The following is a 130184-nucleotide window of genomic DNA, read 5'->3' on the forward strand; positions in this document are numbered from 1 at the left end:
TTCTAGATTTGTATGAGAATCATGATTTTTACCTTTTTCTGAAAATGACCATTCACAGGGCCGTAGAAATTAATAGCAGATCCTTCTGGCAATAATCCTGTAAAGCAACCTTCCCATTGCCCCTTGCTTAGCTCCAGTGCTTAGGACTCAGCCCTGCCATGGACATTTTCTAGATGATCCTCATACAGGATGCTTCTTATCACCCTTCACTTTGCAAATGAGGAATTAGGGCTCAGGGAGGCAGAGCAACTTAGCCCAAGTTACACAGCTAAAGCCAGCCAACCCTTTCTTCCTCTGAAGCTCTGTGTGTGTGTGTGTGTGTGTGCTGCCTCCCTGACTATTGTGAATCCAGCTCCAGGTGGAGTCCAAAGAATACATTTGGAAATGACTCAGTGTGTGGCCCAGGGGGCTCAGGTGGTGCTGTGGTTAAAAAAGCAGGTTCCAGAGGCTTTGGCATGTCCCCCAATCTCAAGGGAGCATTACAGTTGGTGGTGTCTTTGCCTCCTCCAAATCTGAAAGATTGGCCCAGGCCTATGCAGTGGCCTACTTCTGCCCCTTCTGACATCTCCCCATTAAGAGAAGTGCCCAGAGGCATCTGAGTGGCTCAGCAGTTGCCTTTGGCTCAGGGTATGATCCCAGGGTTCCAGGATCGAGTCCCATGTCGGGTTCCCTGCAAGGAACCTGCTTCTCCCTCTGCCTGTGTCTCTCATGTGTGTGTCTCTCATGAATAAATAAGTAAAATCAGAAAGAAAGAAAGAAAGAAAGAAAGAAAGAAAGAAAGAAAGAAAGAAAGAAAGAAAGAAAGAAAAAAGAAAGAAAGGAAGGAAGAAAGATGGATGCCCAAAAGAGCAGGACTTGACACAAGAAGTCTAATCTAGCAACACCTGGACATAAACCTAAGTTTATTCTCAGACCTGTTCTTCTGTGATTCTGGGCATGTTATTGAACCCCTCTGAGCTCTGAGCTCCTCAACCTCTCACAAAATAGTTAAGAAAATGGAATTGGAGAACACAAGCCTACTGTCAGACACATGGCAAATCCTCAATAAATAGCAGCTGCTTTCCAAGGGTTCATTAGCTCAAATAATGAGCCACTGCTTAGGAGTCCCTGCCATGGGCCTGGCACTGTGGGAGGTGCTTTTGTGACCTCATCTCCAGGAATCCTTTCGACAATCCTGCCGGAGACACCATTGTAATCCCTATCTGATAGTTTGGTAAGTCATTTGGCCCAAGTCGCACAGAGAGTAAGCACTGGGACTGAGATGTAAACACAGGTTGCCTGACTCCAAGATCTAGACACTTCCAGCCTATGCATTTGTTCATTTACTCGTTAATTCAACAAATATTTATTAGGAACCACTATGTATGCCAGGCACTGTTCTAGGATCTGGAGGGCAGCAGTGAACGAAACAGATGACATCCCTACACTCAAGAAACTGATGTTCTAATTAGGGGAGTAGCAGGCAAAGCGGCTGGCCTTCCAAGATGAGGCTAATCACCCATGCCACCTGCCAGACCAGGAGGGGCAAGGGCCTGAGGGGACTTTGGGGCTGGGGCTAGACATAGCTGAGGTGGGGGCGGGAGATAGGATCAGGACCAAGTCTGTGAAAGGATGGATTCAAAGATGTCTGCTGAGGGAAGTGGCGGATTCTAGAAGGAGAATAGCCTCAGAGAGGAGCAACGCAGACTCTCACCTCTGGGACCAGGGTTCCCTGAGGACTGCCTCCCCTTGGGGTGAACAATGCAGAGAACTACAAGCACGCATTTCCATGCATGAAGATTCTAACTGCACTGAGGACACAGCCTCCTGTGGGGCCCCAAGTCTAGGGCTCCCTTGAATCTCCCAGTAGAAAGAGGACAAGGAATATTTGCATCTCACCCTGCGTGGCTGCCCTGGGTGGGCATTTGGGTGGGCCCGGGCGCCCTCTTGTGGCCTCTCTTGTCTCTGCATGGACCCTCCTCTTGTCCCTGTGGTTGGAGAGGCTTCCCAGGCTTATATGGTTTGTCCCCAGCCTATACCCTTTCCCTGTTCCCAGTCTTACGAGCCTCCAGCTAAAGTCTGAAAAACTCAGCTCTCTCACCTGTTCTGGCGTAGACCTCAGAACACGGAGCTTGTGTGTCTGCAAGCCCCTTCGATGCCATCATGGGGCACAGCCATGCGGCGAAGCAGTGTATGTCTATACTATACTACACTATACTACCATCTGGTTCAAATCCTGACTGCATCACTTAGGAGCAATTGTACAACCTGACTGTGCTCACTCATCTCACTTTAAAACAAAGGTCCTAATAGTTTCCACCTTAAAGAGTTAAGGGAATTAAATAAGATAAAATTGGTCAAATTGTCTGTTAAAGACTCAATACCATCCCCTTCTTGGGACACCTGGGTGGCCCAGCGGTTAAGTGTCTGCCTTTGGCCCAGGGCGTGATCCTGGAGTCCCGAGATCGAGTCCCACATCGGGCTCCCTGCATGGAGCCTGCTTCTCCCTCTGCCGTGTCTCTGCCTCTCTCTCTGTGTCTCTCATGAATAAATAAATAAAATCTTAAAAAACAATACCATCCCCTTCCTACCCACCCTTTTCCAGAATGTCTTGCCAGCAGGATTCTGGGTTAGATCCAGCCAATGGGAGGCAGCAGAAGCACCTTATACCCTCTCCAATAGCAGTGGATCCAGAGTCTCAGTTTAGGTTTGCAGCCACTTCCTGCAGATTTCACCCTGAATACTGCCTTAGGACAAGAGGCAGCTGTGATCATTGCTGGTGCTCTCCTGCAGTTCCTGAAACTTCCAGACCCTGTGAAAGCTGCCTTTCCCTAATCTTTGCATTCCAACCCATCCAGTGGGTTCCAGTACTGAACACTACTAATCATAGAGGGATTCCTGGAGGAGGTGAGGGTGTTAGAATGATGCTAGGCCAAAAAAGCAGAAGGCCTACAGTATTGAATAACTCCATCTCAGTGCCCATTTGGGCCCTGCCCTTCCACTCACCTCTTCACAGTTTCCAGGGAGACAGTTTCCAGGGAGCTTGAGATCCTCACATTGCTGTCACTTGGCAACCAGATGCTGGTGGCTGCAGCCACCTCCCATATTCTTTTCATCACCCTGAGCCCTCATCTCTGGCATGGGCTCTGCACTGCCCGGGTAGCAGGGGCCCACTTGGGGAGGCACCTTCCATCTGCTTCCCTTCTCAGCCAATCACAGGCCTCACAGGGACAACCAAGACTCTTGATAGTGGTTAGGTCCACAGAAAGTGCCAAATGGACGAAGGGCAGGACACAGGCAACCCTCTGGTCCCAAAGGATCCTCTCATTTATTCTCATCCATGGAGGGCCCTGGGGTTCAGGGGTGGACAGAACACAGTATCAGCCTAAAGGGCACACAGCATAATGCAAGAGACAGAGCTTACCTCATTCTAGCAATACACAGGTGCCAGTAACTACTCCATGCTGCGTACTAGGACACAAACTACCAAAGGCATGGCTCGCCCTTGGGGAGGGGGGCTGGGGAATGAATAGCAGATGCCATGGTGTCCAGCTCACTCCTTAGTCATCTCTAAGCACCAAAGGTTACTTCCTTTAAACTCTATGATTCTCTATCTGAGGGCTTTTCATGCCCCCCAGAAGCAGCCCTCAACGAGGGAGTGAAAAAAACAAAAAAACAAAAAAAACCTTAATTCTCTTACCCTCAGTCAGGACAAAACTGGGACATGTCTCTCCCAGAGTTTCTGGTCAGGACTGAGCTCAGGTGCCCAGAGGGACCTGGCTTCATCACATAACACCTAGTGGCTGCTTCCTAGTACACTTCTCTACCCTCTTGCTGCTATTTCCTAGAATCAGCTCCCAAATAAACCAGTCAAATCCCTGTCTCATGTTAGCTTCTCAGGGGACACTGACTAACACGGGGATGATGATGTATTACAGGGAACCAAAGTTCTGTGAGACTTAAGCTATAACCAATTGTATGCAAAGCAGTGGCTGAACCACTAAGGATGGGTAAGGGAGCTATCTGCTATCTGCCCCAGTACAAGCAATGAGGCGGTGCATCTTCTGTAAGAAAGTTAAAAGTAATAATAAAACTGACCAGTCTGCTTTTAATTATAAACCAGCCATTCTAATGTTTCAATTATAAGATTCTCCTCCTCATCTCCTTCCCCTCCCCTGATGGCTCTTGACATCCCGTGCCTGTTCTTTAGCACCCCACTGATGCCAATTGAAGACAGAGAAATTGATTGTGGACAGAGGAGATGGGGGAAGGCCTCACTCAAGAGGCAGCATTGATCTTCTATCACACCTCCATACCTTTGCATGTGTCAGTCCCTTCTATGGGGATACCATTTGTGCCTCAACTCCCTCCTACTCTTCCATCATGGTTTAGTGTAGTTGGGCACCTCCTCCTCCAAGAAGCCCTCCCTGACCCCTGGTCTGAATTAGATGTCTCCTCTCGGCTCACACAGACTTCCACGTGCCCCAATGTTATGATGGTCTTCACATTGGGTTCCTTTGTATATAATTTTCTTTATCTCTAGACAGTGGGCTCCATAGTGGCAGGAACTGCAGCTTGTTCACCTGAGCATTTAGGAATAGGGCTGCCATTGGGTGGGCACCTTTGTGCTGTGCACAGATTGCATCACCATCCATGGTAACTCAGCCTCTGGATATTTAGCAAATCAATAAATGAATGACTGAGTGAATGGATTGGTGGAATTTTCAATAACTGGGGAAGGATACTTTTTTTTATTGGAGTTCAATTTACCAACATATGGCATATCACCAAGTGCTCATCCCGTCAAGCGCCCCCCTCAGTGCCCGTCACCCAGTCACCCCAACTCCCTGCCCACCTCCCTTTCCACTACCCCTTGTTTGTTTCCTAGAGTTAGGAGTCTCTCATGTTCTGTCACCCTCACTGATATTTTCACTCATTTTCTCTCCTTTCCCCTTTATTCCCTTTGGGGAAGGATACTTAAAGCAGAAGAGACAAAGCAAGCAAAAGCAGGGATGCTTAAAAGTGCAGAGCTTCTTAGTGGAAAGGGTAAACAGCTTTTAGGCCACAGGCAGTATATCTCAGGAGTCCACCAGCTTTAGCACCACCTAGATTGTGGTAAACATACCTGCACTTTACCTCAGACACTCAGAGTCTCTGCAGATGGGGTTCAGGAATCTGGGCGTCCCAGAGGAGTCCCAGGAACACAAAATTTGGAGCAGTATGGGGCCAGCTAACAAAGTGAGTGGTGAGCCACAGAGGGGTGAGACTGGCCCAGTTACGTTGAGCCCACACCAATAATTCATTCACTCAACATTCATTTACTCATTCATTCAATATGTATATGTTGAGCCAGGAAGGCACTTGAGTATACCTGTGCACTAGACAGACTTGGTCTCTGCTCCCTCGTCACAGTCTAATGGGAAGACAGTTATTAAATAAACAAGCAAACATACAAATACCTGTTATAAGGTCAGGTTATGATTAATGCTTCGCAGGAAAGAAACCAGGATAAGGAAGGGATTAAAGAGTATTACACGTTATTTTGGATGGATGTCAGGGAAGCCATCTGGGGAGGCCAGTAGGAGGTGAGAGAAAGAGTCACTTAAAATGAAGGAGTGAACCATGCAGATATTTGGGGAAAGAGCATTCCTGGCAGAGATAGCAGTAAAGGCAAAGACCTGGAGAACAGAACATGTGAAAGTGGAAGCCTGGTTAGGAAGCTACTGCAATCGTCCAAGTACGAGATGCCAGAGGATCAGACCAGAGTGGAGGCAGCACAGGTGGTGGGAAGTGGTCAGATTCAGAATTCAGATTCAGACGGTAAAGTTGACTAGCTGCTTTGCTTTTGAATTTGTGGGCACGAGAGGACGGAAGTCAAGGTAATTGCAGTTAAGAGTGCAGGGGATGAGGGAAGAGTTGGAAGAGGTGATGTCAGAGAGACTTAAGGTGGGGTGGGGTGGGGGCACAGACCATATGGAGGTCTCTGCAGACCAGGGAGAGGACTTTCTTTCCCTGAGTATGGTGGGAGCCCCGGGAGGGTTTTAAGCAGAAGAGTGACGTCACTTGGTGTGTGTTCACAGAGTACAGAACAGACTTCAGGGAGACAAAGATGGACTAGGGCGGTTCAGAGGCTGGTGCAGACATCCAAACAAGAGATGATAGTGGCTCCCCACAGTGTGCTGACTGCAATGGGAAAACTAAATTTATCTGAGCAGAAACCATAAGTGGAATCGAGAAACTTGGCGGGGGGGGGGGGGTTGTATGTATATATTTTTAGAAACTTGTTGAAGAAATAGTAGGTGGTAAAAATCATGGAGACAGGAAATTAAAAACGATCGAAATTTGGTAGTGGATCGGGAGCTCCAGCTCTGTGGGCAGCAACTGTGTCTCCTTGGAGGAAGCGACTTCCGTTCTCTGAGCTGGTTCTGTCATCTTCAGAATGGGGATGATCGTGGAACACGCCTCACAGAGCTGCGGACAGGGCGCCGTAAAGGTTTTGGCACAGGATCCAGCACACAATACACATTGAGGAAGCGTCATCCCGGGAGCTAGACTGCTAAGTTCCAGTACCATCTCTGCCACGCACCGGCTGGCTGGCTGTGCCATCTCGGTGAAATTCACCCCTCTGTAAAACGAGGCTATCATGAACTCCAACTTCAGAGGGTCAGGCCGCGAGGATTAAATTAATGAGTACAAGGAAGCCATTCAGAATAATGCGGCCCGCAGGAAGCACCGCATACGTGCAGGCTGTTATTACGGATCTATGTTGCCCACATTTCATCAACTCTCCCCCCACCAGCAGATGCCCGCCTCGTTCTGCGGCTGGGTCGTCTGCGGCTCAGAACCAGGTGGCCTCTCCTCGGGGCTCTAACTGAACATCCTGCGGGGGGCGGTCCCTCCCGGCTACGCGGGAAAGGGAGACTCCCGCCTTAAAGGACCACGCCACCGCCCCGCCCCGCCCCGCCCGCGAGATGCCTAGCAGAACCTTTAAGTGCCGCGCTCGGGTTTCCAGCCGGCGCGCTCGCGCTGCTGAGCCGGCGCTCGGAGCTACTTCCGGCGGCCGCGCTCCGCCCCCGGGCGGCTCCATTTTGGCCGCAGGTGGAGACTAGGCCTGGGCGGGCGGAGTCTCGGAGGGGCGTCCTCGGCAGTCGCGGGGCCGAGTGGGCTCACGGCACCGTCTCCTTTCCTTCGCCCGCAGAAACCGGGGGCGAGCATGGCGGGCTTGGAGGTCCTGTTCGCGTCGGTGGCGCCGGCCATCACCTCCGCGCAGGACGCGCTCGTCTGCTTTCTGCACTGGGAGGTGGTGACGCACGGCTACTACAGCGTGGGGACCGGCGACCAGGTAGGCCGGAGAGCCAGCCGTGGCGGGGGTGGCGTGGGGGTGGGGGGGGGTCTTCTGCCCGGGTCCGGGGCGCGGGCCTGACGCTGCCTCGCCCGAGTCCGGGCCCCGGGGGCTGCCGACACCGTCGGTCCAGGGAGCGGTGCGGGGTGCCCGGCCCGGCGCCCCTCACGACACAGCTGGGACTACAGGATTCGGAAGCCCGAGGACGGAAGCTTGCTTCAGCACAGCCTGGATCGTGCGGTCCTGACGCTGAGACCCGGGCGGCGCTCCGCTGAGGACTCCGCTGGCGGGAGGGGGGGTGGGGTGCGGTGGGGTGGGGTGGGGTGGGGCTCCACTCGAGCCTCCACGGGTGAATCTGAATCCGAGCGCGCGTACACGGTGAGCTTCGACCTGTTCAGCCCCCCTCAGGGGCCCTTCCTTCACTCCACACGGCTTTCACCTTTCACTGAAGGGCTCCGTGCGGCTCCCACCCGCCGCTGTCATCCCTAGCTCTGGTTCTGGGAAACAGCCAGCAGCCGCCCCATCCCCTCCCGCTCGCTCACCCCCATCCCCACCCCACCCCCACCCCCACCCCCAGGTGCACTCCTGCAGCTGGGATGTGAGGGCCAGGTAAGATTACCTCCCCAACAGCTGCCCTCCCTACAGGATCAGCCCCTTCTGCTCGCCCATCCTCAGGCTGCCTCTGGGAGCTGGGGGCCTTGTCCACGCCCACTGAGCCCTGGGACTCCTGGGCCTTGCCTACTGCGTAATTCTTTGGGGGAGCCTGTGTTCATCTTCCCTGCCCCTTCCCTGGCTTGCTTTCACCCTCCACATCATCCTGCACATTAGCTTCCTGTGAGAACTGGGCCTGGCTGCCTTCCTGCCCCTTCGGTTCTCTTCTGCTTCATCAGAGTAGATACCCTCTTAGCCACCCACTCCACACACACGCGGGATGCCCCAGTCTGCCCCTCACCACCACCTTCTTCTCACCCTCAGAAGCTAGATCAGCTCTGGAGAGTAGGGCACCTCACCCCTTGCATCTCTTATGGTGAGATTTGGGCCCTACTTTCATTTCTAACTGCTTCAGTTCTCAAACTCCCTAATCCTTTCTTAGTTACTTAGATGTACATCCAGCGTCTTAGGTTGTCCCTTCCTGACACAGCTTTAAGGATCCCTCCTCAGCGTCCGCATCCCGAGCACTGAGAGGCCAGGCATTCCCTTCCACTCCCTGCCGCCCCTCCCTCTGTCCTTTAGAGCAGTGGACAAGATCACCACTCCCTCTCACACTTTCCCCACCAACAGGAGTCACATCAAAAGCACAAGATGTCTGGCTTGTTTTTTTTTCTCCCAGACCTTGAGTATCTCACAGGGACCCTAGATACACACTTAGCATCCCCCATCCCCAGCCCCCTGCAGGCTCAGACATACTTTGCCCCTCGTGTGGAATCTGGGACTGGCTATAAGGCTGGAAAAGAAGAGGCCTCACACACGTGGAAGCAGGAACCATGTTTTCCTCCCAAATAGTTCTGTTCTTGGTCTTACTATCCACTCTGCACTCCATTCCATTTACCCTGTCTTTCTGCATTTCAAGCCTTGGGATTGGGTAGAGAGGAGGCCTCTACCCACAAGTATTGGACTCCCACTCCAGGGCAGTGTCCCCAACAGCAACTTTATGTTTCATCACTTGTCCCACTTTAGCTTTCTAATCTTGTGTGACTCTTTAACTTGCCCTGGTCATTTCATTTCAGCTCTGCCTGGGAAATCCAGGAAGCTGATGTACAGAATGGCATGGAGTGCAGTGGGGTTGGAGAGGGAAGGAAGACTTACTTGGTCCTGCCTTTGGGGCTCCTCTGTGGGCCCTCAGTTCCCCCCCACCCCTTGCTCTGTCCTTCAGATGTAACAGATCTGCCCTGCTCTCTGCCTTTGCTCATGGACCTCACCTTGTTTACTCCTAACTAGCTACTTCTGCTCTGACACAGTTGGGATCTTTCCCCCCAGAACAGGAACATGTTACCAAGGGCCTGTGTGACTCCCTCACTTCTCTCCCATGTCACAGGGACATGTCATCACTGCAGATCTGCTCCCACCAATTGTCCCTTCACACACCTGTCAGCAGCTCTGGGTTGTTCTGACAGCTTAGGGATGTCAGTTTGTATGGGTCATTGCCTCCTTCGACATCATCACCTTGCCGAATACTCTGGGCCCCAATTTTTCTTTTTCTTTTCTTTTTTTTTTTTTAAATTTTTTATTTATTTATGATAGTCACACAGAGAGAGAGAGGCAGAGACACAGGCAGAGGGAGAAGCAGGCTCCATGCACCGGGAGCCCGATGTGGGATTCGATCCCGGGTCTCCAGGATCGCGCCCTGGGCCAAAGGCAGGCGCCAAACCGCTGCGCCACCCAGGGATCCCTGGGCCCCAATTTTTCAAGTGAACTGTGCAGAAAGAATACAATCCCATTTAGCACTGATTTTAAAAAATAAAAGATCTTTGATTCCTAAAGATCCGTCTAATTCCACTCTGTTCATGGTGCCACCTGTTGAGTTCGTGCAGGCTGGGAAAAGATGCTGGCCCCAAATGTCTTACAGGAGGCCAGGGAGACCAGGGAGGAGGGTTTTGAAAGACACTGCCCAGTGGCAAATCAGGCATGCCCTCTGGGGTTGGGTGTTTGTATTGCTGTCTGATGTGTCGTCTTCTGTGCCCTGTCTCTTCAGTGCTGCTCAAGCTCTGGTTGCACTTGTCCTCCTGTGACTTCTGCTAAGTCCACTTCCATTAGAGTAGAAGCCCTTTAGAGAGGCATCTATTAGTTTATTTAAGAGAGAGTTTAATTTTCTGGCCTGGGACCAGCAGACTCTGCTGAGACCCACAGTGTTTGCTATGCTCAGAGGATGTTTATGTTGCCTCTCCAGTCAACCTCCTGCGCCCCACCCCTTGTAGAGGTGATGAGAGAGGAAGGCTCCAAAAGTGTGCGCTTCATTATACAGTTAAATAGCTGAATTGTCTGCTGTTCTCCTGGTTTTATCTCCTCTTGTGTGGGGCGGTTGTATATGTAAAACATGGTTAGAAGAGCAGTGAGGCCACTGGCTTCAACAAAAGAAATCCAAAATTTGAATTTGGATTACTTTTTCAAAGTCAGTACCATTCCTGTGAGCTTTACAGAGGTGTCAAGTGGGTTAGGCGGCAAAGGTTAGAGATGGCTACAGGTATGAGTTCAAGAAATTTGTTTTCTTAAAAAAAAAAAAAAAAGAATCTTGTTTTCTGTTGTAGGAATCTAAAGGTTATGAAAAAAGAGAGGAAATGCCCAGAGTGATCTGGTTGTGTTTTTTTTGGGTGCATTTTAGCCCAGAGAGACCCTGGGATAAACTCATAGCCACTGCAGAATGCTTCTAGCCCCAGGATTTTGCCTATGTAGACAACTATCTTTACTTTCCTGAGGCCAGTCCCCTGGCTGGGAAAAATTTCCAGCCGTAGACCAAGCAACCAGGAGCTCTGAATGCCAAACCCAGCTCTGCATCTGAGTTACTGTGACCTTAGGTGATTCTCAGCCTCTCTGAGCCCTTAAATTTTTCATCTGAGGGTGTTCAACTACACAGCCATATGCTTTGGCCACTTTCCAGGTACAGCTTTCTGGGGGTGCCTGATATTTGATGTCGGGGCCTAGAAGACAGTTGAAATGCCCTATTTGACCTGATATCACCAGGGCTGATCTCTGTTGGTTCCATCTGCCTTATATCAGAGCAGGCCCGTGGGCTGGGACCATCAGTCCCCCTGCAGTGAGAGGCATCAGCCTCATCTAACCCCAGGGTTCTCTCTTGCCCAGAAGCCAGAGTCTGTAGGAGAGTGAGCAGGCAGGATTATCTATATTCCAAGGAAAACTTCTGGTGGGTTAAATGCTGTATGTGAAAGATACACATATAAACTCAAAGACCTCTGACAGAACAAACAACAAGGCACAGTTATCAAAATCTTAGCTTCCAGAGTAAACCTTGAATCCACTAAACCTGTTAGGGGAAATGTACCCAGCTGGAGGTGAGGGATTGTTGTTTCTCTTTCTCACTTGGCAGATTTGTATCACTTTCGTTTTTTGTCACTCTCATTTCTTTGCTTCAGGCCTGTGAGTTTCCTTGTCATCCAGCCAGCTTTGAAACCACACCAGTTGCAACATCTTGAATTGTATTTGGGACCACTTCTCCCATTGGACTCCTGAGTACCAAGGGTGATCAGAGAGGAGAGGCCCACAATTCTTTGCTCTTGGCCTCTTGTTGTCCTTGGTGTGTGTAAGGACTGTGGTGCCGAACTTTTGTCTCTTGCTCTTGTTCGTCATCTTTGGTCCAACTTTTCCCACCATATTTTCCTGAGTTCAGATCTTTCCAATCTACTTGCTTTGTGTTTAGCCATGTAAATAGGTATTGAAAAAAATATATAGGTTACTTTTGTATGTCTTAAAATTTTTTTTACATAGATGGTACCTGGCTATAAATCTCATTTTTTCTTAAAGTTCTAAGAAAAATTTAAGTTTTTCTATGTGTTTATATATATATAAACTTTTTTTTTAAAGTGGGCTCCATGCCCAGTGTGGAGCCCAACACAGGGCTTGAACTCATGACTCTGAGATCAGGACCTAAGCTGAAATCAGGAGTCGGGCAGCCAACAGACTGAGCCATCCAGGCACCCCTTAAGTGTGTGTGTGTGTGTGTGTGTGTGTGTGTGTGTGTGCGCGCGTATGCAAGATTTTTATTCATGAGAGACACAGAGAAGCAAGATTTTTATTCATGAGAGACACAGAGAAGCAGAAACATAGGCACAGGGAGGAGCAGGCTCCCTGCGGGGAGCCTGATATGGGACCTGATCCTAGGACCCCGGGATCACACCCTGAGCCAAAGGCAAGATGCTCGACCACTGAGCCACCCAAGTACCACTATTTTTTAAGTTATATTTTAAGTTCTATTTTCTACCTTTATCTGTGGTGTTACAATTTGATCTTTTTGTTCCTTCTAGCTCCTACATAGTCTTCCATTGTGAGCTTATTTTTTTTATTTCACCTCCACTTTGTTGTTCATGACTAGGTTATGACAAAGATCCCTTGTCATGTCCCCTGTGCCTTTGTGCACAGGGTTTCCTCCAAGAATGGGGGTTTGGGGTCACAAGGTGTCAGCTTACCTGAGGGTACCACATACTGCTAGGCTGCTTTCCAGAGGATTTGCAGCAGTTTCAGTGGCCACCTGCCGTGTCTGAGGGTCCCCATTGTCCTCACACCCATATGAACAAAAAATCAAGAAATGAGTAATACCTGTGTGATGGGTGTGACATGGCACCCATTGTTTCAACCTACATTTTTCTGAGTGCCAATAAAGTTGAATAGCCCTCTATATACTGTTGTCTGCTCTTTTGCTCGTTCATATCTTTTGCCAGGTTTTCCAAGTGGGTTTCCAGTTTTGTTTTGTTTTTTTTTTTTAAGATTTTATTTATTTATTCATGAGAGACCCAGAGAGAGAGAGAGGCAGAGACACAGGCAGAGGGAGAAGCAGTCTCCATGCATGGAGCCCGATATGGAACTTGATCCCGGGACTCCAGGATCATACCCTGGGCCGAAGGCAGGCGCTAAACTGCTGAGCTGCTGAGCCACCCAGGAATCCCCAGGTTTCCAGGCTTTATCATCATTCATTTTCCAGGCATTCCTTTAATGTGCTAGTTATTAATTCTTTTTCATTTGTAACCATGGCAAATATCTCACTCTCGCCTGGCCTGTTGCTGTCTGATACTGTTGCAGTGTCTGTCGTTGAACAGAAGCTTTAAACTTAGAATAGTCTCAAAGATAGTACATTTTTTCTTTTGCAGATCTTAAGAACTCTTTCCCCACCTAGAAATCACTATATTACTTTTTCCTATAGAAATAGTTCAAAAACGATTTCTCAAACTTCAGGGTGTAGAAGGAAAGTCCTAGGATAAGTTAAAAGGAAAAAGAAGACCTCACAACACACAGTGATGCATTTTTACACCCACCAGGTTGGCAAAAATTTTTAAATTGGACAGTGACAATGTTGCTGGCCACATGGAACTACAAGAACTCTCATTGACTTTACCTTAGAAATTAAAAGTTCTTTTCCCACAAATATTCTATAGAAATTCATCCACCTGTCAGCAGATGTATGCACAAGTGTTCATAGCAGCATCATTTATAACAGCTCACCTGTACACAGTCCACGTATCCATCAGTAAGTGATTGAGTACCTTGCAGCATGCTCATAAACTCCACACTATATACAGCCATGAACTGTACTGCAATGGAGTGCTGCATAGTGGACTATATATGGTTAAATGTTTTGACACAGTGAAATCTCATAATATTGAACGAAAAAGGAAGTGATGAAGGTGATACAAATTCAAAAACATTTGAAGCAGTATATTTTTAGGGTTTTTTGTATAGTAACACAGCTAAAAGGAAAAGTAAAGAAATTTTTAAAAAGGCAGAGTAGCGATTACCCAAGAGGGAAAGGAGAGAGATTCATTAGGGAGTACTGTACTTGAGGCTTTGGCGGTGGTGGTGTTCTATTTCTTAAGCAGGTGGCACATGTACAGGTATCCGCTTGATAATGTTTTATCTCATACATATGCTACATTTTATGTGTGTATGAAAATTGTTCATCATTTCTGTGAAACCACTACAGTATGGAAGGGATTACCCTAGAATCTTTATTTTTAGTCAACACTTTGGTGATCCTGTTGCAGATGGTCCAGGTTCTGAACTTAGAAAAAACACTGTCTTAGAATTTCACATTATCCCTTCAGGAAATTGGCCTTATTCTTGGCGGGGGGGTGGAGAGGAGATTCTTACTAAAACAAGGCTACAGATTCTGGACAGGTTCTAGTACTGTGTCATCAAGGCAGTCAGCTACAAGGGAAGGAGTACTGGAGCAGGAGTCCAGAGACCTAAGTCCCAGACCTCTTAACTTGGACATTTTATTTCTCTTGACCTCCATGTCCTCATCTGTGAAATGAAGAAGTGGAATTAGATTATCTCTAAAATCCTTCATAGCTCTGTGTTCTGAGGTTGTGAACTTACTCCTCTCAATCCTGGTGTCTTCTCAGCCAGGTTCCAATGATAAGAAATCAGAACTGCTGCCGGCTGAATGGAACAGCAATAAAGACCTGTATGTCCTCCGGTATGAGTCTAAGGATGGGTCCAGAAAGCTCCTTGTGAAGGCTGTCACTGTAGAGAACAGCATGATCATCAATGTGCTGGTGAGTCTCAGGGATGTGTTGGCATCTGCTGGTGGGAGAGGACATTGGGATCACTTTTGTGTTGCTCATTTAACAGTACAGATCAAGAGCCTTAAATGTTTGTGAGGACTTTACCCAATGACCTTACTCTTGGAACCAAGACAGGAATCCTCAGTATAGAACAGCTTTGTGCTCAAAGAGGTTCACCTTCTAGTATTATCAAGGGAGGGACTTTCCATCACAGGGGAATGATTACATAAATTAGGGTAAATCCTTTCAGTGACAATAGGGATGAAAAAAGCATACTGTAGGCCCAAGGGGCTACTTTTAGTCCTTTAGAGAAGCCTGCTCTCTGCTATCCTGGTGCCCTTACGTTTCTCCTTTTCAGGGATGGAAAACTTTTCCCTGCCACCATGAGCCACCCCATATGCACCCTCTTCCCTTCTAACTACCTACTCTAACCTGCCAGCAAAATCTAAATTATGCCTTTCTACTTCATCCTTTTATTTCCTTGCTGGTACTTACAACAGTTTGTAACCATGTAATTATCCTTTGGTTTGATGTTTGTGTTCCGCCACTGGCCTGTAAGCACCACAAGGGCAGTGACTGTCTTCTTAAGTTTGTCCTGGTTGTCTCCATGTGCTCGTATAAAATTGCATTGTACCTTGCTTTTTTGGAGCAATATATTTTGGAGGTCTTTACGTGGGAATGCATAGAGATACACCTTATTAATTTTAACTACTATGTAGTTTTCTGTAATACCATAATTTATCCCTTTCTGGTTTTTTTTTCCTTTATTTAAATTCAATGTAGTTAACATAGAGTGTATTTATTTGTTTCAGGGGTAGAATTTAACGAATCATGAGTTGCATACAACACCCAGTTATATCGCATGCCCTCCTTAATGCCCATCACCTAGTTACCCCATCCCCCCACTCCCCTCCCCTCCAGCAGTGCTCGGTTTGTTGCCTAAAGTTAAGAGTTTCTTATGGTTTGCCTCCTGCTCTGTTTTTATCTTATTTTATTTTTCCATCCCTTCTCTTATGGTCACCTTACCCTTTTCTGTTTTGACGAACATTTAGATCTTGTATCAGACAGGGTTCTTAGTTATAGAAATCCCCTCAAGTTAGTTAAACAGACTAGGTTTATTAATAGAACTGGGGTAGCTTATTGAATTGTTAGAAGGAATTGTTTCTCTAAAATAGGTTCAAGTCTGGGCTTTCAAGACAGTGCCTCAAACCACCCCATGGAAATTAGTGCTGCCGCCACCACCCCAGACATGAGCTGCTGCTGCATGAGGTGCTGACTTATGCTCCAGGCCCTAGAGCCCCTTCTCATGAACCACTGATGCATCTGCTGCCCCCTCATTAGGGAGATGTCTGCCCCTTGCTGGGCCTGCTTTTCCATGTTGCCCACCTCTAAGCCAAAGACGTGCATCCATTTGACACCTCAGTTATATGCCTGTGCCCAGAAATAGGTTTACTGGGCTCTGCCTCAGAAAGGCAGTATTTCTAAATCAAGCATCTGAAGGGTGTTTCACATATCACAGATGTTCCTGGTATATTTCTTTGTGCATCTGTATTTCTTTAAATTGAATATTTAATTGTTATTCTCCCCTTAGCCCAGAAATATCCCGTCTCTCGTTTTCTGTTTTCATTTTTCTAGGAATTTGGGTCACAGCAGGTATCAGATTTGACCCTGAACTTGGATGATTATATCGATTCAGAACACCTGGGTGACTTCCACAGGTACTTCTAAGGGATGGCTTTTCCCTGGGAAAAAGAAGAAACAATGGAACGGGGTGGAGAAGTTCAGAGAGCCAAGAAAAATTAATAGAATGGTCTTTGTCTCTTGGGCATAGCCATTTTTCAATTCTCTTTTCTGTTTTTCAATTTATTTTAAGAGAAGATTCACATGGGAAATGCCACGTGAAATAAAATGATGTAAGCCTGAGTCCACAAGTGTTTCAGTGGCTACAGGGGAGAGGTGGAATCAGGCCAATGGAGTCAGTAAGAATAGGCTCCTGGAGAAAAGGTGTGCCTAATCTGGTCTCCACCTCCAGCTTTTTCTTTTAAATGGACTTAATTTTTTCGAGCAGTTTCAGGTTAACAGCAAAACTGAACAACAAGCGCAGAGAGTTTACATGAATAGGTCTGCCTCCAGCCACCTCGACACAGCCTCCACTATCAGCATACTGTATATTTGTTATAATGGAAGAACCTGCATCAATATACATTCTCACTCAGATTCCATATTTTACATTCACTTCACTATTGGCAGTGTAGGAGTATGTTTAACCTTTACCTTTTTTTTTTTTTAAGATTTTTTTTATTTATTTGAGTTAGAGTAAGCCAGAGAACATGAGCAGGGGGCAGAGGGAGAGGGAGAAGCAGGCTCCCTGCTCAGCAGGGGCTCTATCCCAGGACCCCAGGATCATGACCTGAACCAAAAGCAGACACTTAACCAACTGAGCCACCCAGGACCCCCAAGTATGTTTATTTTTGTACGAAACTGCTGTAGTGGCTTCCATAGTGGCAGTACCATTTCACATTCCCACCAGCAGTGTATGAGAGTTCCTGTTGCTCCACATCCTTGTCAGCATTTGGTGGTATTAGTTTTTCAGATTTGACCGTTCTAATTAGCGTGTAGTAGTATCTTTTAATTTACAGTTACCAGGTGACCTATGATGACCTGGAGCATCTTTTCATATGCTTATTTGGTGAGGTGTTTGTTCAGGTCTCTGGCATTTTTTGATTGGTTTGTTCTCTTACTGTTGAGTTTTAAGAGTTCTTTGTATACTTTAGCTAACCATCTTTTATCATATATGTGTTTTGCAAATATTTTCTCCCAGTCTGGCTCATTTTCTCATTCTCCTGACTTTTTTTGAAATTTGCTACCTTACAGAAAAGATGGTTTACAGAAATATTGCAGTGAACACCCATATACCTATCACCGAAGTTTACCAGTTCTTAACATTTTGCCACATCTGCTTATTTTTTCTATGCGCTATTCTGTTCTTAAACCACCTGAGAATTTTTTTTTTTCAGATTTTATTTATTTATTCATGAGAGACACACACACAGAGGCAGAGACATAGGCAGAGGGAGAAGCAGGCTCCATGCAGGGAGCCTGATGTGGGACTCAATCCCAGGTCTCCAAGATCATGCCCTGGGCCGAAGGCAGCGCTAAACCGCTGAGCCACCCAGGGATCCCCAAACCACCTGAGAATTATCTCCAGGCTTTGTTAACCTTCACCCCTAAATATTTCAGCAGTAGCTCCTGGTTCGTACAAGGGTATTCTCTTCTATAATCTTAACACAGCTCTCACAATCAGGAAATGTAGCGCAGATACAGGAGTATCCCTTAATACACCATCTACATTGATATTTCTGCAGCCGTCGTGCAATGTCCTTTTTAGCTAGTTTTTGAGTGTTTAGTTTGAGGGTTTTTTCTTACCCAACCAAAGATCCCATATTGCATTTATTTTCATGGCTCCTTAATTGTCTTTCATCCTGAACAGTTTTCTAGATGTTTGTTTTCCACGGCTTTGGTATTTTTGAAGATTCCAAGTCATTTATTGTGTAGAATGTTCAGATTGTTTCCTCATGATCAGATTTATTAGGTTATCTGGTCATCTTTGATTCAGACTGAACATTTTCAACAAGAGCACTCCTGTGTTCTCACCAGCATCTCATATCAAGCCCAGACGTCTGTCTCGTTGGCTCTGTTCAGTTTGATCACTTGGTTATGACAGTATCTCCCAGCTCCCTCTCTAGTAAAGGTGTCTATTTTCCTTCATGCTTAAGAAGTGATCTGCGGGATTCTACCAGCAGACATTGAGTACTCTGCTTCCTAGCGGTCTTTCATCTGGCCGTCTCAGCATCTGTCAGTGTTCTCACCTGAGTCCGTTAAACAGTGACGCCTGGAAGAGGGTAATTTTCTATCTTAGTCATTCTTTCCACATTAATCAGCATTTTGTACAAAAAAAAAAGTTTTCTATTCTTCCTGTCCCCTTTACTTTTTATTTTTTAAAATACCAGTATAGACATAAGGATTCTTTTGTATTCTAGGTTATGGTCTGTTTCTGTCATTGCTGTTGCTGTTGTTGCTGTTGCTGTTGTTGAGGAGTTGACCAGTGGAAACCCTTTCACACTACCTCCTCTATCCTTGTGACATGTCCCCATCATTGGTCAAGCATCTCATACTTGCTAGAACAGTGAGATGTTCCACCCTCACCTTGTCATTTCCTTGGCCCTGCCTTGAAATCAGCCGGTTTTCTCAGAAGTCTTGACTTCTGTTAGTGGGGAATCATATTTAAGAACCAAAACCTGGGCCCTGAATGTGCTTGTTAATACTGAGGATACCTTGGCTTCCCAGCCCTTTCAGTGAATGCATAGAGCTTGGAAACTCTTTCCTTAAGGCCTTTTCTTAAATGTTAAACTGAGGCTTTCATTTTTAATCTAATCACTATGGGCTTCTTACTCTTTTATTCCGTACTTGTATCTCTCTTCTGTGGTGAGAACTCCAATTTCCAACAGCACCAACATATTTATTCAATTGTTTGATCCTAACATATACACAGAGTTTCTGAACTGCCACATCAGTATCAACAAAGAACAAATCAAGTAAAGTTCGAAATACAATCTCTTTTCATTTTTTTTTGTTCAACTCTGTCCAACTGATGATGTACATAGTCAGATTGTTGTGTTCAAAAGGCTTTTTTTGTTGTTGTTACATATTAGACCCCATTATTTTCACTTTATATTCCATTTTGCCATCCGCATTGACCTCCTTGGTTTTAGAGGAAGCTGGACATCACTGTAAATTCCCAGTCATCAGAACTGCCTAGAAACTTTGTTGTATTTTGTCTAATTAGCAATAACCATTTTGAACCCACTCCACTCCTCTTAGGCTTGCAAACCACCTGCCTCCGTGGTTGTGGCCACCCGTCTATCTCTGCCCCTCTTCCGTGCAGCCTTTACGTGGTACGTAAAGGAGATTCCCTACTTCTCCTCCAGCTTACTACCTACCCTTCAGTCAATTTCTCACAGTCGTGGGACCTGTCTTTTTAAAACATAGTTGAGGTTAAAACCCTGGCTTGAAATCCTACAGTGATACCACCTCACATACATTAGGATGGCTACTACCAAAAAAAACCCAGAAAATAACACGCATTATCCAGCATGTGGACAGATTGGAACCCTTGTGCACTCTTGGTAGAAATATAAAATGGTGCAGCCACTATGGAAAACACTGTTGTGGTTCCTCATGAAATTAAATTACCATATGATCCAGAAATTCTGTTTCACTAGTGCTGAGAGCAGGGTCCAGAATAGATATTTGTACACTCACATCATGAAAGTATTATTTCGTAACATCCAGAAGGTGGAAGCCATGTAGGTATCCATAAATACCTAGAACAGATGCATACATAAACAAGATGTAGTTTATACATACAGTGGTAGGCGTGCAGTGTGGCCTATACCTACAATTATTCACCTTTAAAAAGAAAAGGAAAGCTGGACATTTGCTTCCACATGGAATAACCTTGAGGACATTATGCTAAGCAAAATAAACTGCTAACAGCAGACAAACATCGTATGATTCCACTTAGGTGAGATGAGATAGTGGATGCCAGGGACTGGGAAAGTGGAGAATAGGGAGTTATTATTTCATACAGAGTTTCAGTTTTGCAAGATGGAGAGTTCTAAAGATGGGTGGTGGTGGTGATTGCACAGTAATCTGAATACTTAATGAATCCACTGAGCTATACATTTAAAATTGGTTATGTTGGTAAATTTTATATGTATTTTCCCACAATTAAAAATTTTTTTTAATCTGAAAAATACCCAGAACCCTCCAGTGAATGTTGGTTGCTCTTAGAATAAAAAACAAAATCCTTGATGAGAGGCCTTAAGCCTAACCCCTCTGGCCCTGTCCTGTACCACTTTCCCCTTAGTTGCTACGCCTGGGCCACCATGCCTTAACTCTTCCCTCTTCAGAGCTGTCCCTTGTGCCGAGAGCACCTTTCCCAACCTCCTCACACAGCCAGCTCCTGTTCTTCCTTCGGTTCCCCCTGAAACATGAGTTCCTCAGAGAAGCCTCTCCTGCCCCCCACCATATTGGGGGTTTTGTAGCACCCTTTTAAGCTTTAATAAGTGGATATTTTATCATTAGAGTTGGTCTCCCCCGCACGGGCCTGTGATCTCCATGAGGGCAGGGCTGTTGTTCTCCATGCTGCCTACTCCATGACCCCCCACACCCCTAAAGTGGGTAAGGAAAGGACATGCAGTCTTTCTTTTGACTTCTTCATGCTAGAATTGTATTGCAAGAGAAGGTGATAAAACCTGTGGAAGAACCCAGGTACTAGTCTCTATGTGCTCATTACAACATTTAGTTCCCTTAGCAATACTGAGAGAAATGGTGACAGTGCCTCTATTTATTATTATTATTTTTAAATACATTTGTTGGGGTTTTGTGCTGGGGGAATGTTTTGTTTTTTGATGACTGAGTTGCAGAACCATCAATAATACTACCTCACAGTGTTCTGAGAACAAAACGAGATGTCAGCGTAGAGTGCTCAGGGCTGGTGCAGCAGCTCTTAGTAAACATACAAAGGGAAAAATATCTCATCACCAGGAGTCATCTCCATGGAAACTGAGGCTCTGAGACCTGGGGTATGGATCTGCCTCCTGATCATCAGGCCCTCCCTCCCTGCTCTCATACTGCCAGCAGCGCAGAACTGCCTGCCTCTAGTCACCTTCCCCCGCCAGGCCCTCCTTATTAGGTCATCGTGGCATGTCCTGTCCATGGTAGGTGGGAATTTGTGTCCCTTGGTGAGCAAACTCTGATTTGCTAAGGAGTATACACCTGTTCCTTTTTGCCATGCCCCTTCTCTTTCTGCCCTTGCAGGATGACAGGCTACAGGCTATCTTTTGCTGCTACCAAAATGGCAGTGCTACTAAGGCTTAGAAATTGTGTAAGAACTTCAATACTTGACAGTTTTTAAATCAGTCCTGAGTTCTGCAGGGAAACACACACATCCTACATAGGGAGCTCAGAAGCCTTCCAGCTAGCTGTACCACACGACTCATCTGATTGAAAGGAAAGAAGATTTAGATATACCCCTTCCACCCAACTTAGGGAAGCAGTACGTATTCTGTGTTCTGAGCAAGATCCTGATCGTTGTAGGGATATAGAGACCACAGGCCCTTAGATCTTCCAAACCATTGCAGGTGTTAGACTTTTGAACAACAGAACTCTTTCTTCAAGCACTATGTTCCTTAAGGATTGACATATTAAACTAGTAAAACTAAAATTGCTCTGGTGGCAAAGGTAGAGACAGGAAATGGGGGTCCCTGGGCTTTCTCTTTTGCCCTTGTTGGGCCACTAAAATGTGAGAGAAAACATGAAATCACTGATCAAGTCCAATATTCTCAGTTTATCTTATGGTTATATAATAAAAATGTATTTTTTAATTAAACTTTTTATTTTAAGAGGCACCTGGGTGGCTCAGTTGGTTAAGTGTCCAACTCGTGATCTCAGCTCGGGTCTTGATCTTGGGGTCGTGAGTTCAAGCCCTGAGTTGGGCTCCATGCTGGGTGTGGAGCCTACTGAAAAATAAAAACAATAAAAAAAATTTTATTTTGAGATCATTGTAGTCTTAAATGCAGTTGTAAGAAATAATACAGAGATTCTTTGTATCCTTTATACATTTTACATCAGTGATCACATTGTACAAAACTATACTAGGTATTACAGCCAGGATATTGACATTGATATAAAGATACAAAACCTTTTTATCACCATAAGGATCCCTCCTTTTTTCTTTTCTTTTCTTTTTTTAAAGAGGAGTGGGAGGAACAGAGAGAGAGCGAGAATCTCAAGCAGACTCCACTCTGGGGCTCAGTCTCACAACCCTGTGGTCATGACCAGAGCCAGATTTAAGGGTCAGATGCTTAACTGACTGAGCCACACAGCTGCCCCCATGCCCTTTTATTTTTTTTTTAAGATTTTATTTATTCATGAGAGACACAGAGAGAAAGAGAGAGGCAGAGACACAGGTAGAGGGAGACGCAGGCTCCATGCAGGGACCCTACCCTGATGCAGAACTCGATCCTGGGACCCCAGGACCATGCCCTTGGCTGCAGGCAGGCCATAAACTGCTGAGCCACCCAGGGATCCCCTCTTGATGCCCTTTTTTAGCCAGACCCACTATCCCTCCCCAACTCTAACCCCCTGGCAACCACCACTTATTCTCCATTTCTAAAATTTTTTCATTTCAAAAATGTTAATCATACAGTATGTAAGCTTAAGCTTATGGGATTGGCTTTTCTTATTCAGCATAATGCCCTTGTCATCTATCGTCTGAGTTGTTGCATGCATCAATAGTTTGTTCCTTTGTAAAGCTGAGTTCATGATATGGGTGTACCACAGTTTGTATAACCTTAAAGGATATCTAGTTGTTTCCAGTTGTTTGCTGTTACAAATAAAGGTGCTTTGGACATTCAGGTACAAGCTTTCATGTGAATATAATCCTCTTTCTCTGTGATAAGTGCCTAGGAGCACAATGGTAATTGTATGTTTAGTTTTTTAAGAAACTGTCAAATGATTTCCTAGAGTATCCTAGAGTATCATTTTACATTTACATTTTACATGTCCACCACCAGTGTATGAGTGATACCGTTTCTCTGCATCTTCACCAGCATTTGGTGTTGTCACTCTTTTTCATGTTAGTTATTCAGATAGATATGCAGTATTATCTCATTGTGGTTTTATTTTTATTTCCCTAATGACTAATGATGTTGAGCATCTTTCCATGTGTATATTCGCCATCTGTGTATCTTATTTGGCAGAATATCTGATTATTTTCTAATTGGATTGTTGGAGGTTTTTTTTTTTTTTTTTTTTTTTTTTTTTTTTTTTTACTGTTGTATATTTGAGAGTTCTTTATATATTTTAGATGCAAGTCCTTTCTTAGGTGATGGTTTATAATTTTTTTTTCCAGCTTGTAGTTTCTTCATTCTGTTAACAGGATCTTCACAAAGTTTTAAATTTGGTATTTATTTTATCAATTTTATGGATCATGTTTTTGGTGTCAAGAATGCTTTGTCTAGTTCTAGATCCCCAAGATTTTCTCTTATGTTTTTTCCTAACCTTTTTATAGTTTTACATTTAAGTCTGGTCTATTTTAAGTTAATTTTAATATAAGGTATGAGGTTTAGACAGAGGTTCATTTTATTTCCTGTGGATGTTCAATTGCTCCAATACTGTTTGTTCTTCCTTCATTGAACTTCTTTTGCAACTTTTTCAAAAAGCAGTTGTCTGTACTTATGTGGGCCTGTTTTGAGGTTTTCTGGTTTTTTCCCATTGATCTTTTTGTGTGTCCCTCTGCCAATATCACAGTTTTTATTAATGTACTACATAATAGACCTTAATATTGAGTAGAATGATTCCTCCCACTTACCTTGTCAAGATAGTCTTAGCTATTCTAAGGTCCATACCTCTCTAAATACTAATTTTAGAATAAGCTTATCTATGTCAGTAAAAACCTTGCTAGGAGTTACATTAAGCCTAAAGATCATTAACATATAATGGGGGAAATTGAGATTTTTACTATGAACATGATATATATCCATTTATTAAGTCCTATTTGATTTCTTTCCTCATCATTTTGTAATTTTCAGCATTTAGATCCTGAACATGTTTTTGATATTTTTTTTCTGGAGGAGGGGGGTAATTATAAATTGTGTTCTGCTCTTAGTTTTGATTTTCAAACATTCATTGTTAGTATGTAGAAATGCAGTTTATTTTTGTGTGTTGCTCTTGTATGTGATACTTTGCTGAATTCATTGTTCTTGGAGGTGTTTTTGTAAATTTCTTGGGAATTTCAAAGTAGACTATCATGTCATCTGCAAAAAGGGAAGTTTTATTCTTTGCTTTCTAATCTGTATGTTTTCTTTCTTATTTACTTATTGCTTTATTGCAATGATCGGAACTTCAGTGTTAGGTTATTTAAGAGTGGTAAGAGAGAACATCCCTGCCATGTTCCCAGTCTTAGAGGCAAAGTATTCAATCTTTCATTATTTTTATTATTTTCATTCAAATTCTGACTTTATTTACTATTTATTTACTAGACTAAGTTCTGAAAACTTAGTTAATGTATGTAAAGGACTTAGTGCCTGTCACATAGTAAGTGTTCAGTAAATATTAGTTGTTACATCATTATTGCTCCATATATATATAAGCAGCCTTGTTCCAAAACATTTAAGATCCCAAGAAACCATATGGGAATATAATCCATATATGCCACTTTCACCTGTTCAGTGGCTTCCCAGTTAAAGGGAAATAAACTTAGTTTGTAAGACTTTTACCTCTATTCCTATTCCAGTAAACTAAAAGGGGGAAAATTAGCTCAGCTTTTGTTCCCTCCTTCCCTACTCCCAGGTCTCTTCCTCCCACTTAGCTTCAGTAATATCCTCCAGTCAATTTAGGTCTTTCATTATTAAGTATATTGTTAACTGTAGGTTTTTGTAGGTCTTCTTTCTGAGGCTCAAGAGGTTCCCTTCTGTTCCTAGTTTGTTGAGAGTTTTTATCATGAATGGATTTACATGTTGGATTTTGTCAAATGCATTTTATGCATCAATTGATAGGTTCATATGATTTTTCTTAGCTTATTGATATGGTAGGGATTTGTGACTACTGAACCAGCTTTACATACCAACAGATATATGATTCTTTTTATATATTTTTAAATTCAACTTGTTAGTATATTAAGTATTTATACATCCAAGTTCATGGGAAATCCAAGTCTTTGGTTTTGTTTTTTGTGCTCTCTTTGTCTGGCTTTGATATGAAGCAATCTTGGCCTCAAAAAATGAGTTGGGAAATGTTTCTTCCTCTCCTATTTTCTGGAAATAACTGTAATTTGGTGTTAATTCTTCTTAAAGTGTTTGGTAGCATTCTCCACTGAAATCATCTGGCTTTGGAGATTTTTTTGCTTTGGGTGCTTAAGTACAAATTTTGTTACTGTAATAGAACTCTTTAGATTATCTATTTTATTTTGCCTGAGTTGTTAGTTTGAGGTTTTTGAAGAATTGGTCTGTTCTAAGTTGTTGAAGTAAGTTGTTTTTAGCATTCTCTTGTTATTCTCCCAGTGGCAACACATGTGTTGTAATATCCCATGTCATTCTTGATATTGGTGATTTGTGTCTTCTCCCTTTTTGTGTTTGCCAATCTTGCTACAAGTTTGTCAATTTTATTCATTTTTTCGAAGAACCAGAGGGGTTTTTTTAATTAATTTTCTCTCTCATTTTCCTATTTTTTATTGACTTTTATTCTTTATTATTTCCTTTAGTCTTTCTTCAGGTTTAATTTGCTCTTTTTCTAGGTTCTTGAGGTCAGAATTTTGATTATCAATGTCTTTACTCTTTTCCGATGTAAACATTTAGTGCTATGGAGTTTCTTCCCAACACTGCTTTAACTATATCCCCATATATATTTTTTTAAGATTTTTAAATTGGGAGAGAGAGTGCGTACGCACAAGTGGTACGGGGAGGGACAGGAGAGGGAAAGAATCCCAAGCAGATGCCCTTCTGAGTAGGGAGCCTAATGCAGGGCTCGATCTCACAACCCTGGGATCATGACCTGAACTGAAATCAAGAGTCAACCACTCAACCAACTGAACACCCCATCCCACATACTGTAATATGTTATATTTTTATTTTTATTCAGTGCTTTGTATTTGTTTTCATGTCTTCCTCTTTGACATGTGGGTTATCTAGAATTAGGTTGCTTAATTTCCATGTATTTAGAAACTCCTTTCTATTTTGATGTTTAGTATGATTCCATCTGGTCAAAGAACATACTCTGTATGGTTTCCATTTTTTAAAATTTGTAAGGTTTGCTTTTTTGGTCCAGGATATGGCTCATTTTTTTTTTAATTTAATTTAATTTTATTTTAAATTTTTATTTATTTATGATAGTCACAGAGAGAGAGAGAGAGAGGCAGAGACACAGGCAGAGGGAGAAGCAGGCTCCATGCACCGGGAGCCCGACGTGGGATTCGATCCCGGGTCTCCAGGATCGCGCCCTGGCCAAAGGCAGGCGCTAAACCGCTGCGCCACCCAGGGATCCCGGCTCATTTTTAAATACCAGATTTTTAGGAACTCTAGAGCGCTGCCCACTCGTTCCTACCTCAGCTTGCCTCAACACCTCAGCTATAGCTCACAGTGCTTATCCGTCACAGGCAAAGAAAAGAGGCCCAGAGCAGCCTTCCGAGAGGGCCCTGAGTTGGTGACAGAACTGGGCCTTGAGCCCCCAGAGCCCTGCTTACCTGGCCCAGGAACCTGGTTCATCCTCCCCAAGAAGCCTTGGCAGTCCATGACCCTTCCCATGACACACGATGAACACACAATGAGGCTGAGGGAGGGGTTGGGCAGGTACAGAGGAGTAGCCAGTCCAGGCCCTGTGCCCCTGCACCGTCACCTCTTTCTAATGGGGTGGTAAATGAGGAGGGGCAACTCAGATGCCTAAGAAGCTTAGGCCCAAATCTCGGAGACATCACCGGGCTGTTGCCCCCCTCACACGGGTCCGCCGGGCGGCCCATTCCCACCCTTGCAAACAGTCCACGCGCAAAGCCAAGAGCTTTCAGGGCCGCCGCCGCCGCCGTCGCCACTGCCGCCAGAATAGTGTATACAGGGTTGCCAGCCAGGTGCAAGCAGTTGACACCTCGTCTCCTTCCCGCAGGACCTATAAGAACAGTGAGGAACTTCGGTCTCGCATCGCGTCTGGGATCATTACACCTATCCATGAGCCCTGGGACAAGGCTAGTGTCAGCAGTCTCCACCGGGAGTTTCCGCCTGCCACTGCCAGAGAGGTAGACCCCCTCCGGATTCACCCACAGCAACCACGCACAAGCCAGCAGCCTCCCTGGTGAGTACAGAGCCCCCAGCAGGCAACTAACCCATGCTTCTGCAGGATTCTAGCCATAGTGATCCTGCCACTGGCCCCCTCTCTGGCCTCCATGTGTCTGCAACAAATTGTCAGTCTTGGTGGATGGAGACATAAGTGAAGCAGTGAGTTCTTGTACGACTCCTGATAACTACCTAGCTTCTTCTAGTAGCAGGGCCCCAGGCCAGGTATTTTAGGAAAATGGAGAGATGCAGAAGTACTTTTCCAGAGGGAATGTAGGCCAAATGTCTTGGCTATTTCATTTCATTCATGGTAGTCACCTAACCTCTTTGACAGCTTCAGAACTTTTCCAAAACAGCATGGAGTATGAGGATATCACATCCAAGATCTTAGCAGGTTAGCGTGGCAATGTCTATGACCGGAGACTCATGGTCTGAGGAAGGAGACAAGAATCGAGGGGAGATCTTAGTCTCTAGCTGAGACAGCACTTCCCAATTTGGAGTCCCCTGTGTGGTACTAATGGGGGGCTGCCTGGGGGTTCACTGTGGGGCCATAATAAGCACTCAGTAAGTGTTAACTGCCATTGTTATTTTATCCTGTTTTGCAGTTATTATCTTTGATTATATTAAGATTATATTTAATTTTTGATTAAAATGGGAAATTAATTTATTACAATAAAGTAATAATTGGTAAATTTCTTTGGCACTCTTCAGAATTCCTGTGGGGAGGGAAAATCATAAAAAGTAGTTGAAGGGTTGGAACATCTCATCTGATCTAACCTCCTTATTTTAGCGACAGGAACAGAGGTAGAGACCTGCCTAGGTCACCAGCCACTAATAAAGAAGCAGGGCCAGGGCTGCAGCTCAGATGTCAAATCCCAGTGTAGTGCTCTAGCTGTCACATAACCAGAATATGGTGGCAAGCTTTAAGAACAAGCTCTCGACAGCCGTCGGGGGGGGGGGGGGGGTGAGGCGGATTTTTACACCTTAAGTAGATAGTAATTCTCAGCTCTCTCACACTCACTGCCCATGTCAAAACAAATATTCTGTGAAATCTCTTTTACTTCTCTGGAAATGAAATTCATAGATAATCTAACTGAATGCACACTTTAGAAGGAATCAATATAAAGTCCTCACTATAATATAAATGAGAAGTAGAAAGGGGGTAACTAATAAGATAATTTCTGTTTGTGTACATGCTTAAGCACAATTACACTGGAAAATATAATCAGACACTTGCACTTGTATGTGTAATTATGTTTAATTTGACAGTAACAAAAGCTGGCATATACAGATGTATTATAACAGAACTCAAATACTACAAATTGTATTGCTGTTACTAACATGACTTTTCTGAAATGATTAACAGTTCCTAGGAGAATGGCAAACAAAATAGTAGATGGACAGTGTCTCATATGTAAAATCATCTTAGACTTGGGTAATTTATGAAGGCTTTGCACCTTCTTGAAAATCTAACAAGACTTTCAAAAGTTGTATGGGATGCAAGTCATTCTTATAATGTAGAATTCATTATGTAGAATGTGCATTGTCTCTGGTATCTGCCTCTAAGTGCTCGGAGGACCCTGTAACCACTATAGTAAGCAAAAATCCTCCCAGGGCTTCCACAGTGGCCACCTGGAGGCTCTGCCACCCTAACTATGAATCAGACCTGAAGTTTACAATTGTGAAGATAAAAATTCCTAGCTGAGGAAGACACATGAGGATACACGTATTCCAGCCAAAACTGGAATATGAAAAATTTTTACAGGATAAATTGACCTTGTTTTCATTGTCAAATAAATAAATGGCATGAGGAAAAAAGAAGAGCGGGGCTGATATTAAAAGAGTTATATCGGGATCCCTGGGTGGCGCAGCGGTTTAGCGCCTGCCTTTGGCCCGGGGCGCGATCCTGGAGACCCGGGATCAAATCCCACGTCGGGCTCCCGGTGCATGGAGCCTGCTTCTCCCTCTGCCTGTGTCTCTGCCTGTCTCTCTGTGACTATCATAAATAAATAAATTAATAAATTAAAAAAAATTTATAAAAGAGTTATATCAACTAACTACAGTGTTGGATCTTCTTTGGATCTGTGGGGCCCTGATACCAAAATCAAAGCCCTCACAAGAAAACTACAAACCAGTATCCCTTTTGAACATAGATTTTTAAAGCCTTAAAGTACTAGCAAAAACAAATTCAGCAACATAGAAGAAGGATTATATACCATGACCAAAAAAAATTTATCCCAAAAATGATTGGTTTGACATCTGAAAATAAGTTAGTGTAACATACTACATTAATAGAACAAAAACCAAAGGTTCATCTCAATGTATTGATAAAAAGCATTTGACAAAATCTAACACCCTTTCATGATAAAAGCATTTAGCAATAGAAGTTTCTTAACTCAATATGTAGTGTCTGCAGAAAGTTAACAGCTAACATCCTACTTATGGAGAAATACCAAATGCTTTCCCCCTAAGATCAGGAACAAGACAAGACTGTCTGCTCTTGTTACTTTTGTGTAATATCATACTTGAGATTTTAGCCAGGACAATCATTCAAGAAAAAGGAAAAGTATCTAGATTAAAAAGGAAGATGTAAAACAAACTCTGTTTGCCAATTACATGAGATCTCATATATAGGACATTCTAAGGAATCCTCTAAAAAATGTTTTTTACATAAACAAGTTCAGCAATGTGACAGGATAAATGATCAAAAAACAAAAATCAATGGTATTTCTACACATGCACAATGAACAATCTGAAAATTAAGGAAATGATTCCGTTTATAATAATGCCCAAAAGAAAAACTACTTATGAATAAATTTAACAGAAGTTAAAATGTACACCGAAAACTGTAAAACATTGTTGAAAGAAATTAAGGAAGCTCTAAATAATGGAAAGACATTGTGTTCATAAATAGGAAGATTTACTATTCTCCAAATTGATCTACATATTTAATGCAGTCCCAATCCCAAAGTTTTTTGTTTGCAGATTTTTTGTTTTCAAATTGTCAAGCTGATCCTAAAATTCATATGGAAATGCAAGGGTATCAGAATAACTAAAGCAATTTTGAAAAAGAAAAAAGAAGACTCACACTTTCCAATTTCAAAACTTATTACAAAGCTACAGTAATCAAGACAGTGTGGTACTGGAACAAGGATAGACATAGCTGAGGGAATAGAATTGAGATCCAGAAATAAACCTGTACATTCATGGGCAATTGATTTCAACAAATGTGCCAAGACAATTCAATGAGGAAACAATAGTCTTTTCAAATGGTACTGGAACAACTCTGTATCCACAGCCAAAAGAATGCAGTTGGACCCCTTCCTTACACAAAAAGCAACTTAAAAATGGATCATAGACCTAAGCATAAGAGAACTATAACACTCCTAGCAAAACACAGGAATAAATCTTCATGATCTTGTGTTCCACAGTAGTTTCTTAGATACAATACCTAAAGCCCAAATTGGACTCGTCAAAATTAAAACCTTTTGTGCTTTAAAGAACAGCATCAAAATGAAAGGATAACTCCTAGAATGGGAGAAAGCATTTGCAAATCAGAGTTGGTAGTACGTTTGTATCCAGAATATATAACCCTTACAACTCAGTAATAAAATTTAAAAATGGTTCAAAAGTGTCCAAGTGGCACATGAGCCTGTGAAAATTCCCTAATTAATCATTAGGGAAATGGAACTCCAAACCACGGTGAAATAGCACTTGTTTGTGCACATGATCATGTACAAACTTCTGTACATGGATATCCATAGTATTATTCATACTAGCCAAAAAGTCAGAACAGCCTATTATGCATCAGCTGATGATCAAGTACACAAACGTGAAACACGTATACCGTGGAATGTTAATTCAGCAGTAAGAAGAGGATGAAGTACTTGATGGATGTCACAACCTGTGTGAGCCTTGAAAACATGCTAAGTGAGAAGAGCTACATATTATGTGATTTTATGTGAAATGTCCGGAATAGGCAAATCCATAGAGACAAGGCAGGTTAGTGGTTGCCACAAACTGAAGTGGAGGGTTTAGTGGGCATGAATAGGGTGGGACTGCTAATGGGTACAGGGTTTCTCTTTGTGGTTTAGAAAATATTCTAATTAGAATATTTACACACTCTATGAACATCTAAAGACCACTGTATATTTTAACTGGATAAATTGTATATGAAATATATCTCAATAAACTAAAAAAAACAAAACAAAACAAAAAAAGTCCTAGCTTTAGCTTAGGAAATGTGAACATATAAGAGTAGAAATGAGGTTCCTGGGTTCAAATTATAAGAGAATTGATAATAATTGTTCATGATTGAGACTTTGTGTCTTTCCTTCTATTAGAGAGTAGTTAGTACCTAAATGATATTTTATGGGTTTATCATCATACCAGCAAAAATGGTTTACTTAAAATTCACTGCTGACTGCTTTCCCCCTTAGGAACAAGGCACAGATATCACCCATACCGCTCTTCTTTTTTTAAAAGAAAAAGATTTTATTTAGAGAGGCAGAGACACAGGCAGAGGGAGAAGCAGGCTCCATTCAGGGATGATCCTGACACGGGACTCGATCCTGGAACTCTAGGATCACGCCCTGGGCCAAAGGCAGGCCCTAAACCGCTGAGCCACCCAGGGATTCCCCCACCCTCACCACTCTTATTCGGGTAGTACTGAAAATTTTGCTACCACATTAAGACAAGAAATAAAACTGATACAGTTAAGAGAGGAAGAAATAAAACAGTTCATGTTCGCAGGTAACATTATGGTCTACATAGAAAATCCCAGGGAATCTACCAAATAATAGCAGTAACAACAGTAATTAATAATGAGTTCAGCAAGGGTACCAGCTCAGGGCTCAGAAAGAATGTGAGCTGATAGCTCAAATGAGATCACAAATTTAAATGTGAAACTTAATGCTGCAACACTGTAGAAGAAGGACACTAAAAGCACAGTCTGTAACAGGAAGAAATGGTTACATTATACTTCATCAAAGTTAAAAATGTTTGCTTTGTGAAAGACCCTGTTAAGAGAATGAGATAAACTACAGACTGGGAGAAAATGTTTGCAAACGATGCATCTGACAAAGCAATCAAGCAATCTGACAAAGCAATCATATCTAGAAAGATACAGAACACTCAAAAGTGTACAGGTTAAGAAAAACAATCCAATTAGAAAATGGGACAAGATGTGAAGAGATAGTACACTGAAAAGGATACGCAGATGGCACATAGCACGTGAAAAGGTATTCAGCACCAATAGCCATTAGGGAAATGCAAATTACACAAATCCTTCACACCTACTAGAATGGCTAAAATTTTTTAAAATGCTGGAGAGGGTGCAGAGAAACTCAATCTCTTATTCATTGCTTGTGGTAACATAAAATGGTATGGCCACTCAAGAACACTGGCAGTTTCTTTTTCTTTTTTTTTTTTTTTTAAGATTTTATTTATCAGTAGAGACACACAGAGAGAAAGGGGGAGGGCAGAGACACAGGCAGAGGGAGAAGCAGGCTCCATGCAGGGAGCCTGATGCGGGACTTGATCCCGGGACTCCAGGATCATGCCCCAGGCCAAAGGCATGCGCTAAACCACTGAGCCACCCAGGGATCCCCAAACATTGGCAGTTTCTTAAACGCTTCCTAGTAAGATCTAGGAATCTTACCCCTAGGTGTTTATCTTAGAGAAACAAAAATTATGCACACAAAAGCTTGTACACAGATGTTCATAGCAGCTTTATTTGTAACAGCCAAAAACTGGAAGCAATCCAGATGTGCCTGAATTGGTAAGTGGGTAAGCATGCTGCTGTGCAGCCTGTGGAATACTACTCAGCAATGTGAAGGAGTGACATTTAGGATGGACCCCAGGGTCATCATGCTGAATGAAAAAAGCCAATTCCAAACAATCATATGCTGTACAATTCCACTTACACATTTTCAAAATGACAGTATTAATAGACATGCTAAACAGATTATTGGTTGCCAGACTTTAGGGATGGGGACAGGCTGTAGGTATGATTATAAAGATGGGCGGGGTAGCATGAGGGAGCTTTGTGGTGGTATAACTTGGAGAAAACTGGATTTCTCTGCACTATTTTTCCTGTAACTCTTTTTATTTTAAAATACACAGTATTTAAAAATGTCGGTGCTAAGGAGCCACTTAGGTTCTTAAGGCCACAGTATTTCTTGAGCTCACTAGGTGTGGGCCCTAGATCTAGCCTTGGGTGCTTCATGAAGACCAGTGATGCCTTCTGCTCCTGCTGTCATCTCATCAGTATACTGGGGAGCACATGGAAGAAGAGCCTGAACCACACTTGGTGTTCAGGGAAGGCTTCAGCAAGAAGAGACTGACCTTTCAGTGGGCTCCTAGAGAATGAGAAAGACGTGTTAGTCAGTGAAGAGTAGAGTAGGAAGCGTGTTCCAGCAGGAAGGCCTGTCCTGTGCAGAGCCCTGGAAGGATAGGAAGTGGTTAGTCTAGTGCGATGGTGGGGATAGGGAGGGGGACAGTGTTTAAGGCTGAATGCTGAGCCTCATTGTTTCAGCATACCACTCTTAGCCCAGGGGACTTGGTCCCTTTTTTCCACATCCCCACCCTCGCCCCCCCATATCAACAAGAGAGTATTTATATGGTATTCTAGAGCACAGGCTTTGGAGTTGATCAGCTAGATTCAAACCCTGACCTTTTAGCTCTACCTGTCCTTCAGTGAGCACACTTAGCTCTGGGAGGATCTTGGTCCCCTGATCTGCACTCTGAGAATTATTACGCCTATTTTATTATTATTCCTGTATCTCTTAATATTGATATGTAGGTGAATGTCATGTGTCAAGTTCATTGGTCAGAATATAGTAAAGGTTTGATAAATACCCAGTGGATCCCATTCATGGTCAAGCTCAAAACCAGACTACCGGGGTTAGTTAGTAGAGGGTCCTCCCAAAGACAGAACCTTGTTTTATATTTTTAAAGACCTAGCCTCTTCCCCCCAGAAAAGGATTTGATGCAGTAGTGGAGCCACTTAGATGTGAGAGTATGGACCTGGAGGGTGGGTTGGGTGACTACATTTAGGCCCCAGGCCCTTATAAACATTGTGTCTTTATCATCCATATTGGCTGTGTTTATCCAGGAGGGGAATAACTGCCATTTCTTGGCTGTTTGGCCATGTGTTGACCACTGAACTAGGTGGTTTCATTTATGGTTGCTCACCTTCCAGACAGATCTGTGCGATCACTAGCACCCCAGCTTTACACAGGAGGAGAGGGTGGATAAGGACATAGCATAACTGTCCAGAGTTACCTCACTGGGAGGTAAAGACTGGGCCCAGTCTGCCATTACGTGGTTCTAACTCTGCTTATTGCTTTCCCCACTCACCATCCAGTTTTAGTTCATGTAATAATCAATTTGTGTACAAATTCAATATAGTGAGTGCATGTGGAGTGTGGAGAAAAATCCATCCCCTTGCCCTCCCTCAGCTAGGTCTTTCTCAAGCAGATCCATCTCCCAGGACCAGGACATTAAACTACAAGACATGGTTGGAGAGGAGGCGGAATGTTTAGGAGGCTTTTTGTCAGCCACTTACCCCCACCCCCACTCTTCGCCAGTCCCCTTCCTCTGTCAGCACAGATGTCTGGAATGACACCATTCCTTTATTAGAGCCCCCACTACCACCAAGTTGCCGAGCAACCAGCACTCACACTTTCACCTTTTTGTTTTTCCCTCAAATGCAGGATTTGGGGGTGGGGCTTTAGAGCTGGAAGGAGGGAAAGAGCAACATAGGAGCTGGCCCATCTGGCTGCTGCAGGGTGTTAATTAGCCCATCACTGAACAGCCGAGGCTTGTGCTCTGAGCGGGGAAATAGCATCCTCTGCCTCCTTCCTGTAGGACACGGTCCTGTGTTTCACTGCTTGCCTTCCACACCCCATCTTGTCTAGTCCACCCCTGGAAACCTCCAGAAGCAAACCCATCAAATGTCTGTCGTAGTGCAGAAAGAGATTTGCCTCCCTGAGTGCAGAGACATGTACCGGGAGCTTGTCAAGGATACTGGTCTGTCGGTTCGATGCTGGCTGCTTCTAGGCCAGGAGTACACATGGAGAGGACATTCCATTGTGATGGAGAATTGGTCGTGAAAAGTAGGTCTGTTTACTCCTGAAATCTCTAGGGAAGAATTACTGAAAACAGCCCATCTGTAAGGGAACGGTTTTTTGGTTTTGTTGTTTTGTTTTTGTTTTTGTTTTAATCTAAGCCTAACTTTTGTTGTTGTTGTCTTAAAATTCTAACCCATTTCGCTTTGCTCCATCTGTCCTCATTCAGACTGTATGCCCCAAATCTATTCGCTGTTTTGAAAAACCAGTTTTTCTTATGCTCAACTGGCTTCACTAAAAATAAATCCTTAGATATAGAACTCTTGCCATTCAAAATTCATTTTCAGTCCCAATCTGTCTTTACATATTTTTAATGTTTCCAATATTTTGTGTTCTGCATTTTCCTTTTAAATCTGTTTACTAAAGTGCTAAATATATCTTTTTTTAGTATCTGATACTTTATTTTGCTGATATGCTGTAGTTTGCCTAACCTCCATGGGATATTTTAAATATGTTCAATTTTTCATTTTAAATAGTAAGGCTATATGCATCTGTATATAGTTTTTTTCTTTAACTTCATTGAGTTACATTTTTTATGCTGGTGGATCTCAACATTTTTGGTCTCAGAAACCTTGAACTCTGAATTATTGAGGAGAAATCACTAAATTTTGAATTGTTAAAGAGTTCTTTTTGGGGTTCAATCAATATTTATCGTATTAGAAGTTACAACTAAAATTTTTAAATTACACATTTATTTTTTTAAAAATAACAATAATAAACCCACTACATGTTAACACAAATAGAAATTTTTACAGAACTATTTTTTCCCCAAACACAAAAATTTTATGAAAAGAATGACTTGTTTCATATTGTTGTGACCTGTTTATTATTAGGTATGGAAGACAACTAGATTCTCATTTCCCATCCAGGACCCTGAGATCATGACCTGAGCCAAAGGCAAATGCTTAACCAACTGAGCCACCTAGGTACCCCAAAAGCAGATAGCTTCTAAGATGAAATAGTTTTGATCTCATGGACCCCCTGAAATGAAATGAGTTTCAGGGACCTCCAGGATTCTGTGGAGGACATTTTGAATCCTTTCTCTTTTAAAAATGTTTACAAGCCCTTTTAGATATCCCCTTTTGTTAAGCGTCTTCCAAATCAGTCTTGACCATTTCTCTCTTTGGTTGTCTTATCTTTTTATGATTTGTAGGCATTATTTGTATATTCTTGATTTTAGTCCTGTGTCAGATAAATGTATTACAAATATTTTCCCTTTATACTTTGGCTTTTCACTCTGTAATAAAATGTTCTTAATTTTTATGTAATCTAGCTTCTCGATGCTTTTCCTTTGTTTGGTGTTTTTTTGATCTGTTGAGAAATCTTTGCCCTACCCCAAGGTCATGGAGAATTCCTCATATATATCTTCTAAAAGCTTTGTTGTTTTACCTTTTGTATTTAGATCTATAATCTACTTGAAATTAATTTTTATGTGTGGTACAAGATAGGTTGATATTTTACTATATTGATAAGTTGATCCTCCATATTTTGAGAAGAATTCTCCTCTACCTATGCCACCCTAATAATCAAATTTTCATTTTTCACTGCTCTTGAAACTATTATTCCCTGTTCTTAAATTTTTCCCTCATTGCTTTTCATCTTAGAGCCAAATAAACTTGATCTCTTTAGTTTCTCCCATGGATGGCAAAGCTAGTTCAATAATAATTATACAACCACTGCTTACTGAGTGCCAACTGTTTGAAGCAACAGGCGAGGCATATCATCCATATGCTCTTACTTAATCCTCTCAACCCTATAAGATTTATAAGGGCTATCCCCATTTTACAAGTAAGAAAACTGAGGCTCATGTATAATAAGTAACTTGATCACAAGCAGTAGAAAGCAGAAGTTGTGATATAATAATAGAATATTAGATACCATTTATTGAACTCTTTGCTATGTACCAGGTGTTACGCTTTTGTAAATACTCTCATTTGATACTTAACCTTGAGAAATAAATACTGTTATCCTATTTCGCAGTAGAGAAAGCTAGGTGCTGTTGTCTTCTCCATTTTATAGAAAAGAAAACTGAGGCATAGAGAGGTTAATTAACTTACCCAAACCAACACAGCTCATAAACACTGGAGCAGGATTCAGCCCTTATTACTTCCTCCTTGTAACACACATATCAGCAATCATTTTGAAAGAAACAATCTTGCCTTGGATTGTTCTGAGAACAGATTAAGTAGTGTAGTTGGAGCACAGTAAATTGGTGGGGTAGAGAGATGGGTGATGACACTGCAGGGGTAAGCATGGGCTAGGGCATTCAGAGCCTTAGGGGCAAGATCAGAAGCAGTAGGAACCCCTGGGTGTGTTTAACAAAAGAGGGACTTCATACTGTACATTTTATTTTTGAATCTCTAGCTCCTTTGTAGAGAATGGATTATAAAAGAATAAGAGTAGAAACACGAAGACCAGGTCAAGAGCTGACACAGGCACCCAGGCAAGAAACAGTAGTAGTAGGTAGTAAATGGTGGCAGACAAGGAAGATGATCTTGGGTATATTTGGAAGTACACCTGACAGAACTTGCTGATGGGTTGGCTTAACAAAGAGGAGACAAATCAAGGATGATACATGGGAAGTCATTTCTGATTTGGGGCTACCACAGCTAACACGTCAGTGAGCATACATTCACACTCAGAGCACATCTCTGAATATGTCCTTAGCATGCATTGCTGAAAGTAGAATTGCTCCATCAAGGACTAAGCATGTTTTTAAAGATTTTGATGTTGCCCAGTTGTGCTCCTAAACAGTTGTACTACTTGTCATTCCCACTATGTTTTAAAGTTTCCAGATCCTTGCCATATTGCTGGGTTTAGTCCCTTTTTTCTTTCAAATTATTTAGAAAAGCATTATCCCCATAATATTTGTAAGTTGATCGAACATGAATTCAGTTCCTTGTTTTTGTATGACTTGAGGTCCCCATTCCTCATTGGCTGTTGGCTGAGGGCCTCTCTCAGCTCCTGAAGACTTCTGACACCTCTTCTCACAGGCCTCCATCTACAAAGTCAGCAACAGTTTGTCAAGTCTTGCCCATGCTTTTGACTCTCCCCTTCCACCTTCTCTTCTGCTGCCAGCTAGAGAAAGTGTTCTGCTTTTTAAGGGCCTATGTGAGCAGATTAGCCCGTTCAGATCATCTCCCCTTTTTGAAGTTAACTGTGCTATACTACAGCAACTTGCTATAAAACAATCGCAAGAGTGATTTCTCATACCCAAGTTCTGAGGATTAGACAGTGTGGAATACTAAGAGCGACCATTTCTAGAGATTTTACCTACCACAGTCTACCCTCTGGCCTCCCAAATGCAAAATGCATCTTCCCTCCCCTAAGGTTCTGAAGAGTCTTACCCATTGCTGCTCAGCTCAGTGTCCACTCTTACCTGAATCTCATCAATTTGCAGAACCCAAATCTCACCTTCTGAATTACCTAAGTCAAATGCAGTTGAGGGTCCCAGACACAACTCTTTTCTTTTGACCAGAGAAATAGGTTGCCCCCATCATATCATGGTGGGACAGGCAGAGGATAACAGTTATACAAAAGTTATTCATTACACCGTTCTTTATAGTTACTCAGATCAGAAGCAATACTAGTACCTACAGTAGAAGATTAAATGTTAAAAATTTGCTTCACTTGAGTGATTATTAGTTGATCATTAAAAATGACAATAGCAAAGACAGACAACTCAAGAAATACAGGACATAAGTGGAGGAAAACCATGGGACCTGAAATTACAATACTATACTTTTATAAAAGCATGTTTATGAAAGAAGACTAGAAAAGAAGAACAAAAAGAATCATTATGTTAGATTATGGTGACATTTTTCTTACAGTTAGTATAATGTATGCATATCTTTTTCTTTTTTTTCTTTTAAAAATCTGTGTTCACCTAGCCTAAGCACAATACTTCCCAGCCATTTTCAGTCCCCAGCTCACCCTTGAACTCACAGGATATTCTCAGGGTGGGGAAAAGGAAAGGGTTCATGCCCTCCTTGCTCAGAGCACTCTACTACATGAGCACGTACACGCTTTTGTCTACAGTTCTCAGCATCTCCATGTCCCCAGTCCTAGGTTTCCACACTTAGTAGAACAAAGTAAATAATTCCAGACCACCAAAATTTCATAGCTGAACTTGAACCTGACAGGCCTAGCCATCTGTGTTCTCCAGACTAGCAAAATCATGTCACTTGGGAGCTTATAAAAAATGCAGAATATCGAGTCCCAATCTTGGTCTTCCGTATTAAAATCTACAGTTTAGTAAGATCTGCCACTGATTAATGTGCACAGTACAGTTTGAGTAAAACTGCCTACGTGGTTCAGACAATGCTTTGTAGCACATATGTGGTACAAAACTGAATAGCACTGCAAAAGGCGTTGAAAACAGAACTGACATTGAAACCAGAATTTGGATTCTGAACCCAGCTATGTTGATTGCCTACTAAAACAAAAGTACCAGGATTCATCGAGCCTCATAACAAATGTTCAAGTTTTGCCGGATATAGTCCTAAATCACTGGACATACAAAGAACCAAGGAAACTTCAACTCACAAAAAGACAACAAACAGATGCCAGCACCAAGATGACACAGATGTTGGAATTATCTGGCAAGCAAAGATATTAAGTAGCTATTATAAAAATGCTCCAAGAAGTGAAGACAGATAGTCTTGAAATGAGTGGGATAATAGGTCTCAGCAAAGAAATAGAAGATAAAAGAAGAGCCAAATGGAAATTTTAGAAATGAAAAATAATCAAAATAACCTCACTGGATGAATGAGTATCAGAATGGAAATAACAGAAGAAAGAGTGAACTTGAAGATAGAGCACTAGAAATTATCCTGTCTGAACACAGAAAAAAAGAAAGATTTAAAAATGAAGTTTCAGGGATTTGTGAGCCAATTATAAAAAGTCTAACATTGCGGTGATCAGAGTCTCAGAGGAAGAGGAGAAAGAGTACAGCACAGAAAAATTATTTCAAGAGAATAATGGATGAAATTTCCCAGATTTGGCAAAAGACATAAACCCACAAATTCAAAAAGCTCAGCAAACCCTGGATAGAATAAACCCAAGGAAGTCCACGCACAGACATCTAATCACACTGCTAAAAACTAAAAATCAAGAAAAAAAATTAATGAAAGCAGCAAGGGAAAAACAATGACTTGCTTATAGAAGAGTAAGAACTTAAGTGTGGATTTCTCATTAGAGATCATGGACACCAGGAAGAAGTAGATCAATACTCGTAAAATAAGAAGAATTGTTAACCCAGAATTCTGTATCCAGCAAATATTTTGCTTTATTTCCGAAGGATATTAAGATATTCTTAGTGAAAGGACACTAAGAGAATTTATAGTCAACAGCTCTTCTCAAAAGGAATTGCTAAAGGAAGTTCTTCAGACAGAAGGGAAATGATACCAGATGGAGACTTGGAACATCAGGAATAAAAGAAAGCAATAGAAATGGTAAATGTCTAAGTAAATATAATTCACTGTTCCAATCTTGAATTCTCCAAAATGTGTTAGAGTTGAAAGCAAAAATTGAGCATCTTAGTGTATGTTAGTGTAATGTGGAACAACTGCAGCATAAAGGGAGGAGAATAAATGGACCTGTATGTGCTGGTTTGTTCTCTGCCTTCTACTTGAAATGGTAAAATACTGGGGTTTTTAAAAAAGATTTTATTTATTTATTTGAGAAACAGCACAAGTAGGGTGAGGGATAGAGGGAGAAGCAGACTCCCCACTGGGCAAGGAGCCTGTCTTGGGTCTTGATCCCAGAACTCCAAGATAATGACCTGAGCCAAAGGCAGGCGTTTAACTGACTGAGCCACCCCGATGCCCCTAAAATACTGTTTCTAAGTAGACTGAAGAAATTAAGTACACTCAATCCCTGGAACAATCACTGGGAAAACAACTCTGCAAAGAGATCTAGTCAGAAACACTAAAATTGAATAAAAAAGAGAGAGGAAACAGAGGAATGAAAAACAGGAAACAGTTGGAAAACAAATAATAAATGGTAGATATAAATCTAAACATCTCACCAAAAAATCACATTAAATGTAAACAGTTTCAACACATCAGTTAAAACAGCATGGTTTTTGAAGTTGGGCCGACACTTAACTACCTGTGTGGCCTTGTATAGAAACCTTGCTTCTCTGAGCTTCAGTTTACTCATCTGTAAAATAATACTAAAGAACATATGTGCTTAGAGGGCTACTGCAAAGATGAAATAAGATAATGTATATAAGGAGTTGAGCACATTCATCTGTTTAAAAAAAGTAGGAGAGATACATACTTGCTGTCTATATGTGCAGAGTATCTTTGGGAAGACATGTAAGAAACTGATATCTTAGTTGTCTATAGGAAGACCTGGGAGGCTGGGAACAGGGGTGAGAGGGATCATTTTTACTTTGATGGGCCCACGGTCTTTTATGTGCAATTTTGAAATCAAAAGAGCTCTGAAAACCAGGTATTGGTTTTGTTTTGTTTTTTTCCGTAAGACTGGTGCAAAACCTTTTTTAGATAGCAGAAGTGAGGAGTGTTGTTTTTATCTAAGAGGAGGGGGAGCACAGAAGGAGGAAATTGTGGTCAGGATCACACTCAAATCCCCTAGCGGAGCCCCTGTAGGAGCTAGGACATACCACCACATGAACCCAGCCAGGCACTTTTGCCTACAGCATTAGTGTGTAACACTCTCCTTCAGTTGATTTCAGATGAAGTAGTAGGGGCTTGATTTCAGAGAGACTATATACAAAAATTACCTTTCTTTTAATTCTTGTAATCTGCCTCATTCAACACATTCTGGACTGAGACTATTTTAATGTGGGTTCCGAGCATGTATTTAACGAGTTCAGAGTAGTGTGCATGTGTTATAATGAAGGCTGCATTAAGTATGTTGAGTCAAAGGATATGCTGTGACAATTTCAAGTACACAGTGGTTGGGGTGGGCCTGGCAGCTGCCTTTCCAGCCTTCATTGTTCCCTGTTTCTTCCCCTGTGCCATGCTCTGTGGCCTGGGAGAGAGAAAGAAAGCTGTGTGTTTCAGGAGCAATTTGGCTCTCTGTTCTCCCAGGCATTTTTATAGCCATTTGAAGCCCCTTCTGTTTGCTGATCTGTAGCAGAGCAGGTCTTGGGGATAACAGGTAAGATACTCTCAGCTCTCCAGTATACCTGGTGTATCAAGGGTGGCAGGATGATAACAGAGGTCACCAGAAACTTCCACCACCAGCTCCATGAACCATGACTTGGGAACAGTCATCTAGGTCAGGAAAAATTCCTTCCCTTGGAAATCTAGCCACATCCACCTAAATTACAGTATCTTTTCTAGCATTATTAGGTAGAACTGACTGAAGAAACACCTCATTTAGACTTTTTTTCCCCAGTTCTTTAACTAAGGGCTTCTTACCTATAAGCATTTATTAGCTGCTGTTTACAAGTTTACAAAGCTCCTAAGGTCTGGCAAGACCCGCCCTCCCCCACCGCTGCCCCACCCCAAACACAGAACTGCCAGGTTCATATTGCTCACTAGGGCTCCATGCAGACTCCAAAGCACACTTTTGCAAATTCTAAATCTTTTTTGTTTTTATTATATCTATATCCTTTATAGAAAAAAAAAACAAAACAGGAAAGTATAAAGAAAATTATCCCAGGAGTAACTATCACTGTTTATATTTTCAGTGTGATTCTTTCTAGTTTTATTTATACATACACACCCACACACACATTTCTCACCCTTGATTTCCTAGACTCTCCCTTTTCCCCCACAGTCAACACCAAAGCATAAACATTTTTTTCTCATCAGTTTAAAACACTCTAAGAATATATGGTCTTCATAATTGCATTTAGGAATATACCATATCTAGCCGCTATCTAGGCCAATTCCAGTTCCCTTGATTAAAGCCTCTATGTGATATTTTCATTTGAATGATGTGTTCTTTAAGACAGATACCTAGATATAAAACTGTTGGATCAAAGAGTTTGAAAATACCTGACTTCTGAAAGATGCATATGTGGTATATACGTTAGACAGTATAGAACTGCTCTCCGGAAAGCATGCCCTCATTTCATGCTCCTAGCTCGTGCATACCCAGGGAGAGCAAAAATGGGCTCTTGGTATGGGGGTGAAAAACTCTGAGGTTGCAGTGGTTTGTGGCCCTCCAGGGGGCTGCAGTGAGTACACAGACTGTACTGGGATTGAGTGTCATACAGAGGCCATCATGGAAAAAGGCCGAGGAGCCCTGTTCTAGCTGTGTGTGGGCACCCATCTCACTCCACTCCTGGAAGCTTTTAAATCTTAGTCTTGGAGTTCTGGTTTTGGTTTTCCAATATTTTCTGATCTAAAAGTTCTTGGTTCTTTACACAAAGTTTAAGAACTTGAGAAATGTGTAAATAAATAAAATTTATCTGGAGGTTACCACAGTTAATATTTGTATTTTTGACAGTCTGGAGATCCTCCTTGTTTTCAGCTTCGTGTTCAGCTCCTTTCCTATTGCCTCTGTAATATTATCAGTGTTGGTCTGTGCCGAAGACCACTTTGAAGTGTCTGGTGTGTTATGGTCTCAGGCACAGGTTTTCCCCTCCCCCCATACCGGGGAATGCATTTGGGCCCTACAGGTGTCAGATTCAAGCCCCTGGGAACCCACGAGCCCAACTGCTCTGGGACTTATGGTAATTGCCCCTTGTTTGTTTCAGGTGTGATCCCCTGGGCCCATTTGCTGTCGGGGGAGAGGACCTGGACCCCTTTGGGTGAGTACTGCTGGGGAGGGGGCAGCAACACAACCTACTCTTGTGACTTTTCAGCCCAGCTCATCTTCTAATCTTAGAGCTTTTCGTCAGACTCCTTTGGGGTGAAGGAGGCTGCTGTGGCTGAGCAGCCAACAAGTCACTGCCGCTGTTCTGCTCTGCTGTGCCCGGAGCAGTGCCAGAAAGCCCTGTGTTTTGGGAATGACTGAGCAAGCCCAGCTAGCAGCCTCTGTCATGCCTTAGCCTACTGGCCCTGGTGGAGGACCACAGCCTCCCTTGGATGGAAGGTTTCTCAGGTGCAGACTGAAGAGCACACGGGGGGGCCACAGACTGATGGGCAGTTCAGGGCTATTCAGAGGTCAACGTTACTTGCTTGGGGGAGTCTCTGTTCCCCATTAGACTGTGTGTGGTGGTTGTCAAGCACCCAACAAAGTCATTACAGCCTAGCTATGCCCTGTCTTCCCTGAATGCTTCTGAGTAGATTTTAACCTCTGCTGCAGAGTGACCCCAACTTGAGCCTTTCTTTTAGACAGTGGGAAATCACAGGAGCCTATAGTTAAGCTGGAACAGTGACCTCAAATTTTGGGGAACATCAGCTCACTCATCCTGCTTTGAGCACAAGGGGTTGGGTCCATGGAACTCCATGCTGACAGGAGCCAGACTTGGGCAACCTACGTGCTGTCATGGATCACCCTGAGCCCCTCTAAGGAAGCACAAGAAAGCCAGCCTTGTGAATTGTCTCCAAGCTACTACTAGTCCTTAGATCTAAAGTAGTACTCTGCAGAGCCTTGTGATGGATTTACATTGACCTTGGCAGGTTCCAGCACCTGTTCTTTTTATTTATTATATTCATTCATTCATTCATTCATTCATTCATTTTGGAGAGAGAGAGAATGAGCAGGGGGAGGCACAGAGGAAGAGGGAGAAGCAGGCTCCCCACTGAGCAGGGAGCCCAGTGCTTGGCTTGATCCTAGACCTTGGGATCACGACCTGAGCCAAAGGCAAACGCTTAACCGACTGAGCCACCCCGGCACCCGTGGCACCTATTCTTGATAAAATTGTCCCCCCTGCAAGTAGGACATGGCAGGAATCTCAATTTTGTGGGTTCAGGGAGCCCGAAGAGCTAGCAGGCCAGGCCATGAGCGTCAAGAAAGGTGTGCTCTTTGCATTCTTGTTCTTGCACACTTCCTGCGCAAGATGGCGCTCAGGCAACCATCCACCTACATCTGCTTGAGCTGTGCAGAGTACATACCCACCCACATTCTTGGTCCCTTTTCCCCTCCTTCGCCCCTTCTCCACAGCTGCTTGCCACTCCTGCTCACACATCTTTTCTTGCCTCAGGTGTCGAAGAGGTGGCATGATCGTGGATCCCCTGAGATCTGGCTTCCCAAGAGCACTCATTGACCCATCCTCGGGCCTCCCAAACCGTCTTCCTCCAGGCGCTGTGCCCCCAGGAGCACGCTTTGACCCCTTTGGACCCATTGGGACCAGCCCATCTGGGTAGGTACTCAGGCCTGCTGAAAAGTAGGGCCTGATGGCAGCTCTGCTCCGTGTTGCAGGAACCAGGGATCTGACTCCAGGTACAGAGTCACCACTGGGCTCCATCCACCACTGCCAAGGGAATGGAGCCTCCTCCAGGCCCCTGCCTGATACTTCCCTGGAGCTCCCGATCCCTCAATGCCTCCCTTCCTCCAGCCCCTCTCAGGGAGCACTCAGAGGAGGAGCTGCTCATACTTGAGGAAATTTAATCTGCATCAGGAACTCAGGATTCCTGGGTGCATATTACTGTCCACATCCTATATAAATCAAGGCCTTGAAAGATGAATTAACTCTCCAAGGTGGGAGAATCAGGATTCAAACCATGACCATAGAGCACATGCTCTTAAACCCCACAAAATCCTGCATTGTTCTGGTGGACAGACTCCCTCAGCTCAGGACCGCATTCATCACTCCCAACTCACCAGCCCCTCTTTCCATTCCAGACCTAACCCAGACCATCTCCCCCCGCCGGGCTACGATGACATGTACCTGTGAAGGCCTCAAGAATGTAACATCCCAGCCTCCCCTCCACTCTCCTGGAGCTGCCATTGCTGGCCCCATCAGCAACCGTGTTCTTGCGGGCTGGGGGCAAGGGACTCTGCCCATGTGTTTGCGGGCCGGCTGGAATTGCCTCCCCCCTGCCTGTCAGAGCCAAAGCACTTGCTGCAGCTTTCCACCTGGCTGCATATAGGTCCCATAGAGAAATCAGTGTTTCTCTCCCCACCAGCTGCCCCATACTTCTCAAAGGAGACTCCGGCAACATATACACTTGGTCCGATGCAGTCCCAGCTGCAGCACTATAAGAACAGAACGCATTTTGGATGTTATTATAAGAACCAAATGTCAATACAAAAATCATGTTGCCAGTCTCCCACTGTTCTTTACTGCCCAGCTTCTTCCATTTCTGACACGTAGAGTTTGTCTTTGTAGGGCTAAATGACTCTTTTCCTACCCGGGGCTTGTTCTTGCTTCTCAGGCACCTTCTCTTCATAGATTGCTTTTTTGCTCCTGACCTCACTAAGTGGGTCCCCATGTGACTGCAGAGATGAAAATGAGGGACTGGAAACCCCATAGGGCCCTAAGGATGACTTTCACAAGGGCAGGCATGTAGCAAAAACCTGTCGTTCGGAGAAGGGCAGAGTCCTCCAGTTCTGCCTGTCTGCACACTCCTCTGGTCTGTCTGTGCCTGGACAATGGCAGCCTCTAAGCAGAATAAACAGACCTGAAGTCTGAGCTCATTTCTGCTACCAACTTAACCCAAGGGGCTTTCCCGTCCACTTTCTTGTGGCCTATGAGATCTGAGGGGCCTTTCCTACTCTAAAACATTCTGGGGTCTGCTTCTGTGTGGCCACTGCTAGAAACTGGAGCAGAGGAAGGAATGAAGTTTTGAGGCTCTGTGTGGCACTTCCCTATGGAAGTCCCCCTCGGGGCCCAGACAAGAAGAGCACAGGAGCATGGGCTCCATCAGAGTGTGGTATTGAACTCCAGAAAGGAGCAGGGAGCCCAGCCTCTGGAAGCCAGTGGCTGTGGTGGATGGAGGAGCTACTAAAGCAGGAAACAACCCAGGGAGGGCCTTTCACCAGGGAGCCCCAGCCTCTAGAAGCCTGTGTCCTTTGTCCAGGACCGCCTGACCTCTGGTGTTCTCCAGATCCTTTTCAGCCCGAGGCCTGACAGACGTGGTCAGTGATGAACCCCTGTGCTGGAGTGGAAAGAGCACCAAAGAGCATCAGGCTCAGAGGCAAGAGGTCAAGGCACTCACTAGTCACTTTCCCTCCGCAACTAGCATTTCATCCATTGGTGGGTCATTTTACATCTCAGCTCCATGGGTTCCTTCCCGGATACTAGGACATAATATTTATCTGTGGGTAGAGGATAAGCTACCAGAGCCTTCCTGAGGTGTCTGCTAATATGCTATAGACTGGAACTGCCTGTCTGCCCTGCCTGAGAGTGGGTTAGGGGTAAACTAAGTTGGGGTCTGGGTCAGGAGGCTAGCATGAGCAGGCTCCCCAGGCATTTCTGGCAGGCCCTATCTCAAGCACCGATCTTGTAAAAGACACTCTTGAAGCCTTTAGAACATTTTCACTCTGGAGAGGGACTCAGAGATTAGGCAGAGCTGCAAATGCAGTCATCAGTCCAGGGCCTGCAGGTAGATGGAGGTTTCTTTTTGGGAACTGGGTCATACCTGCTAAAGAAAGGACTTGGGACACTTCGGTCACACAAGCATCCTTTATTATGAAAGGAAGCATTTAAAGGAACACCACACTAGAAACCATCAGACAGGCAGGGAAAGTAGACCACTTTTAGAACCATGATTCAAGGTAAAGGTGATTGGAACAATAAATTCGCCACTTAGGTTTTCTAGCACTAGAGGTCGAAAGGATGCTCCTATACACAATTCTGTTTTCTGAAAACAAACTTCAGGGATTCTCCTCTGCAGAATCCGCCACTTTTTGCATGTGTCTCCTTGTATCAGGGACACTAAGAAACATAGACAATGTCTTAGTTGTGTGGGTGTAGTGAATGGGGCCTTCAGGAACTTTCAAGTCATGGTGTCTGTGATTGCCCTCTTCTGGGCCACTTCCCCCTCCCAGCTGTGAGCAGTTGCCAAGTAGCCAAAAGGAATGGTATTGTGGATGTGTCTTGTGGAATGGAAAGGTGGGAGCCTTAACAATAAATAACAGCACTTCATAACCTGTGCCTTCTTTAAAAAAAAAAAAAACAGCTTTATTGAGATATATCATATGCTCATAAATTTCAAGTGTGCGTGTCGGTGGTTTATAGTATATTCACAGTGTTGTGCATCCATCAACACATCTAATTCCTGAACATTTTCACCACCTCAAAAAGAAACCCCATACCTACTAACAGTCACCCCCACTAACCTTAGCCTTAGGCAACCCGCTAGTCTTTTTTCTCTCTCAAGATGAGAAGATCTCAAGATCTGTTCTGGACAGTTTGCATAAGTAAAATCACACAATATGTGACCTTTTATGTCTGGCTTCTTCCACTTAGCATTTTCAAGATTCATATCCATGCTGTAGCATGTGTCAGTACTGCATTCCTTTTTATGGCTGAAGAATATTCCATTGCGTGGATATATACCACATTTTCTTCATCCACTTATCAGTTAATGAATAGTGGTTGGGTTTTTTTCCACTTTTTGTTTGTGTGGATAATGGTGCTGTGGACATTTGTGTAATAGGTTTCTTTGTAGACATAGGTTTTCAGTTCTCTTGGGTATATACTTAGGAATGGAATTGCTCGATTGTGTGGCAATTCAGTTTAAACAGTTAACTTTTTGAAGAACTGCTAGACTTTTCCAGACTGCCTGCACCATTTTACATTTCCACTATCAGGGTATGAAGGTTCTGGTTTTGCCAAATTCTCACTAGTACTTGTTAGTCTTCTTGCATATAGCTATCCTAGTAGGTGCAAAGTGATATTTCATTATGGTTAGTTTTGTCTTCTGTTTAAAAAAAAAAAAAGAAAAGAATTTAACCTAGGCTGAGCAAGACAGAGATCAGAACCAGTCACCCCTGGGGTGACCATGGCTGGTGAGCTACAGAGGGATTGGGTTTGACTTGGGACGATTCTGATCAGAATGTGCAGTACTTCTAGGATGTACTTCTAGGGAAGTTCCTCTGACCTTTTCAAGTCTAGTGCAGTTCATGGCACTCTTGCTTGGTTTACAATTTCTGTGTTTACCTAGTTGCTTACAAGGAAAATAAACGTGTGATTCCAAATCCTTATCTTTTGTTGATGTGCCATAGATCACTTGTCCTACCTCTGAGAGCCCCCCACGTCCTCATCTGCTGTTCCTTGCCTTGTTTCCTTCCTACTTCCTACAGCTGGCCATCTTTCTTTTTGCTTCTGTCTACTCTGTGTCTTGTGTCTGGCTGCACCATGGGCCAGGATACAGAGGAATACCACAGCCACAGTTCCCCAGCTTGCCTGAACCTAACAGTCTCCTGAGGTGCTTGGTTAAAAGTTTGAGATGCTCTGGTGTACAATCTTTGTATCACTTCCTTTCACTTGGCTATCAGGTGCAAAGAATTCAGCCAGTCGTCTTGGTTTGTGGCACACGATGACTAATGCATGTTAGAACTCCCTCATTTTGTTTTTCGAGTTTTATCCCTTATACCCACTCCATTCCCTTACACCTATGGGTCACTCACATGTGTTTCATATATGTTTCTAAATATACATGTACCCTTGTAAAATAACATCCATTATATCTTCAAATCATAACAACCATATTGAGGTAGTGTCCTCTTTCTCTAAACCAGAAAAAGAGTTTGAAAAGGTCTAGTAAGCTTGGCTTGCTCAAAAGTCAAGCAGGAGTCTTAAGAATCAGGTGGGCATGGGTATGACTCACAGAATTACCTTTGTTGGCATGTGGCCTTATCTACAAAATGAGCATTACCTCTACCTTCAGGATTGTTGCAGTGTCCAAATAGATACACCAAATAGTGTATCTTAAAAACAGATAGTTGGAGCTCAGTGCCAGTTATTACTGAGGCCATATGGATGGAGGATAAAGGCTCAGCATAAAGCTGCCCTCCAATGCAAGAAACAAGCATTTATCTGGAACCCATGGTGTACTCAACTTTTCTTAAAAAAAAAAAAAGATTGTATTTATTTATTCATGAGAGACACAGAAAGCAGCAGAGACATAGGCAGAGAGAGGAGCAGGCTCCCTGTAAGGAGCCTGATGCAGCACTTGATCCCAGGTCCCTGGGATCACACCCTGAGCCAAAGGCAGACGCTCAACTGCTGAGCCACCCAGGTGTTCCTACTCAGCTTTTCCTACTCATGTAGCATCCTAGCCACCCACAAGGCAAACACTGTTAGCCTCAGTAGTTGACATTCTAGGCTTGCCCCTCTAGGGATGGCAGAACCATGAGGAGAACCTGAGTCAGCCTGGTTCTAAAGCCAGTGCTCTTTTTGTAGAACTGCTATACCCAGATCCCCAGATCGTCTCCAGGGGAGGAGCATGGATCTGTGTGCAGGACCCATTCCTGAAGCTGGAAAGTGAAGTCAGAACTTGTGTGAAAAAGGAACAATGCAGCATAATCCCCAGGATGGTCTAAGACTCTCAGGTGTGCCATGTGTATCTCATGTTGTTGAGCACTTCCATCTATAGCCACAGCGCCCAGAGTACCCACATTAGGAAATTACCCAGCACAACCCCTATTTCAGAGGAAGAAACAGGCCTGTGAAGCCCCTCTGTGAGGGTGAGCTCCTGAGAGCCATCACCAGGCCCAGAGATGGGCTTGGGGTCTGTGCAGGGCTTTGTCACCTGTCCCAAGGGATGCTCACCTCTGCCTTCTAAGTATAGTAGGATCAGAGCAACTCTCTCCATTGGACAGATGAAAAAGCAGGTCCAGAGCAGTTGAGTGGCCTTCCCAAAGCTTCAGACCACAGAAACTGTAGCTCCACTAAACTGCCCAAAACAGTCATGTTGGTCTCATAGGAGTCTCCTTCCCTTCCACCTCCTCCCCTCAGCTAGGCTGAGTGTTAGAGGAAGGGCCATCCAGGTTCAGCACCCTGGTCAGCGCCAACCTTCTCTGCAGCTGCCTTTGGAGGATAAGCCAAACTGTGGCGGCTACTCTCTGATCCAGGATAATCCATTCCTGGGGCAAGCAGGCAGGCATCCGTAAGAGAAAAGGGCCTGGACCTAGGTGTTGTGCCTCTAAGGCAGTCCTTCCCTTCCCTCCTTCAGATTAGAATCACAGGAGCGCAGTCCCAGGACATAAAATTCAAGTAAGAAGCTTATGAAGAAGAGAGGGACAGGTAGAGGGTCTGAGGCATAGTGATCCTGGGCAAGTCCGGGCGCCCTGTGGCTTTCCTCATCAGTAAAATGGGGCTAAAGTTGGACCTGTCTCCCAGATCCTGCCCATCTGTGAGAATCCATGATTCTAAGTGGGCCTTGGGCCTGGCCCAGTTCAGCACTCCCTCTCTAGCCTTCCGCCTTTCCACTACAGAGCTTCCCAACATGTTGAAACTACAGGCCTCAAAGTGACAGCCCACAGCCCAGATCCACCCAAAGACATACTCTTGCCCCCATGTTATTAAATGTGATAAGAGTCCTGATGGCATATTATTATTAAGTTTGAGTCTTGACTCTGCTAGGTATCAGCCTGTGTGACCTTGGGCAAGTCACTTAACCTTAGCTTCCTCATCTGTACAATGGAAGTAATGATAACATCTACTCAGCAAGGTGGTTGAGAGATTTAAGTGAGCTATTAGTGCCAAATGCTTAGAAGAGTGCCTGGCAGAGAACACGATATTTCACTTAAAAATGGGATGACTGATGTATGGAATGCATAACTGATTCATTGAAATGTACAAACACAAAGTATTTTCTTTCATCCAGCTGACCTCTGTCAATGCCCCCTTTCTCATCCCTACATCTACAGCCCTTTGACTCTCAGACTCAGTCCAGTCCAAGTAAAACTTTCCAGCTCATGTGCCATTTTAATAGGTCTCCCCTGACCTCTCAGACCTTTGCTTCTCCTCTGTGGTAGGGTGAGGAGAAGGAAAACAAAAAAGTATCTCTTCATTGGCATGGTGGGGATGGGGTAGGGGAGTGGTGCTCTTGCTCTAGTTCATACTGGGTGGGTTGGTGGTTTTTTTGGTGCTGGGGTCCCCAGTAAACAGCAGGTATAATTTGAGGGTTGATGAGAGCTGTGTCCTGGACCCTCAGAGGGGATTGGGGCTTCTATCTAGTCCACCAGAGGCTCATAGCCCATCTGCTTCTCAGGTTAATGTGCTGGCTACACAGCTACCTGTGCCCCCAACAGCTCCAGCCTCCTCTCCCCTCCCTGCACCAATACTTGGGGCCCCGCCAGCCACAGGGTCCTCCATGTGCCTACCTTTCTAGGGCCTCAGAACACCAGGAAAGAATGCAGGACTGCCCTTCCTACCTAGCAGGACTGCTACCTGTGCCCTTCCAACACCACTGTCGCTTCGAGCCAGCACAGGACACTTCCATGGCCCCCTACATCAGAAATTTTCCAGGTCAGCAACAGACCTCATCTTGTTCACAAACCCCTCCCTCCTGAGCTCCAGAAGACCTATCTCAAGTCCTCTCAAGAGTACTCTCCATACAGTTTGCATCTGTTCAGTACTGGATCCCCAAAACCTAGCAGAGAATTGGTACTCAAATATTTGTTGAAAGAATGAACAAAGAAGGATCCTCAGATGGCCAGCATTTAGATGGTCTGCAGGGCTAGTACTTCAAGTCTCCAGCCAAGAGGCAAAGGTCAGTCCACTTCTTGAGGGTGCACCTAATCTCCTGGAGTGACTTGGGAAGCCCTGGGCAGGGGCTGGGTGGATATCTGGGCCCAGGAGGCGGCATCTCATCAGACACTCTCATGTCCTCAGTTTTGACTGTCAACAGTTTTCAAGCCATGGGATAATCCCTGTCAGTATCCTTTTACCCACAATGTCCAGATGTCCAGTTGCTCCTGACAAATGAGGAGCCCTAGCAAGCCTGAGCCCATCCTCCACAGGGCACCAGCCAGCCAGAGCTGAGCTGAAGCAAGCGCCCCTTTAATCCTGCCACCAGTGTCCACAGCTTCTTTCGTGAATGTCACCTGGTAGGCCCTGCTTTCATCTTTGATGGGAAAGGGTGAGGTGTTTCAGGAGGAGAGTCAGGGGGCTAACAGGTGAGTCAGCAATAGTGACAACTCACCTGTGGGCCCCTTACCCTCAGGAGTGGCTTTAGTGAAAGAAGATGTGGACACAAAGAAAGGAGCCAAAAAGGAGGAGGATAGGGAGATGGGAAGAGAAGAGGGGAGAGGGAGGAACGTGGCCCTTTCTGAAAGCCCTTGACACTAAGTATTGGCCCCCATGCCCCACTCCCAGGGAAAGACCAGCATGGCAACCCCTTCTTCTGCCCTCCCTGCTCCCCTGGTGGGGCCAGCTTTCCTACCAGAAGATCCTTCCATTCACTAACCTTCCCCTAGGCCCAGCTGAGCAGCAGTCAGCACCTTGACCTTGGCAGCTTGAGGGCGTAGAGGAACGGGCTGCCAAGACAGAAGCCTGGAGGTTAAGGTCCTGTCCTCTGGCTGCAGCTGGAAACCACAGTCCCGTGGACTGGCCTCCACAGTGCCCATGTTAACCGCTACAGTACATCTGCCATCAGAAGAGTCTTCCTTCCACACACATCTGCAGGCCATCATGATGGTTGGCAGCGAGCTCTCACCATGTACCAGGCCCTGTGCCTTGCCCTATACCACTGTGAACTCAGACTCCTCATAACAACTCTGTGAGCTGAGGATTGTGACACGCCCACGATGACATGCCTCCCTTCAGCATGCCTCAGCACAACACCCCAGCACAGAACCTACAGATCTCCCTCCCCTTTCTTACCCTCCCAGGTAAACCCCGAGCTTTGTATTTCACTGAGCCTCTGCCCGTGCTGTTCCCTGCCCAGTATACCCTTCTCCCCCATGTCAGGCACTCTCATATCAGACAAGACCTCCCTATTTAAGATGCTATTAGTCATCTCCCTTCCAGGAAAGCCCTTTCTGACCCCAACTCAATCAGATACTTCCTCTGTGCACTTGTGTGTGTGTGTGTGTGTGTGTGTGTGCACGCACAGCCTGACATGCACTGTTCTGTTTCCCCAGGCAGTCTGTGACTAACTTAGGGACAGGGGCATGTGTCCCCACAGTACCTTCCCAGGGAAGAATGCTGATGAGATGCGAATGAATGAGTGTGAATAGCTCATTGTATTGGCAATTATGAAGTGCCAGGCACTGGGCTCAGTGTGCTACAGGTATCTCATTTACTGCTTGCTATGCCTTCTGGGGAAGGTGGTGTTATTAGTGCCCCCGTTTTACGGATGAGGAAGCAGAGGCTCAGAGACATTAGACATTAACCAAGCATCCAGGCAATCAGATTCTGAAGCCAGGGGATCCCTGGGTGGCTCAGCGGTTTGGCGCCTGCCTTCGGTCCAGGGCGTGATCCTGGAGTCCTGGGATCAAGTCCTACATCGGGCTTCTGCATGGAGCCTGCTTCTCCCTCTGCCTGTGTCTCTCCCTCGCTCTCTCTCTCTGTGTCTCTCATGAATAAATAAATAAAATCTTAAAAAAAAAAAAAGATTCTGAAGCCAGTTTCCAATACACTGATGGGCCATCTGTCAACCTCCACCATGAAATTTGAGTAGGGACAAAGCTCAGAAGAAGTATGGGGCCTCCTGGGAGAAGGAAGGCAATAATCATGCCAACTGCAACACCATTCAGATATCCTGGACCTCCTCATTTGCTCCTGGATGACCTGACCCAGGAAAAGGAATGATCTGGGGAAGAGGGGAATGAGGGAGATACAGAGGGCCAGGCTCCAGCCATTGGGACATTGGCTCTCCTTAATGAATGGGGGTTGAAAGCTAGAGGGGAGACTCTTGATTAAATCCTCCCAACTCTACTATGCTCCATCCCTAAAGATACCCAACACCTGATGAGTAATCTAACTCCACTAACAAGGAGCTCCCTACCACTCCAACCAGGACAAGGTCTCAGCAAGCTCCTCCCTCCTTAGCTAAAACCTACCTCCTTGGGAATATCACAGGGAGTCTACTCTCTCTCAGAAAAATCAACAGGCTCAGATGGAGGGCATCTCCTTGACTTTGTCAGCATGACCAACACCCTACTTTCCTCACCGACAGAACCCATAGACAGAACTCCACTTCCTGTGGCTTCTTCATAATACCTCCCTTCCCTCTCCCTCCTCCTGCCCTTCCAAAGCTCTCTAGACATGGAGTAACATACTCTTAACTTTGAAATGTCCTCTGCTTTTATTTCCTGATCTCCTCAGTCCCCAAACAAGGCAGAGTGGCAAGGTTCCAATTTCATTCTGGAGGACCAGAGAGGGAATGATGGCCCAGAGGCCCACAGGGAAGGGGTGACTTACAGGACCTGGCTCATCTGGTTCCCAGCCAGGACCACACAGTTCCCCTCCCAAGATGCCAGTTGGAAAGACTCTGTGGACATCTCCCGCGCCTACCCCCACCCCACAGGGAAGCAGGAAGAATGGAGACACCAGGATAATAGGGAAAGGGTAAACTTGACTGTTGCTGTGAGGTTAGCATCCTGGGAACTGCAAGGCCTGTGTCTTCTGGAGAAAGAGGGTACGTTCTCAATAATCCAGAGGTTGCTTTAGTTTGGAACTGCTTCAAAAGAGCATATGTCCTGGCTTCCGAGCTAGGTCAGACGAGAGGATGTCGTGTGAATGTGTGTGCACAGCCACATGTGTGCATGCAGAGGTATGTGCTCCTGCACGTATGCGTATGTGTACATGTGTACATGTACTTAGGGGGGACATTTTAAAGAGAATCCCAGAGAAGGTGACGCTTATTCTCAAGGAAGGCAGCAGTTATGAGGAATCTCCTCAACAAGACTGGGGAAAAAGGGTCTTCCTCCATCAGAGAAAGTCCTCTACCTCTCCCACATAATAAAGCAGTACCAAGGGCCTGAGAGAGGAGGCAGATAGGTTTCCAAGCTCCAACTTCAGGTCCCAGAGACAACTCTGTCCCTACTTCCAGCCATGGGATCTTCTTCTGCATGACTGTCTCCCATCCCTAAGTGGGGCTCTAGGAGCTGAGGCAGGGTCTGTGGGTCTCTGGGACCCAGCAGGGCCTGGGTCAGTGCAGCAGACAGGAAACTTTGGTTACGTTCATTCATTCAACAGTAAACACCTACCGGGTGTCAAGCTGTGTTCCAACCCTGGGACTATGAAATGCCAGCCCTCCTGTTGCTTGCAATCCAGTGGGCAGGTGGTGGGAGAGATAGACAATAAGTAAGTATAAAACACAGCCAGCTGAATGGCAATTAGTGCTCTGGAGAAAAATCAGGGAAGAAAAAGAATGATGTTGGAGTGGGGGAAAGGTGCAATTTTAAATAGGCAGTCAGCAGAGGATTCATTGAAAAGGTGATACTGAAAAAAAAAAAAGAAAAGAAAAGGTGATACTGAATAAAGCCCCTAAGGAGGTGAGCGAGTGGACCTTGCACATTTTAAGGGAAAATGCCTTTTTGGTAGAAGGAGCAGCAAGTGCAAAGGCCCTAGAGGTGGGAGTGTGCCTGGCAGGAATGGCAAGGAGGCAAGTGTGGATGGAGAGAGCAAAGAAGCAATGGGTGAGAAATAGGTTAGAGAGGCATAGGAGCCAGATTTCGTAGGGTTTCATGGGCCACGTGGGGGATGTACCCATGTCTGGGGGACCTGAATTTATGCAATTTCAGGGGATATTCTATTCTTTATTCTTTAAGGAATAAAGAAAATTAAAATTACAAATAAAACTGACTCAGAGCCTTGGAGGGGCCTAGGGCAAGTGAGGGACCTAGACAGTATATCGACCTCTGGCCAAAGGGAGAATTTTGGCTTCTGCCCAGAGCGAGAGGGAGCCATAGGAGGGTTTTGAGCAAAAGAGTGACCTGACCCAATTAAATCTGGCTGCAAAGTGGAAGGCGAAATGGACACAGAGTGGACAGGAGAGAAATTCAAATTCCAATGAGCAATGTGGACCAGGTAATTGTAGCTGAGGGGTGGGCAGGGGGCAGATTCCTAACACAGAACCAACCAGCTGTGCTCATGGGTAGGATGAGAGGTATGGGAGGAGGCAGGTAGAAAGTGGGCCTGGCGTTTAAGGCCTAATCCAATTATCCCCCAACTGAGGTGGGGAAGGAGTGAGCATATTGACTGGACTTCATACATCTCCCACTTCACTGATAAAGAACACTACTCAGAGAGCTTGCCCAAGGTCATACAACCAGTAAATGGCAGAGCCTGGACTCAAAGCCAGGTTTTACCAACTCCAAAGTAGATATCTAACACACTAGGGAAGCAAGGTTTGGGGGACCCTAGTAGCATATCGGGTAGGAGAGGCAGTTCCTGGAAGTGAGGCACGGTCCAGTGACCACAGGGTCTCCTGGGACCACTTCACACCTACCGTCAAAAAACCTGCAAAGAATGTTCTCGGCACCGTGCACCATGCTCCTCCCTGATTCCTTCCTAAACCTGTTTCTGCCCCACCGTCTGAGAGAGCTCAGCTGCAGTCTTGGGGAAATGTTTTTGGCATCTCTCAAGTTTTCTTAATTCACTGACAAGGTAATGACTGCCTTGATCCATTATACGAATTTTCTAAAGGAGTTTCTGCATTAGGATGCAAAGCAGGCTCTCTGGCTTCAAGAAAACCTGAGATTCCCGGGATTTCATCTTCTAACAGATTTAGCCCTTAAATACAATTCACTGCCTTCAAACTGATCAGAATCGGTGGCCCCATATGCATCCACTCAACAAGTTTGTGTCAAATGAGGCCCCCGCCGTCATGTAATCCATGTGGCTTGGACCAGTATTTCTGTTATCATCGCTGTGGATTTTGAAAGGCCTCAGCCCATCCTTTGGGATGTTCAGCATGGCTGCAGTTTACCTAGAAGGGCTCCTGCCACTCTGTGCATCTACTCTTCCCTTGGAGCGCGGGTGGGGGGAATAGAAACATCAGGGAAGCCCCGGACTTGTGAAGCTTTTACCAACTCCGAGGCTTTGTTCTTTTGAAACCATACCCCTTCGGCACCAGGAACAGGACCCAGCAGACCAAGCTGAAGAGCCCTTGTCCCCTCTAGTCCTCCCCCAGCCCGCTGCTCCTGGCAAAATCTGCCAGCAGGAGCAGATATTTGATCTGTCCTAGAAGCTGTGATGTTTCATTGCCCAGATGTTCGGCTCCCGGGAGGGAAGGCTCAGGCTACAGCTAATCAGGGCTGCTCTAGCCTACAGACCCCATCCCTACCCAACCCTCCCACCCTCAAGGGACAGTTAGCAGCCAGAGCCCACATGGCCAACTGAGATGGAGTGAGTTGGATCTGCATGGGGTCAGGGGGCTCTTGGAAATGCCCCCCCCCCTTAGAGTCTTCACACCAGCAGGGTGGAGAAGGCACACACTCTCAAATCCCCCCAGGGCAGTTCACATGGGGCCATGCCTCCCCCAGTCCCCAAGTACCTGTATCTCCCTGCCCCCTAGGGCCCTCTTCCTTTCCTTGTCAGTGGTTTAGAGAATCTGGACAGAGCCTGCAAGCATGCCACAGAAAAAACTGAATGGTGGTCACTGCGGCTGGAGCTTCTAGGCCACCAGAATGTGCCTGATTTCTTCCCAAATACATAGGGGCTCGCTTTACTGCTGAGGGGGAGAAGGGAGGTTATAAATTCAGCATGAAAATCATTTTGTCTCTGCTACCAGAATAAGGTCAGGCCCAGACATAATATTGAGAAGGGGGAGGTAATGGAAGCCCATATCATCTCCATGGAAACACAACAAAGCCCTCACCCTTTCTTGGATGAAAGACCTCTCATGTCTATGGGGTTGGTGAAAACTGGGCACCTGACTTTGCAAAATGTGCACTAAGATCTGGTCACTGCGGGTAATTTGATCCCAAGACCAAAATCAGGCGGTAGCAAACTCTGGATTTGAACTAGCAAACTCTGGACTTGAACTCAGCCTAACCAGGGGGCCTTAGCAGGGCTCTTCAGCAGGACTGTGCGAGCTGCTGGATGTCCAACAGGGGGTAGTCATCAAAGTGGGGCTAGAAAATGGCAAAAGAATGGTGAACAGCCACCCTCCTTTCCTGCAGGAGTGGCCAGATGCAGAGATCTAGTGGGCTCCTCTTCCTAGGGCAGAACTGGAGGGGCCCCGGGGATCATCCAGCCCACCCCTCTCACTTCCCAGGCAGAGGGACTGCAGGCTGGAGAGGGAACGGTCACCTCAGCATTGATTTCTCCTCTCATCGGGAGGCCACCTCCCAGCAGACAGTCAGTGCTGAGAGGGCATCCCCTCCAAGGTCGCCCAGCACCCACACCTGGCTGATGAGGGCAACAGAGATCCTGGAACTCCCCAAGGCCTGGGGAACAGGATGGGCAGCCTTTCAAATGGCTCTCAATTCTCCAAAATGCCAAGAAACCTTGAAACTTCATCCTCCAAGGGCAGCGTTTCCAAACTTTTGTATTTTTAGCAGCAGAAGCCATCCTCCAAACAGACCTTATGCAAAACCTCAAGCTGCAAACAGATCAGGGGGCCACTCTGGCACGTGCAGCCCGGTCCTGACCCCAGGACTCCCCCCACCCCCACCAGCACCCAAGGCTCCTTCTGCAGGGCCCTCCATGGAGCTCAGTCTGCAACGCCAGACTCGGGGCGGCGGCCGGGAGGAAGCTTGTCACCCTGCAGCCGAAGCAGCCAGACAGGGTGAACTCTTCCTTAAGACCCCTGAAAGGTGTGGCTGCTCTCCGAGACCTGGACGACTTCGTTCTCCACCAGAGCCTGGCCACCCTCCCCATTGAGCTGTCTCATGCGCAGGTTAATAGAGCCGTAGGTCTTCCCGGAGCCCCTGCCGGGGACGAAGGTGGGCCGGCGGTACAGCTCACCCTTGCACAGGGAGACCATCAGCAGGACTGACAAAAGCATGCCGCCCACTGTGAGCAGCCCCAGGCCCGCGATGATGCACCTGTCCAGGTGGGAGCCCAGGCGGGCATAGTACGTCTCCAGGCGTTCCATCTCCCGCGCTGTCACCGTGTCAGGGTTGACACGGGCCTCCCGGGGGATGGCGTATGCTGTCACCACCAGGAGGATCCCGCTCACCAGGAAAACCAGAGCAGAGACGAAGCCATAATCCACTGGGCGGCTCACGGGCTCTAGGCCGGGCCCCTCTTCTGATCGCAGGGATAGATCGTCCCGCTGGGATCGGGGCTGTGAGGGGATGCCCCCCGGGGGGCTAGGGGACTGGCCCAGTCTGGTGTCCCCAGGGTTCTGGAAATGGGTCTCATGCTCCTCTGAGGAAAAGCAGACGTTCTCCACACCTTCCCGGGGCGGAGCCACTGGGCCCAGAGGAGCGGGTCTCCTTGGGATCTGGGGGCCATTACGCAGTGTCTTCAGTTCCAGACCGGGGGGAGATGCCATTAGGAAGGAGGGCCCCCGCTCATCCCTTGGCCCCTTGGCAGCTGGAAGAGAGGAGAGAAAGTCAGTCAAATTTAACACACCTCTACCAAGAGCCTGCTGGCGCCAGACATCACACTGAGGCCAGGAGCAATGTGAGGGTGTCCTGGGCACCGTTCCCACCTAGGGGAGCCAGCCAGGCAGAAATGAAGATGGGGAATCAGACAATGGAAGAGCAGTGCCATCCCATCCAGGTCAGGATGCTGCTTCACCACTGGCTGGCGCGTGGCTTTGGGCAATTTACTTATCCTCTCTGGGCCTCGGCTCCCTGTCTATGAAGGGACAATAATACTACACCTCCCTACTTAATGGGACTGGTGTCGGAACTGAAATCATCCACATCAAGGACTCAGAAGTGTAAGTGCTCAGTTATCATTCAGACAGTGGACATCAGGTACAGATCCCAGCTCCGCCACTCGAACTGGGGCAGGTGATGTGACTTCTCTGGACTCAGTGTTCTCATCTGTTGAATGGGAATAGGCAAAACGCCTCCCTCCCAGGGTTGATGTAAGGATTTCATAAAATAATGTAAGGCCTCAGCCAGTTAAATTAATGGACATTGTTGTGATGAAATGAGGGTGACTTCACGCAGGGTGGGGCGCGGGGCAGAGATGATGAAGATGGTGTGAAGACAAAGAGAAGAAAGGGAAGTTTCTAGGAGTTGCTAGCATTTGAGCCGGACCTCAGAGGATGAGTGGGCAATCCCCCCGCAGTGAGCGGAGGTGAGGACATTCTAGAGAGGGGTGCCTCAGATGTCAGCTGGCACCAGTTCCCCAAGGATGCTAGAGGCCAGGCCAAGGAGCCAGGAAGGCTAGGTGTGGGCACAGGGAGTACTGACATCTGCCTAGGTTTCAGGGAGCTCTCTCAGACTCCTGCGTGGAGCCCATTGGAGAGCCATGAGGTCAAAGCTGAATGCCTTTTATGGAAGTAGAAGATGGGGGGGGCACCTGGAGGGGCAGAAGGGGAGCTGAGGATGGGGGACGGAAGGGGGCACTGCTGCTCAAAGAGGAGATACACCACCCAAGCATCCGAACATACACCCACACACACAGACAACACATATGCATTCCTGTCAAAGAATGCCAACTTCAGCCAATGGACCATATTTGGCTCAGAGAAGTTTTACTTTTTTGTTGTTTCTGGTCTGTTCATTTGTTTTTGAAGTAGTTGCCAATATATAAAAAGCAAAAGATTTTACATTTTAAACTTTGGATTCCTGGCTTCTCTTGCAAAATGGAAGAATCTGGCCAACGTAGGTCCTCATTCCCTCACGACCACACTCAGCTGGACTGGATGATGTGTCCTCCCGTAGGCAGATCCAGTGCTGCCCCCGCTCCCAGCTCTCAGTTCAGGCCCCTTCCCCACCTGACCCCACTGCAGAACTCCTTTGTTCCCTGTACACACCAACATCCTGGGGGCACATATATACCCAGGGCTCCAGGCACACAGACCCAAGTCCCCATGCTGCACAGAGACCCCCAGGTACAGAGTGGCTCACACGCCCTGGTGTGCCGACACATATACACATGATTCTAGATGTTTCTCTGCATTGCCATGCCTGAGTTTATCCTCCCGTGCCCTGTGGTTCTGTGTGTGTGTGTGTGTGTGTGTGTGTGTGTGTGTGAGAGAGAGAGAGAGAGAGAGACAGAGACAGAGACAGAGACAGAGAGAATGAGAAAGAGAGAAAGAATATGAGCAAATGAAGGTGCAATTGAATGGAACAAATGAATGAATGAAACTCAGAGCCCCAGTGCAGGAAGGCACGTTTTTCAATCTTTCTGATCTTCCTTCCAACGTGGACTTTGCAGCAGATACTTCCTCTTAGCACACACAGGGCCTTTCATCTGAGTACAAAGCCTGTTTCCACTTACACCCATTCCTACCACCACGTCTTTCCCGAGTTCCAATTTAATGAACGTTTACTGAGCACCCGCCTGCCCTGTGGCAGACTCTCCTGTAACCATCACCAGCCCCATGAGCAGGAATTACTATCTCTGCTTTACAGACTGTAGCCAAGATCCCCCGGCATGCATGTGGGGGCCAGAAGTTGAATAGTTTCCCTAAGAATTGTTACCACCTACAAACCTGCGGCCCCACCTTCCCCTGAACAGGTGGCATCATTCCACCCTCCCTCCCTGGCTCTTCCAGCCCCCACTCGTAGATTCTACTTTGTCCCACTGTTTAAGGCCACAGTGAGCAGCTTGAGGGCAGGGATGTGTCTGAGTCCCATCTGGATCCCAGCCCCCTTGGCTTGGAACACTGCCAGCGCTCAGGAATGGCTTGGCAACCAGCCCAGGCAGACAATCCCTCCCCAACCCAGGGTGGCGGAACCCAGGGTAGCGGGGTACCTACTCAGAGCCAGGCTCTGCCCAGACTGTTCCCACTTTCCAGTAAACGGTGAGTCGAGATGTGGTGTGCTGGCTGGCTTTTTTACTCTTGGTACCAAACACATTTTCCTGAGTGCCACCACAAACAGGGAGGGGCAGTCGCCATTCCTGTCCAGTGGGTGTCCGGATGTGCCCCTTTCCACACAGATCTTCAGCACCCCCCACAGAATTCAGCTCCTGGAGTGGCGGAAGAACTCTCCTCCCAGACCAGCATGTTCATGCCTCCATACCCCAAGGAAACTCAGGGCACCCAAATTCTGGGAGCAGGGACCCAAAACTTTTTCTGAGGATGCCAGAGTTAGGAAAGGGGCAGAGAAAAAAAGAGGCGCCCTGTCACCTAGAGTTGTGATGTCTCCCACCCAGATTCAGACATTCCCAGCAGTTATACAAGGGCATGCCCAGTTACCCCCACACAAGCGGAAACAGACATACTGACAAAGATGCTGGTGGCCACTGCTCACCGCCCCCCTCCCAAGGGTACCGGTAACACTCCGATTTCATCTGCAGTCCAACAGGACCTGAAGGACGCACCCTAGTTCCACATTCACACCCCGGGACCTTTTCCACAGGCAGCACCCACAGACCTGGGAGGCCACGCAGTATTGACCCACAGGTCCGCAGACCACGTTGGGACTCACACCCAGGGAAAGGGCAGGGCTGGTCAGCACACGCAGTCAACTGCCCCCGGGACGGCACCCACCAAGACCCGCCCAGGGCCCAGCACCCCAGTCCCCCGCCCCGTGCTCACTAACACGCGGGGAGACAGACGCACAGCGGCCGCGGGTGAAGCTTCACAAAACCCAATCGATACACACACGCACGAGTTGTACACAAAGCCTCGGGGCGCGCACATACGCATACGCAGGTCCACGCTGCTGGACCCAAAGTTCCGCGCAGAAAGCCCTGCAGCCCCGCCGCCCGCCGGCCCGCAGCTCACGCGCCCCGCTCCTGCCCGCGGCCACAGACCCCGCCCGGCCGGGCCAGGCCGGACCGGGCCGGGCGGCGCCGGGAGCAGGGCGGCCAGGCGGCCCAGGGAGGCCCGGCCCCGCACCGACCGGCGTGCGCCCGGGTCCCCTCGCCGCGTGTCCTTCGGCCGGGCCGCGAGGTCAGGCGAGCTCCCCGCGCCGGCCCTCCGCGCCCGGGGCCCTCGGCCTCCCGCCGGCCCCCGCCGCCCCGTCCGCGTGCGTACCTGCGCCGGGCCTCCCTCCCCGGCTCCGCGCGCGGGAGGCTCCCCGCCCGGCCCTCCCGGGGCGCCCGCCCGCCGCCGGTGTCTCCGCTGCGGCGCAGCCCGGGCGCGCGCGGGCCCGGCCGCCGCCGCCTCGCCCTCCCCGGCTGCCGCCCCCTCCCCGGCCCGGCCCGGCCCGGCCCGGCCCGGAGCCGCTGCCGAGGCGCACGTACCTGCTCGCGCCGCGCGGGGCTCTACGGCGGCGGCCGCTGGGGGCTCCGGGAGGGAGGGGCAGGGGCGGGGGCCCGGAGCTCCCGGTGCGACCGATCGAGCTCCGCCCGCGGCCGGCGAGGGCGCGCGGAGAGTTCGCGCGGGGAGGGACCGGGAGGCGGCTGGCGGGCCGGGTGGCGGGCCGGCGGGGGATCGGGCTCCGGGCCCTCCCCGGCCCCGGAGCGCTTATCTGTTCGTCGGCGCCCCGGCTCGGGAATTGAAGGTCTGAGCCCGCGGGGCTGGGTGCAGGGGCGGGGCGCGGGGGTGGGTGCCGAGGGAGACCCCTCCCCCGCCGTCTGCCTCCCCCCAGCCCCTCCCTGGGGCGCTACTGCGGCGCACAGCCGGGTCGCCCCCTCCGCCCAGCTCGCACAGCCCCGGGGTGGGACCCGGGTCCTCTCCCAGGTCCTTAGGTCGGGACGGTGTTCCCAGGCGCGTGCGGCTCCGTGGCTCAAGGGCGCCACCTGAAGGCTGAAAGGAAGCTCCTGACGAACCCTCCCCCTTCCCTGCTCTTTGTGGGACGGTGGGGCGCAGGGTCCGCGGTAGGAGTTCTCCTGGGGAACTGCCGGTGGCCGCACACAGCGCCGCCCGTGCCTCCTCCCCGGGGAAGCCTGCCTCGGGCCCCTTCCCTGGGCTGGCCCTCTGCGCACATTGTTGCTCTGACCTCTGAAAAGTTATTTTCTCTGCGTGCCAGCGTCCTCCGGGGACTGGCCGCTCCCAGAGGACAGGGCCCCTCTCTGATCCCCTCGAGCCCAGCGCAGTGTGCGCGGATGTGCGCGGGTAGGTTCTCGCTGTTTCCTTTACAGGCCGGGACGAAGGCGGAATCAAGTGAAGTGCCCAAAGCCAGAAGGTGACGGGGACATCCCGTCTCTGGCCCGGGACAAGCCCCCAGAGAAGTTCAGTGTGAAGATGATGGAGTTTCCAGGAAGGCGTAGAGGCCAGATCACTTGCGTGTCCTCAGCTGAGTCCTCTCACCTCTGTGAGCCTCAGTGTTCACCTCTGTCAGCGGGATCATGAAAACGAAGGCTCTGGGAGGCTTTCCGAAGATCAGCCGGGCGTTGGCCACTGAAGGGCAGGCGGATGAGGATGTCCCGTCCTGGCTCCTCTGCCACCTCATGGGAGAGCCTGACATGTCCTGCCCCAGAGGTCTGTGCAGTCCGTGCCAACCAGGATTGCTTGCCTGGAAACTGGGGGCATTTGCCTTTGAGGCTGGTGTGGTGGAGACCTGGGCGGGACCTTGGGGATGGGGACGCTTCGGTCCCTCCTTCCTGCCCTAGAGTCCTTGTTCAGGACTTGGAGTGGAAGCTGGCTGGGGCGCCAGACTCCCGTGTGCCTGCCAGCACCGCCCCCGCCGCACCTGCGTGGTCTTGCGCAAAGGGCGCCAGAGCTTCTGGAGCCCAGCTTCTCACCTGTGAAATGGACATAGTAAGGGCTCGGGCGATTGGCTGAGACCTCCCTGTAAGGCACTCACTGTTCCCTCCCACAGTCATGCATAGTCCTGCCTCAGAGCCTTTGCCTGCTGTTCCTTCTTCCTGGGACACTCTTCCCCCTGATAGCCCCAGACCTCACCCCCCTCTTCCTTCGAGTCTTTGGTCAGACGTCACCTTCTCAGAGATACCTTCTCAAACCATCATTTTTTTGTTGTTTTTAAGATTTTATGTATTTATTCATGAGAGACACAGAGAGAGGCAGAGACACAGGCAGGGGGAGAAGCAGGCTCCCTGCAGGGAACCTGATGTGGGACTTGATCCCAGGACTCGACCTAAGCCGAAGGCAGACCCTCAACCACTGAACAACCCAACCGCTGAGCCATCCAGGTGCCCCCAGACCATCCTTTTAAAACTAGCAGGGCCCGGCACCCTTTAATCCTTAAAGAGAGTGACTCTGACTTCTCCATAGCATTTATCAACTCCTGACATTAGCTTATTTCTTTGTTTTTGTCACCACCACCCCCCCCACACTAAAAAGTAACTACCAAGAAGCAGAAGCTTGGCCTGTTTCCCTTCCTCCTGGATCCCCAGAGACTAGAAAAGGGGCCTACTCATAGTAGGCCCTTAATAAATATTTATTAAATGAAGAATGGAGAAAAGGAGCACATATTTACTGAGCACCTGTTATATACTGATTAACTAGGTAAACTTCAGCCCTACCCTCAAGGTGCTCATATTCTAATGGAAGGAAAGCATGAGAAAATGTAACACTGCTACGGTAGTAAGTGCCACAAAGCAGAAGGACATAGTGCTGTGCCGAGCCTGTGACAGGGTGCTGACCAAGTCTAGGAGATGGAGATGGCTCTCCTGCAGAAACAAGGATTGGGCTAAGGTCCAAAGGATGAATTGCAGCAGTCTGATAAAGAGGGTAGAGAAAAGAGACCTGCCCAGCAGGGGGACTGGCATGCATAAAGGCCCTGGGAGAGGAGAAGGATGGTGTGAGGCTTAGCAGAGCCAGGGCGGTTGCCATGGAGGAACATGGGAGCAGAGGAGGCTGGACTGTCAGGAAGCCAGGTGGCTGTAGGGCTCATAGGCCAGGGAGTTGGTTCTGACCCACAGAGCAGTGGCAGCCACTGATCTATCTGTGTGAGTAAAGGGTTAACAAAACCTCTTCCTCTTTTGCCTGAGAATTTGACCTTTGGTTAACTATCTAGCTCTGTTTCCTTGGAAACAGATAAACATATGTCCACTAGGTTACTAGGCAACATAGCTATGATAAAAATGACCCCTGAGGAAGAGGCTGGAATGATCCACATAGTAATTGATTAGAAGTGGAAATGTCAGGGGCGCCTGGGTGGCTCAGTTGGTTAAGCAGTTAAGTGTCTGACTTCTGCTCTTGCCAAGATCTCAGAGTCCTGGGATCTAGCACTATGCGGGGCTCACTGCTCAGCAAGGAGTCTGCTTGTCCCTCTCCCTCCCCTTCTGTTCCTTCCCCTGCTTGTGCTCTCTCTGTCTCTCTCAAATAAATTAATAAAATCTGTTTTTTTTAAAAAGGGGAGAAATCAGTATGAACTCATGTTTAACTTAATTTAGATGCAGAAGATTACATACAGAAATATTTATAGATATGTGTATGCACACAGGTTCGTATACACATGTACATTTCCTCTCTCTAGCAGCTCAGAGAGCCTGGACAATGATGCTGCACAGTATCGAGCACACACCGTGCCCAAACTTGGTTTCTAATACCATTCACCAACACAAGGAACCAGGGAGAAATGGCTGATTCTGGGACGGGAGCAGGACATACATGCTGCTGGAGAGCATGGAGTGCCAGGAAGTAAAGAAGTCCTTCAATACACAAACACACATACACATACACATACACACAATGATGAGGATGTGTCAAAGGACATAAGGAGCACCTAAAAGAGCTTTCAAAAGCTGGACAATTTCAATCAAATAAAATAAAGTATTATTGAATTGTAACCTAAAATATAACAAATGAAAAAAAAGAGGGGGGAGAAAAGATAAATCTCCCACAAAGAATTCCAAATATATAGATACTCCATCCCCAAGAAGCGGAATATAACTCCCCAGTTCTGAAGTGTGGGATGAGTATGGTCACTTTCAGGGCGTACAGTATGAAGAGGGGATAACTTTACAGAGGAGAAATGTGACAGATATAACTACCTCTGCCACATGATCAAGGTCAACATCAACAGACAGATTATGTTGACAGCCTGTACCCTTGATATGATATCATGAGAATGGCACTTTACCTCTGCAGTCTTCCTCCCCAAATCCACAATCCCAGTCTCATTATGATATAAACATCAGACAAATACCAATTGACAGACATTATACAAAATGCCTCATCAATTCTCCTCAAAATGGTCAAGGTCATCAAAAACAAGGAATGTCTGAGAAACTGTCACAGCCAAGAGGAACCTAAAAGGATGTGACAACTAAATGTAGTGCGGTATCCCCAGTGGGATCCTGGACAAAAAAAAGGACATTAGGTAAATACTAAGGAACTCTGGATAAATATGGACTTTGGCTAACAACAATGTATCCATATTGGTTCATTGGTTGTAACAAATGTCTTGCACCAACGTAAGATGTTAATAAGAGAGGAAACTGGGTGCCAGGTATATAGGAACTCTTGTACTACCTTCCCAATTTTTCTCTAAATTTAAAATTGTTCTTAAAATAATTAAAAAAAAAAAAACAAGGGTTGAGAAATTGGTAACCTACGTCTGGAAGGAATAATAAATACCTGGTAGAAAAATCATACTTTGGGCTTCCTGAGCATGGTGACTCCTGTAACTGGGCAGGTCCAAAGATGTTGGCTCCCTTGGGGCATGAAGCCTTTAAGCTGGGATGGCTCCTGCACCCACTGATGGGATCCCATCTCCTTGCACCGATGCTTTACTCTGCTGGCCAGCAGGAAGGAACCCCACTGAGAGAAGGGCCTGGTGAATTCATTGAATGCCATGCTGAGGTTCCTATCCTATATCCTTCAGAATAGGTCAATGCCAAGTGTGGCTTATGGTCATCTGTTGAGTGTGCATGTGTATTGAACCTGGGAAGACCCCACATGCACACTGCAGTGGGTGATAAGCAGGAGAGTGATGTGGTCAGATTTGCATTCAGCAAACATTCTCTCTTTGGCTGCTCCCAGGTGCAAGGGGACAAGAGAAAAAAGAGACCATTTGGGAGGCTATTGTGGTCATGTTGGCACGCCACAAGTCTTCAATCAATTTCCTGTTTGTGCATCTATCTGGTGATGTCTGAGTCTGTGAGAGGGAGACAGCATGCATGCTCTTCTAGAATATTAGAGCATCACTTAATTCAGAATTTTTCAAAGAGTAAGGATGCATAACATGATTTTAGGTGTTATAGAGAGAAATGTGCTTTGGTTATATATTGCTGCCTAACACACCACCCCAAAATTTAACAGCTTGAAAGAAAAAAATCACCATTTATTTGCTCAGTTTCGCTGTTTGGGCTGGGCTTGGCAGGGACAGCTCAATTCTGCTCTACATGGTGTCTGCTGGAGTGGTCCATACTGCTGGGAGTTGGCTGGAAAAGCTCAGACATGGCCATGTATCCAGGACTTGGTTCTCATTGTCAGTCATCAGCTGAGCTTTTCTGTTTTCTTCTACATTCTCTAGGTAATTAGCTTGGGCTTCCTCACACAATGGTGGTATCAAGGTGGTCAGAGTTTTTGCATGGCACTTGACTTTCCCCAGAGTTGGAGCTTCCTAAAGCTGGGAGTTGAGGGGCGCCTGGGTGGCTCTGTTGGTTAAGCATCCAACTCTTGATTTTCACACAGGTCATGATCTCAGGGTTGTGAGATCAAGCCCCATGTTGGGGGCTCATTGAAACCCTGTTTGTTGCAAGATCTGCTTAGGATTCTTTATCTCTTAAAAAAAAATGCTGGGGGTTGAAACAGACGTAGTATCAGTTCTGCTGCATTCTATTGCTTTCGTGGAGGTCACAGTTCAGTCCAGATTCAAGGAGGAGGGGTCTACATAAAGATATGAATACCGAGAGGTGTGGATTACTGGGGATGGTAACAGTCTCCCACCCTCTAGAGCATATCTGTATCTATACTCATACACACACACACCTCTATGTATATATGTATTCATTTTAATGGCTGGGTATTTATTTTAATATATTTTAGAAAAATATGTAACTAGCCTATGAAACCAGAGATATGGATAACATTGCTTAGAGTGAAAGAGAAAAAAAATACAAGTGTCTATAAAATTGGGGCAATGTACTCTACTGGTTTTCTCTAAAATTTACTCTCCTTTTCTCCCACTGGGATAGAACCCTTGACCAGTACCTGGCACAGTGCCCTTGGAATAAGGATTCCATTTCCCCGCCCCTCTTGAAGTTAGGTGTGATAAGTAGACAGTAGGCCATTAGACTGTCAGAGGAGGTGGGATGTATTGAGTGTTCTTAAAGGAAGGGGATATACTCTCCTCTTCTTTTGTTATTCTTGCTGCCAGGATGCAGACTTGATGTCTGGAGCTTGTGCAGCCATCTTGGACCATGAGTGAAAGCATGTTAGGATGGAGAAGCAACAAAATGGAAGGAATCTGGATCCCAAACGACCATGAAACAACCAGCTTGGGATAGTTTTAATTATGAGAGAAATAAACTCCTCTGTTACATAAGCTACTATTAATTGGGATTTTCTCTCACTCAGAGGAACTATTCCTATCTAATATGGTCAGCTTAAAGACAAATATAAGTAAATCAAAGTAGAGGTGGAGGGCAAAAATTGAGAAAGAGGAATGTGAATGGTTGGAGTTTGAAAAATATAGATCAAAACTGCCCCTCTGTGTTCGGAGTGAGGAAAATCTGGAAACAGTGTGTCCAGGAGGGTGATATGAAAACATAACCCAGGTAAGATTGAGGTTTTGCTATGTGAAGGAGGAGGCAGTAAGGAAAAGTGTTCCTGGAAGAGCTAACAACACTTAAACAGAGATGAAGTAATACTAATGAATTACTTGTGTGTTTATTCAACAAACACTTATATAACCCTCCCCATATGCCAGACACTGTTCTAAGAGCTTTACAAATATTAACCCACTTAATCACCATAACCAGCTTGTCACATAGGTGGCTATTATTCCCATTTTTAAAAAATATTTTGTTTATTTATTAATGAGAGACATAGACAGAGAGGCAGAGAGAGATTCAGAGGGAGAGGCAGGCTCCCTGCAGGGAACCTGATGTGGGACTCAATCCCGGGACCCCAGGATCACACCCTGAGCCAAAGGCAGATGCTCAACAACTGGGATGCCACCCAGGCATCCCGCTATTATCCCCATTTTAAGATGAAGAAATTGAGGCACAGAGAAGTTAATTATTTGCCCACAGTCAGTATACTACAGACCTCTGATTCAAATTCAAACCTCTGGAGCACCTAGGTCGCTCAATCAGTTAAAAGTTTGACTCTTGGTTTCGGCTCAGGACATGACATCAGGGTCATGATCTTATGGTCATGAGATCAAGGTCCGTGTCAGGCTTGAGACTCAGCACAGAACCAGCTTGAGATTCTCTTCTCCCTCTCCCTCTACCCCTCTTGCCCATTCCTCTGCTCTGGAGCAAGCTTTCTCTCTCTCTCTCTCCCTCCCTCCCTCCGTCCCTCCCTCCCTCTTTCTCTAAAATAAATAAATAAAATCTTCAAAAGAAAAACCCTCAACTCAGTGCTCATAACCACTATGCTGGGTCCCATCATAATTTTCCAAGCACATGTAAAATTTCTGAGTTGTTAACATTATTCCCATTCTTACATTTGGAAAAACTGAATGCCAAAGAGAAAAGAGATTGTCCTATGGCCACATAGAGGCTTAGTAGAAGCGTAACCAGAACCAAGGGCCTCTGACTTCCTGATTGATTCCGGGACCTCAGATAGACCTAAAGTTCCAGGGCTGATCGGCCATATGCCTACTGTCCCCTACCCCATTCACTCTCATCCGTCTCTGGGCATCTTGCCGAGTTCTGGTGTTTGGGTTTGTTCACTTGCTTTATATTTACCCTCCGGCACCAACCTGGCTCATCTGGTTTTCCTGGAGCTCTGATGCTTTTATGGAGTGGCTCTGATATCACGGTAACAGGACATGCTTTGGGGATTTGAGGAAATGAATTGGTGGCCTTGCATTCTTCAGGCCCTGGAAGGAGCATCCACACTACCCTACATGCACACGCATCTTCAGCTAGCTCAGCCTGCATTTCTTTCCTCTCCACTGGGTCTGTCTGAAGCTCCCAGCCTTGGAGAATGAAAAACCTGCATGCTGTGATTTCTCCCTAACCTGGAGAGAGAAAGAAGGGGAATCAAGACTCCTGTCCCCAGGCTCTGCAAAAGCAAGCATCTCCACCTAGCAGCTCTATGAGGACAGGGGCCTTGTCTCCTCTCATCCACATGCCCTTCTTCCCAGGCCAGCACAGGGTCAATGTACTGGAGGCAGTGGGCTACCTGGATTTAAAGCACCCCTTTGGGAGATGGTGAGTCTAGGAAGAAAGGAGGCAGAGAAGCCTTGATGGAGCACCTGTGTGCCACCAGTCCGTGCTGCACTTCATGTGGGTTATCTCCCCATGACAACTTAGTAACTTGTAGCTCATTCACCAGAGGAGGGAACTGGAGCTCAGATCAATCAGGCAACGTGCCTCAGAGTCACACACCAAAGCCAGCTGAGGTCCAAGACATTCTCCCTACTGTCCCATCCTGTTTCACTAGAGTCTGCATCACCTAATCAGAGGCAGAAGCTACACTTCCCTGACATAGGATGTAGGACTGTGTACTGGATACCTGGACATGGGACAGTTGTGTGTAAGATAGGGTACCTATGTACCATGGAGCCAGCATACCATGTACAGGACACTCACATGCAGCACAGCGTGTGCAGAAAGAGGTGAAAGGGACTCATGTGTACAGGGCATATGAGGATAGGATGTATTATAGGTTCAGTTCCCCCAGAAGTAGACCTAAGACAAGAATTTGAGGACAAGTGGCTTATTTGGGAGGCAGTCCCAGGAAGCACTGTAGAAGAGTGGGAAAATGAGATGGAGAAGGGAAGGCCCCCAACACACTGCAGGGGCATCGATGAGCATGTGACCACTGTGGGCAACTGGAGGTTGGTCCTGCTAGATTTCTGAGTCAAGGGAAGGCAGAGATTTACCCACTGACCGCTGTTTGTCATTGGTGAGGGCTGCTTCCATACTCCAGTCTGTCTTCCACACAGGTCAAGCATATTTCCTAAGCAGAGAGTCAGTTGCGTTTTGCAGTAGGAGGCCTGAACACATATGGAGCAGGTGGGGGTTGAGGGGATATGGATGGGGCTCTCGCAGCATTTGTTGCAAGATCCAGGAGTGTGAGGCATGTGCTCAGGACCTGCAAGTGCAGAGATGCAGGGCATGAGCAGCAGACAAATGACTGGATCATTGACCTTGCTTGTCTGGGCTGAAGTGGGGGCCTGCTGGAAGGGGATAAGCAGCTACAGAAGGAAAAGTGGTGTTGGGCCCCCCAAGCCAGCTGGACCCCATCCTTGTGCTCCCTCTAGTTGGTATGTTACCATGTGCTTGCATGATGAGACAGGAGGCTGGGAGGGCTCAAGGCTGTCACAATGTGGAGGCTTCTCTCTGCTAAACTTCCACCTTATTTGCATTTTGAGAAGTAGGGATGAGGGCAAAGGTGCCCAGGGTACAAGAAGAGATATCACCAAAAGGTGAATAGAACTAAATGTCATCTCTAAGCCCATTTGCCCCCTCTAAGAGATGGGAATAACTCTGCCCATGTGCCTTAGGGCAGATCTCTTCTTGCCTCTTGGCTTTCCTCTCTGCCCAGGGAGCATCATGGATGTCCTCTCTCTGCTATGAACTTCACAGAGCTGTTATGAGGAACAGATCTGGTCACAAACAAGAAAACATGTGGAAGAAAATAAAATACACTGGGGCAGGGAGGATTGTGGAAAGGGCCTGAGAGGAGGAAATCAAGAAGCCTGGCCTCTGCTGCGAGCTCTGCTGCTATATTTTTAGGACATTGGCTTGACTCCTATAACAGAGATCCAAAATAATAGTGTTTTCAATAAAACAGAACTTCTTTCTCCCTCATGTTAAGGGAGTTAAGGGTTGGCAGTTAAGGCTGGCATGGTGGCTTCACCAAACACGAGACCCAGGTTCCTTCTATCTTGTTGCTCTGCCATCTTCCCCCTCGTGGTCCAAGATGCTGCTCCACCTCCAGCCCTTTGGTCTATGTTCCAATCAGCAGAAGGAGGACAAAGAGAGGGGGAAGGAAACCTCCTCCTTCCTTTTAAGGGCACAACCCAGAAATTGCACACATTTCTGTTCATATCCTTTTGGCCAGGGTTTGATCACACAGTCACACCTACCTGCAAGGGAGTCTGGGAATGTAGTCTTTTGCCATCTGTTGCCATGAGGGACAACCTGCATTTTTTACCACAGTTGCTAACTTGTGTGGGCAATTCACATCTCCAGTGGACCTATAGTTTTAATTTTTTTTAATTTACAAATTCATTCATTCACTCATTCATTCATTCATTTGTGAGATATATATACATATATATGCCATGCTTATAGTATAAAGAATGATTTTTTTAAAGATTGTATTTATTTATTCATGAGGGACACACACACAGAGAGAGAGAAGCAGAGACACAGGCAGAGGGAGCAGCAGGCTCCATGCAGGGAGCCCGATGTGGGACTCAATCCCAGGATCCCAGGATCACACCCTGAGCCAAAGGCAGATGCTCAACCACTGAGCCACCCAGGCATCCCTAAAGAATGATTTTTGAACCACTTGATTGCTAATGGATCCTCTCTCTAGCTAGACCATAGGTCCCAGAGGTTTGGTGTGAGATCTTTCTTGCTCACTACTAGATATCTGCAACATCCAGTGCAGGGTCTGGCACACAGAAGCCATATTATCAGCTGCCCGTGGATGATGAATGGATGACTGTTCTGTCTTTTGTATTTGGTGAGGATATTTTTCCTCACTCAAGGGTTTAAGTTTTTCCCTTTTCAGGGCTCCTTGCTCCACCACCCCTTATCCCTGTGTGCCAAGCCTTGCTGAGCCTGTGAAATAAAATGTGCTGTGAGCCAGAATCTTGAGAGTGGGATTAAAAATAAATGAAAGTGCATCAAAACAAGTTAACCACAAGAAATGGCTTTCCAGGGTAATTAGGCATCAGTGCTACAGGCCAAGGACAGTGCATCATCCTCTAATTTCCAAGTGCTCCTATCAACACCACTTCTGTGTTGGGCAGAGAACCCACTGGGCCCACCCAAAAGGACAGCACGTGGCCTGGCTTGAGCCCTTCCATGACCCTTCACACTGGGAGACATCAAGCAAGATCATCCCATGAGGTCAGGGAGGACAGGTTCTAGTTCCAGTCTTGTTGCTCGCCTGCTGGGTGGATCCTAGGAAAATCCACACTCCTTTGAGCCTTAGTCTCCTCATCTGTAAAAGTGGTTAATAATAGGCTCTATCTGTTACCAACTATCAAGCATGGAAAACAATGGTACCTACCTCACAGGCAGAAGTTCACAGCACCCTTAGCATCTCCATAATTTTTTCCATGTTCCAGGCTCAAAGAAATACCAGAGGGTTGTTTATTAAGCATTTAGGTTCAAATAGCTTAATAATAGTTTGCCCAGCATCTGGAAGATGTCACCGTAGCTCCCTCAAAGTTGTAAAATATTTTGCAGGGTCTCTGTGGGTTTTCTGCAGTCCCTCAGGGGACCGGGGCACTTGGTTTGGGAACTGCAACCATAAGGTTTTAAGGATGAAATGGGGTTATGTATGTCAGGGGCTTAGCACAATGCCTGGTCTAGAGTAGAAGATCTCAATAAATGTTGGTGGTCCTAAATTATCCTTCCACTCTCATTCTGAAATCATTATCTTTCTAGTTCTTTCTGTGTCTCATATCACTGCCACAGCAATTCTTTCTGCCTCTGATTCCCTCCCTGCCTGCTGCCTTCTCTGTGGGCCCCTCCATACCCAGGTCCCCACTCCAGAACTAACTTCCTTTCTGGTCTAGAACTGGCACTCCCACTTCTCCACTCCTCCCTGACTCCACACGAATGACAGGATCTCTTTGTAGGTGGAGTGTGCTTCCCTGCCTCATAACTCTGGGCTTGGCCATGTGATTCCTTTTGTCCGGGGGTACATGGCAAAGCAACAGTGTGGAACTCTCGAGTCTAGGCCTTAAGGGGCATTGTGTGGTTCCACTTTCTTTCTTATCCTTTGCTGCTGTCAAGAGAAAAACAAGCTTCCATAGCTCAGTGATGCAGGGAGGACCAGAGGCCCACGGAGCAGGCTCAGACTTGCAGACCTACAGACTATCCCAGTCAACCTACAAACTCAGGAGTAAAAAGAAGTGATTACTGTTTGAAGGTATGGAGTTTGGGAGAGCTTTGTTCCACAGTGTTCTATGACATTCCAACCTCTCCGTCTGTGGCAAATTCACCTTCTCTGAGAGATCTGATTAGGTCATTTAGTCACCTCCCAGGACATAGCTCCTTTCACACACTTTCATACCCACAAACCATTCTGTCCTGTCCCATCCATAGATGGCTTCCTTGGGCCAGGGCACTCACCTCTGACCCAGACCATTGCCCTGTAATTACAGGGTCATGTGACACACCATCTGTCGACTTGCCTGGAAGAAATCCATTTCTGGACCCTGTGGTTAGAAGGCATGTGAATGTGGCAGATGAGAGTTCTCAGACCCTCTCTGGTTCTAAAGAGTGACCCCAGAACCAGGAGAAGTTGCACATAAAATCTTCTCTGCATATGGCAGTATGTCTCAGGCTGCATCATTTTTTTTTAAAGCTTTATTTTTTTTTAATTTTTATTTATTTATGATAGTCACACACACAGAGAGAGAGAGAGAGAGGCAGAGACACAGGCAGAGGGAGAAGCAGGCTCCATGCACCGGGAGCCCGACGTGGGATTCGATCCCGGGTCTCCAGGATCGTGCCCTGGGCCAAAGGCAGGCGCTAAACCGCTGCGCCACCCAGGGATCCCAGGCTGCATCATTTTTTAAAAAATATTTATTTATTTATTTATTTATTTATTTATTTATTTATTTATTTATTATAGACATAGAGAGAGAGGCAGAGATGCAGGAGGAGGGAGAAGCAGGCTTCATGCTGGGAGCCCGACGTGGGACTCGATCCTGGACTCCAGGATTGCGCCCTGGGCCAAAGGCAAGCACTAAACCGCTGAGCCACCCAGGGATCCCTGGCTGTGTCATTTCTTACAACTCAGTTTGGCAACTATTGTGAGTCTCATTATACCTAAGTCAGAAAGGATGAGGCCCAAGTTCACATAGAAAGTTTGGTAGAGCCAGAGTTGGATCCCAGGTGTCCTGGCTTCCTGCAGGACCACTTTTCCCACCTGGTCCATCACAGCCTTGCCAGGAGCCCCAGGTCCCACTTCCAAACCAGGGGAGCCCCTACCCCTCCCTGATCATTCAGGCTGCACATCCTCACTCCATTACGTGCCCCTGGAGAGAATTCTGTGCAGCACTTTCCTCCCACTGAATACCAGTTTACCGCCCTAGCTCTTGTACCCACCACCAGAAGTAGTCTGGGACTACTCTAAAGGTACACTCTTTTTTTTTCTGTATTTTAGAGACATTTGATTTCATTTTTACTTCTATAAATTCTATTTAGTTCTTTTTTGAATCCACCTTTTTAAGTTGTCTTTTTCTCTTATTTTTTTTTATCCCTTCTTGTATGAATAATTCTTTCCAAAAATACCTTGTTGTTATCTTCATCTGAAGTTGTTGGGAAAAGAGGCACCTAACCCTGCTGTTGATAGTGTCTGCTGACTCTCGCTTATGGTGGGCAGTTTCCTTGTAATTCTGAATTCTGAATTCATCTGTAAGGGAGCTTTGTCTCTGATCAACTTGTGCAGCCTAGGTTGAGGGCAAGTCCCTCCAAAACTGGTTGAGTTGGTTTTGCTGGTCCCCTCAGTTCTTTATCTGGGATCATCATGTTAATTCTTAGTTTGGGGTTCCTAGTTCATGTGGGCAGAATAAATTATTTTAAATCTTATGTGATAATAGATCCTATTTATTTCCGTCATAATATTATTAATGATTAATGGTGATTAATTACTTATTGTTTGTTTCCATCCACTCCAATGTCCTCCAGGAAAGCTGGACCCATGTCTCTCTGATTTGGGGCCACATCCCCAGTGCCTAGAGCAGAACCTGGCACATAATAGATACTCAATAAGTGTTTGTTGAAAGAGACAACTAAAAAAAAAAAAAAGAAAGAAAGAGACAACTAAAGAATACCCACTTCATAGCGTGTTGTGAAGGATAAATGATGTGTCTGCCGGCCTGTGTTTGACCAATTAAAAATGAGGTTTTATTGTCTCACATAACAGGCAGATGCTGTCAGTGATTCAGTGACACAGTGGTCTCTAACATCTCTGCAAGTTTTTTGGCCTTTGTCTCTGGGTTGCAAGATAATTATTGTAGCTCCAGGTATCACGTCCATATTCCAGGCTGAAGGAAGGAGAAGTTGGAGTTTAGGGGGAGCTTCACTGACATTTTTCCTTTTATCAGGAAAGTGACTTTCCTAGAAGTCTAACAGCAAATTTTTGCCTTAATCTCCTTTTCTAGAAATGGGTCGCGAGGACACTCAGAAACTAAGGGACCTGGAAGGTGAACATTTCCCTTTAACTAGATTCTACAGAGAGGTGAGGAAGGAGGAAGGGGATTAAGGACACAGATGCAGTATGTGCCCCAAATGGGGTCATATGTAGTAAAGCCCTTGGAACAAACTAAGCCTTCAGAAAGGGATGTTTATCCTCCTAATTATTAATTTATAACTAATACTATACTAATAGTATATTGATAATTATTATCATTGAAAGCTTTATAGTCACTGTGATCCTATTGGCATCAGACTTTAGACTCCAGAACCACTGGGCCCTGAAGTGCCCATACCCCAGTGGTTTCCCTCCCTCCCTCCTTATTCTGTTCAGAATAGTGAAGCCCTTCAAAAAAAAAAAGAAAGAAAGAAAAACCTACATTTTCCCAATGTAAGCCACTTCCTGCTCTCATTAACTCTATCCTCAGTGACTTAGCCAGACCCTGCTCCCTGCCTGAAGCAGGTAGGAGGCTGTACAATCAAAGGTCCCTCGGGCCCATCACCAGGTCAGTGACAACATCTCCTCCAAGGACACTGAGATGAAAACAGAAGCACCAACCACGAGTCTTGGACAGACCCTGGAGTGGCTGAGAAAGGAGCTGGTAAGGCTTTGCATTTCTTTTTACCTGATGGCCTCACTCCATGTCTTCTCAGGTTCCCTGGGCCCCCTCTTAGGAGCCCTTTGGCTGGGACAGAGGCTGCAGCTCCGGTGTAGGCCCAGCAGGCTCCCCCATGATACCAGCCATGCAGCACACCATCGCTGTCTCGGGTGCCGGGATAAGTAGGTCATGGTCTATATAGGAGGAGGCTCTGGGTGTGGTGCTGGCCAGACTGGCCTTAGAATTACACCAAATCCTGGGAGTTTGCCCAGCTTTGCTGCTGCATAGCCTCTGCCGTAGCTTTCCCTCCATGAGCCTCAGTTTCCTTATCATAAAATGGGGGTGACAACAGTACCAACATGGCGTGGGTTATTGCAATAGTTTGGGAAGGAGACAGGTGTAATTGACTTAGTGTCTGCTTGGCTATCAAAACCGTGGCCCAGGTAGACATGGAGCACACCCACTGTCCTAGCCCAGACTGTCTAGAAAGCAGAAGCCCACACAAGGATTGGGGTACTAACGATTTATTTGGAGATGCAGCCCCGAGCAGAGCAATGAGAGTGAAGGAAACAGGGTGGCAGCAAAGGGTGATGGTATGTGAGGTGATGCAGTGTGTCACCAAGCAGGCCATCACTTTGCAAGGAGCCTCCAGAGGCCCAGCACACTCTCAGCAGCTGGTTTTCCTGGCTTTGGGCTTCTCTACAGGGGTGGCAAGGGATCTGCACCCTGGGGGAGAGGGGAGAAGATGAACTTTGCCTGCCCAGCTCAATCCTGTCTCTTTCCTGTAGGCATTTACTCACCTAAATTTATGGATCATGTTACTTACTTCCAGCATGGAAGTAAGCCTTGAGTAAGGCTTGAGTAAGCCTTGATGGCTCCTCAAGAAGCCAGGCCTTCTGCCTTTGTGCAGTTTTCTCCAAGTCCAAAAACAGGTATGCCCCAAAGCACATGGGGACACCAGCCAAGAGATAGAAAGAAGTTTGGATCCCAATAGGCCAGCTTCCCAGTCAGGGGAGAGACACATGGGACTGTCCAAAAATGATTTTCTGGGTTGCCAGGAAACAGATCAGCTGGGGACCCAAACCTGTTCTCATCCTAATGGAAGAGGCTGACCCAGTGGGGCATCTCATGGGACCAGGAGACTCCAGCTGCAGGAGGTGCAGCTTCTCACGGTCTCCAGGGATCCAGAGGCTGAGCAGGGGCCTTCCCCATGCTCCCCTAAACCCCGGGCTCCCACACTGAGTCTGCTTGGTTCCTGAACCCAAAGGGCCAATATCTACCTGATAAGGTACCCCTCTCTCACCACATAAAGAAGGAAAACAAGGCAGGGCTAGAGGAAGCCCACCTGGGTCACAGCCTCCCAAGTCCAAGCAGCTCCCTCCACATGATGCCAAGAGATGGGAGCCTTGAGTCTCCACTTCCTGTTGCCAGACTTGTCAATTTCCCAGGCAAGCCTGTTTTCTCCTCGATCACATGGAATTGACATGACTCCATTAAGGCATCTCAGCGCTTATGCAGCAGGAAGCTGCATTTGACGACCAGGGAAGGATCAGTACTTCATGCAGTGAAGGAACACATTGGTAGCACTGACTACCATGGATGAAAGTCTGGTGCTCTCCCTCCTTTCATGGCCCTCATGTGATGGGGGATCATGGAAGCCCCAAAGGTCTGGTGGGATCTAACAGAGGAGAGAGACCTACAGCCATCTTGTGATGAGCCAGACCAGTCTGATGACTAAGGGGCATTCATTCAGAGGGAGGAAAGAGCTTTCAGTGCAGAACTTGAGCAAACTGAGTCCAGAGCATGCTGGACCTCTTGCCCTGTGAGAGGGGACATCTCCCTCCTGTTGAGGCCAGCTTGCTCAGGGGTTCCGGTCCTCAACTCCAAGGGCATGGAGTCTATCACCTTCCTTACCACTGCTTCCATGCTGGGTGCTGCCCTATGTTCTCACGAGCATGTGCCCAGAACTGGTGCTAAAGGTTGAGCGATAAAAATGTGTGGGAGGAAGACCCTAAAATTGAAAAAACACAGACATAATGGTTTCCCAAGAATTTGGGAAGAGGTGTCCCTGTTCCCACTCACACCACAGCCTGGGAAGCCCCAGGGTTCTCAGGAGGTGGCTCTGCTTCCTTCTATCCACTCTCTTGGAAGTGCAGGAAATGGGCCTTATCTTCACACTTGTAAAGTAGTTTGTCCTGAAAATAAAATACTATTCTAGTGAAGAGGGAGGCCGGGGTGGCTCAGCGGTTGAGCGCCTGCCTTTGGCCCAGGGCGTGATCCCGGGGTCCTGGGATGGAGTCCCACAGCGGGCTCCCTGCGTGGATGGAGTCTGCTTCTCCCTCTGCCTGTGTCTCTGTCTCTGTCCATGTGTGCGTGCGTGTGTCTCATGACTACCTATTCTAGTGAAGAGATAATGTTAATAATTATCTCTTGGAGAGACAGACAGACAGAAGGGACACTGTTCCCAGTGGTGCCTCTGGGGGAGCAGACTGAGTAGTGGCATGGGGTGGAACAGGTGGGAGGGAATTTAACCACATGCCCTTTCTGTAGCTTCTCAATTTTGTATCACGGATAAGAATCACCTAGTCAAAAAAAAAAAAAAAAAAAAAGAATTACCTAGTCAGAAAGGTAAGGTTTTAACATCTTCTTATGAGAGTTATACCAACCAGTGCTGGCAAAAGGAGAAATTTTTAGTGTTTACTGAATGCATTTAAAAAGAACATTAGTAAACTCCTTACGAAAGAAAACTGCTGGATTCTCCTATCTGCTTCTGCAAGTAATCAGATATCGTATCGTGTGTCATATAGCTTCTGGAAAACTCCACTGTAGGCTCATAAGAGGATGAAAGGGCAGATAATATCTTAGTGTTGTAATGAAAGTCATTTTGACCTCCCCGAACACCTGAAAGAGTTTTTGGGATCCAAGGGTTCCCTGGACCATATGTTGAGAATCACTGTTCCCAAGGACTCCTGCCTGTCTGCAAGGTATACTCCACTTTGTTTTATTATGAAGTCATGTGCATCTTAATACCTATAAAGTGATTTGTTTGTTGCAGTAAGAATTAAAGCATACAGTGGAGGTGTAAATAAGAATAACATTTGAGGGGATCCCTGGGCGACTCAGTGGTTTAGTGCTGCCTTCCACCCAGGGCATGATCCTGGAGTCTCGGGATCGAGTCCCGCATCCGGATCCCTGCATGGGGCCTGCTTCTCCCTCTGCCTGTGTCTCTGCCTCTGTGTGTGCGTGTGTGTGTCTCATGAATAAATAAATAAAATCTTTAAAAAAAAAGAATAACATTTGATAATGATGATGAAGATGATCATAGAACTTGGTGGTCCAGCATTTTAAAGACTTTATTTATTTATTTATTTATTTATTTATTTATTTATTTATTAGATAGAGAGTTTGAGGTGTGGGGGTAGGAGAGGGAGAGACAGAATCTCAAGCAGACTCCCTGCTGAGTGCAGAGCAGCATGCAGGGCTCAACCCTGAGATCATGACCTGAGCCCCAATCAAGAGTCCAAGGCCCAAACCACTGACCACCCTGGCGCCCTGTGCATCTCAGAGTTTAGAGCATGGGCTAACTCATTCAGTCCTCCTAAGAGCCTTGAAAGGTACAATTTGCTTTCCACTTTGCAGATGAAGAAACTGAGGGTTGGGTGGACTCGGCTTCTGCAAGGCTGCAGGTTTGTCTCCAATGAGACAGTGATGAGAACAACCTTCCCGGAGAACGCCCAGTCCCCTCACACTGATTCTGTCTCCTAGGCTGAGATGCAAGTGCAAGACCAGAGACTCCTGCTCACACTGAGGCATCTTCACAGCATCCTGGAGGAGCTGCGTACTGAAAGCGCCCACTGGGAGGATGCCAGGTCCAGTGGAGGAACGTCCCCTATCAGAGCTCGGGCAGGCTCTGAAACCAGGGGCCGCCCTCCCGTCTCTTCCAAGGGGCTCGCCCAGCTCATCCAAGGGGAAGACAGCAGACGAAGCTCCCTCCCTTAGCTGGCCAGGCCTGACCCCCCGGGCTTGAACCTCCCACCACTCGTCCAAACTTTGATTGTGATATTGCTGGGACAGAGCCCTGGGAGTCAGGGAGCCGGGGCTCTGGGTTCTTCTCTGCATTCATCCGCCTTGTGTCTCTAAACCCATCACTCAACTTCTCTGCGTCACTGGTTCCTTTTCTGCTGCCCCGCTGGGGTTTTGATGGGACACAAATAAGTTATCAGATGTGGACATGCTTTGAAAACACAAACATGTTACATGGCCTCTGGCAAAGCTCCGAGACATTAATCCTGCCCTCGCCCATTCCCCCCCAGGTGATTGTTAAACAAGAGCTCAATGTGTGTAGTAGATGTTTCCTGTTGCCATGGTGAACAACAGACCCCCACCCCCACCCCATTCACAGTGACTCCACAATTGTTTTCTGTCTTCCCAGTAGGTCTGCACTTCCCTCTCTGAAAGCCACAGGCTCCCACCACTCTGGCCAGAGGGATGGGCATGAGACCAGGCCCGGCCAATAAAAACTCATGGTCACCCTCATAACATGACTGGCCCAAAGGGAGGGCATGTGACTCAACAGAGCCAATCACAGTCCTTCTCTGGGATCACTCTCTGGATGGTGTTGCCACTGCATTTGCCTGGCAGGGCCTGCCAATGGCCACGTTCCCCCGCCAGGTGAAGCGGGCATGAGTGCATTAAGGAAAGAAAGAGAGGAAGAGGGAGGGCCACGGAGAGCTGGGCAGAGAGGAAGGGCGCTGGCTGCTTTTAGTCCCTGGTTTCAGGCCCTAGTTCTGTGAGTTACTCCTGCGTTCTTTCCAGTGATGGAAACCAGTAAATGCCACCACCACCACCATCCTCCAGCACACACACCAGTTTGGTTTTGGTTAAGCTGACTTGAGTACAGTTTCCCTCAGGTGCAAACAAAACGATCCTGAAGAACACAATCCAGATGTTCAAAGAAGCAAAGAGCGATGCTGAAGAAAAGGGCATTTTGCTCACTCGGGGTTGGCAACAACAGCCTTGCAACCGCAGACTGGGGACTGTGATGTAGCAGAACACTCAGTCATATGGAGTGCTGGGGTCATGACTTTGACAACTTGTATCTGCCCATAGGAGAGACTTTAGCTAGGAGAAAATTTTAAAGGCTTCGTGTTAAGATGATCCAGTTATTGGGAGGACTTTTTATTATTGAAAATCCACTTGCATGCTGTTAGGATACTGTTTTTATGGTTTTGAAAAAGTAAACCCCTGTATACAGAAGCAAAGTGTGTGTGCGGATGTTATCTGTACAATGTTTCTAGTCAGACTAACCTGGGATTTTAATACAGTCTTTGATAAAATAAAAAAATACTTGTCTACCAACAGTTGAATGGGTAAACAAACATTTTATGGCATGTTCATAAAATGGAATATTAGTTCACCTTAAAAAAGAAGGAAATTCTGACACAAGCTACAACACAGGTGAACCGTGAAGACATGATGCTAAGTGACATGAGCTAGTCACAGAAGGACACTGTATGATTCCACTTATATATGAGGTACCTCGAGTAGTCAAATCTATAGAGGACAGAGTGGAATGGTGACTGCCAGGAACTTAAGGAGGGGACAGCGGGGAGTTAGTGTATAAAAGGTACAGAGTTTCAGTTTTGCAAGATAAAAAAGTTCTATGGATAAATGGTGGTGGTGGTATGACTGTGTGAATATACTTGATGCCACTGAACTGCATGCCTAAAGGTGGTTAAAATGGGAGTGCCTGGGTGGCTCAGTCAGTTAAGTGTTTGCCTTCAGCTCAGGTCATGATCCCAACATCCTGGGATTGAGCCCCGAGACACAATGGGCTCCCTGTTTAGTAGGGAGTCTCCCTCTCCCCCCTGCCCCTACCTCCCACTCATTCACTCTCTCTCTCAAATGAATAAAATCTTTTTAAAAATGGTTAAAATGGTAATATTTGTGTGATATTTTACCACAACTAAAAATAAATACTTAAAAAAGAATACCTGGGACACCTGGGTGGCTCAGAGGTTGGGTGACTCAGTGGTTGAGTGTCTGCTTTTGGCTCAGGTTGTGATCCCAGGGTCCTGGGATCAAGTCCTGCATTGGGCTCCCCACAGGGAGCCTGCTTCTCTCTCTGCCTATGTCTCTGCCTCTCTCTGTGTGTCTCTCATGAACAAATTTTTAAAATCTAAATAAATAAACAAACAAACAAACAAACCTGTTCTGTGATGCTGGGGCTGGTAACACATTACCAGCTGTTCCAGGTTACTTTGTGAGGCTTTGCCAACAAGCAGGGTGAGGCTGGAGGCACACTGCAGGGCTAGAGCAGAGAGAAAGAACTTGCTTCTTCATCTCTGTTTTCTGTGGCTGCCCATGGGCCCCAGTTCCTGGGAGTTCCAGCCAGCAGGGCTTCATCTCACAGCAGTACTTCCCTTCTCAAGGTGCTAGGTCCCAGCCTCGAGAGGCCTTTCCCCCAAAGCCAGAGGCACCAGCTTCAGGTGTGTAGCCAGAGTCTCCTCCCCTAAAGCCCAGTTCCTGCCCCATCTGGACCTTCTTGGGTGGCTGAGACATGAGCCCCAGCTGAGCAGAGCTCCCTTCTCAAGTATCTGAGGTTTACTCCCCAGAGCTCCTCCTCTGTTTCTAAAGTTTAATAATTTCAGTCGCTTCTCTTTTTATCCTCGGCCCTGGGGCTGGTAAATGCTTACTCCAAGTGCTACCTTCATTCTATCTTAGTTATTTTTATAACCCTTCAGTCACCAAGTTAACAACTTTATACCTTGTTAGCAATTCCTTTTTTTTTTTTTTTGAAAGAGAGACAGAGCAAGTACACATATGAGAGGGAGCTGGGGGAGCAGAGAATCAAGAATCTCAAGCAGACTCCTGCTGAGCATGGAGCCTCTCATAAGGCTCAATCTCATGACCCTGGGATTATGACCTGGGCTGAAACCAAGAGTCAGATACTTAACCGACCGAGCCATCCAGGCACCCCAGCAATTCTTTGTGTTAAATTCTCTCCCTTAAATAACTGGGGTGCTTCTGTCTCCTGCCTGTCTCTGACACTATTATGGCTATTCCTACCAGTGCTGCTGGACTCACTGGTGTTTATGTCCCCCGGTGCACAAGAATGAGACTTTCTCCAAGGCATGTAACAAAGGGTTGAATTGGAGGTAGACAAATGATGAAGTTTATGAGAAACTTGTTTTTCATGGTGGGCCACTTAGACTCCCACAAGCAGTGTCTCAGAGTCCCTGTTGCTCCACATTTTCACCAACACTTGGTATTATCAATGTTTATTGTTGCCAAGAGAATGGGTGCAAAACGATATTACATTGTGGTCTTAACAGGCATGCTCACGAATACAAACATGGGTGCTAACCTGACTTCTCATTCCAGGTCCACTATTTACTTATTTAGCTATCTCATCTGAAAAAAAAAAAAAAAGATAGTATCTATGCCCTAGGATGATTGTACAGATTAAATGAGATAATGCATAGAAATCACTTGACCCAGCACCTGGCATTGGAAAGGCTAGTAGATGACAGCTTGTTATTACAGGTCATGTGATTGTGTGCTGATTTGCAGAACTATGATTATTACAGATAGAGAAGTTTGCTAGCAACCATCATTGAGAGATACTTGCCTGGCTGGGCAAAGCAGGACACTGGTCTTCCATGCCCGGTTCCAACCACCAGCATCCACCGTCCCTCCCAGCTTCCCACAGCTGGACCCCCAACCAAAAACCCCTGCCAAGTGCCCCTCAACCAATCTAGGAAGACAGACCTGGAACTCCTGAGCCTGTCTGCCGGATTATTTGTTGTTCTCCAAGACCCCACATCTGGAACCAAGGTTCAGTTCCTGATCCTTGGTCAGAGCAAACTTAGACTGAGCCTAGAGGCTGGGGTTAGGGGCTTGCAGTGGAAGGTGGGATCAGCATGGGCTCCTAGAGGACGGAGCTGAAAATCACGTACATCCAGAACAGACCGTGAGCACCAGAGGGAGCATGTGGTCATGGTCTCAGAAAGGGAAATCCAGTGTTTTCTCTGCTAAAGCAACAAAAACAGGACTATGCACTCAAGCTTTGCATTCAAGGGTGAGTAGAGGATGGGCCACAGATGTGAAAAAGAAAGATGAGGTTGGAAGCTAAAAAGCTCTAGGAGAGAGTGCATTCCTGGCCTCTTCTGGTTTCCGGTGGCTGCCAGCACTCCCTGACTTGAGGCTACATCACTCCCATCTCTGCTCTGTCTTCACATTGTCCTCTCCTATGTGTGTGAACTCTCCCTCTGCCTTTCTCTGACTCAGGATATATGTGAGTGCCTTTAAGACCCACCAGGATCATCCAGAATAAACTTCTCTCAAGATCCTTAACACAGTCAATGTCTGTGAAGCCATGCCCATGTAAACCAACATTCACAAATAGCAGGGAATAGGGTGTGAGCATCACTTTTCAGCAACTACCGTAGGTAATCAACAAAAGAGAACTTCCCTCTCATTTTTTTTTTTTTGAAATCATTCTCTGGACAACATACAGGGCTAAGAAGAATTCTGTATCGCTGGAGAGTGTGTTGGGCCCTGTCCAAAGAAGGATGACACATGTTTATTGAACATCTACTATGCACAGGCACCAAAACATATCACCTGGCTAGGGACCACATATTAATATTCCCATTTGACAGAGGAGAAAACTGAGACTCTGGGAGATAATGGAAAATATATATTGATCTATGCCCCTGGTTCCTGGTACAGAGCTTCTCACTCCCTTGTAATCTCTTAAGCAATAAGAGCACTAGGAGCATCTCTTATTCTATATTTGCTTGACCCCGTCCCTGACGCAGAGTACCAATAAACCCTTGTAAATTCCTAAGTTATAAGAGCACTAGAGGCATCTTTTATTCTAATGAGGGGACTCAGGTAGGCTCCTGGGTAGCTGGCTCTTGGATGGGGGCTGGTCACCAGAAACTAAGCCATGATTAAAGGTTAGAATTTTCAGTGTCTCTCTCCCATCCTCCAGAGAGGAGAGAGGGGCTGGAAATGGAGCTTATAATTGATGGTACCTACATAAGGAAGCCTCCATGAAATCCTAATATCAGGGGGTTGGGGAAATTTGAGATTGGTGAATACAGTCACGTACCAGAGGGTGCCATACCCCAACTCCACAGGCACAGAAGCTCCTGTGCTTGGGACCCTCACAGACCTCATCCTGTATATTTCTTCCTCTGGCTATTCATCTGCATCTTTTAATAAGCTGGTAAAGGTAAGTGTTTCCTGAGTTCTGTGAGCCATTCTAGCAAATTAACTGAGCCAGGGAGGGGGTCATGGGAAGACCCAATTTGTAGCCAAGACAGATGGAAGTTGTGGGTAACCTAGCAACCTACTACTTGCTACTGGCATCTGAAGTGGGGGAGGGGAGGAGCAGTCTCGTAGGACTAAGCCCTTCACCTGTGGGATCTCCAGGTAGATAGTATCAAAATTGAGCTAAACTGTAAGGGACACCCAGCTGGTATCATGGACAATTGCTTGGAGTGGGAGGGAAAAAAATGCACATTTGGTGACAGAGGAGGTGTGAAGAACTGGGTTTTTCCCTACTCAGGAGGAAGAGACCAGGTTTTCTATCCAGGCCCAAAAAGCACTAGCCAAGGAAGCAAAAGCAGGATAGTTGAGAGCCAATTAAATGGGCCATTCAACGTTTGGTATTTGACAAACGTTTTTGTGGTCCTTCCCAGGAGCTGTCAGCCTGGGGTAACTACTCTGTCCATGGGCGCCACCTGGTGTCCACGCAGAGTAATTCCTCTGGAACCTGCCTGCTCTGAGTTATACAGGACTGGCTCCTTCACCATCCTTTCCTGCTGTGGGACATCTTCCTGGGAAGGCTATGAAGGATGAGGCTTTCTGGTCCTCGAAATCTGGGTATGAATTTCAGCTCTGCCACTGAGTTAGTGACCTAGGGCGAATCACTTCTCTGATCCTCCATTTAACCTTAGCTCTCAAATGAAAATGACACCTCCCCAAGCCATGGAGAGGATCTTGAGAAAGTGCTTTGTAAACTGGGAATAACCGGAGACAATGGCGAGAAGCATTATCTGCAATCGAATAGGCCTGGATTCATTTTTCAAAATATGAATTGTGCACATGCTATAAACCAGGCAATTTTCTGGACATGGGAATGTAGCAAGGAATCCAACATATAAAATGTATGTTTTCATGTATTTAACATTCTAGCATTCCAGTTTCCGAGTCATTCATTGATCTACAAATATTTTTCTCTGATATTACTATGTGCCAGCCGCTTTCCTAAGCAGCAGGCATAGAGGGAGTCCAATATGGCTAGAAGACAGGAAGCTAGGGGAAGGGGGTTGAGCAGGAGACAGGACCAGGTTTCGTGGGGCCTGAAGCTTTTAAAATCTAGGGTATTCTTAGGACACCTGGATGGCTCAGCGATTGAGCTCTGCTTTTGGCTTAGGGCATGACCTTGGAGTTCAGGGATCGAGTCCCACATCGGGCTCCCTGGGGGGAGCCTGCTTCTCCCTCTACCTATGTCTCTGCCTCTCTCTCTCTGTGTCTCTCATGAATAAATAAATAAAATATTTTAAAAAATCTAGAGTGTTCTTTTATTAAAGAAACAGAATGCAGGTCATAAATACAGAACTAGGTTAGAAAGGGAATTTTTAAAAGAAGGACAGAAGAAATAACAAATCACAGAGTTCATAAAGCTGACAACTATCACAAACATCATACATTCTAGAGACATTGAATAATATTTTTACTAATGATAGAGTTCTACAATAATTTTTCTCTACATTTTTTTGCTGTGTATTCTTTGATCATCCAGTCATAAAACAATGATTTTTTTGTTTTTCTAGAAAGATAAGGAAGGTAATTTGGTCTTTATAAGATTAACTTCTTTGTGGATAGTTTAAACAGTTTTTTTAGGTTGTAAAGGTTTTGCCATGTAAAATTTTCATATTATTGTCAAATTTGGGAAAGCTTCTAAATTTCTTTTATGTATGATCTGTCTTATGTACAATAGTGACTAATTTTAAGTGCTTTTTTTTAAAAACAAAGATTTTATTTATTCATGAGAGACACACACAGAGAGAGAGAGAGAGAGAGAGAGAGAGAGAGAGAAGGAGAGAGGCAGAGACATAGGTAGAGGGAGAAGCAGGCTCCATGCAGGAAGCCCAATGTGAGACTTGATCTGGGATCCCAGGATCATGCCCTGAGCGAAAGGCAGATGCTCAACCACTGAGCCATCCAAGATTCCCTAATTTTAAGTACTCTTGAGTTGACCAGAGTACCAACCTTAACCAGTTTACCAACGTTGCCCCCGAAAGATGAAATCTTTGACCATGTCAGTATTTCATGTCAAAGAAGTGAGAAATCTTAATCTTTTCCTAATAAATTTTATAATTCACTTCTTTAAATTAATGAGATTATTAAACAATCCAAGTCTATTCATTTCTTTGATTTGAAATGTACCTATTTCTCTTAATGAGTACTTTTGCTAGATCTGCAGGCCATTTTATCAGTAAGTATCAGACGTCCCTAGGGCAGAAATGCTAAGAAAGACATGACACAATACAAATGAGGTCATGAAACATGGGACTTCCCGCATGAACGTACTAGCTGTTTGTAATCCTGCCACGTTTGCCACATGGCCTATGAACACAGGACTCTGATATTTCCAGTTTGTGCAATTCCTGTTAGAAGAAAAAATATGCCGTGCATTTCTAATTGCATGTGCTGCACTGCCCGGTATATTTCTGATGGCCAAGAACATCTGTTTTAACTAGTTTTTGGTGAGAACCAAATCCTCTGCTTATAGTTTAATATGTCTGATGATTGAGAACATTATTTGTAGACTAGCTTCTGGCTCTATAGGTTTCAAGTCTTATTCCCCACCCACTATGTACTGACTCTCGATGCTGGGCCCTAAATATGATATATGGTCTTGCACCATCATGTCACAATGCAGGATGAGTCAGCAGGGGCCAGTGAGAGTATTCCTGGAAGAATCCCCACACTGAGATGGGCAGCAGTGACCTTACTATAGATGAAAGCTACTGTGAACCACATAAATGGACCCTTCTTGTCTCAGTCTTTTTGGGCTGCTATAACAAACTACCATAGACTGGGTGGCTTAATCAAAAGAATAAACATTTGTTTCTGACCATTCTGGAGGCTGGGCAGTCCAAGGTTCAGGTGCTAACAGACTCTACATCTGGTGAGACACCCTGATTCCTGGTTTATAGACACCTCTTCTTGCTGTCCTCATTTGGTGGAAGGAGCAAGGGAGCTCTGCAGGGTCTCCTTTATAAGGACACTAATCTCATTCATGAGGACTCCACCCTCATGGCCTAATCACCTCCCAAAGGCCCCCTCCTAATACCATCACATTGGGGGTTAGGATTTCAACATACAAATTGGGGGGGAGGGGCACAAATATTCGGTCCAAAACATCTCAACCAAAATTAAATGTACACCTAACTCAACTCCGCCTTAGCTGTGTGAAAATTACTAATAGGGAACCTTACTTAAATGGAGTGGGGAGGTTTTGGCAGAGGGAACTTTCATGCCCTACTACTCTTAGTCAGTTACAGACCCAGTAGGAAGAGCCAGAGTTGACCTTTCATGATCTTGACCTTTCATGAACTTGACCTTGGATGTGGATACTACTCTTCCATTCCAGCTGGAGGAAGAGATGTTTTCCTTATCCCTCCAGCAACAGCTCAGTCAATAAAAAAATCACCATACTTCAAACTCTCATTTACTCCAATGGACTTTTAATTCATAAAAGCCTTTCCAATCTATCCCCTTTCCCCTTAAAAAAAAAAAAAATCGTGCCTCTCACCTGTTTCCCCGACATGCCTGCAGGTCTGCAGCGGTTTATTTATTCTAGATTGCAATTCTCTTTTATTCCTAAATAAAACCCATCTTTGGTGAGGTAAAACTGGCAGTTTTTATTTGTAAGGTAAAAGCTACATCGTTCAAGACTCCCTGCCACCATGGTGTGATGGATGGAGAACTGGGATGGAAGGAGACATCAATCTTAAAGGATTATAGTTAAATATCTTACTTCTGCAATGTTTACAAAGACGTGTGCCCAGATGAACACATTGCTATGTTTTGTCCAGGGCCTTGGAGGGCTCTGAATCTGAAGATTCACTGTGGTCAAGATAAATCCACCCACCTGAAATGAAGCTATAATAATAAGTAAGGGAGAGACTATGCAGGACCCTGCACTTATTAGGAGGGAGTTTGGATTTTATTCTAAGAGCAACAGGAAAATGTAAAGGGCTTTAAGGGAGGAAGACAGAGGGTAAAGTGATTTGATTTATACTTTCTTTTTTTCTTTTTAAAGGTTTTATTTATTTATTCACGAGAGACACACAGAAAGAGGCAGAGATATAGGCGGCAGGATAAGTAGGCTCCCCATGGGGAGCCTGATGTGGGACTTGATCCCAGGACCCCAGGATCATGATTTGAGCCACCCAGCTGCCCCGATTTATATTTTTCAAAGACTACTCTGGCTTTGGTGTGGACAGTGGGCTTAAGGGGCAAGTGATAGGACGGAAACTGCTGAGGAGGCTGGTGGGCCTTCTCCAGGAGACAGGTGGCTTAGATGAGGGTGGGCTGGGTAGAGGTGGTGAGAAGTGATAGCATAAGGTGAGTGGTGGGTGTGCTGAGGGACTGATATTAAGTGCACGTGCGGTGGGCATCAAGAGTGTCTCCCAGGCAGCCTGGGTGGCTCAGCAGTTTAGCTCCTGCCTTCAGCCCAGGGCCTGATCCTGGAGACCAGGATCAAGTCCCACGTCAGGCTCCCTGCGTGGAGCCTGCTTCTCCCTCTGCCTGTGTCTCTGCCTCTGTGTGTGTCTTTCATGAATAAATAAATGGAATAGAGATTTATTTATTCATGAGAGACACAGAGAGAGAGGCAGAGACACAGGCAGAGGGAGAAGCAGGCTCCCTGAGAGGGACCCTGATGTGGAACTCCATCCCAGGACTCCAGACTGCGACCTGAGCCACCCAGGCGCCCGGCACAGGTACTTTTATTAGCACCATTTCCATTCCACAAATGAGAAAACCTGGGGTTCAGGCGATCAAGTAACTTCTCTAGGGAACCCCCTAGGTACTAAGTGGAAGAGAAGAGGGGCCGTCCTAGGATGTTCAGAGACCAGGCAGAGGGGTCAGACCACCCTTCACAGTTGCTCTGTGGGGCCCGGCCCCGCCCCTGTCATCCTCCCTGTAGGGTCCATGCCCCCCTCCCCCGCCCGCCACGCGCTGCTTAAGTCCCAGGTTAGAGCTCGGACAGTGCAAGCACCCAGCCCCGCCCCGGCGCGCCCCGCCTCCGTCCCGGCCCCGCCCCTCGCCCTGCTGCCCCGCCCCCGCCCCGCCCCCGCCCCGCCCCATTCCCGGCCGCCCCGCCCCTCGCCCCGCCGCGCCCCCCCTGACGCCGGGCAGCCCCGGGAAGGCTCGACGCGCGGACCCCGGCACCTCGTCCTCCGAGCCCCTGCTCCCGCACGCCTCTCTTCAGGCCCGGCTCCGAAAGTAGGGCGCAGCCTGAGGGGCTGGGCGCAACCCGGGGGCTGAGGCGGGCTGAGTGATGGGGCCGCGGCCGCCGGCACCCCGACTCGCGCGCCGCCAGCTCCTCAGCGGCGCGAGCCCTGCGGACGGCGCCTGAGGGAGGAACGCCGCCTCCCTGAGCCCCCCCGGGCTGGAGGCGCCACCCGGCGCCCCCTCCCCGCGCGGGAGGAACGGGCGCCTGCGGCCGCCTCGCCGGCCTCCGGGGGCCCCTGGGCAGCCGGCCTTGACGTCTGAGGGGGAGTCGTTTGTGGAGGGAGCGCCCTGGCGTCCCTGCCCTCCGCGCTCGCGCCTTTGCCTCACCTCTTGGGCGCCCCCACCCCGCCTCCAGCGCCTCCCCCTCCGCGCCGCTCACCGGGTTCTCCTCCGCTGAAGGAGCGCCCGGGCTCTCCCCACGCCCCTGCCCCAGAGCCGCCCGCCCCTCCGCTTGGCGCCGCTCCCCCGCTCCCCTCCCCCTCCTCCTCCTGCCCCCTCCTCCCCCTCCCCCCCCCTCCCCCTCCCCCTCCTCCCTCCCCCTCCCCTCCTCCCTCCCCCTCCTCCTCCTGCCCCCTCCTCCCCCTCCCAGGCTCCCGGTTCCTGTTTCTCCTCAGCCTCTCCGCTTTGCGCGAAGCCAGGCCAATCTAGAAATAACCCCGCGGGACTTTGGGGTTTTTTTTGGGTGAGGGGGGACGGTGGGGGGGGGGGTTGGAGAGTGCAATATGTGCTCGGGAAAATCCGTGTCTCAGGAAAATTAAATCGCAGGGTTGTTTTTATTCCTTAGAATACGTCAATGACCATATACCTGGGAGCGATCCTGTAAGATAAATTGGAATTTATTCCAAGACCGAACGTACAACAGACAAGAAGTGGACCCAAGGCAAGGCACAGGCAGGCCATAAACATTAAAATCTCCAGCTCTCTCACTGGGGAATATGGTTCGGTAGATGCCTAAGTTTTAATTTTGGGGCACAGTGATTTGGTTTTTGGGGAGGAAATGGGCGTTGGTCAAAGTTCACCTCAGTTTTGAATTCTGTGGCTGATTTTGTTTTTGTGTTCATTTTGGCTCGACTTTCTCTTCTGATCAGAACTTTAAGTAGAAAAGCAAAAAAGGCTTTTATAGGGGCAGCTTAAGATTACTTTATGTGGGCAATAACTTGATTCTTCTCTAGAAGCCAAAGTATTATTCCTTTACTTAAAGTGGAGTCTTACGATATCTCGAGGATAGTACAATAGGTAGAAACGTGCATAAATTGTTTTTCTTCTAAGTTAAGGTTTTCTTTCACCATTCTTATTTGAGAACATTTAAATTTGATTCCAGTTTCCTTTCTTTGTGTTTTTCCTGCACTTTCTTGTTTTCTTCATCTTTCCACTTTATAATCCTTTGGAGTTCATTTTTTTAACTCCAAAGATTAATCCATTGTTGAATGGATTATGAAACCAGATCATCTTGAAGAAAAGAAGGAAATTCAACACTTAGTTACAAGTCAATAATCCAACATGTCTCAAATTCCTAAATTTTAGAAAAGAGGGGACATGTGTTCACTTTTCTTAGTTTGGTCCACCTTTTCCTGTTTTGTTTTTTGTTCCCTGTTTCCATCTCCTATTTTTCACAGGCTTTCTCTTCTATTTATTTGACCGTGTTAGTAAGAGAACTCAAATCCTTTGCTGGGTAAAATAAGTAGAATGTAAGAAGCCATCAGTGATCAGAATACATATAAACTGGTTGTGGTTCACAATCAAATAGAGCTCTCATTAGTTTATAATTTCATATTTTAAATGATGTTTCTTCTTTAAAGAAAATAATTTGAAGGATGCCTTGAACAATCTGAGTGTTATTTTATAGAATTAATGAAAAAAAGTGTTTTTACTGTGAAACAGCATGGAAATATTTTTGTGATCAAATTTTAAATATCTTTTAATGTTCCCTCTAGTTTGTTAAATACAGCTAAGGAAAACAGGCAACATGTTCTACACACATGTGCTTATGAGTAAGCGAGGGCCATTGGCCAAAATCTGGCTTGCAGCTCACTGGGAGAAGAAACTCACAAAGGCTCATGTATTTGAATGTAATCTAGAGATAACCATTGAAAAAATTATTTCACCTAAGGTATGTTATTGGTTAAAATTACAGTATGTATTTGGCATGACTTATGAAGAAGAAAGGAACTGAATTATGTTAGTATCACAAAATACATTTCCAAGGAAGTTTCACTTTCTACAATGGTCTTCTTTCTTTTAATTCCCATAACATTTAGTACCTGAGAATAAACATTATCAGTTTCTGTTGGTAATTAACTGTTTCATATGTTTATCATGAACAGATTGGACCCTGAAGGAGAAAGGTCATGTTTTATACATGCTTTGTAATCTTTTCTTATTCTCTTAATAAAATACCATGTATGTAGTAGGTACCAAATAAGTACTTAGAAAAATAGTGAGTACATGAATATGGAGAGAAGAAAAAAAAGGCTTGAGTATAAATCAAAATATGTATGTAAACACTTCACAAAGTACTATGTTCATTATAAGACACTAATAAAGTATTAGAACTTGCATTAAAATATTTTAATATTTTTTTAGGTTAAGTATTTTTATGTTTGAAAGAAGGATAAATTATAATTGAAAACCTTCCATTTGTCAGGCACTGGGCTAGGCTTTATGTTCATTAGATTATTTAATCTTCACAACAACTCAATGAGATGGGCTTCTTTTAACCCCAGTGATGTGTAATAGTTAAGAGCATGAACTTTTGAATTAATCTAATTTAATTCCTTCTCCATTAGCAGTTGTGTTATTTTGGGCATGCTACTTACCATTTCTGAGTCTGTTTTTTCCTTCTGTAAATACAAGTTGTTAAAATTAAATAATATATGAAGAGCTGTTAGGATAATGGCTGGCACAAAATAAGTATATAATAAGTTGTAGCCATTATTAATAAACTGAAGTTCCAGAAGGTTGAATGGCAGCCTTAGCAACTGAGCCAGGGCTTGCACCTGAGTCGGCCTGACTGCAGAGTTTATAGTCTTCCCATAAAACCAATAATAACTATATTTCACTTAAATGGTACATGAGATTATCTTCATTGAATAAGAACAAAAGTTAATCATTTTACAAGATGAGGTAAAAGTTAAATAATTCACTTTAAATAAGAATAAGCAAAATGTCTGCTTTTTAAAGAGAAGAAATTCTATGATTTTATAATTTTCAAACAGGGTTTATGAGTCTAATTCTTAACATTCTAATACTTTAAAAATTATTGAAAGGTGAAAATTGCACTTCGAACTTCAGGACACCTTCTTTTGGGAGTTGTGCGAATTTATAATAGGAAGGCAAAATATCTTTTGGCAGATTGCAGTGAAGCATTGCTTAAAATGAAGATGACATTTCGCCCAGGTATACTTGCAATGTTGATTGGTCTCACTTATTTTGGTTCCCTTTTGTATTTTTATTTTGAGTGAGCTCTTTTCATTGGTGGCACTCTGTAATTCCAGGATATATAGTAAATATAAACTTCCTTTTTACTGATTCTAAGTTTCTGTGGTTAAGGACAAGTTATATTTTTTCCCTTGTGCTCTTCCTATGTTTGCAGGGAAAGGTTATGTTTTCAAAAACTTGTAATACTCCTGCATATTTACTTAAGAAATATACATAAAGCTACCATACCAGAGTAAGAAACTCTGATACTCAGGGTTTTTTTAAAGATTTTATTTATTTGTTGAAGAGAGACATACAGAGAGAGGCAGAGACACAGGCAGAGGGAGAAGTAGGCTCCTTGCAAGGAGCCGGATGCAGGACTCAATACCGGGATCACGCCCTGAGCCAAAGGCAGACGTTCAAATGCTGAGCCACCCAGGCATCCCCTGATACTCAATTTTAATGGCTTGCTTAGTTTGCTGTATCTGTTTTTGCCTTTATGAGATGAATTAGAAATAGTGTAATTGACAAAACCCAGATATCATAATTGTCATTGTTTTCAGAATTCTCAGGATGCTAAGCAGCATTCTATTATGAAATATCATAGAAAATCTCTAGGCATTCCAAAGTGCTAGAGATTTACATGTGTCATAAATATAATGCCTTTTAGTTTTAATTTAATTTTAAGACATTCATCATTTCTACCTTGTATTTTGGTTATTTAGGTACAGGCCTTGCCTGTCACACCAGTTTGCAAGCCCCTTGAAGGCAACATCTTTGTTGTATTTATTTCCTGAATCTCTATACAACTTGTCTCAACGCCTTGAACATACTCTTCCCTCAATATTTGTTGAATCAGGGTTGACAGGGTTTTGTTCTTTATTTAAAATATTTGTAGAATCTCTACATAGGGTTTATACTCAATCAAATATGGTTCGTTTGCTCATTATTTTATTTATATAATCCACAGATATTTGTTTATCCCGTACTCTGTGCCAAACACTATTTTAAGCTCTGGGATACAAGGACAAACAAGGCAAATAAGGTCTCTTTGGTGAGGAAATCAGATAATGACAATTTTTTAAAAATTATTATAACAATTATAGATTGCAATTTTGCTATGCAGAAATATAAACAGAATGCTCCATCAAAAAATAACAGGAAACTACTTGAGTTAGGCTGATTGGGAAAAGCCTTTCAGAGAGGATATAATTTATTTATTTATTTTAAAAGATTTTATTTATTTATTGATGAGACACACACACACACACACACACACCACACACACACACACACAGGCAGAAACACAGGCAAAGGGAAAAGCAGGCTCCATGCAGGGAGCCCAATGTGGGACTCAATCCCGGGACTCCGGGATCACACCGAAGGCAGCTGCTTAACCACTGAACCACCCAGGCATCCCAAGAGAGGATAGAATTTAAGGTCAAACTTGACGAATGAGAAGTACTTAGCCACGTAAAACATCCCTGAGGGAATAGCATTCCAGGCAGAGGGAATAGTGAGAGCAAAGGTCTTGAGGAAGAAAAGTGTTTGACTTGTCAAGGGAACAAAAAGACCAGTATAGTTGGAGTCTAGAGAATGAGGGAGAGATGATGCTGATAGGTTTGTAGGGCTGCAGAGGCCCTGATTAGAAGTTTGGATTTTATTTAAATGCACTGGGGAAGTCACTGAATCATTTTAAGCATGAGAGCAAGCTGATCTGATTGCTTTTTAAATATTTTTAATATCACTCTGGCTGTTTGTAGAGTATGGACTGAAGAAAAGCAGGAGTTGGGAGTTTTTTATATAGCATTATTGCTCATTGAATGTGGTTTTTTATTTTTTCAGGACTGGTGGACCTTCCAAAAGAGAATTTTGAAGCTGCTTACAGTGCTATCACATTGCCAGAAGAATTTCATGATTTTGACACCCACAATGTGAAGTAAATTTTTTTATTTTCCTTCAATTTGATTTTCTTTTTTAAAAAAATTTTATTTATTTATTTATTTATTTATTTATTTATTTATTTATTTTTATTGTAAAGATTTTATTTATTCATGAGAGACACACACACACAGAGAGAGAGAGAGAGAGAGAGAGAGAGAGAGAGAAACACAGGCAGAGGAAGAAGCAGGCTCCTCCATGCAGGGAGTCTGACATGGGACTGGATCCTAGGTCCCAAGGATCAGGCCCTGGGCTGAAGGCGGTGCTAAACCGCTGAGCCACCAGGGCTGCCCTCAATTTGATTTTCTTGATATTGTATTGTTTTCATCTTCATATTTCATGTACACAAGTGGAATCTAGTTAACACATGAAATACACATGCAGTTGATGAAGACTTAAATTTGGTGTGAAATTTTGAAATACAATGCAAAAATGTATCATTATATTTGCTGCATGTAGTTTGCAGTATTAACAGTATGTCCATTCATTCAGTAAATATTTATTGGGTGCTTTCTATATACCAGGCACTACTCTAAGCACCAAGGAGATAGCAATGAACAACAGCTCCTATCTGCATGAATCTTATAGTTTAAACAGATCATAAACAAATAAATACACAATATGCCAGGAAATGATCAGCAAAAATATGAAAAGAAATAGAACATAAAGTAAATGAATGACAGGATAGTTAGGAAAGGCTTTTCTAATAAGGTCAGAGCTGAAATCTGAAGGAGGTGTGGGAATAAATCATTCAGTAATGTGAGGAAGAATGTTCCCGGTAGAGCAAGTGGGAAGGCCCTAGGGCAGAACACATTGGACGGGTTCAGGGAACAACAAGGAGGCAAGTAAGACTGAAGTGCTGTAAATGAGCGTCTGAGTCATAGGAGACTAGGTCAGAGAGGTAGCTGGGGGTGCAAATGATGTAGGGTGTTGTAGGCCACAATAAGAATTTTTATTTTACTCAGATGGGGGCATAGGGGGGTTTTGAATAGAAGAGTGACTGGATCTGACTTGATTTTAACATGCTCCTTCAGGCTACTTACTACAAGGGGGAAGGGGCAGAAGCAGAGAGCCAATGAAAAGGTTATTGCAGTAAGAAGTCCAGATGACTCCCCCCCCACACACACGTATACAACACATAGCCCAAGTTCTCTGCCCTCAGAGGCTGCAAGGGAAACTCCCCCTCAACACTTACAGGTAGAGCCCAGCACTGAGAGGGTCTCCCTTCCCATACCAGGCTACATTCCCCCCTACCCCCCACACACACCCCCTGCCCAATAATCTGGAGTGAAAGCCCAGGGGAATGGGGAGAAGAGGGCATTGGTGGTTGAAAAGAGTTAATGCCTTGGATGGAGGATGCCAGGACTTATAACTGGGACTGACAGCCCTGTCCTGTCTGTGGGAACCTCAGGGTTCAACTGAGGGCACACACTCTCCCCACCAGCAGCCCACAAATGTGGGGTAAGGATGCCTGGCCTCTGTGTCCTAGAAGGGACCCTCCTGTGGTCTTTGTCTTGATCTTCCTTAATGAGGGTATTATCCCCTCAAAAAAAAAAAAGTCCAAGTGAGAAATGACAATGTCTGTGATTACTTCTCAGCCTTCATGTTATCAAGGAGGTAGCAGTCAAAATTATGAGTATATTTTGAAGACAGAGCCAACAGGATTTGCTGAAGAGTTGGAAATGGCTTTAAGGGAAACAAGAAGTGAAGGATGACTATGATTTGGATATGAGAATGGAGTTAGTCACCTAATGAGATGAGGATAACTAGAGAATGGCAAGTCTAAGAGGGGCAGGGTAAAGGCTTAATTCGGCTTTAGACATAAGTTTTGAGATGACTGTTGCATATCCAAGGGGAGTAGGCAGATAGTGGAATATCTGGGTCTGAAATTCAGGAAAGCAGTCTGGATTAGGATCTAAATTTGAGAGTTGTGAGTATATAGGTGGAACTTCAACTGTGAGTCATAAAACCCCTAGAGAGTGAGTGTAATTTTTTAAAAAGAGATCTGAGAACAGAGTTGTTGGGTTATTCCTAGTAGCTAATAGTCTGAGAGACTTGAGGAAGAACTAATAAAGGAGATGGAAAAAGAGCAGCCAATGAGGTAGGAAAAAAATCAAGAGAAAGTAGACCAAGAGAAGACTGGGTTCCATTAGGGAATGAACATCTGTTTCAAATGTGGTTGGTTAGTGTAAGTAGGATAAGGACTGAGAATCAACCATTTGGATTTGACAACCTGGAGATCACTTGTATAGAAGCATGTATGGTACGTTAGTGTTTATAAATAATACTATTGAGGAAAAAAGTATTTTTATAATAAAAACTGTTTTTTGTTTTAGGGATTTGTGTGGTTTTTTTTCCAGTATACCACAAAATCCTTGAATTCTCTTCACATGTTTTTCTCAATCTTCTGTTTCTCCATAGTGCTATTGACGTTTCAGAACAGTTTACTCACAACCAAAGCAGACCGGAAGAAATCACACTTAGAGAAGATTATGGTAATGATCTACTTTTCCAAGCTGGGAGCTTTGGTGAGAATATTTGAGAAATTAAAGCTACAAGCTATATATCAATCATATTATATTTGCATTTTTATACTGAAACAACGTCAATAGAAATAGCTATTTCTATGCCAATAGAAATATCTTTAGAATGAATCTCTTGTGTAAATGCAACTCTCCTTAAGTTTGCCTTTATCTTTTTCTAAATAGGTGTCAATGCCAAGACTCAGTCTTAGGCTATAAACTTCCCTTAGTGTACAATTATTTATTGAATACAAACTATATGTTAGGTGTTGTCGTAGGCATAGGCAGTACAAAGTTTGCAGAATCCTTTCCTGAAGGAGATTCAGGCAGGGAGATAGACATGCAAATAAACATTTGCTATAGTAACATATATATATATAAGGTTTTACATATGTGCTGCATATACTGCCTTCAAAATATGATAATTCCTCCAGTATATGATGATATCAATTGTAAAATAACATTTTAACATGGCTTGAGACTGCGGAGAAATATCACATGCTGAATACTTACTCATTGATTGTGAAACAGAAACTGTTGAGTGTATTTTAGAATTGAGCCATATAGTATTTTTTTTTTCTGGCATTTACCTGTCTTGTGCCATGATATTATGTATATCCTGTGTTGCTCTGAAAACTCCATGATGATAAGATCTGTGTCATATTCATCTTTGACTCTCATATAGTGCCTGAAGCAGCATAGGAGAAGGATGACCTAAATCTGTGTTCAGTGAGGGTGGGTGGTCAAGGCAGTAATGCTTGAACTATATCTCTAACCTCCATTTCTCATCCTTACTCTCCCTCCATAACTCTCATGATCTATAGCTGTGTTCTTAAATGATCTGTGGGGACAGGACAAGTTGTATAACTTTTGTTAATTTCCAGTCTGTCATGGAATAATACTTTTGCAAAACATTTAAAAATTGATTACTAGAAACATTAAAAGTTTAAAATCAAAATATATGCTTCAATTTTTGTTATTGAATTCAACATATATAAAATTACTCTGTGAAATTGCTATAAAATAATCTAAATATTTACCTCTAATTTGTGTATTTACTCTGTCACAGTAAAGCACCAACCCACAGACCATACTTTGAGGTGTTTGGATTTCTTACTGCCTATAACCCCAAGCCTTAAAATGTAATACAGTGGCAATTTTAATCTTATCTCCTACTGCCAAGATACTCTTTACACATTTCCCTGTAAATGCTATTATTCTTCTTTAGGCCTGAAACTTTGGGATCACTTAAAAATTTTTTAATTAATTTATTTGAGAGAGAGAGAGTAAGCAGGATGGGGTAGGAACAGAGAGGGAGGGAGAGAGATGAGTAAGGAATCTCAAGCAGACTGTGTACTCAACGCGGAGACCCATGCAAGGGCTCAGTCCTACAACCCTAAGATCATGACCCAAGCTGAAACCAAGCATCAGATGCCTAAATGACTGAGCCACCCAGGTACCCCTCTAGGATCACTTTTTACACTTTCTGTAAGCTTAATGCCAGTGCTGATTAACAACAACGAAAAAATTGGAAATGTCTCTTAGGTCTTCTATTTCCCTAGCCACCAATGTATATAACACCAGTACTGGGCCGCCTGATTGGCTCAGTTGATTAAGTGTCTGACTCTTGATCTCAGGGTCATTGTGTTCAAGCCCTGCACTGGGCTCCATGGTGGGCATGGAGACTACTTAAGAAAAAGAAAAAAAAGTACTAAAGACCTGGAGTACTGTAATACCCTCCTATATATCTCCTAAGCTCTTCCTACATTTTATATATCTCTGCAAGAGCAATTGTCCTTAAATTCCATTTTATTTCATATCACATTCCTCTACTTGAGTACCTTGGGTCCCTATGACTTTAGAGACCCCTGCCTATCCTCAAGGCCCTCTACCAGTTTATTACCTTCTTTCTTTTATCAACTTTGTTTTACTCTCACTACGACCTTTTGCTCAAGTTACAAAAATACCTTATTAGGCAACCAGTACAATTTAGCTATTCTCAGACTGTGTCTCCTACAATTCAAAAAGAGGGAAGAACGTGTTCCTAGTATACCAACAGACCTGAGTTTGAATAAGCTTTTTCTGTTGCCTTGCTGTGTGATATTGGGCAAATTACCTAGCTTCTCTGAGCTTTACTATCCTATTTGTAAAATTGGGATACTACTAGAACATCAGAGAGTTATTCCTCTTATTCCCTCCTTCAGTCTTTTTCACCAATAAGTGATTTTTATCTTCCTCAAAAACTAGCTGAAACCTAATGGTTTCTGGGAAGTGTTTAATATTAATCCATCCTATTCTGAGCTATAATACAAGATTGAAAGCAATAATTCTTTAATTTTTTTTTAGTAATCTCAGGGTATCATGATGCTCAGTGCTCAGAATATCGTGTCTGTTCATAAATGTTATTTTCTTATTGACCAAAGCTGGTTTTTCTTTTGGGAGCTTTTAAGCTGCTCCTGGAAGATGTGAACATGTTTTTAGGCTTTGGGGTGGGTAGTTGCTTTTTTTTTTAAGTCAGTCTTTTCTATTGAGCAAATCTTTAATCCAGTGCAGTGAAGGCTGCCTTTTTCAACTCTTCCTTTCTAGAAGATGTAGGCCTATAGAAGAATTTTAATATAAATGATACTTAATTATTATTTTCTTTACTAACTAGCACTAACCAACATGAGTTGTTAGAGAGAGGAAAGAGAATACCAACATCTGTCTGACCTCTGGGTTTCAGATTCCTAGACCTAGAGATTCAAACCAAGAAAGGGAAAGAATATACATGTGCAGGTGGCCAATCTGGAAGGAAGTCATTTTGAAGCAGGGGAGTTCATTTTATCTGCTATCAGTGTTTTAAGAATTTGCTCTCATAAATCACCATTTTACAAAATATTTAACCAGTGAAAATTCTAACACTGATACTATTACCGTGTCTGCTAGGTTCAGATCCTGGCTTTGTCATTAGGGTATAACTATGTGCAAATTCTAAAACCTTTTTGTGGACATATTTCTTTTTCTGTGGACAATACAGATAATAATAGTATCTTCTGTTACATAATATAATGCACATAATAAGTACTCAGTTAATGTTAGCATACTGGGTTTTGTCTTTTTCACTGCTGTATCTCCAACACCTAGCATATTTCCTAATACCCAGTCATTCAATAAAGATTTATTGCATGAATGTTGTAAGCCCATTCTTTAATATTTTACCTGCCTTTCCATTCCTAAGAAGACAGATATGCTCCTTATTTTCCAAATCTCCACTATGGATAAACAACACAAGCAATTACACTTGAAATAATATAAAATAATACTTAATCAAGCAGGACATGACCTATCTAACATAGAAAAAAATCATTCCACTGTCAATACTAATTTCCCATCTGGGAAATTATTAAACTGAACCACAACTAAGAATTCTATCCTAATGTTTTTTCCCTATTGTTTTGGAAAAAGTATTAGTCTAGAAATCCAGTCTCCACTGATTGATTAACTGAGTGACTTTAGTTGAACAATTCAAATATGTTTTTTAGCTCTCATTTTTCTTATCTGTAAAATGGAAGGGGCTATATAAGAAAATATATGAATTTCTGTCTAACCCCAAAACTCTATGTTTCTATGGCTAACTCAGTATTGATAATATATATTTATTTAGGGGAGGAACCTGAAATTCTCAGAAGACATAGCTTCTTTGATGACAACATATTGCTGAATTCCAGTGGTCCTTTAGCTGAACATAGTTCTGGAAGCCTCATTGGAGAAAAATCTCTGTTGTATGACAGTGGAGATGGATTTGGAGATGAAGGGGCTGCAGGAGAGATGATCGGTATGCTGTCTAACTATATAGAAGTTGGATATTTATTTCAATCATACTGTAATATATATTAATAGATTTATTAGATCAAACTAAAATTTCAGGTATGCCCCTGCATTTTTTACACAAGTTTTCAAAGTCTGTGATGTAGTTAAACATTTAGCGTAGGTCTAAGTGAATAGCCATCTAAGTACATTTTTCATATAGGATAGAAAATACTGCTTGTTTTTATTTTTACAAATTCCTAAGTTTTAAGGGGAAAGGAGTGGAGTTAATATACTCCTCACAAAATATATTAGATCATATATTAGAAACATTGTTTTCCTTAACAGAAATTGTGAAACAGCTATTCTAAAGTATTTTTCCAACATTTTATATTATAAATATATTTTATTATGATTATTATTATAAAATAATCATAGAAATAGGGTAGACAAAAGTTGGGAAATCTAAATACACATATTTTAAAGATACTGATGGCTATATAACAAGTCTTTTTTTAATTCTTGGTTTACTTTAAAAGGCTGGTTATGGCAAACTTTTTGAAATTTCAAAACTGAAGAAACAGTGGTTCTACCTTAGATCTCTAGCAAAGGGTTTTGAAAGCCTTAACTTCTTGATTTAAAATCTAAACATGGCTATGTAAGGTTACTATCTTGGTATTAGTTTAGTAAATATCTCCTGAAATTAAACATCTATTTAATAAAGGAAAGGAAGTGATATATATATAAAATTCTATATTATCCTGCTTAAAATGTGAGTCTATGTAACCAATCAAATCTATTTAAGTAGAGTTGATTCATTTTTGTAGCTCCTTACAATTCTTGTATACTATGTATGTTTTATGTGTATATACTATACACAGTATAGTATGTCAATAAATGTTTAGTGAACAAATGACAGATTCAACTCTGTATGACAAAAGTATTTATTGTGTTTTTCAAGATAATCTACTGCAAGATGATCAGAATATTCTGTTAGAAGACATGCATTTGAGCAGAGAAATTTGTCTGCCTCCTGAGCCTCCTGAAACTATAGCGGGTATGATGAAATCATCCTTTGTGTAGAAAGTGAACAGATAGGAATATTCAAATTAAGCCTTATAACTGTGCAGTCTAAGTAGCAATATAGTATAGTGAAAGATAATAAAGAATGTTGTCCCTCAAACTTCGAGTCTGACCCTAGACAATATGGAATAGAAAACTAGGCTCTGAGAAAGGTACAGCAGTGGTATTTAACCAGGATTGGGTTTATTTGGTATGAGAGCACATTTAAACACTCTGCCAAAATACTATGTTTTTGAATTATTAAATAATATTTTTACCTGTTCAAAACATCATTAATGTTTGACATTAATATGGCTATTGATTATTCATATTATTAATTATTAATACTATATTGACATTAATATAATTGGAAAATCCATATACCATTTGAGAAAAATTATAGATGTGGGGATATTTTCTACTTGAAATTCATGTGAAGGTCCTTCAAATTATTTGAAGTCTTTATGTCTGATTTTTCTTAAGAATTAAAACCATGAATAGCCCCATGTTGAGTCTTCACTCTTTTTGATGTTGCATTTCCCTCCTAACACAGAGTAGAAATTTAAAATGTGAAAGGAAAGGTGATACAAGTTTACTTAGGTTCTTTGTGGGTCAACTAATAATTATGTGATTTAACAGAATACAAGTTTTTTTTTTTTTTTAAGATTTTATTTATTTATTCATGCGAGACACAGAGAGACAGAGAGGCAGAGATACAGGCAGAGGGAGAAGCAAGCTCCACGCAGGGAGCCCAATGCAGAACTCAGTCCTGGGACCCCAGGATCATGCCCAGGCCGAAGGCAGGCACCAAACCACTGAGACACCCAGGGATCCCAGAATACAAGTTTTTTAGCAGACATATAATCAAATTTATATCAGTCATGTACTGTGGTTGCTACCACAGTATCTACTAAGTCCAACCTTAGATGTCACATGTGCAAAAGAAGGTGATGATACTTTATTCACTTAGACACTGGGCTCCAGACCATATAATCTCTTGTGTCTCTTCAACTATATTAAGTACATGATTCTAAAAATCAGATTTGGCTCCAGTTAGCATTATAAATCTTCAATTATCATTATCTTTTGCTTTTATTCTCATATAAGCATCTAGCTTACACATAACCTTTTTTATAAAAATTATTTTTATGGTGATGTTATTAGTGGAACCAGATAATCCAGAGTATATATGTCTACCTGAAAATGGAAAAATGGATGAAACCTCATTATCAACTGAAGAACAAGGATTTACCCTTGAACCAATTGATATTTCAGGTCAGACTCATTCGTGTTTTTGTTTTTGTTTTAAAGATTTCTTTATTTATTTATTTGAGAGCCGGGGGGTGGAGGGAGGGACTGAGGGAGAGGGAGACAGAGAATCTCAAGCAGACTCCCACTGAGGATGGAGCCCAACATGGGTCTCAATCTCACGACCCTGAGATCATGACCTGAGCTGAAATCCATAGAGTCAGCTGTTTAACTGACTAAGCCACCCAGGCTTAGTTGTTTTTACTTTAATGTAAATACAAACAATGCTTAGTTGTTTTAAAAAAACTTTGTTTTTATTTTTGATATACTACTATCTTATTTACCATGAGAAAATCTGTAAAATATTATAGGAGGTAGTCAACCCAGTAGTGACATTTGCAATACAAAAGGGAAAGAATGTGGAGGAAATTTGATGTGATCCTTTCATTGTAGTCAGTCCTGGTCAAACTATATACCCAGTTTGGGAAACTGGAAAATCTAAAATTGAGTTCAATGCCAGTAGTTACTGAATCATTACTCTCTGTTGGGCACAGAAATGAAGAAGACATAGTACCTGCTTTTAAGAGGCTCACAGTCTGATTGGGAAGATAGATAAACATGCAAATGAATATAAAGTAAGATGGAATAAAAGGATCAGAAGAGACACATATACCCTCTAACATTTAACCGCACACATATTTTTAGGAATAAAAGATAAATATGAATCTAATATAAACTTGACCTTGTAAGGACATCATACCTTTAGTAGGATAATTGATATGAATTTCAGTTATAAACTCAAGCATGCAAGAAACAAAGCATTCAAGTTTATTTCTTTATTGTATGCAACTCTGAGCTTCTATCTCACTGGTTTGGCAAAAATTTGAGTCTGTATAGTTCCCCTGTGTTCCTTAAGCCATGTAGCATCCATATTTGGGGGAGGGGTGTGGCAGGTGGAAAGTAAACTGTGGTCATCAGCCACAACAGTTTGTGGTACCCACTGTCCCAGCCTGAATAGCCTCTAGGGTCATCACACAGCCAGCCTTTCTGGAATCTTGTCATGTTCCCAGGATTTTACTAAGGCATATTAGCAGGCAGGTTACTCTTCCTTCTGGCTCCATCTGATCTTAGATCTTCACCCATTTTAGGAAATCTAACCCTCCCCCTTTATATCTTCATAAGGAAGAGCTTAACTTTTGTTTTTTACCTGGTAAATTTATTTAAAGGAGTAAAATCCCATGGGCCTAGTTACCTACTTGGAATTTGTATATGAATTTCAATGGAGGAGGGAATATCAATGGAGGAGAGAAAAATATACTGGAAAAATACAAATTAATGTTTAAAAATATCCTGTTATATGGATATTTTAGGGAACTTCAAAAAACTGAGCAACTTCACTCTCATTATATCCTCTGCTCCACATTTCCTCAGTTGTCTACCTGCTAGGTCAACAGTGTTCCTCCTAAGCACTTTGAAGGAACACTTTATAAAAGGCATCAACTGTTGGCTGTTCAAATACTGTACAGCTGTGCAAAAACCTTGTGAAGCATAATTTTTCAGTAGAGAGAAAGAGATTTTCTTCCCATGGCAATTCCGTAGGTTGCATTGTGGTAAACATGTCTTAGATATGCAGTGCCTAGAATATCATTTTACAGAGCTGTACAACCAATCACACTTATGCCTATTTCTTATATTTAGACATTGCTGAGAAAAGAAAAGGCAAAAAGAGAAAGTTGCTCATAGATCCAGTCAAAGAGATCAGTAGCAAAATTATGCATAAACAGCTTACTTGCTTTACCGACACACTCATGGTTTTGGAACTTGCTCCTCCTACCCAAAGATTGATGATGTGGAAGAAAAAGGGAGGAGTGGACACACTTCTGTCAACTGCTGCCCAGGATTTGACTCATGCTGAACTGAAGATGGTAATAGTTTCCATCTTTTTACATAGGTGCAGTGTTTGGTTATAAATAAATAAATACATATTTATATTCATATATACAACAGAATATAAACTTGTAAAAAAATACCCCTTTTCTTTTGAGTTAATTTGTTTGATATGTGTGCATGAATTATAGTTTTCACTTTAGCATTTGTGCTTATATTTTATTGAATTGTTTCACTTGTGCAAAAGCAAGAAATAAAAATGTATATTTTTGCAGTTGTTTACAAAATGCTTTCTGTCCTCTGGCTTTAAACTTGGAAGAAAATGGAAACAGAAGGAATCAGTAAGGGAAGAAGTAGGAAGTGAAAACATAATAGGTGAGACATACTAACTGTTGGTATTGAGGGGGATGTTGTAGAAACAAAATGTCATTTTACATTTCAAAATGAAGATGGGATCCAATTCCACATTCCCAAGTATAAATGCCATCTCTGTAAGAGTATTTCAACTTAAAAGAAATTTTTACATCAGCATTGCCATTTTTTGCTTTGCAGATTAATTTTTGTTCAACAAGCTACATTAAAAAGATGAAGTATATATACTATGTGGATCCTTCCTAATCTCTCTCCTTCCACCTCCCTGATCCATATAGGCAGTACTCATAAACCTTCAACAGATATAACTATTTTACCTAGTAGGGTAATGTTTCACTTTAAGACAGTTAACATGAGGGCAGCCCGGGTGGCTCAGCGGTTTAGCGCCACCTTCGGTCCAGGGCATGATCCTGGAGACCCAGTCCCACGCCAGGCTCCCTGCATGGAGCCTACTTCTCCCTCTGCCTGTGTCTCTGCCTCTCTCTCTCTCTCTCTCTCTCTCTCTCTCTCTCTCTCTCTCTCTCTCTCTCTTGTGTGTCTCTATGAATAAATAAAATCTTAAAAAAAAAGACAGCTAACATGAAAAGTCACCTAGTGATAAGAATAGCATTTAAACAATGCAATTAGCCTGAGACATAGATATTTCCATTCACCTGGAGGATACACAGAGTATTAATAATTGCTTATTATTGTGACTATTATAAAGGAATAATAAAGCCACCTTTGGTAGTGAGTGAATCTGTTTCCTGAGCACCTGTCCTAAAGGCATTAAATTCTGCTGAACAATACACCAAGATGGGCTTGAACTATCCATATTGTCTTGTAAGTGCTTGTGTGGGAGTGAGTGGGGAGGAGATAGTTGGTGGAGGATGTGAAGTGGAGACGATAAGAAGCAGACAAGGACAAAAAGAAGTTAAATATGTGAGACTTGAGAAACTATAAGAACGTTTGTACCCTTTGCCCAAATTCTTGGATTCCAAGTTTTCTGTTGGAAGCTTTCTTTTGTAATAACCATATCCCAAATTTAAGTTTGAAAGATATTTTGGTGAAATCATCTTTACTTCCTTAATAATTCAGAGACCTCCAAGATGGAAGAGCCAAATTCCCAGCAAGACTTAAATCAATCAAAAACTTGGAAGGATGTGGTTAATGGATCTAAGTGTAGTTCTCATGAAGATATCAATAAAAACTTTAATTCTGAGGTAAGTTAAAGAAAAATCACAAAAATATTATTTTTCTGACACAGAGTGAAGGAACCTTGAGACTTCCAGTATGTCTTCTTACATTTATAGTTTATATTTCATCTTATGTTATTCTGTAATTTGTTTAGTAGGTGGCAGTACTATGTAAAGCATCTACAGGACAGTATTTACTAGAAGTTTTGGATAGTAAATCACAAGATAAGTAGTTTCATACTGAAATATTTTACATAGTACATCAAATAAATGAATGTACTTGAATCTGATTATATTCTACTAGGCCCCACATTCAGTATATCATGGAACTTTTTAGGACTCTAGACAGTGCACCTATGTTGTTTCTGATCATAAATTCACTCTTCTCACCTCTAAGGCTGTGTTTTAGACCTACCTTAACCCTGAATTCAAAAGATTATCTAAAGACCCATGACTAAACAAAAATTTTAAAAATTTTATTTGAAGATGTAATTTTTATTAAAAAACATAATTATTTAAGAACATGGTTGGAAACAATGTGCTTTAAATTATTTTCCCCATTGTCATTTTGGTGGTTGTACAAATGTAAATATTATAGGCAAACCAGATAAAAATAAACTGGTGCTTTTCTGGTTTGTTTCACCATCACTGTATTCTGATAATTATTCAGGGAATTCAAAGTCAATCCACACTGGAAGTGAATGCCATTGGAAGGAAGGACAATTTCATAATGCATTAAAATAATGTATTTTACTATATATTTGATAGTACACTAGATATTGAGATACTGGGTTGCCAGTACTACTATCTTTCTTATTTGGGCTCAAGCATTTCTTAGAATGTACTTACTGAAAATTATGATAGATAAGCTTGTTTAGTTCATGATTTTTTTAACATATTATCAAAATAGATTTTCCCAAGTGCTTGAATTAAAGAGATTGACGTACAATTCTATTGACCCTCTTAACTCTATATTTATGCTTTAAGCTTCAATTCCATTCTTCTACTACTTCCAAAAATGGTGAACAGTTGTGAAATATAATCAGGAAAGGGAGCACATTGACAGGACAGAAAAATTTTGATTCTGATTAATCATTTTCAAATCTTTATAAAACATTTCTGTAAAGTAACTACAAAATTGAAAGTACCTAAAATGTAGAATATTCATAGAAATTAAAAGAGAAAAAACATAATTCTCAACAAATATGTAGATTAAAGAATAAAATGCAGCTCCTTATATTTACTAAAAATGTTAAACCTGAAATTAAAAATCAAGTAAGCTTTGTTGTAGGAAGTTCCTAACTTGAAGACTGGTTAAAGATGAAAAGGGGGCCGACACTTCTGTAACGATGAAAAAAGATGATAATAAGGAATGGAGAATTTCTTGCTTTCTCTTTTTCCTTTTTCCCTTATGCCTTTACTCCCCTTCCAGAGGGCACAGTTTTTCTTCCCTTTTGCCAGTGACAGCTCCAGCAGTGGTGGCAAGAATCTCATCATGGCTCTACATAAACATATTAATATCCCTTCCCCGACTTTCAGCACTGTTTAGAGTTCTCCCTCTGCCACCTGGTACTGGCATGAGGATAAAGGTAGGGGGTGGGGCTAGACAAAATGCTTCAAAAGAAAATGGTCTCAGTCACACAGCCATGAAGGTGTTTGATATGAGGTCTACAGTGGTGAAGGAAGTAGGAGAGGAAAAGATAGGCAGCCAAGAGGGTAAGGATGTGCCAGTTCTTCATTTGTGGGAGACCTATGGAAAACAGAGACTATCTGGGATAGTTCAGAAATAATATTTTGTGAATGCAGGTAACATTTTAAACTAGTTTTAGAAATGAGCATTTATGTGATTAAAGCATTTAACAAAATAAAATTGTTCCTGTGATTACTACTACTGTGACAACTTACCTGTCTTTCCCTAATTTGCTTTAGCAAGTTATTGTTGAACTGGTCTCTTCGGCTGCTGAAGAATCCTCTCTAATGAATGCTATGTTAGCACAAGAAATTGAGAATTGTCCAGTGGAGCTGGTAAATATATGCATAGTCTTGAGAATGTTCTTAAAAACTTTATTCCTAAATAGTTATCACTTTATTTATACCTAAAAATTGGTCTTAGAGCTATGGTGTTGCTTTCTAGAATTATTATTTAAATTAGTGATCTCAACAAAGAGATGTGTCAGTAGTTTGATAAAACGTACTCAGAATTGCTCTGACCTATTTTTCTTTCTTTAACTTCTTCTGAAACCTCTAATAATTTTAAAGAAAATTGTGAGATTTTTACGTTATCAAAGTTAGTCATAGGTTAAAAATACTGAGAATCACTATTTAATCTTATTACAGCTTTAAAGAAGCAGAGCTATAATAGAGCATCCTAGGGCATTTTAAATTTTACTTTATTTACAAAAAAAAAAAAAAAACAAGAAACAAAAACAAAACATGACATTTTTTCCCCCAAAACTTTGTATGGCTCAAGGTCTATATCTGTCCAAGATTTCTAGAAATCAGAAAAAGAAAGTCTACTCAAAGGGCCACAATTCAATAGCAAAGCCAGAAATGATATCTGACTCACCTGGCTCCATATGTATCATGTTCTTATTTCTCCAGTCCTTGTTCCACAGTGCTGAAAGCATTTTTAAGATTATAATGAATTTTAGCAAAATTTTCTTATTGAATAATGTCAAAATAGCTATTAATGCCAGATGCTAGTTTGTTCTTAAGTAAATTATCTTTATAATGAGTTCCAAGACTATTAGATTCCTTTTTCATATATAGAAAACAAACTGAATTCTCTGGACAATCTAGGACAGGATAGATACCTGAACTTTTTACCTGAAACATACAAACAGCTCAGCCAGAAGTGGGTTGATTCATTTTCGCCTCTTTGCTTCTGTAGACACAGGTTATTTTCATACATAGTCAAGCAAACCACAACACAGCACAAATTCAGCTGTTTTAATAATCCACTGGGCTTTCCACACAATGGATTCAGCTGTAGGATGCCCAGATAGATCAAGTAGATAGGCTTTAGCAGAGTGCACAGACTATTTTTTCTGAGCCTTTTCCTGGTTAGTTTAGTTGTGCAATTATAGGTCAAGCTGCAATCTCATGGATCTTTAACAAAGAGTTGGGCCATTGCTTTTTATATTTGAAAAACAGCATTTGTGTATTTAACAATATAATAAATGTTAGTAATTGGGTGAACTCATTTATCCCAGGGCAGACCAGAAAGAAATAAAAATAAATTGTGCCTGGAGGAATTTGGAAAACTCTTCAGAATAAAATGACCATATTTTCAGGTCATTCCCTTTGGAATTTAAGAGAGGAGGCTATCTAGGCAGGACCAGGAAGCCAGTATAGCTGGAGGAATGAGGTCTCAGCAGTCAGTCCCCTTAGCTTCAAATGATTCAAAATATTATGCAGAATATTCTGGAACTTTCTGAAATCATTTTGGAGTCTGTGAAATTAAAAACAGATAGGAGAGTCTGGGCTCCAAAGGTACATGTAAAGTGACACTTGACAAACAGTGCACCTGTGGTAAGGATGATTGTATGGTCAGAGCTAGCCTAAGAAAAATTATAAAGTAGGTCAGATCGGTGCCACCTTCCTCCCCTCCGCCCTCCCCTCACCCCCCACACTTTGTAGACTTGTTCTTTTGTCAGATTCATCAGCACCTTTCCTATGCCCGGTTCTGTTCTTAGCTCATAAAGTGTCAGTTGATAAGAACTTAGAGTGAGTTCCTGTGAAGGGATTTCAACTTGACAATTTTTAAATATTGAGGTGTTTCTGAAGGTGGCTAAATTTTAAAGACTGGAAAGAATGAATCTATTCAGATAATATGACAGGAAGTGGGTTGATCTTTTTTGGACAAGTTGCCCTTAAAATCGAAAAGGTTGTAACTCAATTGTACACAGATTGCCAAATATCACTTATTAATCTTCTGTATCACCAGGTAAGTTCAGATAAAGGCCTTTATAAGGCTGTTTTTCTATAGCTTTATGTTTATTTCTGTCAACCCAGTTCAAATTGACCAGAGCTAGGATAGTCCTAACCAAAAGTCACTGCCAATTTTACTTTTGAAATTAAGGACACAGGGCCCTTGGATGTACTACCAATAAAGACTGCAGAATCTCCTACTGGAGCCCCTCATTGCCTCGGTAGCTTATATATAATCCTGGAAAGATTGATCTATATTTGTATGTTTCCAATTCTCTCCTTTATCAGACTATATAAGCTCCTTATTTAGCAGTATCCAGTGTTATAATTGGGTTTCTTGTAGCAACTAACTCTATGCTTGGTAAATAGTAAGCATTTGGTAAAATTTGTTTAAAAGGAAATATTTTATCAATCATTCAAACAGGAGTCATCGGGGAATGAACAAAGTATTGATACAGAGAGATGGAATCGAAGAATCCTACAGATGTTAAATAGTTTGCGGGTAAGGTGGTAGGGTCTGTCAATCCTATTTTTGTTTTTAAAAATAAATAAAATTTTGGCTTCAATCTTCTAGACATTAATAAAAATGAAGACATCTTCGTTTTGTTGTTGTTGTTGTTGAGACCAAATTCCACTAGAAGGAAGTGATTTTGAGCACTGTACCCAGGGTAACTCTGGGAGTTTGTTGGTGCCTGTATATTCTAATCAACTTCTTACCTATACTCCTGCCCCTAAGACATCTAGTGTATGTCCCATTCTTGTCTTTAGCAAGCTATCAACTATATGGAACTAAGTTTATAATAATTTAAGAGTAAAAACAGATAATTGTAAAATTTAACTTATATTTTGGGCCATCTGGGTGGCTCAGTCAGTAAGTGTCTGAGTTTTGATTTTGGCTCAGGTCATGATCTCAAGGTAGATAGAGGACCCCATCAGGCTCTGTGCTGGGCATGGAACCTGCTTGGAATTCTTTCTCTCCCTCTCCCTCTCCCCCTTCCAATTTCCCCCTCACCCCCACTTTCACCCTCTCTCTCAAAAATTTAACTTCTATTTTTATCAAAATACATGTATATAATTTTAAAGTTCAGTAGTTCTATGTATAAGGCTGAGAAGGAAACACAGAAGTTTTATCCTACCTTCTTTATTCCTAAATCCTGCTCACCAGAGGCAATTACATTAAGCTGTTTCTTTTAGTATTTATGTCTATATTTCTTTTTTTAAGATTTTATTTATTTATTTGAGAGAGAGATAGCAAGAGAGAGCCAGAAAGAGCACAAGCATGAGGGAGAAGCAGACTCCTTGCTGAGCAGGGAGCCCAGTGTGGGGCTCAATCCCAGGACCCTGAGATCATTACCCAGGCCGAAGGCAAAGGCTTTAATCCACTGAACCACCCAGGTGCCCCTATATTTATATTTCTAATTTTATGTTCTTACTGTTCTTTCTTGATATTTCAGCTTTTAAGTTTTATCTGTTGACTTCTTTCAACATGAAATGAAAATTTAGTTTAGTTATAGCTTTGCTACTGCAGTCTGTTTTTAGTACAGTATTCAGTGTTTACAGTGTTAAAATAGTTATGATGCAGGTTTCATTTTGATAGCCAAAATATCAATTGTTTTAAAAAGATAAAGTATAATCTGGTATGACCACTATACTCACAAAGTTGTCAGACCTAGGTAGGTTACCTTTATCTCATTTTCTTTATTCTCAGGATCAAAAATGGTTAAGTACCCAACATGTCTGCATTCCATTCAGCAGCAAAATTTCTTTTAAGGGTACAACCAGAAATTCTTTGTATCACTTTTCACATTTCATTTGGCCCAGCACATAGTCACCGTGACGCATCTAGTTGGGAAATGTAGTCCTTATCTGGCAACCTTGGGCCCAGGTAATAATTCTGTTACTATAAAAGAATACAGGAATGGATATTAAGGGATAATCAGCTGTCACTGCTACCAAGACTATGCAAAAATTAGTGTAATTACATTTCTTGTCAACTTTATCATTTTTTTGTTGTTTTTTTCTTGGTTTCTTTTTTTTTCTTTTCTTTTTTTTCTTTTTTCTTTTTTTTTTGGTTAATCATGCCTTGTTTTTCCCATTTGCTTAGGGTCTATCTATATACTCATCCTTAATTCTTTTCTTAAATTCTCTGACAACATAATGAAACCCCTCTTAGGATGGTCAAATTGTGTCAATTGATTGATCAGTTTCAGTTTGTTTTCTTGAAGATACTCCTTCCAGAGCTCATCATCCTCTTGTTCTGATTAGACTAGCTACTCTCTAGGTCTTTTTCATATTTTTGTCCTGAGGCATTCCTTTATCATAACATGAAAATTCCTTTGTCTTTTTCCTATATTAGTTTCTCTATTTCTCAATGCTTTGATCTTCCTTTACCTTAAATATTTTGGTGGTTAACATCCTCTCATATAATTTCCTGAGATAAAGAGTACACTGGAAATCGTCACCCTATATACAGGTGTGAAAATTTCTTTATTTTACTTGTAACTTGATTGGATATCTCTGAACATAGTTTGAAAATAATATCTTTCAGATGTTGAAGGTTTTGTAACATATCTAGGCTTTTTGTATTGTTACTGAAAAGTTAGATGCTGCTTGGTTAGCAATCCTTTGTGGGTGACCTTGATTTTTTTCTCTAGAAACTTTTAGATCTTTATTTGTAGTGGTCTGAAATTTCATGATGATGTGTTTTGATATGGGTCTTTTTATTTATTGTGCTGAGCATGTAATGGGTTATTTATTCTGAAAGTTCATGTCCTTGAATTCTAGGAAACTTTATTGTATTTCTTAGATTTCTTCCTTGTTGTTAATCTGTTCTTTCTGGATTGCCTACAGGTCAAATGTTGGATCCCCTGAATTGCACCTTTAATTTTTAAAAAATCTTTTATCCCCTTATATTAATTCCCTTTGCCTTTTTATTTTTTTCTACTCCTTAGAAAATTTCTTCAACTTTACCTTCCAGTTTTTATTGAATTTTATTTCTGCTTTTACCTTTTTTGTCTTCCAGGAGTTTTTTCTTAGTTATTAATTGTTCTTTTATTTTGTAGCATTCTAATCTTTTCACTTATTTATTTAGTTTTTTAACAGCTTTTTGAGGTATTATTAAGATACAATAAACCACACCTATTTGAAGTATACAGTAGATAAGTTTTGACATTATGTATATACCTGTGAAACCATCACTACAATCAAATTAGTGAACATATATATCTACAACTCCAAAAAGTTTCCTTGTGCCTCTTGATCATTCTTTGTCCCATCTCTCCCACTGGTTTCCCTCCTCCCTCCTCAAGCAACCACTAATGTGCTTTCTTTCAATAATCATCCTTAACATGTTTTATGGATACAGGATCTTCTCTTTCATAAGTTAGAGTTTTCTTCTGGTCCTTGCGTTGTCTCTGTTTGCTTAGTGATTCTCTTGAATGTATTCTTTTTTTGGTCTTGAATGTTAGAAATTATACCCAAATGTCTGGTAGATCTTTGGTTATCTGTTCTTATTTAGGAGTGAGATAGCAAAGAAGTGCCTGAGTGGTGCAGTTGGTTGAGCACCCAACTGTTGGGTTTTGACTCAGGTCATGATCTCAAGGTTGTGAGATGAAGTCTCACCTTGGCTCTGTGCTCAGTAAGGAGTCTGCTTGAGATTCTTTCTTCCTCTGTCTCATGCTCTCCTACTCATGCTCTCTCTCTCTTTCTCTCAAATGAATAAATAAATCTTCAAAAAAAAGTGAGATAGCAAAAATCAGATTGGAAGTTATGTAAGCAAGGGTGGGCCTTGGAGACTTAGTCTTTATAGTGAGATAATCGGGTGGTAGCCCCCCACATCATACTTGCTCCCACACATGCACCATTATCTGTATCCCCTCCCTCCCCATGGTCCGTTTTCCCAGCTAAATCAAATCTATTGCCTAGGAGATATAAGCATGATGCTGGTGGTTTAGGAACTGAGAAGAGGGAGGAGAGATATTTGCTATCTCATTGTATAGTGTGTAGAATTTCACTTAACCCCCAGCTTGTGGTATGACACTTCACCATCCACAGTTGCCTGGCATTCCAATTCTAGAGTCTCAGTGGTTGGAAGCTCTAGAAAGGCAACCTTCTGCCTCCTGGTAGGGTATTGGAGTTGTGGTCTCCTGGTTCAGTAAAGTGGTGGAGTGGACCTGAGAGTGTAACTCCTCCCAAGCAGACTTTTGAGGAATTCTTGTCTCCATTTTATAACATACTATTGCCTGTAGTACCTGAGCTTTTCCAAGGTTCTATAGCTCACACTGGCTTGCTTTTTTGCTGTCTTTCTTCCTTGCTGGCAATTAGGTTTTAACTTTCTCTACTCTGCTAAGTCAGTCTGCCTTTCACTTTGTCTTTATCTCCTTCCTTTGTCACCTTTTATTCTTTTACCTTCATTTTATTTTATTTTATTTTAAAGATTTTATTTATTAATTCATGAGAGACACACACAGAAAGAGAGGCAGAGACACAGACAGAGGGAGAATCAGGCTCCATGCAGGGAGCCCGATGTGGGACTCGATCCTGGGTCTCCAGGATCACGACCCGAGCCAAAGGCAGACGCTCAACCGCTGAGCCACCCAGGTGTCCCTTACCTTCATTTTAGAGGAGTTTCTGGAGGGAACAGAATAAATAAGTGCGTGTGTTCACTCTTGCTTATTTGTCCCCTTGGGGTGTTTTTCAAAAGGGTTCTTGAAATTGAAAAGGCTGCCCCTTGAGGCGCCTGGATGGCTCCATAGGTTAAGTATCTGCCCTCAACTTCAGGTCCTAATCTCAGGGTCCTGATGTCAGGCTCCTGGGATCAAGCCCTGCATTGGGCTCCCTGCTCTGAAAGGATTCTGTTTCTCCCTCTCCCTCTGCCCCTTCCCCTGCTTGTGCTTTCTGTCTCTGAAATAAATAAAATCTTTTTTAAAAAAGAAAAGGGTGTCCCTCTTCTCTCCCAGGGGAAAAAGCCAGTCAATCACATCTTGTCTCCTCAAGAGGGATTAAGTAAAGGTTTGGCATGCCATCTCTGAAAGGCTGCTGGTACTGGTCCACTTCTTTTGTTGAGATAAAGTATGATAAACTAATTTATTAATTTGCTAAATATTGTGGACTAACCCAAAAAAAACCTGTATATGGTATTTCTAAAAATGCTTCACAGCTAAGCTATCAAAGGAGTAAGATGCTCAAGGGATAGTGGCCCATATTCATTACAGTATTTCTAACTAAAAAAAAAAACAACTATACTGCACTTCTATTCTAGAACTCTGATTCCAAGTACTAGGCTTCACAAAAGGAGTTATCTTCATCCATAATTAAATACTTTATTGCATCTCAATTTTTTCTAATGGGTTCATGGGTGCCTTAAGCTTAATCCAACATTTTTTTAATATGTGCCAAGAAACTGGGATATGTTTAGATTGTCATATTCCTCTACCACTAAGATATATAAATCTAATTTTACATTTATCACTATAGTTGTTTATAGTCAACCCCACCTCTCAGTACCTTTAAGGAAAAGAAGCTGATAATTTTCATTGTATTTGAAGCCTCTCAAACTCCTGTGGATTGTTTTCTGCCTGCAAGCGTAAAATAACTGCACTTTCCACAAGAGCCATTTATGTTAACATCAAATTTTAGATCTTGTCAAAGATCTAACATTTGTATAACACATCAGAAATTTGTATAACACTTTAGGAGTTCTTTTGCATGTATTTTCTCAATGAACCAAGCTTATACTCAATGACCTATAATGTTTTTTAAGTTTACTAATGAGTCATTTGCATTTTTCCATCTTAGGGTTTCACACTTATCAAAAATACCAGTATTTTATTTATTATGCATCCACGGTCTGCTGTACTTTTATTTTTTTTAAATATTGTATTTATTCATGAGAGAGAGAGACAATGGCAGAGACACAGGCAGAGGGAGAAGCAGGCCCCATGGAGGGACCCCAATGTGGGACTCGATCAGGGGACTGCAGGATCACGACCCTGGGCCGAGCCACCCAGGCATCCTCTGCTGTACTTTTAATGATGCTGTTTCTCTTTCCTTTCTTCTTTTCTGATTATTTTTCCAGGAATCCAACAGGATGGGAATGCAGTACTTTAGTCTGATGAAGCTCTGCAGAAATAGTGACCGGAAACAAGCTGCTGCCAAATTTTATAGCTTTCTTGTCCTAAAAAAACAGCAGGCTATTGAGCTGAGCCAGAGTGCTCCCTATGCAGATATTATAGCTACAGTGGGACCAATGTTCTATGAAATGTGAAGGAAATCGAGAACATGTAGATTTATGTAACCATTGGAATCTCTGTGTAGATTGTTCGATTTAATGCAGAAGCTGTCTGGAAGCAGCTAAAGGTCCGATCCGTTTCATCTATAGGCTGACTCCTATTTCCTCTTTGTAAATTCAGAATAATCATAGCCAGAATTGGAAACCTATATGCTTACAGAAAAACTTAATTGTAGCTAAGTAATATTTTTAACTTAGCTAACTTGAATGTATAGTATTTACCATTTCCCTAACTTGAATGTTGCATTTAGAATATGTTTTTAAAATACTATGCGCCTTCAAAAAACATTTAAGGATATTTTTAAAAGTCATTTTACATTGGATTGTTTACATAAATTTTACGAGACTAATTAACAATTAATACTTTCTTGCTTCCCCCCCCAACAGACAATAATTTATTTGATTCTACAATGCAAATAATCCTTGATTTGACCTACTGCCATGGTTTTTAATCTAATATCTGAATTGAAAGTTCTAAAATTCATCTTTGTTTTAAATTATTGTAGTCTATTTATAGTTCATTTAACATTTTTACTATTATTTAATGATTATTATAACTACCATTCATGTGTCAGCAAAATTAAATCTTCTTATGTTAAAAAATTAGTAGACACTTGTTTAGCATGTTGTCTGCAGCTACATTTCAAGTAAAGGTCATTAAAATAAATGTTCTTTTATTTAGTATTTACCAAGCATTTATTTTAAAGATTTTATTTATTCATTCATGAGAGACACAGAGAGAGAGACGGGCAGAGACACAGGCAGAGGGAGAAGCAGGCTTCATGCAGGGAGCCCAACGTGGGACTCTATCCCGGGTCTCCAGGATCACACCCTGGGCTGAAGGTGGCGCTAAACCGCTGAGCCACCCAGGCTGCCCTTTGCTAAGCATTTTTGACATTAAAACCATTGTTTTTCTTTTTTCTTAGTTGAAGGTTGAGTTAGGAAATTTTTATGGAATGCTCTGTGAGCTCCATAATATACTATAAAGTGAAGCCTATAGTACTTTCTTCAATCCTCGTGTATTTGGAATTATGCTGCAAACAAAATTCTAAATGGCCTCTTTAAATGTGTTAATTTATGTGATTGATATGTCAAAATAGCCTTTTTAAAATGTCTTTTATTTTTTGAAAGATACATGATTAAAAGTCGCCCCCCAAAAAAATCTTTTATTTTTTATATTAGCATAAAGAAAAACTGACTTTTTCATTTTGGCACACAGTTCTATGAATTTTAACACATATCTAAGATTCCTGTGCCCACCACTACAATCAGGATAGCAACAATTATATCACCCAAAAAAACTCTCTTGTGTTTTATCCCTTTGTAATCACTCCCTTGCCCATCCTAACTCCTGGCAACCACTCTTTTACATGACTATAGTTTTGTCTTTTTAAGAATGTCGTATAAAAAAAAAATGTCGTATAGATGGAATCAAATAATATGTCACCTTTTTGAGAACGGCTTCTTTCAATAATATAATGCCTTTGATATTTGTCTAAGTGGTTGCATGTTTATCAGTGGTTTGATACTATTTATTGCTGAATAGTATTCTGTTGTTTAGATATACCAGCGTTTATTCATTCATTTAGCCCCTGGAAGACATTGAAGTTGTTCCCAGTTTTTAACAATTATAAATGGAGCTGCTGTACACATATACTCATGTACAGTTTTGTGTAAGCATAAATTTATTTCTCTAGGGTAAATATCTAGGAGTAAGATTGCTGGGTCACATGGTAAGTGCATATTTAAGAAATGTTTAAGAATTAAAAAAAAAAAGAAATGTTTAAGAATTTCTTGGTAAGAAATTATCAAATCATTTTCCAGAGTGGATGTACCTTTTTGTACTCACACTAGCAGTATGAGAGTTACAACTGATGTTTTGTTACTTTCTAGTTTGAGATCATAGTGGGACTTCATGCCCTTTAAAAAAAATAATACAGAGGGCAGCCCGGGTGGCTCAGTGGTTTAGCACCACCTCCGGTCCAGGGTGTGATCCTGGAGACCCAGGATCGAGTCCCATGTTGGGCTTCCTGTGTCTCTCATTAATAAGTAAATAAAATCTTTAAAGAAAAATAATAATAATACAGAAAGATCACCCTTCACCCAGTTGCATAATTATAGTACAATAATTGCATAATTATAGTACAGTGTCACAGGAAATTGACATTGATACAGTCTGTTCACCTTACTCATATTTCACCAGTTTTACATGCACTCATTTGTGTGTATTTAGTTCTATGCAATGTTATTGCATATGTTGCTCCATGTGACTCTCACCCACCAGTCAAGAAACAGAATAGTTTCATCACAAAAAACATTCATCATACCCTTTTGAAGCCACAGCCACCTGTTTCTGTACCCTCTTCATTAGTTTCTGGCAACCACTAATCTGTTCTCCATCTCTATAATTTTATCATTCATACAATTTTGTGGATTAATTTTGTATTCTGTGACCTCGCTAAACTTAAAAACTAGTCCAAGAGTTTGTTTTTTGTAGATTCCTTGGGATTTTCTTTAGGCACTCATGTCACAAAGAAGGACAGTTTCATTTCTTCCTTGTCAGTCTGTTCACAATATGAGGAGGAGGAAAGCATTCATCTTCACCATTCTGTATATTAGCTATAGCTGGTTTGTGGGGGAGGAATAATTTTTGTCAGGTTGAGAATATTCCTTTCTATTCTTAGTTTGCTGAGAGTTGGGTTGTGTGTGTGTGTGTGTGTGTGTGTGCGCGCGCGCACGCGCGAATGGATGTTGAATTTTGTTAAACACCTTTTCTGATTGTTTCATGAGGTTTTTCTTTACACAGTTAATATGGTGGATTACACCAATTGATTTTTGAACTTTTAAGCAGTTTTGCATTTCTAGGATAAATTCTACTTGGCTATGATGTATCTCTGGATTCTATTTGCTAATTTATTTTAACAGCTTTATTGAGACATATTTACATACCATAGAATTCACCCCTTTTAAAGTATTCGCTTCATGTTTTCAGTATAGTCACAGTGTTATGCAACTATTACCATTATTTAATTTTAGAACATTTTCATCACTCAAAAAGAAACCCCATACTTATTATAATCACTCCTCACTCCCATTTCCCCACAACTCCAGGCAACTACTAATGCATTTTTTGACTCCCATATGGTCTTTTGTGTCTGGCTTTTTTTCACTTAGCATAACATTTTTAGGGTTTATCCACGTTGTAGAATGTATCTGTATTTTATTCTGTTTAATGGCCAAATTAATATTTCATTATATGGATATCCATTTGGTTTATCCATTCGTCAGTTGGTAGACATGTGGTTGTTCCTACTTTTTGACCATTATAATAGAATAATGCTGCTGTGAACATTAGTATTTAAGTTTTTGTGTATGTGTATTTTCATCTTTCTTGGATATATACATAGGAGTGGAATTGCTGGGTCATATGGTAACTCTATGTTTAACTTTTTGAGGAACTATCAAGCTGTCTTCCAAAGTAGCTGCACCATTTTACTCTTCTATCAGTAATGTATGAGAGTTCTAATTTCTTTGCATCATTGTCAGTGTTTGTTATTGTCACTTTTTAAAATTATAGCTATTTTAGTACACATAAATAAATAAATAAACAAATAAATAAATTATTAATTATACCTATCTTAGTGAATGTGAAATGATAACTCAGTTTTGATTTGCATTTTTCTAATAATGAACGATGGTGAGTATGTTTTCATATGGATTTTCTAGTATTTTGTTTGGGATTTTGTTTTGTGTGTTCATGATGGATATTGGTTCATGAGGGTAATTTGAATTATATTATTTTTTTTCTGGTTTTGGTATTAGGGTAATACTGGCTTCATAAAATAACTTGGAAAGTGTTTCCACCTCTTTTATTTTTCTGGAAGAGACTTTGTAGAATTAGTGTTATTTCTTTTTTAAATGTTTGGTAGAATTCACACATGAAACTATCTGAATCTGAAGATTTATATTTAGGAAGGTTTTAAACTATGAATTCCATTTTTAAAATCGATATAGGGCTATTCAGTTATCTATTTCATTTTGAGTGACTTTTGGTAGTTTCCAGTTTTCAAGGAATTGTCCTATTTCATCTAAACTGGTGTTATGTATGTGGAGTTGTTTGGAGTATTCCCTTATTATCCTTTTAACATCTTCAAGGTCCACAGTAGTAACCCCTCTTTCATTCCAGATACTGTTAATCTGTGTCTTCTCTCTTTTTTTCTTTTCAGTCATTCTAGAGATTTATTAATTTTATTGGTCTTTTCAAAGAACCAGCTTTTGGTTTCATTGCTCTTTTTCTTTTTTCAATTTCATTAATTTTTGCTCTGACATTTCCTTCCTTTGGCTTGCTTTGAGTTTGTTTTGCTAAAATGGAAGCTTAATTGATTTGAGACCATTCTTTTCTAATTTAAACTCTTAATGCTATGTATTCCCCTTCAAGTACTGCTTTAGCTGCATTGCATACATTTTGATACATTATATTTTCACTTTTGTTTAGTTCAAAATATTTTCTAATTTCTTTTGAGACTTCTTTTTGACCTGTAGATTATTTAGAAGGATACTGTTTAATTTCCAAAGGATATTTTCCTGTTATCTTTCTAGAGTTCATTTCTGGTCTTAGTCCAGAGAACATATTTTAAATGAGTCTGATTCTTTGAATTTGTTAAGACCCAGTATAGGGTCTGTCTTGGTGGATGTTCCATGGCACTTGAAAAGAATATATTCTGCAGTTGTTGAATGAAGTGTTCTATAAATGTTGATTGGACCTAGTTGATTGACAGTGCTCTTCACTTTTCCTTATCCTTGCTTATTTTCTGTCTACTCATTCTAATGATTACTGAGAAAAGAGTATTCATCTCTGCAGCTGTAATCATGAATCTGTATATTTCTCCTTTCAGTTCTGACAGCTTTTGCTTCATGTATTTTGAAGTTCTTTTATTAGGGGCATGCACGTTAATAATTATGCCTTCCTGGTAAGTGACCTTTTTATTTTTGTATAATAATTCTCTTTATCCCTGGTAATTTTCTTTGCTCTGAAAGTCTACTTTTTCTCATCTTAAGCCATTCCAGGTTTCTCTTGATTAGTGATCACATGGCATGTGTGTGTATATATATATATATTTTTGGTATGTATATATCTAACTTTTAATTTACCTATATAATTATATTTAATTTTTTTATTTATTTATGAGAGAGAGAGAGAGAGAGAGGCAGAGACATAGGCAGAGGGAAAAGCAGGCTCCATGCACCGGGAGCCCGATGTGGGATTCGATCCCGGGTCTCCAGGATCGCGCCCTGGGCCAAAGGCAGGTGCCAAACCGCTGCGCCACCCAGGGATCCCTATATAATTATATTTAAAGTGAATTTTTTATAGGGATGCCTGGGTAGCTCAGCGGTTGAACATCTGCCTTTGGCTCAGGGCATGACCCCAGGGTCTGGGGATCAAGTCCTGCATTGGGCTTCCTGTGGGGGGTCTGCTTCTCCCTCTGCCTGTGTCTCTGCCTCTCTCTGTGTGTCTCTCATGAATAAATAAATAAAATCTTTTTTAAAAAGTGAGGTTTTTATAGACAGCATCTATTTAAGTCATTTTTATTCATTCTGATCATCTCTTATAATTGGTGTATCTAAACCATTTTTTTAAAAAGATTTCATTTATTTGAGAGAGAGAGAGAGAACGAGAGAGCATGAGCCAGGGGCAGAGGCAAAGGGAGAGGCAGACACCTCTGGGCTCCAGGATCATGACCCAAACCCAAGGTAGACACACCTAAGCAGCTGCCACCCAGGTGCCCCTCAACCATTTATTTTTAATGTAATATTTGATATGTTTGGATATAGATCTACTATTTTATTATTTGTTTACTGTTCTCCCTATTTTTCATTTCTCTGTTCCTCCTTTCTTGCCTTGTTTTTGAATATTTGAACATACTTTAGAATTACATTTTAATTTACCTGTTTTTTTTTCACTACATCTTTTGTTAGAGATATTTTTTAAGGATCTCTAAGAACTACAATATATATACTTAGCTTTTCACACCCTACTTAGAATTGATATTTTATTACTTTAAGTGGAGGGTAGAAACCTTGCATCATAAAATTTCCTTTACACTCACTTCCTTATAATGCAATTGTCTTACCTACATATATTGTAACCCCACCAGACTGTGTTAGGATTTCTGCTTTCAACTGTCAAACTTATTGAAACTTCTTCAAAGAATTCAAGAGGAGAAAAATAGTCTATAAAATTTACCCAGATATTTACCATTTTTATTGTTCTTTTCTTCCTTATATTCCACGTTTCCTTCTAATATCATTTCCCTTCTATCTGAAGAATTTTCTTCAGCAGTTCCTTCAGAGCAGGTCTGCTGACAATGAATTCTTTTAGTTTTAGTCTGAGAGTGTCTTTATTTTTTTTTAAATTTTTTTATTTATTTATGTATGATAGTCACAGAGAGAGAGAGAGAGAGAGAGAGAGAGAGGCAGAGACACAGGCAGAGGGAGAAGCAGGCTCCATGCACCGGGAGCCCGACGCGGGACTCGATCCCGGGTCTCCAGGATCGCGCCCTGGGCCAAAGGCAGGCGCCAAACCGCTGCGCCACCCAGGGATCCCTGAGAGTGTCTTTATATCACCTTTATTCCTGAAGGATAATTTTGCTGGATATGGTTGACTGATCTTTTCTTTCAGCAATTTAAAAATTTTGTTCCATTTTTTTCTTGCCATCTGTGGTTTTGTTTATTCATGAGAGACAGAGAGAGAGAGAGAGAGAGAGAGAGAGAGAGAGAGAGAGAGAGGCAGAGACATAGGCAGAGGAAGAAGCAGGCTCCCTGTGGGGGACTCGATCCCAGATCCTGGGATCATGACCTGGGCCAAAGGCAGGTGCCCTGCCATCTGTAGTTTTGGTTGAGGAATCCAGTTATTCAAATCATTCTTCCTGTATAATTAATACATCATTTTTCTCTGATTCCTTTCAGGATTTTTTTCCTTATGTTTTTAAAAGTAACTGAAAATATATGATGATGATGATGATGATGATGATGATGATGTTTCTCCTCTTTGGGACTCACCAGGAAGCTGGAGTGTGGAGTTTTATTTACTCTTCTGTTTTGTTAGCTTCTTCCCACAATTGCACCACCAATGGTGGGAGGACAGAAGGAGACAAAAAACATTAGAGGTTCACCCTCTCTCAGAACCACAGTTACTTTGATTGGAGAAGTCTTTCCTCCCTCAGTTTGAGACACATGAGTCCCTGTTGTCCTAGCCTCCACTGCAGTATTGCCTGAGAGCTGGGTTGTGAGACAATGGAGAAAAGATTAAAAAAGAAAATTATTTCCCCCCCACTCTCACCCTGAGCATAAAGGGTCCCCTTTCCTGACCCTCAGGACAGAACTAGATTGCTGCTTTGAGAACTCTTTCTGTGTTGATCCCCCGATTCCAGATTTGGGCTGCCTTGAGACTAGGCCAGGGGATACCAGAGGAAACAAAAATTGTATATTTGCTAGTTTACTAGGCCAGAAAATTCTGGTCTTCTTCCCTAGTTTGCCTGTTAGTATTTTCTCTTCAGACTCCTCACGTAGCCGCTACTTGTTCAGATTTTCTTGCTGCATTCGGTGGGAGGAGTGTTTACCCAGAATTGGAACCAAAATTGTCTTTGAAACTAAGCAAATTTAAGTATCTCCCAATTAGTACAAAACAAAACTACTGATTTCTTTAGAATAATCTGATTTATGCTTAAAATCCTTGTTTTCTTGTAATTTACATCATAACTAAATACTGGCTCTCTTCATCATATGCTTTATGATGCTGAAGAGAGAATTCTTTCCAAGCTAACACCATCCCAGATGGAAGTAATGTGGGTGGAGGTGCTCTCTCTTGATTGGGGGAAGTTCCTTGTTGGGATTTCTGGGAAATGTAGTCTTCTGAGCATCAAGCCAAAAAAAAAAAAAAACACATACACACACACAACAACAATAAAACCAAAACTATGGTACAGACAAAATTTTTTTTAAAATTTTAAATGAGGATCTTAGAAATTACCTCCTGATAAGAAAACTAATTGCGTGGCTTCCTTTGGTTTTGCTTCAAATGCAAAGAAATCACTTACATAATTTAAGTGGGCCTTAGGGCAGATAGAGCATCTTATCGATTAACTTGCTAATACAGCATTAATTTTTTTTAGACAGCAGACCTTATTTCACATGGCTTTTTCAACTACAATTTCCTATTCCTGCTACAGTTGTCCTGCCACGTTTTTCCACAAAGCATAATGTAATGATGGCTATCTGATAAAAAAAAATTTCAATTTAATAGAATAGTGGGGAAAACAACCAACACTAAAAATATTTATAGGCATAAGTTTCAAATTATAGGCATTGTTACAGAGTGGTAGATTTACCACAAATTCCAGCCACAGGAAAAGATTTAACTTTGAAAAGGAACAGTAAATATAAAGTGTTTTTTTTTCCCCCGTACTTTATAAGTACTATTTCTCACCAGGCTAGTACTGCAGAGTCATGATATAAACTTGGTAAAATCACTTTATAAATTCTTCTCCCTCAGTTTAGGTGGAGGATATAAGGTACCAGGTTCAGTCTCTACAAAAGTAGACAGAGACTTAAGGATGTAAGAGCTTTGATGACCAGGATGGCATCTGGCC

At 43.5% G+C, this 130184-nt stretch overlaps 4 protein-coding genes across 8 annotated transcripts; 3 read left to right on the forward strand and 1 right to left on the reverse strand.

Moving 5' to 3' along the window:
* The first annotated feature begins 7032 nt into the window (after nt 1-7032).
* PSMF1 (proteasome inhibitor subunit 1) lies at nt 7033-46699 on the forward strand. 2 transcript variants are annotated; one of them, XM_055305081.1, is made up of 8 exons: nt 7033-7077; nt 7178-7321; nt 14389-14541; nt 16186-16268; nt 27268-27453; nt 44241-44294; nt 45633-45791; nt 46274-46699. In XM_055305081.1, the coding sequence occupies exons 2-8, from the start codon at nt 7193-7195 to the stop codon at nt 46323-46325; spliced, it is 816 nt and encodes a 271-aa protein (XP_055161056.1). In that variant the 5' UTR covers nt 7033-7077; nt 7178-7192; the 3' UTR covers nt 46326-46699. The 2 variants fall into 2 exon arrangements, with proteins under 2 accessions (XP_055161056.1, XP_055161047.1); XM_055305072.1 differs by having other exon boundaries at nt 7042-7321.
* Nucleotides 46700-59853: 13154 nt separating this feature from the next.
* TMEM74B (transmembrane protein 74B) lies at nt 59854-66086 on the reverse strand. Of its 4 annotated transcripts, none has more exons than XM_055305378.1 (2): nt 66039-66086; nt 59854-60815 (listed from the first exon to the last, which is right to left on the reverse strand). In XM_055305378.1, exon 2 carries the CDS (start codon nt 60772-60774, stop codon nt 60076-60078), a length of 699 nt encoding a protein of 232 aa, XP_055161353.1. In that variant the 5' UTR covers nt 60775-60815; nt 66039-66086; the 3' UTR covers nt 59854-60075. The 4 variants fall into 4 exon arrangements, with proteins under 4 accessions (XP_055161353.1, XP_055161361.1, XP_055161370.1 ...); XM_055305386.1 differs by lacking the exon at nt 66039-66086 and adding an exon at nt 65605-65635; XM_055305395.1 differs by lacking the exon at nt 66039-66086 and adding an exon at nt 65294-65352.
* Nucleotides 66087-79249: 13163 nt separating this feature from the next.
* On the forward strand, nt 79250-83365 carry CUNH20orf202 (chromosome unknown C20orf202 homolog). The gene is made up of 2 exons (XM_055346045.1): nt 79250-79369; nt 83132-83365. The coding sequence occupies exons 1-2, from the start codon at nt 79307-79309 to the stop codon at nt 83363-83365; spliced, it is 297 nt and encodes a 98-aa protein (XP_055202020.1). The 5' UTR covers nt 79250-79306.
* A 12508-nt stretch (nt 83366-95873) lies between these two features.
* Nucleotides 95874-121512, forward strand: RAD21L1 (RAD21 cohesin complex component like 1). Its single transcript, XM_055306595.1, has 13 exons — nt 95874-96017; nt 97174-97303; nt 99170-99263; nt 101687-101793; nt 105431-105601; nt 106535-106630; nt 107800-107910; nt 109582-109808; nt 110046-110145; nt 111220-111344; nt 113247-113342; nt 115672-115749; nt 121324-121512. The coding sequence occupies exons 1-13, from the start codon at nt 95874-95876 to the stop codon at nt 121510-121512; spliced, it is 1668 nt and encodes a 555-aa protein (XP_055162570.1).
* The last annotated feature ends 8672 nt before the right edge of the window (nt 121513-130184 follow it).

The sequence above is a fragment of the Nyctereutes procyonoides genome, unplaced genomic scaffold, assembly GCF_905146905.1.
Source record: "Nyctereutes procyonoides isolate TBG_1078 unplaced genomic scaffold, NYPRO_anot_genome, whole genome shotgun sequence".
Taxonomy (NCBI): domain Eukaryota; kingdom Metazoa; phylum Chordata; class Mammalia; order Carnivora; family Canidae; genus Nyctereutes; species Nyctereutes procyonoides.

Excerpts from the sequence above, each read along its gene's own strand:
- CUNH20orf202 (XM_055346045.1), top strand. The coding sequence starts at position 79,307 with ATGAAAACAGAAGCACCAACCACGAGTCTTGGACAGACCCTGGAGTGG. Across the intron at positions 79,370-83,131 it reads AGTGGCTGAGAAAGGAGCTG|GCTGAGATGCAAGTGCAAGA; the intron begins GTAAGGCTTTGC and ends TCTGTCTCCTAG.
- RAD21L1 (XM_055306595.1), top strand. The coding sequence starts at position 95,874 with ATGTTCTACACACATGTGCTTATGAGTAAGCGAGGGCCATTGGCCAAA. Across the intron at positions 101,794-105,430 it reads TTTCCAAGCTGGGAGCTTTG|GGGAGGAACCTGAAATTCTC; the intron begins GTGAGAATATTT and ends ATATTTATTTAG. Across the intron at positions 106,631-107,799 it reads GCCTCCTGAAACTATAGCGG|TGGAACCAGATAATCCAGAG; the intron begins GTATGATGAAAT and ends TGATGTTATTAG.
- TMEM74B (XM_055305378.1), bottom strand. The coding sequence starts at position 60,774 with ATGGCATCTCCCCCCGGTCTGGAACTGAAGACACTGCGTAATGGCCCC.
- PSMF1 (XM_055305081.1), top strand. The coding sequence starts at position 7,193 with ATGGCGGGCTTGGAGGTCCTGTTCGCGTCGGTGGCGCCGGCCATCACC. Across the intron at positions 14,542-16,185 it reads GCATGATCATCAATGTGCTG|GAATTTGGGTCACAGCAGGT; the intron begins GTGAGTCTCAGG and ends TCATTTTTCTAG. Across the intron at positions 45,792-46,273 it reads ATTGGGACCAGCCCATCTGG|ACCTAACCCAGACCATCTCC; the intron begins GTAGGTACTCAG and ends TTTCCATTCCAG.